At 42.3% G+C, this 128,944-nt stretch overlaps 1 protein-coding gene across 2 annotated transcripts; it reads left to right on the top strand.

Moving 5' to 3' along the window:
* Positions 1–18,654: 18,654 nt before the first annotated feature.
* Positions 18,655–127,052, top strand: ndfip2 (Nedd4 family interacting protein 2). Of its 2 annotated transcripts, XM_072577910.1 has the most exons (9): positions 18,655–18,977; positions 55,463–55,607; positions 63,046–63,179; positions 63,706–63,756; positions 82,030–82,117; positions 100,791–100,915; positions 111,084–111,150; positions 122,293–122,398; positions 125,934–127,052. In XM_072577910.1, exons 1-8 carry the CDS (start codon positions 18,951–18,953, stop codon positions 122,394–122,396), a joined length of 741 nt encoding a protein of 246 aa, XP_072434011.1. In that variant the 5' UTR covers positions 18,655–18,950; the 3' UTR covers positions 122,397–122,398; positions 125,934–127,052. The 2 variants fall into 2 exon arrangements, with proteins under 2 accessions (XP_072434011.1, XP_072434013.1); XM_072577912.1 differs by lacking the exon at positions 63,706–63,756 and having other exon boundaries at positions 18,661–18,977.
* Positions 127,053–128,944: the final 1,892 nt, after the last annotated feature.

The raw sequence follows: 128,944 nt of genomic DNA, 5'->3' as shown, positions 1-128,944 counted from the left end.
GAGGGTTAGGGAGGGTGGGGGGTGGGTGGAAGGGGGATGGGGGGGAGGGAAGGGGATGGGGGGGAGGGGAAGGGGGCGGGGGAGAGGGAGGGTTGGGGAGGGGGAGAGGGAGGGAGAAGGGGGTGGGGGGAGAGGGAGGGTGGGGGTAGGGGGGTAGGGTGAGGGGGTTAGGGGAGGGGGGGAGGGGGTGGGTGGAGAGAGGGTGGGGGAGGGGGGTGGGGGGATGTGGGGGGGACGAGGGGGAGGGGGATGGGGGGAAGAGGGGGAGGGGGGTAGGGTGAGGGGGGTATGGGGAGGGGGGGAGGGGTGGTGGAGAGAGGGTGGGGGAGGTGGGGGGGAAGAGGGGGAGGGGGGTGGGGGGGAAGAGGGAGGGGGTGGGGAGGGAGGGGGTGGGGGGGAAGAGGGGGAGAGGGGGTGGTGGGGAAGGGGGGAGAGGGGGTTGTGGGGAAGGGGGGAGAGGGGGTGGTGGGAAGGGGGAGGAGGGGAAGGGGGGAAGGGAGGGGAAGAGGGGGAGAGGGGTGGGGGGAAGAGGGGGCGGGGGGTGGGGGGGGGAGAGTGGGAGGGGGGAGGGGGGAGGGGTGTGGGGGAAGAGGTGGAGAGGGTTGTGGGGGAAGAGGGGTTGTGGGGGAAGAGGGGGTGTGGGGGAAGGGGGGAGAGGGGTGGGGGGAAGGGGGGAGAGGGGTGGGGGAAGGGGGGAGAGGGGTGGGGGATGGGGGGAATGAGGGGGTGGGGCGGAAGGGGGGAGGTGGATGAGGGGGGTGGGGGTAAGGGGGGAATGAGTGGGTGGGGCGGAAGGGGGGAGGTGGATGAGGGGGGTGGGGGGGAGGGGGACGGGGGGGAGGGGACGGGAGGGAGGGGGAGGGGGATAGGGGGAGGGGGAGGGTGGGGGATGCAGGGAGGGGGAGGGTAGGGGAAGGTGGTGGGAGGGGAAGGAGGGAATGGGGGAGGGGGAAGGGGGAGGGGAGAGGGGAGGGGGAGGGGGGTGAGGGGGAGGGGGGGAGGGGGAGGGGGGAGAGGGAGAGGGGGAGGGGGGAGGGGGAGAGTGGGACGGGAAGGAGGGAGAGGGAGGGGGAGGATGACGGGAAGGGGGAGGGAAAGGGTGGAGGGGTGGGGTGGTGGGGAAGGGGGAGGGGAAGGGTGGAGGGGAAGGGGGAGGGGAAAGGGGAGGGGGAAGGGTGGAGGGGAAGGGGGAGTGGGAGGGGAAAAGTGGGAGGGGGAGGGGAAGGGTGGAGGGGAAGGATGGAGGGGAGGGTGGAGGGGAAGGGGAAGGGGGGGGAAGGGGAAGGGGGAGGGGGAAGGGGGAAGGGGAGGGGGAAGGGGGGGAAGGGGGAAGGGGTGGGGGAATGGGGGGAGGGGGAAGGGGGAATGGGGGAGGGGGGAGGGGGAGGGGGGTAAGGAGGGGGTGGGGAGGGGGTAAGGAGGGGGAGGGGGAGGGGGAAGGAGGGGGAGGGGGAAGGAGGGCGGAAGGAGGAGGGAGGGGGAGAGGGAGACGGGGGGGGAGAAGGGGAGGGGGGAGGGGGAGGGGGAGGGAGTGGGGGAGGGGGAGGGGGGGAGGGAGGGGGAGGGAGGGGGGAGGGAGGAGTGGGGGAGGGGAGGGGGGAGGGGGAGGGGGGAGGGGGAGGAGGAGCGGGGGAGGGGGAGGGAGGGGGAGAGGTGGAGGGGAAGAGGGACGGGAAGGACGGGGAGGGGAAGGAAGGGGGGGAGAGGGAGGGGGAGGGGGAGAAGGGGGGAGGGGGAGGGGGAGAAGGGGGGAGGGGGAGAGGGGGAGGGGGAGAAGGGGAGAGGGGGAGGGGGAAGGGGGAGGGAGGGGGAGAGGGAGAGGGAGGGGGAGGGAGAGGGAGGGGGAGGGAGAGGGAGAGGGAGGGGGAGGGAGGGAGGGGGAGAGGGATAGGGAGGGGGAGGGGGAGGGAGGGAGGGGAGAGGGAGGGGGGAGGGGGAGGGGGGGGAGAGTGACGGGAAGGAGGGGAGGGGGCAGGGAGGGAGAGGGGCGGGGGAGGGTGACGGGGAAAGAGGGGGAGAGGGGGAGAGGGGAGAGGGGGAGAGGGGAGGGGAGGGGAAGGGAGAGGGGGAGGGTTAGGGTGGAGGGGGAGGTGAAAAGGGGGAGGGGGAAGGGTGGAGGGGAAGGGGGAGGGGGAAAGGGGAGGGGGAAGGGTGGGGGGGAAGAGGGGAGAGGGTGAGGGGGGTGGGGGGGAAGAGGGGGAGGGGGGTGGGGATGGGGAAGAGGGGGAGGGGGTGGGGGGGAAGAGGGGGAGGGGGGTGGGGGGGAAGAGGGGGAGGGGGGTGGGGGGGAAGAGGGGGAGGGGGTGGGGGGGAAGAGGGAGAGGGGGGTGGGGGGGAAGAGGGGGAGGGGGATGGGGGGAGGGGGATGGGGGGAAGAGGGGGAGGGGGGTGGGGGGGAAGAGGGGGAGGGGGGTGGGGGGGAAGGATGTGGATGGCGAGGGGGAAGGAAGTGGAGGTGGTGGAGGAGGGTGAGGGGGAGGGGGAAGGAGGGGGGTGAGGGGGAGGAGGGGAGGGTGGAAGGAGGGGGGAGGGAGGGGGGAAGGAGGGTGGAGGGGGGAGGGAGGGGGGAAGGAGGGGGAGGGGAATGGGGGGTAGGAGGGAAGAGGGATGGGGAGAGGAAGGAGGGTGTGGGGGACGGGGAGGGGGCAGGGGGTAGGAGGGCGAGGGGAAGGGGGGAGGGAGGGGGAGGAAAAGGAGGTGGAGGGTGAGGGGGAAGGAGGGGGAGGGGAAGGAGGGTGAGGGGGTTGGGAGGGGGATGGGGGGAGGGAGGGAGAGAGGGAGGGGGGGAGGAGGTGGAGGGGGAGAGGAAGGGGGGAGCAGGAGTGGGGAGAGAGGGGGAGGGGCGGGAGAGAGGAGGAGGGGGGATGGGGAGGGGGTAGGGGGAAGGGGGGTGAGGGGAATGGGGGAGGGGGAAGGGAAGGAGGCTTAAGGGGGAGGGGGAAGGGGAGGAGGGGGAAGGGGGGAGGAAGAGGGGGAGGGGGTTGGGAAGGGGGAGGAAGAGGGGGGGGAGGAAGAGAGGGGGGAGGAAGGGGGAGGGGGAGAGGGAGGGGGGAGGAAGGGGGGGTAGGGCGAGAAAGGGGGGTAGGGGGAGAAAGGGGGGGAGGGGGAGAAAGGGGGGGAGAGGGAGAGGAAGGGGGGAGAGGAGGGAGGCAGGAAGGGAGGGGAGAGGGGAGGGAGGCAGGAAGGGGGGAGAGGGAGGGAGGCAGGAAGGGGGGGAGGAAGGGGGCTGGAGGGGGGAGGGAGGGGAGAAGGAGGAGGGGAGGGAGGGGGAGGAGGGGAGGGGGGGAAGGGAGTGAGGGAGAGAGGAAGGGGGGAGAGGGAGAGGAATGGGGAGGGGAAGAGGGAGGGGGAGGAAGGGGGGAGGAGAGAGGGAGGGGGAGAGGAAAGGGGGTAGGGGAGAGGGAGGGGGGAGGGGGAGAGAGGTGGAGAGGGAGGGGGGAGGGGGAGAGAGGTGAGAGAGGAGGGCGGAGTGCGAGAGCGAGGGGGAGAGCGAAGGGGAGGGGGGGGAGGGTGGGGAGAGAGGGGGAGGGGGAGAGGGAGAGGGAAAGGTGAGAGGAAGGGGAGAGGAAGGGGTGTAGAGGGAGAGGGAGGGGGAAAGGGAGGAGGGGAGGAGGGAGGGTGGGGGAGGAGCGAGGGGGAGGGGAGGGAGGAGGGGGCGGGGGAAGGGGAAGGGTGGTGGGAGGGGAAAGGGTGGGGGGAGGGGTAAATGGTGGGCGGAGGGAGAGGGTGGGGGGGCGGGGGAATGGTGGGGGGAGGGGGAGGGACAGGGAGTGGGGGTGGGGGGGGGAGGGAGGGGGAGTGGGGGTGGGGAGGGAGGGGGGAGGGGGAGGGAGGGGGGAGGAGAAGAGGGGGGAGAGGGAGTGAGGGAGAGAGGAGGGGAGGGAGAGGAAGGGGAGAGGAGGGAGTCAGGGAGGGGGACAGGAGGGAGTGAGGGAGGGGGACAGGAGGGAGTGAGGGAGGGGGAGAGGAGGGTGTGAGGGAGGGGGAGAGGAGTGAGGGAGGGGAGGTGAGGGAGGGGGAGTGGAGGGAGGGAGGGGGAGAGGAATGAGGAGGGGGAGAGGAATGAGGAGGGGGAGAGGAGGGAGGGAGGGGGAGAGGAGTGAGGGAGGGGGAGAGGAGGGGGGGAGGAGGGATGGGTAGGAGGGAGGAGGGATGGGGAGGAGGGTGGGTGGGGGGAGGAGGGAGGGGGAAGGGAGCAGGGAGGGTGGGAGAGGAGAGTGGGGAGGGAGAGGGGAGGGGGGAGGGGAGGGGGTAGGGAAGAGGGGGGTAGGGAGGGGAGGGGAGGGAGGGGGGGCAGGGGGAGGGGTGGAGGAGTGAGGGCGGAAGGGGAGGGGGAGGGGGAGCGGGAGCGGCAAGGGGGGGAGGGGTGGAAGCGAGGGGGAAAGGGGAGGAGGGAGGCGGGAAAGGGGAGGAGTGAGGGGGAAGGGGGGAATGGGGAGGAGGGAGGGGGAAGGGAGGGGAAAGGGGAGGAGGGCGGAGGGAGAAGGGGGGAGGGGGAAGGGGGTAGTGGGGTGGAAGGGGGAGGGAGGAGGGGGAGGTGAGAGGGGGAGGGGGTGGGGAAAGGGGGAGGGGGAGGAGAAAGGGGGGGATGAGGGGGGAGCGGAGTGAGGGAGTAGGGTGGAAGGGGAGTGAGGGAGTGGGGGGAATGGGAGTGAAGGAGGAGTGGGGGAATGGGAGTGAAGGAGGAGAGGGGGCAAGAGGAGTGAGGGGGCAAGGGGAATGAGGGAGCAGAGGGGTGTGAGAGAGGAGATGGGGGAGGTGAGGGAGGAGAGGGTAAAGGGAGTGAGGGGAAAGGGGAGTGAGTGAGTGAGCAGGGATGGGGAGGGGGAAGAGGAGTGAGGGGGGTGGTGTGGGGGGAAGAGGAGTGAGGGGGGTGGTGTGGGGCGAAGTGGAGTGAGGGGGGAGGGAGGAGTGTGGGGAAGGGGAGTGAGGGAGGAGTGGGGGGATGGGGAGTGAGGGAGGAGGGGGGAAGGGGAGTGAGGGAGGAGAGAGGGGGAAGGGGAGTGAGGGAGGAAGAGGAGTGAGGGAGGAGACGGGGAACGGGAGTGAGGGAGGAGAGAGGGGAAGGGGAGTGAGCGGGAACGGGAGTGAGGGAGGAGAAGGGGGAAGGGGAGTGAGGGAGGAGAAAGGGAAGGGGAGTAGTGGAGGGAAGGGGAGTGAGGGAGGAGAGAGGGGAAGGAGGAGAGAGGGGGAAGGGGAGTGAGGGGGGAAGGGGAAGGGGAGTAGAGGAGGGAAGGGGAGTAGAGGAGGGAAGGTGAGTGAGGGAGGAGAGAGGGGATGGGGAGTGAGGGGGGAAGGGGAGTGAAGGAGGAGAGAAGGGGAAGGGGAGTGAAGGAGGAGAGAGGGGGAAGGGGAGTGAAGGGGGAAGGGGAGTGAGGGAGGATAGAGGGAGGGGGAGGGGGAGTGAGGGGGGAGAGAGGGGGAGGGGGATTGAGGGGGGGACGGGAGTCAGGGAGGAGAGAGGGGGAAGTGGAGTGAGGGAGGAGAGAGGGGGAAGGGGAGTGAGGGAGGATAGAGGGGGAAGGGGAGTGAGGGAGGATAGAGGGAGAAGGGGAGTGAAGGGGGAGTGAGGGGGAAACGGGAGTGAGGGAGGAGAGAGGGGGAACGGGAGTGAGGGAGGAGAGAGGGGAAGGGGAGTGAGGGAGAGGAAGGGGAGTGAGGGAGGGGAAGGGGAGTGAAGGAGGAGAAGGGGAAGGGGAGTGAGGGAGGAGGGGCGGTGGAGTGAGGGGAAAGGGGAGTGAGTGAGTGAGCAGGGATGGGGAGGGGGAAGGGGAGTGAGGGAGGGGGAAGAGGAGTGAGGGAGGGGGAAGGGGAGTGAGGAAGGGGGAAGGGGAGTGAGGGAGGAGGGGGAAGCGGAGTGAGGGAGGAGGGGGGAAGCGGAGTGAGGGAGGGGGAAGGGGAGTGAGGAAGGGGGAAGGGGAGTGAGGGAGGAGGGGGGAAGCGGAGTGAGGGAGGAGGGGGGAAGCAGAGTGAGGGAGAAGGGGGGAAGCGAAGTGAGGGAGAAGGGGGAGCGGAGTGAGGGAGGAGGGGGAAGCGGAGTGAGGGAGGAGGGGGAAGGGGAGTGAGGGAGGAGAGGGGGAAGGGGAGTGAGGGAGGAGGGTGGGAAGGGGAGTGAGGGAGGAGGGGGGAAGTGGAGTGAGGGAGGGGAGGGGAGAGGGGAAGGGAAGGGAGTGAGGGAGGTGAGGGGGGAGTGAGGGGGGCTGAGGGGAAGGGAGTGAGGGAGGGGAGGGGAGAGGGGTTGTGGCACCTGGGGAGTGAGAGAGGAAGGGATGTGAGGGTAGGGTGTTGAGGGGGAAGGGCGAGTGAGTGGGAATAGGGGAAAGGGTAGAGGGGGTGGGGAGGAGTGAATTGAGGGGAATTGGGGAAAGGGTTGGGGGTGTGGAGAAAGTGGAAGGGAGGGGGTTGGGGGGAGGGTGTGTGAGGTGAAGGGGAAAGGAGGGGTGTTGGAGAGGGTGTGTAAGGGGAAGGGTGGGGGTGAGGAGAGGGAACATTTGGGGGAAAGTGGAAAGAGTGGAGGGTGAGGTGAGGGCGGAGCGGTTGACGGAACGGGGGAGGTGAGGTGGAGGGGACTGAAGGGGAGTGGGGAGTGACAGGAGAGGGGTGAGGGGAGTGGTGTATGAGGGGGATGAGAGGAGGTGGCAAAGTGGTGAGTGGAAAAGGGGCGTGAGGGAAGTGGGGGGGTGAGGTGAGAGTAGGCTAAGGGGGAGTGAGGGGAGAGCAGTGAATGGTAAGGATAAGGGAGTGAGGAGAGAGGGAGAGTGAGGCGATGGTTGCTGAGGGGAGAGGCAGAGTGAGGAAGGGGGCTAGAGGAAGGTGAGAGTAGGGGGAGTTAGGGGTGAGGGAAGAGGGAAAACGTGTGTGTGAGGGAAGAGTGGGGTGAGGGGAATGGGAAAGGGGGGATGGGAGGTGGATGAGGGTAGAGGGAGGTGTGAGGGGAGGGGGAAAGGTGATGAAGGGGGTGGGTGGAAAGGGATGAGGGGGGAGGGGAGGGGGAAGGGATGAGGAGGGGAAAGGGATGAGGGGGATGCAGGAGAGGGGGAAAGAGATGAGGTGGAACGGGGGAAGGGGGAATAGGGATGGGGGAGAGGGGAAAGGGATGAGAGGGAAAGGAATGGGGGGAGAGATGGAGGAGAGGGAAAGGATAAGACGGAGGGGGAAAGCAATGAAGGGGGAGGAAGGAGAAGGGATGAGGTGGAGGGAAAATGGAAGAGGGTAAAGGGATGGGGGAGGGGGTGGAGAGGGATGGGAAGGGGGTGGAAGAGAGGGGGAAAGAAATGGAGTTTGGAGGGAAAGGTATGGACGGAAAGGGAAGGGGGAAGGGAATGGAGGGGAGGGTGGAAATGAATGGAGGGAATGGGGAAGGATGAGGAGGGGAAGGGGTTGGGGGAAGAGAATGGAGGGGGAACGGGAAAGGAATGGTGGAAAGGGAAGAGGAGGGAGGGAGGGAATGGAGGGGGGGTTGAGGGGATGGGAATGGAAGGGACAGGGAAGGTAATGGAGCGGAGTGGTGTGGACAGGGGATAGGAAATGGAGTCAAAGAGATGAATGGAAGGGAGTGGGGAAGGGAATGGAGGGCGGGGGAGGAGGAAGAGGTGGGGGGAAGGGAATGCGGCCGAGGGGGAAAGGAATGGAGGGGAGGGGAAGGGAATGGATAGTAGGGGAAGGGAATGGAGGGGAGGGAGTAAGGGAACAGAGAGGATGAGGCAAGGGAAAGGAGGGGAGGGATGGAGGGGTGGGAGAAGGGAATTGGCGGAAGAGGGAAAGGAATGGATGGGGGGAAGAGAATGGAGAGGAGGGAAGGTGTGAAGGGATTGGAGGGGAGTGAATTGGTGAGAATGGAGGAGATGGGAAGGGAATGGAGGGGGGCTGCTGCAAGTGTGAAGGTAATGGGGGGAAGGGAATGGAGGGGAGGGAGTGGGGAGATGGGAGTGGAGTGGAGGGAGCCATGCGAGGGAAAGGGAACAGAGGTGGAAGGCAGTGGAAGAGGAATGGAGCAGGAAGGGAATGGAGGGGAGGTGTTAGGAGGAGGAAGGGAATGTGTGGGGATGAGGGGGAAGGGAATAGAGGGGGGAAGGAGAGTGGATGTGAATGAAGGGGAGGGGGTCAGAGGGGAAGGGAATGGAGGGGAGGAGGAGAGGGAAGTATGAGGGGGGAAGGGAATGGGAGAAGGAAGGGGGAGGGAATAGAAGAGAGCAGGGATGGGGATGGAAATGGAATGGGGTAGGGTGAGGGAAGGGAATAGAGGTGTTTAGGAGGGGTGTCGGGGGGGAGGGGGAAGGGGGTGAAGTGAATGGAATGGGGGTGTTAGGAGAAAGGGAATTAAGGGGACAGCGGAGGAGGGGGAAGAGAGTGGAGGGAGGGGCAAGGGAATGGAGATGGGGGAAGGGGATAGAGGGGATGGGGGGAAGAGAATGGATGGGATGTGGAAGGGAATGGATGGGATGAGGAAGGGGAGGGGGATGGTGGGGAAGGGAAGGGAATGGAGGGGAGAGGGAAAGTGGGGTGGAGGGAAGGGGCGAGGGAAAGGGGTGGAGAGCAGAGGGGAGAAGTGGGAAGGGAAGGGAATGGAAGGGAGGGGGAAGGGCAGTGGACGGGGGAGGGGAAAGTGGGAGCGGGAAAAGTGGGAATGGGGAAGGGGGGGGAGGGGACAGAGATGGGGGGAGGAGGGAGAGGGAAATGGGGAGGGGGCATAAAAGAGGAGAGGGGGACTGGGAAAGGGGGCAGTGTGAGAAGCGGAAAAGGGGCAATGTAGGGGAGGGGAGAGGGGGTAAGGGAAAGGTGGGAGGGCGCAAGGGAAAGGAGGGGAGAGGGAACGGAGAGCGGAAAAAGCAGTGAGGGAAAAGTGGGGGGAGGAGAGGGAAGGGGAGAAGGAAGGGGAAAGGGGAGAGGAAAAGGAGAGGGTGAGCGGGAAAAGCAGGGGGAACGCAGAGAGAAATGGGGGAGAGTGGAGTGAGAAAGTGGGTAGAGAGGAAGGAAAAGGGGGCAAGGGGATCGAGCAAGTGCTGGAGGTGGAGAGAGAGAGAAAGGGGGAGAGGGGACAGGGAAAGGGAAAGGGAAAGAGGGAAGAGAGAAAGGGGGGACGAAAGAAAAAATGAGGAGAGAGAGTGGTGGAGAGTGAAGTGAAAGGGGTGAGAGGGCAGAGAGAAAAGGAGATAAGGAGAGAGAAAGGGGTAGGAAGGGTGGAGAGAAAGGAGTGGGGAGGATGGAAAGGAGGGGTGGAGAGAGAAAAGGGGGGGAAGAGAGAATGGGTGGAGGGGAGAGAGAAAGTGCGGAGAGAAAGGGGGTGAAAGGGGAGAGAGAAAGGGGTGAGGGGGAGAGATATGGGAAGGGAACAAGAGAAAGGAAGGGGAGAGAAGGGTGGGGAGAGAAAAGGGTGGAAGAGAGTAAATGGGGGAGTGGGGAGAGAGAATGTGGGAGAGAAAGGGGTGGGGGGAGAGAAAGGAGTGGGAGAGTGGAGAGAAACAAAGGGTGAAAGTGGAGATGGGGAGATGGGTGGAGTAGGCGGAGGTGTGCAGTGGGCAGAAGGGAGATGGGGGAGGGGAGATAGTTGGGAGGTGGGAGATAGTTGGGAGGGGGAGGGCACAGGGAGGGAGATGGGTGTTGGGGGAGGTGGGATGGCAGAGGGAGGGGAGGAAAGGGGAGGGGAGGTGTGGGGCGAAGATGTAACGGGTGTGGGGTGAAGATGGAAGGGATGTGGGGGAAGGAGGGGGGTTGGGGAAGGAAGGTGGGGGAAGATGTGGAGCGGTGAGGGAAGATGGGGGAGAGGCTTGGGAAGGAAAGACGGGGCTGAGAGGAGGAGAAGTGGGGGAGATGTGGAGGGGAGGTGGGGGAAATGGGAGAGTGGGGAGTGGGGAGTGATGGGGAATGGAGAGTGGGGAGCACGGTGATTGGTGGAGAGTGAGGGAAGGTAATGGAGAGTGGGGAAAGGGAGATATGCCAGTGGGAGAATGGGGGAGAGGAGATGGGGGAGTAGGAGAGGGGAATGGGGAAGGGGATTGGGGGAAAGGTAGAGGTAAAGGGGCAAAGGAGATGGGGGGAGTCGGGGAAGTAGGGAGTTGGGGAAGGGGATGGGGAAATAGAGATGGGGAGTCAGGGGACAGGAGGCGAGTGAGCAAAGAGGAGATGGCATGAGTGGGGGAAGGGAAGATGGAGTCGAGGGATGGACTTGGGGAAGGGGAGATGGGGGGTAAAGTTGGGAGGGCATTTGCGTGGTGAAGGGAAGGGAAATGGGTAAAGGAGAATGGAGCAAGAGGGATTGGGGAAAGGGAGGTGGGGGATTGGGGAAAGGGAGGTGGGGAAATGGGAGGGGCAAGTGGTGAAAGAGAGGAATGGGGAAAGAGCTGAGAGGGGGAATGGAGAAATGGGAGGAGGGAGTGGGAGCAGGGAGATGGGGTATTAGTGGGAGGGGGCAAGGGGAAGTGGGTGGTCATGCAGGAAGAGGGTGAGGCAAAGTTGTGAGGAGTGGTTATGGGGTTGCAGAGAGGGGGAATGGAAGAAGTAAGGGGAATGGAGAGGGGTAGGGGTGAAGAGAGAGCAGAGGGGGAGTAAAATGGAGTGGGGATGGGAAAAGGAGAAGACATGAGTGGGGAAAAGGACGAGGGAGGAGGGTGGAAAGGTTAGGGGGAAAGGTTTTGGCTGGGGGAAATGGGTGTGGGGGGGAACGAGGAGGTATAAAGGGTGGAATTTGGGTGGGAAAGGGAAGGGAAGGGCAGTGAGGCTGATAAGAGAGAGGGGTTGTAGTACCCAAGGACATGCCATGGTGGGAAAGAGTAAGAATTTTATTGATGATGGGACCAATGGTAAATGTGAGATTGTGATGGTGCACATGGGCAGCTGCAGAATACTTGGATTGACATAAAAAGGCAAAGTTTTTTTTTATTCTTCTAAATTGCTGTCAAAAGATTTTGCAATAACCGTTATCCTTGTTATTAGAATTCTATTCTTCGTTGCTGTTTCAACAGAGTTCCCCTTTTCCATGCAATTTCCTCTTCTGAAGATCACAACTGACATTGGAAATGTGCTGGAGATATGTGCAGATTAAAAGACCTCACATAATTTTTTCTGATGTGCACACATCTTCAATTGAGTTACACCTTGGTGCACACGTGCCTAACTCAAAAAGAAGCACATTAGTAGTGGGTTCCTGCGTATGATCAGTGTTGCAAATTTTCCTCTCTCTCTCCAGCAAGTAGTGATTTACACTGGATGGCAATTCCACAGGTGCTTCATTGGCACAATATTTGAGTAGTGTGATGCTGGGAAATTTCAGCAGGATATTCAAATAACAGGCTGTAATTATGAAGCAGTGCTAACCATAAATCAACATCCATATGTAACAAGCAGCATTGTACCATAAACAGCAGCACAAGGCTGACTCCGTCTTTGTCCTCTTTGCTCACTGCTACCAAAGATTGTTATGGAAACTTTGCTTCTTGTACGAACATTCCTTACCAAGGACGAAACATGTAACTGAGGAGAACACAAAGTAATACATCATGACTGAGCTGATTGATTTTGATCAGAGATAAGATTAGGTAACTAAGAACGGAGAAAGATTTCATGATTGCAGGTCTCCATGAATTTTGTGATAGATTCAGAGGAACACGAATAGGAGTAGGCTATTCAGACCCTTTGAACCGATTTCAATATTGTCGATAATGGCTAATCATCAATCTTCTCTGCATTATGTGTATATACCCACTAATATATGTGAACTTTGCATTACGGTCTCCTTTTTACAATAGTTATTTGTTTTACAGGGCTAGATTTTCTTGGCATTGGCAGCAGTGCAGCAGAGTGAAACTACTACCCAATATTTTGATCTTGTTTGTACTCCCAGACTATTTTCCTTCAGACATGATTGTAGAGGCCTTTCACCAAACTTGCTGCAACAGACAGAAAGTTTTGTCGGTGCTATTAATGAGAACACCACTCAAGTGCTGATCTTTTAAATTAAACAGCTTAGGGCTAAGATGTCCGAAAGCATAACTGTCAAAGGAGTCAAGCAATTGTGAAAGGTAAAAGATGGTAATGTTCAAAGAACAGCAAGTTTTCAAAGGGCTGCAGAGAAGATTAAAAAGGGTAACACAACCAAATTACAATCTGGAAATGGGAACCACAGCAGGTCAGTGAATGAGTGACATGTCGTATTCGGAAAAATACAAGAGGCATGGTTTAGTGATTTGAAGAATTTTTATGCAAGATGGATGGGAGACAGAACAAATCTGGCATTGAAGTTTGTTTGCTTTTTGTGCTTCTAATTATTATACTTGGTGTGTACTTGTTGATGCATATTGTAAACAGTTTTTCTGACTTTTCAATTTGCCAACTTAATCAAGTGAGTACTTCTATGTTTATGGACAATTTAGCATGTGGGCAATTCCACATAACCTGCACATCTTTGAACTTGGAAGGAAACAGGAACACCCAGAGGAAACCCACACAGATACAGGGAGAATGAGCAAACTCCACATAGTTAACTGAGGCTGGAATTGAACACAGGTCCCTGACACTGTGAGGCAACAGTGCTCACCACTGAGCCACCTCACTCTTTTCCAAAGGCAATGTTTTCTATGTATCAGGTAAAACGTTACTTGCCTATAACAATCATAAAAGGTGTGATACTTCTGGGAAATATGCTTGTCATAGAGAGTAATATATGGATTCCATTTGGAAATGCCAAGCAACATTGTGCCAATTGTTGAAAGTGCATATGAACAAAACATATGGCTTACTTACTGAAAACAACTGACATTTGTAAAGCACTAGTTACATTGCCAACATCCCACGGCACTTCGCAGGAGTATAATCAGACAAGTCCGGATTGTGAGAGGTTGTAGCATTTGAGTCAAAGATTGTGGTTCCTAGTGAAGCAATGCCTTGATTAAAAATTCTGTTCCTTGTTTTCAAAGTCCTTTGTAGCCTGCTGCCTTCCTACCTTGAATTTCTAGCTGATTCTCTTTATCCTGCATTATATGTTGGACAGGCATTGTAACAAACTTAACACAGTGGGAGGGGTTACGAAAAGTTTTCCAAAGAACTTGTGTCATTGGTATTTAGTGCAACTTGTTATTTGGCGTTGAGGATCACTCATAGTCATAGAGATGTACAGCATGGAAACAGGCCCTTCAGTCTAACTTGTCCAGGCCGACCAGACATCGCAAGTTAAGCTAGTCCCACTTGTCTGCACTTGGCCCATATCCCTCTAAACCCTTCTATTCATATACCCATCTAGATGCCTTTTAAATGCTGTAAATGTACTTGCTCCCTCCACTTCCTCTGGCAGCTTATTCCATACATGCACCATCCTTTGTGCAAAAACATTGCCATTTAGGTCCCTTTTATATCTTTCCTCTCTCACCCTAAACCTATGCCCTCTAGTTCTGGACTCCCCCACCCCAGGGAAGAGACCTTGTCTATTCACCTGTCCATGTCCCTCATAATCTTATCAACTTCTATAAGGTAATCCCTCAGCCTCCAACGCTCCAGGGAAAACAGCCACAGCCTATTCAGCCTCTCCCTATAGCTCAAACACTCCACCCCTGGCAACATCCTTGTAAATCTTTTCTGAACCCTTTCAAGTTTTACAACATTCCAGTAGGAAGGAGACCAGAATTGCATGCAATATTCCAAAAATGGCTTAACCAACGTCCTGTACAGCTGCAACATGACCTCCCAACTCCTATATTCAATGTTCTGACCAATAAAGGAAAGCACACCAAACACCTTCTTCACTATCCTACCTACCTGCGACTCTACTTTCAAGGAACTATGAACCTGTGCTCCAAGATCCCTTTGTTCAGCAAAACTCCCAGGACCTTACCATTTATTGTATAAGTCCTGCTCTGATTTGCTTTTCCAAAATGCAGCACCTTGTATTTATCTAAATTAAACTCCTCTGCCACTCCTGATCCCATTGGCCCATCTGATCAAGATCCCGTTGTAATCTGAGATAACCTTCGCTGTCCACTACACCTCCAATTTTGGTGTCATCTGCAAACTTGCTAACTATACCTCTTATACTCACATTAAAATCATATATATATAAATGATGAATGTAGTGGAGCAACACAAATCATTGTGGCACACCACCTCCAATCTGAAAAGCAACCCTCCAACACCATCATCCTCTGTCTTCTACCTGTTACAATATGGGGTAATCCCTCCTGCTTAATTTAAAACCAGCAAAACAGAAAAGATTTTTCCCGTGCAGTAATCTGTAAAAATTCGAATGGTCAAGAACTATGAGAAGTAAACATTAACAACTTTATTTCTTAAAGTATAACAGAGAATAATTAAGTAACCACTATTTACAATTTCTTTCTATAACCTATCTTTTAGCTTCCTTTCTATAATACTAGTCCAATAAAATTCCCAATTAAAATGTACAAAACAACACTTCTTATCTCAAAACGAGACAGCGGTAGGTTCTTGTCTTCTTTTTACCTTGTTAGGAATTTCTATGTTACAGGTTACTGATTGAAAAGGGACTTTTAAGAGAGAACTATTTTCAAGCAGTCTGTTTACATGCCGAGTCATGGCAGTTCTCCTCTCCACTGTTCAATTTTCCCCAGTCCTACTCCAGTGCATCAGATTGTGTCATTGGTTTTTAAGGTTGTCAATATACTCAGTTCAAGCTTGAATGGAGTTTGTTATGCTTTGGGTATAATGTAAACTGATTGGCTGAATTCAAATTTGTTTTTGTCTCCAAGCAACAAACTAATCAAGTGCTTCGACCTAGTATTACATTGTTACCATTTTTGAGTACACTTGATGCTGGATCCAGTAGTTCTGCTGCTTTTAACTCTTAGGGGTATACCCACATCTTCATTGCATACCTTTCAGCCAGTTCTGTATTGAAATGGCTAGTTCTTCCTATATTCCATGAGATATAACCTTGCTAACCAGTCTCACATGATGAACTTTGTCAAACATCCGACTGAAGTCCATATAGGTCATGTCAACTGCTCTACCCTCATCAATCCCCTTTACTGCTTTTCAAATAAACTCATTCAAGTTCATGAGACATGATTCCCCATGCACAATGCCATGCTGACTACCCTTAATCAGTCCTTGCCTTTACAAATACATGTAAATCCTGTCCTTCAGGATTCCTTCTAACAGCTTTCCCATCACTGATCTCAGGCTCACCTGTCTATGGTTCCCTGGCTTTTCCTTAACACCTTTCTTCAATAGTGGCATCATATTTGCCAATCTCCATCTTATGGCATTTCACCTGTGACAATTGATGATACAAATATCTCAGCAAGGAGGCAGCAATCGCTTCCCTAGCTTCCCTTCGGGTACAACTAATCAGGCCTTGGGGATTTATCCACTTTTATGCATTTCAAGATATACAGCACCTCCTCATCTGTAATATGGACATTTTTCAAGATATCACCAATTATTTCCCCATGTAATATACCTTCCATGTCCTTCTCCACAGTAGATACTGATGCAAAATACTCATTTAGTATCTTCTATGGCTCCACACATAGGCCATCTTGCTGATCTTTGAGGGGTCCTGTTCTGTCCCTAGTTACCCTTTTGTCCTTTGTAGAAACCCTTTGGATTCTCCTTAACCCTATTTTCCAAAGCTATTTCATGTCCCCTTTTTGCACTCCTGATTTTCCTCTTAAGTATACTCCCACTGCCTTTATACTCTTCTAAGGATTCACTTGATCTATCCTGACTATACCTGACATATGCTTTCTTCTATTTCTTAACCAAAACCTTAATTTCTGTAGTCATTCAGCTTTCCGCACACTTACCAGTCTTTAGAATAAGACGAAGGAGCAAGCTGAGGAGTCATTGCTGAGGGACATCAAATCTAACAGTGCTAAACTGGGAAGTGAAACCAGGATTGATTAGGGATAGTCAACATGACTTTGTGCATGGGAAATCATGTCTCACAAAATTGCTTTGAGTTCTTTGAAGAAGTAACAAAGAGGATTGATGAGGGCAGAGAGGTTGAAGTGATCTTTATGGACTTCAGTAAGGCATTCAACAAGGTTCCCCTTGGGACATGGTTAGCAAGGTTAGATCTCATGGAATATAGGAGAACTAGCCATTTGGATACAGAACTGGCTCAAAAGTAAAAGACAGAGGGTGGTGGTGGAGGGTTGTTTTTTCAGACTGGAGGCCTGTGACCAGTGTAGTGCCACAAGGATCGGTGCTGGGTCCACTACATTTCATCATTTAGATAAATGATTTTAATGTGAGCGTAAGAGGTATAGTTAGTTAGTTTGCAGATGACCAAATAGGAGGTGTAGTAGACAGCAAAGAAGGTTACCTCAGATTACAATGGGATCTTGAGCAGAATGGGCCAATGGGCTGAGAATTGGCAGATGGAGATTAATTTAGATAAATGTGAGGTGCTGCATTTTGGAAAAGCAACTGTTAGCAGGACATATACACTTAATGGTAAGGTCCTGGGGACTGTTGCTGAACAAAGAGATCTTGGAGTGCAGATTCATAGCTCTTTGAAAGTGGAATTGCAGATAGATCTGATAGTGAAGAAAGCGTTTGGTATGCTTTATAGGTCAGAGTATTGAGTACAGGGGTTAAGAGGTCATGCAAGGTTTGTAGCTCAGGTTGAGGTTTAAGGTGGAGGTTTGCTCGCTGAGCTGTAGGTTTGATTTCCAGACGTTTCATTACCTGGCTAGGTAACATCATCAGTGGCGACCTCCAAGTGAAGCGAAGGTGTTGTCTCTTGCTTTCTACTTATATATTTGTCCTGGATGGGGTTCCTGGGTTTGTGGTGATGTCATTTCCTATTCATTTTCTGAGGGGTTGATAGATGGTATCTAGATCTATGTGTTTGTTTATAGCGTTGTGGTTGGAGTGCCAGGCCTCTAGGAATTCTTTGGCATGTCTTTGATTAGCCTGTTAAGAGGTCATGTTGAAGCTGTACAAGACATTGGTTCCAACACTTTTGGAATATTGCATGCAAATCTAGTCTTCCTATTGGAAGGATGTTGTGAAATTTGAAAGGGTTCAGAAAATATTTACAAGGATGTTGCCAGGGTTGGAGGATTTGAGCTATAGCAAGAGGTTGAATAGGCTGGGGCTATTTTCCCTGGAGCATTGGAGCCTGAGGGGTTACCTTATAGAAGTTTATAAAATTATGAGGGGCATGGATAGGATAAATAGACAAAGTCTTTTCTCTGAGGATAGGGGAGTCCAGAACTAGAGGGCAAAGGTTTAGGGTGAGAGGGGAAACATTTAGGGTGAGAAGCAACGTTTCATTTTCATGCAGTTTTACATGTATGGAATGTGCTGCCAGAGGAAGTGGTGGAGTCTAGTACAATTGCAACATTTAAAAGGCACCTGGATGGGTACGTGAATGAGAAAGGTTTGGAGTGAAATGGGCCGGGTGCTGGCAGGTGGGATATCTGGTCCGCATGGACAAATTGGGCCGAAGGATCTGTTTCCGTGCTGTACATCTCTATGACTCTATGTTTCTCTGGCCACATGAGGATAGGTAGGAATTGAATGTGGTGACTGAGATCCCATCAAGGAGACAATAGAGAGGCCTTGGGGCGAGATGTCATCCGTGTAAAAGGCTCTGGACAGATTGAGTAGGTCATGAGCATTTCTTATAGTGTATCTGACTTTGTTAAAAGGCGCTTTGACAATGTGGTGAAGGCAGAAGCCTAACTTAAGGAAGTTGTGGGAAAGACAGAAATCACACAAAAGGTTTAATTTGAAGCACTAACTTTTGGAGTGCTGCTCCTTCACCACCTGATGAAGGAGCAGTGCTCCAAAAGATGAGATTACTTAGAGTGTGGAAGCAGGCCCTTCGACCCAACAAGTCCACACCGACGCACAACCCACCCAGATCCATTCCCCTACATTTACCCCTTCACCTAACACTATGGGCAATTTAGCATGGCCAATTCACCTGACCTGCACATTTTTGGACTGTGGGAGGAAACCGGAGCACCCGGAGGAAACCCACGCAGACACGGGGAGAATGTGCAAACTCCACACACACACAGTCGCCCGAGGCGGGAATTGAACCAGGGTCTCTGGCGCTGTGAGGCAGCAGTGCTACCGTGCCACCCATTGCTAGTGCTTCCAATTAAACCCGTTGGACAATAAGCTGGTGTTGAGTGATCTTTAACTTTGTGCACCCCAGTCCAACACCGGCTCCTCCAAATCACGGGAAAGATGCATGGACATGGATTTGGGACAGTGGAAGACCAAAGAGATGAACGGGTGAAGCAGAAAATAATTTTTCTAAAGGAGCTAGGTCAGGAAGCTGAACCAAGATCATCCTTCGAAGAGAGAAAAAAAGTTTCACCCTTCTTTCGACTCAAAACCAGCGGCTAACGTACAGCTTTGCTGTTTTAAAGAGTTGGGTTGAGGGGGAGGGGATTTGGCGCTCTCCGGGGTAAACCCCACCTCAGGGCGCAATGTTTCCAGCCGGGGAAGTCCAAAGGAAACCACCCACCACACCAACACCAACACCTTCGCTTAGTCACGGAACATTTCTTCCTGGGCTGGAGCTCCGCTGACGAGTCGGGGGTGAGGGGGGCGTGGCCTGCGGGCGAAAGGGCGTGGCCGACCAGGAAGTGGGCGGGGACAGTCCGGCCACGCCCCCCTCCCTGGTTCCGTGGGTGGAAGCGAGACGTCACAAAGGGCCGTGCCGGCTGGGTTCGCGCAGGCGCAGAGCCGGGGGATTTTTTTTTCTCTCTCTCTCTCTGTGTGTGTGCCGTGTCTGCGGGTCGTTGATTTTCGAATCGTCCGGCCGAGGGCTGGAATCGTGTGGCGTGTGTGACAGACAGAGACAGAGAGAGAGTGAAGAGATTAGGAAGAAAAGGAAGCGGGATTAGAAAGCAGGGTTGAAGGAGGACGCGGAGTTCGGGCGGCAGGGAAAGGATCCCGAGACCGAGTTGCGGCTAACGGACGTTTGTGAGAGGCGGACGCCGAGGCAGCGAGAGACAGCGATGGAGGCCTGCAGCCGCTACCAAGTGGTGAGTTCACCGTCAAATGGACGCCCAGGGAATGTGACAGTGCAGACGCACACCGTCGGAGGGGGGGGTGGGGATGCCTTACTTTCCACGCAGTGTGCGAGGCCACGCAGCAGAAACCAGCCCCCCCCCCCCCCCCCCGGATCCCAGGAGCCGGTTTACCCCGTGCCGTGTTTCACCTTTGCTCTTCGGTGCCGGTGCCCCCGTCAAGAGTTTATTGAACGGACTCTCTCCTCCTGCACGTTTTAATCGGGCTGCCTTCTAATTTTTCTCCTTTTTTTGTTTGTTTGTTTGTGGGGGGGCGAGGTCAGCCCAGCCCACTCCCGCCTCCGCCTACCACCGTAAATGCAAGGGTTTGCGTCTGTGCCCATAGTGTTTTGTTTTAACGGGAGGATGTTTTGCCATGTCTGTATGTGGTTTTCACCCCGTCGGTGCCCAATCCCACTGCCCCGAGCAGCAGTGACTTGGCTGTCAGTGTGTATTTGTGTAGAGTAGGCGATCCTACGTGTGTGTGTGTGTGTGTTTAATGTGCCTCTTGAAATCCACCCCCAGACGGAGGCCGCTGGAGGTTTGTCAAAGGCAGATGACAGGTGGTGCTTGGGACTGATACCCTGCACTGACGGATCAAGTTTTGTTGACCTGTCAGATTTCTGCTGTGAAGACAGAATATCACAAGCTGACCTGTCACTAATATGCATTTCCTTTCCGGAGAGAAACTGCTGAAAAAAAACATGTAGATCTGTTTGTTTCACTCAGTTAACTGTGGACCTTTAATTTCTTTAAAGTACTGTAAAAATGAATGTGATAAGATTTTACCCTCTTTTTAACTTTAGAACTTTGTCCTAAAGGATTAGTTTTAACTATTAGCTAGTTTGTTGCTGCAATTGGAGGATTAATGAATTTTATGTGGTGATCTATGAACCACAATAATGTCATTATCAGTGATGTTCAGTTGACATTCAAAGTTGATGTAACAGAGGTTGACTGGAATTCAATATCATTTGTATCAACTTTGAGTGTTTTAGTACATAGTATAGGTTTTTCAGTTTATTCAAAGCTGTGTTAGGAAGCAGCAGTAAATGTCTTTTTTATGGAATCTTTTTGCTTGTGTGATTGTTGAGTGCTTTTCCAAAACTGTTCTGATCTATTTCATTTTGGTTCTACTTTCCTTGTACATTTATGCTGATGCGCAATACCATTAGCTTTTGAAAACACTCAGACACCTCAGTTATGAGGTCGAGTTTCTTCATAGAGTGCATTTAATGGAAATTAATATTCCCAAGTGCTCATCAAATGCACAAGGAAATGGGATGCTGCACTATTGGGGAAATTTTGTCAGAATTAGTGAAACCTTGTTGAAAAGACTCAAGGTTCTGAAGGGATATGTGAGAAGTAAAGTGACAGAGCCTTTGGAGGGTATTCGCAAGAGTAGGACTGAGGTGACACATTCTTTTGCCAATGAGAAAGTACAAAGATTGGTTGAGGTCAAAGGAACATTGTGATTACAACGTATACAGGGCTCATGAGATTGGCAGAATAGAATGGAAAGAATAATTAAATTAAAGGATGAATATTGTGAATGTGCAGGACTTGGTGCAAGTAAGATGTAAGTGTGAAAGTATTGTACATGTTAGGATTTTAAGGAGTATCCGTTGGAGGTCAGTTAGGTCACTGTTGAATCTGGAAATGTGAAAGAGCTGTTGATGTTTTCGTAGTGGAGGGCACGAGATGAAAGTAAGTTTAAGACCTTGGAGAAGTGAAAGTAAGTGACCTTGCAGACTGCGGAAATATGAGGAATCAAACTCAGGTGATGATTGAATAAAGCAACAATGATGCAGAAGGTTTGCTCAAGAGAACAGTTTAGATTGAGGTGGAGTTGGTGACAAGCAAGGCTGTTTTTGGTTTGCAGACATCTTCCTAACTGGCTTCAGCGTGAAACTAGTCTGGTATTGCTATTTATAGATGTCTTTCTACTTCAAAGTTCTTAATACTTTCTTTTAAAAAATCTGAAAACTAGTATAAAATCTGGACTTAATATTCTAGCATTTTAATACTATTACTATTTTTAAAATCACTATTTTTAAACTGAAAATCTAAATGTTTTTAGCACTTTGTATGACATGTTTGCTTGTTTATTCAAAGCTCCAGCTGTGGTTTAAATAAGCGTTCTACTTGCTTGAACTTGCAACAGGTCAAAGAACCAGGATTCTGTAAACTCTTGTAAATAGATCTCTTGGTCATTGCTAACACAATGCATTCACCTTGTAGTGTCTTATTAAATGCAGTTTTTCCTTCAGTGCTGTCAAACACCAGATGCAACCATTGAATCTTTTATTACCTAAATTGTCAGAAGCGCAACCCACCCAGACCCATTCCCCTACATTTACCCCTTCATCTAACACTACAGGCAATTTAACTTGGCCAATTCACCTAACCTGCACATTTTTGGACTGTGGGAGGAAACTCGATCACCCGTAGGAAACCCACGCAGACATGGGGAGAATGTGCAAATTCCACACACAGTCGCCTGAGGCGGGAATCACACCCGGGTCTCTGGCGCTGTGAGTTGGGCCGAAGGGCCTGTTTCCACACTGTAAGTCATCTAAAGTGTGCTCAAACATGAGAACTTGGACTATAAATCCAGATAATGGGGAATTTTGTTTAATTATTGAGTGTTTCACTTTTGGAAGCTTGGCATGTTTCAACTTAATTCACAGATTATGCATGTCAGATCTGTGGATCAATTCGAGAATTGAGAAATGTGGCCAGTGCTTTTTCTGACCTCAGTTGTCCCTATATATTTTTTTTCAATGCCATTGAGGTTTAGTAACTATTCACAACATTTATATCTTAGTCCAAATATTAGATCTTAATATTTGCAAGTCATGGCGACTTGTTGGGATGGTTGGCTAGTATTTGTTTGCCCCTCAACCCAATGGCCCAGATTTTACAGCTGGAGTGACAGTAAAACAGCTAGTTAAGGAAAAGCAAATCCATGATGCTATCTATCTTTATTCAGTGACTGTTAATTTCATCCAGGATCATAATTTGTTAAAAATGTTTTTTCCATCAATGTTGAACCGATTAGCCTAAACTTGATGCATTAATCCTTACACTTCCACTTGAACAAGTGTGCAGTACTTGAAATTCTGTTCTCCAGCACCACATGGGAATTTTGAAGATTATGGGTTGTACTTATGTAATTTCCACACTTTTCTCAGCATATTTGGATGTATTCCGTCCCTCCTAGTGATTTATCAACTTTTAAGTGCAGTTAAATTTTCTCGATAGAGGAGTAATCTCACCAACCTCCTCTTTTACACTGTTACTTTGACAGTATCTTCTTTGATAAATGCAGGTACAAATCAGCCCTGACCATTGCCTCCCAGCTCCACTTCATCTCTTGTCACCCTTTTATTATTTGTAAGTCAATAGAAGACTTTAGATTCCCATTCAAATGCTGTCTCCTTGTTATCTCCTTGCCTCTGTTAGTCACTTTTCTCCTCCTTTCTGAGGTTTCTACATGCAGGTTGATTCTCACTTGTATGATCAAGCTGATACCTATGAACTGCACATTTTTCCATTTTAATCTTATTCTTTGTTGCTTTAGTCATCCATGGCTTTTGTTGACCTACTTTTCCTGTACTGAAATATATCTTGACTGTAACTGAAGCATCTTCTTTCGGACAGCACATTTGGTCTGTTAGAATTTTGACTGTGGTCTTTGTCTGGATTTGTTTTTACTCCACTGGAATTTGTTCTACAGTTAGTATTTTGACTGTGGAATACTTCTTATCCTCTTATGTAGCTAAGCAGAAACTTGTGATGCTGTGATTACAGTTTCTTAGTTCTCCTGTTGTCCAACAGATATTTATTTGATTCATTCTTCCACTTGATTGAGATAGAAATAACTGTGCTGAACAAATACAGATTAGACAAAAAAAAACGAAGCTACTACCTGTAAATTCTTAGACTGATATGGTTTCATAATTCAGTATTGGTTATACATATTTGGTTGTACTGTTCTGCTTAATACATTGGTCAGTAAAATCTTGGCCTTGACAAACTTCTAGGATTTATGCAACATTCAGCTTGTGGACTCATGTTATGATAGCTACAGGCCCGTCAGTTGACCATCCTCCTAGGTAAGGTTTTAGAAGCAATAATTAAAACAAAAATAAAATCAGCATTAACCTAGGACTCCCGACAGCAACCCCAGTTGCTAAAAGAAGTGGTGATGGAGATAGCAGAGGGCTTTGCCATAATCTTCTTATCTTACCTAGGTGTGGAGAGTTGCCAAAGGATTATAGTTTGGCATTTGTGACACCCTTATTTAATGTGGGATTAGAAGGGGAGGCAATGACCGAGTGATATTGTCACTGGACTATTAAAGCAGCGGTCCAGATAAGGTTCTGCTGAGCCAGGTTCAAATCTCACAATGGCAGATGTGCAATTTGAATTCATTAAAAATCTGGGCTTCAGAGTCTAATGGTGACCATGAAACTGCTGCTATTGTTGGTAAAATCCATCTGATTCACTGATGTCCTTCGGGAAAGGACATCTGCCATTTTTATCCCGTCTGGCCTTCATGTCCCTCCTGACCCACGGCAATGTAGTTGACCCTCAATTACCAAATTACTGGCTAACAAATACTACCCTGGCCAACCACGTCCATGTTGAATTTTAAAAACACCTGTAAGGATAGCCCTAACAACTGCAGGCCTCCTGGTTGATTATCATTAGTGAAAGCAAAAATCAGGGAATTGGCAGCAAAAGTCAATAGGCACTTGGAAATATTTGAGTTAGTTAAGGATAGCCATTGTGGATTTGTAAATGTCACATTGTGTTTGACTAATGTTTTTGATGAAGGTACACCAAAAAATTGAAGAAAATGCATTGGACATTTATATGGGTTTTAAGAAAGCCATTGTCAAAGTCAAGGGCTGGTAAATAAAATTGTGACTTGTAATAGAAAGATGAATGGTAACTTGGATTTGAAAGAAAAAGACAGAAAGACAGTAAATAGTACATGGTGACATATGGTTGTTTCTCAGACTGGAAGACAGTATTATTGTTTTCTAAGGGTAATTGAATTTGAATTTGAATTTGAATTTTTTGAATTTGAATTGAATTTATTGTCACGTTTACCGAGGCACAGTGAAAAGCCTTGTCTTGCGAGCAAAACAGGCAGATCACATAGTTAAGTAGTATAGATAGTAAATAATAGGTTAACAGTGGCAGAAACAAAAACACAGGTACAGGTGAATGTTAAGGGTTTGAGTCCGTTGAGTATTCTAACAACAGTAGGGTAGAAACTATTGCTAAGACCATTAGTTCATGATATGACTTCTGGTTTGAATGCAGAATAAAATTTCAGATTTTACAATGATTTTACATCTTGTACACCTCTATCAAGTCACCCCATAAAAAAAAAAGGTACAAGTTGATTAGGGGTTTAGATAGGGTTGACCATGAGAACCTTTTTCCACATATGGAGTCATCTATTACGAGGGGCCATAGCTTTAAGTTAAGGGGTGGTAGGTATAGGACAGATGTTAGGGGTAGATTCTTTACTCAGCAAGTCGTGAGTTCATGGAATGCCCTGCCAGTAGCAGTGGTGGACTCTCCCTCTTTATGGGCATTTAAACGAGCATTGGATAGGCATATGGAGGATAGTGGGCTAGTGTAGGTTAGGTGGGCTTGGATCGGCGCAACATTGAGGGCCAAAGGGCCTATACTGCGCTGTATTTTTTCTATGTAAGTGATGGGGAAATATGAGTTGACTGCATCAGGGCATAGAAAGGTTAGCAGAATGGGAAAGCAAGTGGCAGAAAGAAGTGTGAGGTGATGTATTTTGACAAAGGAATAAGGAGAAGCAATATAGATTAAATGGCATAATTCCAGTGTGTACAGGAACATAAAAGTCTGACTGGACCACAGGGGTGCGCTCTCATTAGAGAGATGACTTGTAGTCATTTAATCCGACTGTCACTGTGCCTCAAAGCAGTTTGCAGCCAATACACAGATAGGAGGGGTAACCGATAGCATTGAGGGGCAAGGAGGCTGCACAAGGATATAGACACGTTAGGAGAGTGGGCAAAGAAGTAGCAAATGGAGTACAATGTGGGAATGTGAGAAGTTATGCACTTCGTCCATGCCACCATTCTTTCAACTACTTTCTAAATGGGGAGAAGATTCACAATTCTGAAGTGCAAAGAGACTTGGGAATTCCAGTCCTGGATTCTCTCAAGGTAAACATGCAGGTTGAATCAGTAGTCAAAAAGGCAATGCAGTGATAGCATTTATTTTGAGAGGACTTGAATATAAAAGCAGGGATGTACTTGGGAGGTTCGATAAGGCTCTGCTCAGACCACATTGGGAATATTGTGTGCAATTTTGAGCCCCATATTGCTGGAAAGGTGTACTGGCCCTGGAGTGTGCTCAGAGGAAGTTCATGAGAATAGTCCCAGGAATGTAAAGCTGAATATGTGAAGAACATTTGAGGTCTCTGGGTCTATACTCGGTAGGAGTTTAGAAGGATGAGGGGGATATAATTGAAACTTAGAAATTACTGAATGTACTGGACAGAATGGATGTTGAGGAGATGTTTCCTTTGATAGGAGAGACTCTGACCCGAGGGCATAGCCTTAGAGTAAAGGGAAGACCTTTTAGAACAGACATAAGGAGAAACTTCTTCAGCCAGAGCGTGGTGAATGTGTGGAATTCATTGCCACAGAAGGTTGTGGATGCGAGGTCATTCAGTGTATTTAAGACTGGGATAAATAGGTCCTTGATTGTCAAGGCGATCAAGGGTTATGGGGACAAAGTGGGAGAATGGTATTAAGAAACTTATCTGAGGGAGAAATTGAGCACTTATCAGCCATGATCGAATGTCAGAGCAGACTCAATGAGCTGAATGGCCTAATTTGTGCTCCTATGTCTTAGGGTTTTAGGGGGAGAGGTTGAGAAAGTGAAGTGCTTCATGGTAACCTCTAGTATGGCAGTCAGCAATGCTGCATCATAAATCACCTGTCCAGCCAGCTGAGCTGATGGACCCTTCCTTCTGGAGGTTCATGTGCAAATGTCTGTGAAACTGGCAGGACATGTTGAGTAAGCTGTGTTGAAAGCACATTAGATATTGGGCTTAATAAGTTGTAATATTGAATACTAAAACAGGGAGGTTATGCTGAATGTGTATAAATCTCTGGTTGGGCCACAGCTAGAGTATTGTGTCCAGGTCTGGACACTATGCAGGTACGTAAAAAGGTGCAGAACAAATGTGTCTGAATAGTTCTCCCAGACAAAGGATTTTAACTCAAAAGATAGGTTGGTGAAGCCGGCTTTGTTTTCATTTGAGCTCAGGAGATTGAACGAGACATTTGATAGACATGTACAAGATAATGGGATTTGGTTAAATCAGTTGACTGGTTGGTTTGCAGTGCAGACTGACAACTGTCCAAGTTCATTTTCCACACCAGTTGAAGATCAACCTGCCAGCCTTTGAGATAAAGACCTGACCTGCTTTCTTGGGTGTATGTATAAGATCCCATTGTACTGTTTTGAAGATCAAGGGTGTTAACCCCAATATCCTGCTATGATATATTCCTTGATCAATGAGAAAAAAATAGATTAGTTGATGGTTATCATGTTGCTGTTTTTGTGGCAGCTTGTCATGTGAAAATGGGATGCTATGTCTGCTGTATTAAAGTGCTTTGTGAAATTGAGGTCATTAAAAGGTCTTACATAAGTGCCAATCTTACCATCAAAAAGTAGGATTTGAAAGCAAAGTATCATCTATAAACAACCCCAAGCTTGAAGTACCACTTTCAGACTAGTTTTAAGGCCAATTACAAAATGTGGGCATATCTCTGATATTTATTTCCCAATTGATGTGTTCAAGGTAGGTATTCGTGAATTAGAAGTGATGTACTTGCTTAGAGCGACCGGGTCACATTTCTGAGGTATAGACATGGATTCCCATGTACCTCCGATTCTAGCTGAAAAATAGCTGTATCTTGTCGAAATGTTGAGGAAGAGTGTGTAAGCAGTGTTATATGGAGTATAGTAAGCCAGAAGCTGGATAACATCTGGCTGGACAGATGATTTATGAACTTGTACAAAAGTTAGAGACTTGAAAATGTTTGCTTTGAAAATTTGCAATATTGTGCATTGCTTAAACAGTAGTGATCACACAATGGATGATTTTTTAAAAAATGAAACATAGATGACAATCACACTTGTCAAACACAAGGTTTTGTTTAACTGTAAGCAGCAAAATCTTTTCTAAATTAAGATGACTCCATGACATGTGAAAATCTGTCGTGTTGTGCCTGATAGACATTTACCATCTGCATAATATTAGACTAAAAATCTGTTGTCTACATCTGTTTCCTGTTAAGAGAAAAGTACCTACTTTCATTGTAAAGCTTTTCTCCAACCAGGTTTCTTATTTCCACATTAATACTGTTAACTGTATTTGTAAATTTGTTTGCTTTAATTATGTTCTTCAATTGGCATTTGTGTCAACACTTTGCGATTTCTTATAAGAACCATGGGAAGCACACATGCTGAAATAATGGCTGAATTATGTCTTTATGTTCTGTTCAGTTGTTCTGCATTCTCCCATCCCATTTCATCTGAAGGCTATATTCAGGAATTGATCCAGTGTTTTCCTTCTTCTGATGTTGTGAATATTACCAAATTTGTGCATTTTTGCATGTCTGGACAAATGAGGGATGATCAACTTTGGAAGATCAAATTCAGGTGCAAATTGTACAGTCAATGGCAGAACTCTTCGAAGAAGTGATGTCCAGAGGGATTTGGGTGTACAGGTTAGCAGATCCCTCTGGATCCCAGCTTGGAAACAGACCCGTCAGTCCAACTTGTCCATGTCAATCAGATATCCTAAATTAATCTAGTCCCATTTGCTAGCATATGGCTAGCAAACCCTTACTATTCATATACTCATCCAGATGCCTTTTTAAATGTTGTAATTGTACCAGCGTCCTACACTTTCTCTAGCAGCTCATTCCATACATGCACTACCCTCTGCATGAAAAAGTTGCCCATTAGGTCCCATTTAAACCTTTCCACTCTCACCTTAATCCTATCCCCTCTAGTTTTGGACTCCCCTAGCCTGGGAAAAGACCTTGCTATTTACCCTATCCATACCCATCATGAATTTATAGACGTCTGTAAGCTCACGCCTCAGACTCCGATGCTCCTTGGAAAAATAGCGTCAGCCTCGCCCTGTAGCTCAAACTCTTCTACCCTGGCAACATCCTGGTAAATCTTTTCTGAAGCCTTTCAAGTTTAACAACAACATCCCTATCAGAGGGAGATCAAAATTGAATGCAGTATTTCAAAAGTGGCTTAACCAATGTCTTGTACACCTGCAGCATGACCTCCCAACTCCTGTAATGAATGACCCCCTGGTTAAGCGTGCTGTCAGTTATCTCTCCTGAGAGAGCAGCCCTGTGATTCTTTGGGACTGTGGTGACTTTTCCTTGTCAAAATATTATTACATTCTGTACTTTTGGGCAAGTGCATGTTATGCTACAAACTGTATAATGTACAACTCTAGGTTTAATGCCATTTTCTTTCTTTCAAACTTGCATTTTGGAAGTTTGTATTTTCGATTAAATCCATGTTAAAAATTGTAAATCCAAATCATTTATACTCTTGAGTGCATTTCATGCTGGACATCACTAATAAAGCACCGAGGTGTACCTATGAATTGTCTTCCAGAAGGTGTACAATAAGGTTCTACGATGAGTGAGCAAAATTGGGAGCACATGAGATTTTTGACAGCCTCTAACATGGAGTTGAGCATATATGCACTTGGGTGTGCTGTCTCTGCCCAGTGGGGCTTCCCGGAAGTGTCTGGAGTCTCAAACTTTTATTCAATTGACAGTGATCTCCATGGATAAATAGGAAGTTGCGTATCCAAATCTGGAGGTGCCACGAAGTTAGGAGTAACAATGGATAGTGCATATGGGAGCAGGCAGTTGCAGAGGGCATTTGCAAATTGAGACTGGGGAAAACATGACAGAAGGAGTTCAATCTTCGCAAATGTGAGGTTTGTTCACTTTGGATTTTAAAAAATCACCAAGTATTTTATCAATTGCAAGAACTTAGATACTGCAGAGCAGCAAAGACATTTGGAATTTTAATTACGGAAGCGATATAATACTAGTGGTCATGTATGATAAAGGAGACGGTTGACCACTATCTGAATTAGTCTGAAGACAATGGTGAGACAGTTGTTGAGTGTCTGACCAAGTCAGACTCTCGATTTGATTTCCATCCCTTGTGAAGAATGGAACATGAAAATAGCTGAACATATTGATCATTGGAGAAGTGCAGTGCAGATTTACCAAGATGATACTAGGTAGAAGTTAAATTCTGGGGATAGGTACATAAGTTCATAACCTTGATTGCAGAGGATCGAATCTGTTCAAGATGTTAAATGTACTTGACAGATTAAATGCAGAGAAACCATAACAATGGAATCAAGATGAACAGAGCATAATTTAAAAATGTATAGCTGGGCCATTTGGGAATTAAATCAGAAAGCTTTTTTTTTCACACTATGCAATACAAAAGGGAAATTATCTCCTAAAATTTAGGTGATGCTGGACATTTTCCAAACTAAGGAAATTATTTTGGGAGGTGTGCCATACCATGAGTAAATAGAGTTAGGGTTCAAATCGGTCATGATCTAATTGCTTGGCAGAGCAAGCTTGATGAGAACAGGAGTAAATGATTGGTCTAATGAACCTCCTGTCCCATTTCTTCATGTCGTTTGTGCATTTGGTGCTGAATTGGCAATTTTGACTTGTCTTGGCTAATTAACTGCAAATGAAAAGACACCTGAATGTCGAAATTGATCCAGTTCCCAAGTAAATTATTTGAAGTGCACATGAAGGAGCAATTCTTAATTTAACACAACAGAAATGTGTGACCCCCTTCGTTTATTTTCACACACTTGATTTAAAAATAGCAAGACACTACCCTTGAGATTAAGGTTCAGTTAAGCGTCAGTTGCACTTGTACTCTGTTTAACTGTCATCACTTGGTTTGCTGTTCTGATTAGTCATCTTACTTGGCATTTCATCATGCTTACATTGGAAATGATGAAGCCAGTACTCTAAAACCGCAGTAGTTCAATGAGTTTGCTCGTGGCATTACTGAAAATGGAAAGACAAAATATTTCTCTCAGTTTTTGGAATTTGGATGTTTAGAAACAACATCATAATTATGCTTTATGGCAAAGATTTAGGACAAAAAGTTTAGGCAAACCTTTTTTCCTATCATTACTGAAGTTTTGACTTTTTTATTCAATTGTAAATGATTAAATGAGCACCAGAGTTTGGTGCTGCTCAAACTTGCTTGTCGAAATACATCATTCTTTTGAAATGTTATAACATTTCCACTCAAAATGTTTTCTGGGTTGGCAGTTTCTCCTCCTTTTAGTTCTATCCATGGCCACCAATTTCATCTTTTTTTTTATATTTGTAAAATGTACTTTTTAAACATATTGTTCACTAAATTGTGTTGCAGCATTCTTTATATTTGGAATAATTTACATAGGAGTTCCTTGTGAATTTTGTGAATTTACCATCTGTAGCTGGGAGATTAAATGGTCCAGTATATTAATAATGGCTCGTCAGTTGCATATTTTAGAGTAGCAGAATATGTTGAAGATGGAAATAGCTGGAAGTAATTCTCTGTGATATGTTTAAATTCATAGCTCAACATTGTTCCATTGAACTGGAAGAAGTTCTTTTAAAATGAGGAATGGACACTGTTTCAAAGGCTTTGTACACTGGCATTATTGGAAATATCATCGTTTACAGTTTACTCTGCAAAACAAACCATCTTAGTTTATCTTCAGCCTTGCAGGAAGTGGTTTTTGCAGCTCTTGCTCACCAAGTCCAGAATATTCTAGAACAAGCCCTATTGTACTTCAGATCTATTTTGGTGAGTCCTCATCAATAGTTTTAGACACTACCATACTGTTTCTCACATGTAATTTGTACATTGTGACTGAACAGTGATATAGTCTAAATTTAAAAAAATCCATTTATTAAAATGATAGTTTGAACCTTTTCCAGGTGAGGGCAAGAGCAACAAATTTGAATCCGTGTCAGCCAAGAAGTAGCATTGTACTCTTTGAAGTTTTTGCAAGATTAAGTATATTAATTGCGTTATCTTGATGCTCAGTTTTTACTTGTTAAAAAGCATTCTCTGTTGAGGTGTATAAGTATTGTCAACATTGTTGTTCGATTAAGAACCACATTCATATGTTTAATTTTTGATAAAGCTGTATTCCCAGGCTATAATATGTAAATGAGAATGAGCTGTGTTAAACTGCATTGCTACCTTTGATAAGATCTGATTATCTATATGCATATGAATCATTGTTTCCATTATGCAGCATTTTGTTGAACTTGCCCTCTCTTTCACTGTGATGAGGAGTTATTAGTTTTAAACGTTCTGAAAAGTATTATTGGGCCTTTAATAAAGCTAGTTTTCAGTGCTTACACCACTTATTTTATCTGCTGTGGATTTTTCAGCTGTTTGGATCAGCTCCCAAACTGCTCAAAATCCCAAAAAATCCCTGCTTCACTCAGTAACTTAAAGGGTTTCCAGAGAGCACTTAGAAGGACAAGGGCCAATCATTGATGGTCACTGGGTCAAAATCTGTTACTTCCTGAGGATTGTTTTTGTTGTTTTGTGTATGTTCTCATCAATTTGTTATAATCTCTTGACATTTGCCCTCTTCCTGATATCCATATTATTGCTAATTTTAGTTGGCAGTTCCATTTCTTGGCTGTGAAATCTTAGAAATTTGAAGTAGACAACAGGAAATCAACTGTGAATTTTGAAATTTCCAATTTTAAATGTAAGCTTTATTTTAGCTTCAGTTCCTTTCATAGACCATCTGTATAAGCCTTTGTTATTTCATTAATTCTTGTGTGCAATATTTAGTTCCTCCATGAAGCATTTGTCCACAGTGTGAATAAAACATTTAAATCAATGAATTACTAAAAAACAAAACATGCTTTTGAAAATAGTTATCTTGCACCCATTAGGACCAATGTAAGAAAACATATTAAAAAGAGAAGAATAATTTTACATTGCATGAAAAGCAAGATGCTGATTTGTTGATTGGTAGACTTTGGATGGAGCATTGTCATGGCAATGTTCCAGGGAACAGTGGTAATAGTACTTTGGTGAATTGAAAGAGCTCAATGAATGGCCAAAATACCATTTGTCTGTTGACTGGACCCTGTGTAGGAATACATGTAGCTTCAAGCATGTGAACCATACCGGAAACCCACCTGCTCATCTTAAATGAGTTGTTTTTATCACTGTTAGCACTCTATGGATTCTTCATTCAATGAGGTAATTGCAGGATAACTATTAACCTTGGATGCTGTTTTAAAAAAAAAAGTTGAGGCTGGTTTCATATGGCTCACATTCTGACCAAAACATTGTGCTTTCTAATACAGTCCATCAGATATGCTCACATGTAGTATCACCGAAGTAGAAATTCATGAACTTAATTTGTGTGGTAGGTCAAAATTTGTTGGCTTGACGACAGTATCCTGTTCATGGAAAGTACATAGCAGCAGCATGAAAGATTCACCTTCCCTTGTTCTCAAATGTTTGTCATTTCATGCTTACCGGAGTAATTTAAGTTAGACTGACCATCTTTGAAGGCCTAAAGTGCAAATGGTTATGCAGCCTGGTCTTCTCTAAGAATGTTTGGACACTAATTTTAGTTTTGGAGACCTGGACCTGATATTCTATAATTAACTAGATAGTTACCCTATTCTTGTCGTATTTTTGGGCAGTATACCCCTTCCTCCATCCCTGACAGTGTCCAGCCTTCTCACTCCCACCCACCACCACAAACTCTCAGAAGCAAATAGAAGTCTTTAAATATTTGAAATAGATTAGAATGCAAGTCACAACAAACTTAAAAATTCTACTCCTAAGCTGCAATCATGTTGGTCTTGAGTGGAGTTACTTGAGCTAGGAACATTCAAAGTAGACATGCACTTATACCTTCTCCACAACAGCCTTGTTTCAAGACAGGAAGTTCTGGTTGGAAAGTAAAAAGAGATGTACATTTTCCTTTGAGGTCAGAGGCAACTGCCATGTCATTTGCTGACTGAATTATCCAAATCAACATTATCTAATGTACGGTGGGATACGGCCATCTCCAAGAGAAAGCTGTCGATTAAGTTCTCTTCACTGAGCTTTTAAGTGGATTATGTATCGATTTTGTATTGCACTTTTTGGTGTATTGTGTCCAAATTATTTGTCTACTTTGTAGCTTTGGTACAAACAAACATGTTAGGTACACGAGTAAGCAGGTTGGCCCTGCTCCACCATTTGATAAGATCATGGCTCATTATGGCCTCACCTTGACTTTTCTGTCTGCATTTAACATTTGATTACATTTGTCAATCAACAATCCAGCATTAAAAACACTCAGTCACTCTACCTCAACTGCCCTTGGGCAAAGAGACTTTCAAAGATTTGTAACCCTCTGAGAAAAAATAAATCTTCCTCCTCCTCCTCTGCCTTAAATGGGAGACACCTTATTGCGAGCCCTGGTTCTAGACTCTTCCATAAGGAGAAATTTCCTTTCACGACCTACCAGCTGCAAGATCTTATGTTTAAATGAGATCATGAATCTTTCTTCTATAATCCAATGGGTGCAGACTCAAGCTGTCCAACCTTTCCTCCCAAGATAAACGTTTTATTCCAGTCATTAGTTGTGGGCCTTTTTAAAATCGTTTTTAATATGATTATACTCTGAAGTAGACTCAAACTGTACACAGTGTTGTCGACATTCTCTCACCAATGCTTCATCCAACTCTCGCAAAACTTCACTTTTTATGTTCCATTTCCTTCTCAATAAACACTTTTCTATTTGTTTTTCTGATAATTTCCTTGTTTGATTCATGTATAAATCAACCTGTCTCCTTCTGCATCACATACTTCAGAAATCTCGTCATAGATATTTTCACAAATTGTACTCCATCTCGCAAATGTATTTGAATAGGCAAAGGCTGATTAGGGATGGTCAGCATGGCTTTGTGTGTGGGAAATCATATCTTACGAACTTGAGTTTTTTGAAGAAGTAATAGAGGATTGATGAGGGCAGAATGGCGGACGTCACCTACGTGAACTTCAGTGAGGCATTCCTCATAGTAGATTTGGTTAGTAAGATTAGATCTCTTCGAATACAGGAGGAGCTAGCCACTTGGATACAGAACTGGCTCGAAGGTAGAAGACAGAGGGTGGTTGTGGTGACATGTGACCAGTGGGATGCCACAAGGATTGGTGCTGGGTCCACAGCTTTTTGTCATTTGTATTAATGATTTGGATGTAAAGAAATAAGATATAGTTAATTTGCAGATGATACCAAAATTGGAGGTGTAGTGGACAGTGAAGGAGGTTATTTCAGAGTACAACAGGTTTATGATCAAATGAACCAATGGCCGGAGCAGTGGCAGATGGAGTTTAATTTAGATAAATTTAAGATTCTGCATTTTTGGAAAGGTAAATCAGATAATACACTTAATGGTAAGGTCCTGGGTATTGTTGCTGAACAAAGAGACCTTGGAAAGCAGATTCAAAGTTCCTTGAAAGTGGCAAGTGTACACAATATTGAAGCAAGTGTGTGATCTGCTTTCCTTTATTGGTCAGAGCATTGAGTATACGAGTTGAGATGTCATGTTGCAGCTGTACAGGACATTCATTAGGCTACCTTTGGAAAATTGTGTGCAATTCTGGTCTCCCTCCTATCAGAACCATGTGAAACTTCAACAGGTTCAGAAAAGATTTACAAGGATGTTGCCAGGGTTGGAGGCTTTGAGATATAGGGAGAGGCTGAACAGGCTGGGGCTGTTTTCTCTGGAGCGTCGGAGGCTGAGGGGTGACCTTAGAGTTTAATAAAATCATGAGGGGCATGGATAGGATAAATAGGCAAGGTCTTTTCCCTGGGGTGGGGGAGTCTAGAATTAGAGGGCATAGGTTTAGGGTGAGGGGGGGAAAGATATAAAAGAGACCTAATGGGCAACTTTTTCATTCGAAGGGTGGTGTGTGTGTATGGAATGAGCTGCTAGAAGTAATGCTGGTATAATTACAGCATTTAAAAGGCATTTGGATGGGTATATAAATAGAAAGGTTTAGAGGGTTATGGGTCAAATGCTGGCAAATAGGACTAGATTAATTTAGGATATTTGGTTGACTTGGACGGGTTGGGCGAAAGGATCTGTTTCCTTGCTGTACGTCACTATGACTCTATCTCACAATTAAATACCTTTGAATTTTTACTACTATGTCTCTACTGTCCTATGTTTAACTTTATCTCTCGATTCATTTTAGCCGCCTCATTTCTCCACAATCTTGTAATTGCCTTTATTTAACTGTAAAACTGCTGATCTTAAATTCATCCTTCTTACCCTTAATTGCACAATTGACTTTTGCATTCAAACTTCAATCTGCACCCTCTTTCCTTGTTTCGATAAATAATCATTGCCTTTGTAAGTTTGGTTTCTTGTGTTTTTAATCCTAATGGATGCAAGACAGCAAGCTTTGACTTTGTCTCTTTTTAGCAGTGCATTAAGTTCCGTACTGTCAAGCAATTATTTGCTTACCTGAGGCCAAGATTCTACAAATGCCAGACTGCAACATGGTTAGACTCTTTAAAAAGTTAAGACCTAGAAAACCATCCATTTAAATGCCTCTGAAGGTGTACTAAAACCCAAGGTCTTGCCAGTGTTAATTTCTCAACACATTTACAAAGTTAAAGTGAGGCCCTGTCATAGCATGCTTTAATGCAAGATGAGAGAGAACACGTTTGTGGCAGGGTTACCAATACATGTCACGGTCTAAATTATGTTTGGTGAGAAAAGGATAGATTTCTTTCATTGATCAATTTAATCAGTTTGCGTTGCCATCTTGTCCCAGTAAGTGGTATGTCATAAACAATATCCACTTGAAACATGCCTACCCTATAAACTTGGTTAAAAGAAGCAGTTTGCAGCACAAATAACGATTGCAGTATACATGTGATAAGTCACTCTGAGCATGTGTTCTTGTGTAAACAAGTTTATTTTCAATCATGGTTTCAACTTTGTGCCTTTATTCCACCTTCATGAAGGAGAGATATTTGCTCAATTTGAATACCTTTGTAACCGTTTCATTCTTCCAAAAACTAGCAGTCAGCAAGTCTGGTGATGCACTGAAAGTGCTTTGAGCAGTCATGGAACATGTCTGTTGTGGAACATGTAATGACTTGGTAAATTTTCATGTGAATTGCAAATGTCTGGTAACCTTGTATAAACTCAAACCAAACCTTAACATTCATACAGAAAGGGACTCGAGTAATTCTACCTAACAACAAAATGTAGATTATGCGTAATAGTTGCAAATTCATATCTCTAAGACTTGTTTGTACACATGACTCTACAGCCTCTCTAGAGCATTGTGCTGAGACATTTATTGGAGTTCCTCTGGGGCTTCAACCTGGTGAAATATGATAGGAGTTAGTCTCATGGCTCATGTATGTAGGAGCTGCTCAAGATTTACAAAGGGTATATCCCTTTACAGACTGTTTTATTGATGGCCCTACACAATTGGACAAAGCTTCTCCAAGAATATAAGGTGTTGGTGAGGTTGCACCTGGAGTATTGTGTGCAGTTCTGGTCTCCTTAGTTGAGGAAAGATATACTGGCTTTGGAGGTGATGCAGAGAAGGTTCACCAGGTTGATTCTAGACATGAAGGGGTTACTCTGTGAGGAGAGGTTGAGCCGCCTGGGACTGTACTCACTAGAATTTAGTGAGAGGGGATCTTAGAGAAACATATAAAATTATGAAAAGGGCTTATAAAATCCTCCTGCTTCTTTTACTATGAAACAGAGATATTAAAATTAGCTTTCCACATATGCTGACAGATTCCTACACTTTGAAGACCATACCAGACCTACGTGTCTCTGCACAGCTTCGTTATCTTTATCCTGTTTACCAATGTACTACTCAAGAAAGCCATTCATATTTGCAGTAGGTGAGGGATGCAAAGTAGTGCTGTTGTCACTGCATGAGCAATCCAGAGACTCAGATGTTGTTCTGGTGACGTCCGTTTGAACCCAATCATGGCAGATAATGGAATTTGAATTTGGTAAAAATCTGGTTTAAAACTCTAGTGATGACGAGCTGGATCATTAAGTCTTTTAGGGAAGAAAAAGTGCCATTCTATCTGGTTGTAAAACCAGACCCACAGCAATATACCTGACTCTGAACTGCCGTCTGAAATGGCCAGCAAACCTTTCAATCGTTTAGGCACAAAAATGCACAATGAATTCAAATGAATCATTTTGCATTGACTAAAGCACAAGAAATGAGAACACCATATTCAGCCCTGTCAATCTTGTGGAGTCCACTTTACTAGCATCTGGGGGCTAGTGCACAATTTGAGAGAGCTGTCTCAAAGCCTAGTTGAGCAATAGCCTGAGTAGCCAACCTCTCAACATCATACTTTAAACACAGTCTCAGACAACAGCATCACCATCTCTGGGTATGCTTTGTTTGAGCAACAGGGCAGACCCCACAGAAGTGGTTGCAGTGGTATACAGTTGACCTGTGAATCCTCATTATTGACTTCTGACTCCGTGGAGTCTCATGGCATCAGGTAAACTGTGAGATTAGTATCTCTGGGAGAAAGCACTCTGAGGGTGGCAAGGCTGCGGAATTTGCACTGGGTAGGAGATTTCAATGCCAGTCACAGTGGTTCGGCAGCACTGCTATTGATTGAGCTGGTTAAGTCCAAAAGCGCATCTATGTTCGACTGAATCTGTAGCAGGTGATGAGGGAACCAGCAAGAAGGAAACATGTACTTAATCTCACTGTCACCAATCTGCCTTCTGCAAATGTATTGGTCCATATATTATTAGTAATAGTGACCTTGTGAAGACAAGTCCTGTCTTCACGTTGCAAATACTCACCTTTATGCATTCTATGGCATCATCACAATACTAAATGACTGAGCACTCAGCAAGTGCTGTGAACCGTCAGCAGCTCAGATTTGTCCATCAACATAATCTTCAATCTCATGTCCTGCCACACTCTACCATTACCAACAATCCAGGGAATCAATCCTTGTTTAACAAAGAGTCAGGAGGGCATACCAAAAAATGAGGTATCGATTTATTGAAGCAATAAACAATTTTTTTTTCTGTGCTAAACAGCATGAGCAAGAAATGACAGGGCTAAACAACTGCACAACCAAGTGATCAGATCTGACTGTGCTCATCTAGTTTTGAATGGTGGTCAACAATTTAACACCTTGCTGAAGGAGGAGGCTTCACAAATATCACATCCTCAATGATAGTGGAGCCAAACACATCAATGCAGTAGACAAGGCTGAAGCATTCACAGCAATCTTCAGCTAGAAATGCTGAGTGACTGATCCATCCTGCAAAGGTCCCAAGCATCATAGATGCCAGTCTTCAGCCAATTCCACTCATTCTATGTGATACCAAAAAATGACTGGAAGCATTGGATACTGCAAAGCCCCTGAAGCCTGACAATATTCCAGCAACAATACACAAGTCCGAAGTGTCTTGCACAGCAGATACATGGGGACATCATCACCACCTGTAATTTTCCTTTCAGACCACTCACTGTGCTGAAATTGCCATGCCTTCAGTGTCACTTAGTCAAAGTCATGGAACTCCATGTCTAATGATATTGTGGCAAATGAATTGCAGCAGTTCAAGAAGGCAGCTCCCCACAACTGTTTCAAATCCAGCTAGAGATGGGCAATAAATGCTATGCCAGCGACACCAATAACCCTTGAATGAAGTTGTTTTTTAAGAAGTCACTGAGGCAATCTAGATGTACCACCTAGTATCTGAATCTGCTTTCATAAAATTCAAAAACTTAGCAAATCGTACAATTGATTTCAGGTTCTACATGTATGCCCACAGTAATTTTATTGCATACCATAAGACCATACAATATAGCAACAGAATTTGGTCCATCAAATCTGCTTCATTGTTCATCCATGGCCGATGTGTTTTTTCAACCCCATTCTCCTGCTTTCTCCTCAAAACTCTTGATTCCCTTACTAATCAAGATTCTGTCTTAAATACACTCAGTGATTTGGCTACTACAGCTTTCTGTGGCAGTGAGCTCCACAGATTTACCATCCTATGGCTGAAAAATTTTCTCTTCATCTTACCTCGAATGGGTTATCCCTTCACTCTAAGACTGTGTCCTTGGGACCTAATCTCTCTCAACTGTGGAACCGTCTTCTCCTATGTCCATTCTACCCATCAGGCCTCTTGATATTCTGCAAGTTTCAACGAGATCCTCCTCCTGCATCCTTCTACCGAAGAGAAGAGACACAGAGTGCTCACCTGTTCCTCCTGTGACAAGGCCTTAATTCATGGCATTGTTCTTGTAAACCTTCTTTTGACCTCCCTCCAAGGCCAGCGCATCCTTCCTTAGACACAGGGCCCAAAACAGCTCACAGTATTCTAAATGCAGTCCGACCAGAGCCTGTACAACCCCAGCCGCTCATTCTTGCTTTTGTACTCTAGTCCTCTTGAAATGCATGCTAACGTTGCATTTCAACTATTAATGGAACGTGCACATTAACCTGAAGAGATCCTGAACTAAAACTCTCAAGTCCCTTTTTGCTCCAGATTTTGAAGTCTTTCACCATTTTAGACAGTAGTCTATGCCTGATCTTCCTATCAAAATGCATAACCTCACACTTTCCCCACATTGTATTCCATCTGCCACTTCTTTGCCTACTCTCCTCGCCTCTCCAGGAATTCTGTGGCCTCCCTGCTTCTTCAAGCTACCTGTACTACCTCCTCTCTTTGCGTCATCTGTACACCCAGTGATAATGCCCTAATTTCCTTCATCTAGATTGTTATAATCTGAATAGTTGTGGTCCCAACACTGACCCCTGTGGAACTCCACTGCCATCCTGAAAAAGACCCCTTAACTCTCATTCTCTGCCTTCTGCTTGTCAGTCAATCCTCTATCCATACCAGTATCTTACCCCTTACACCACGGACACATATCTTATTTAGGAGCCTCCTGTGTGACACCTTGTTGAACGCCAAATAGATCACGTTCATTGGCTGTTTGGAACGAGGACCAGATGGACCTCATCGTCCATGAGATCCTTGATGGGAGTTGTTAACCTGGGCCTGTCAAGGAACTCTGGTGGATAGGTATAAACAGAAGAGAATCTTCATTCTAGGCACTGGCTCTGAGTTGGCTGGTCAGAACCTATGAACTATGCAGATGTAAATAAAGGGGTGACTTGGTGACTGGATACCAGCTGTTTGTGCAGTTCTTTTAGCACTCCTTTGAATTGCTCATGATCTCCTCAAAGAATTCTAACAGATTTGTCAGACATGGTCTCTCCTGGACAAAGCTGTGCTGACTCAATCATATTGTACCATGCACATCCAAGTGCTCTGAAATCTCATTCTAAATAATGGATTCTGAACATCTTACTAATAACTGAGGTCAGGCTAGCCAGTCTATAACTTCCTTTCTTCTGCCTCTTTCCATTCCTAAACAGGGGAATGATGTGATCCCAAAAAGTCCAGCCCTTGTTAACATCTTTACCAGTTATCCTCATTGATGCAATGACCAGTAACTTCCTCCTCTTTGCGTACTTCTGATACATGTGTTTGCACTATTTGAACCCACAATTGTAACACAGAATTTCCTTATACTGTGAAATAAACTCACCCTGCACTCATATTTACCAATAAAATAGAGCAACCAAACGAGTTTCCTTTCTTTGGTGTTTTAGTTGAGAAACATGCTGCAATAAACCGCAAGCCTGCATTCACCGGCTAAGATGTGTCGGGATTTCTTTCGTTCCATACATGCTACAAGATCATTGGCAAGCTTATGCATAGGGCCTGAGCTGTCTGCTTGCCAAGCAAACTTCAAGTGAAGATTGAACATGCCGGGTAATACTATCTTGTGTGATGATGCTGATCCTGATCAAATAATCAGTTACTGTTTTGGTTGGAACTTATTGAACTGCCTCTGGCCACGCATTTGGCTCTGAATCTGCCCAGTCTACCACTGAAAGTGTCTTTTAAAAATTGGAGCAACAGATGAAGTTAGCTGTAATAAGTGTTTGCAGCGTGATGAACTTTGGATCCAGTTTGAGGAGTTGGAGTCTGAGTTGCAGCTATTGTGACACATCATGGAAGGGGAAAGTTACCTGGATGCTTTGCTTCAGAGAGCAAATTAAATATTCCTCAAATTAAATAATTAAAAATTGGTTTTTGATCAGCAACAGGAAGGTGTGATTGCATGTGCGGTTTGTACGGGAACCTAGGAAGTTACAGTCCAAAGATGTGCAGATCAGGTGGATTGGCCATGCTAAATTGCCCATAGTGTTAGGTAAGGGGTAGATGTAGGGGTATGGGTGGGTTGCGCTTCGGCGGGGCGATGTGGACTTGTTGGGCCGAAGGGCCTGTTTCCACACTGTAAGTAATCTAATCTAATCTTTGGCCCCTAAATTGCCCGGTGAGGCTTTTGCAAACTGAGTGGAGATATCAGACGGATGAGCAAACTGGAGGAGAAAGTGAGGACTGCAGATGCTGGAGATCAGAGCTGAAAATGTGTTGATGGAAAAGCGCAGCAGGTCAGGCAGCATCCAAGGAACAGGAGAATCAACATTTTGGGCATAAGCCTTTCTTCAGCAAATATGAAGCAGGATGAGCAAACTGACCAAGTCACTTGGGCACAGGAAAGCACTCAAGTCGTTCATGGTTCCCAAGGGAGCAAATAAGAACATCGTGGTGGTTGGAGACAAGCTCATTACCGGGATGGGTACTGTTCTCAGCAGCAGTGAGCAGGAGTTGTGAAGGTTACACTGGCTGCCTGTTATCTGGGGCAAGGACAGCTTCTTAAGACTGGAGAAGAACTTAGAATGGAAAGAATAGGGTCCTGCTGATGTATTTGATATTGTTGCTAACAACAATGATAGGAATAAAAAGTAGATTTTGAACGTTTACAAGCTAAATTGAAAAAAAATCTTGAAGTTAATTATTTCTGGATTACAACCTGAGCCATGGGTAAACTGGCATAAACTAAATTAAGTCAATGAGTTAAATGAACAGCCTACAGATTAGTGTGGGGGTGGTGAGGGGTGCAGGAGGAAATGGGTTTAAGTTGCTGGGGCACTGGCACTGGTATTGGAGGTGCTCCATGGGACGGGCTTCACTTGAACTAGGCTGAAGAATCAAAATAACAAAGGCTGCTTCAAACTAATTAATAGAGGCGCAGGGTTTGGGAAATGGGCAATGTAGGCTCACAAAGCATGAGATGTGGTTGAATTTCAGGGCAGCTATTTTGGAAAATAATACCCAGTGTGTGACGGGAAGAGACCGTGAACAAACATAGAAAAAGAGCAGTAAACTGCATCAAAGAAACAAAGAAATGGCAAAAGTATTGGCTTTTTACTTGCGTGTAATATTTGGAACAAAATAAATGAATTAACGTTGCAAATAGAAGTTAATGGGTATGATTATTCATTACTGGGACATCTTGTGAAAAGATCAAAGCTAGGAACTAAATATTTAGGGATATGTAACTTTTCAAAATGACTGGCATGAAGATAAAGTTAGCATTCTTAGTATGAAATGGAATATGTATCATAGTAAAGAATGATCTTGGATTGGAAGATGCAGAGTCCACATCAGTGGAGGTAAGAAGTAAAAAGGGGAAGAAAAGACTGGTAGGAATAGTTATAGCAGCTATCGTATAGGACAGAGAATCAATCAAAAGGTAATTGGATGTAATATATCTGAATTTTCAGAAGGTACTTGATAATGTAGACACATTGAAGCTGAATAAGATCCCATGGTGTTGAAACTTGTATGTCAGCATGGGTAGAGGGTTGAGTAATTAATAGAAGACAGACTTGGGAGAGATGAACATTTGCAGGATGTCAACGTGTATCTCTTGGAGTGCCACAGTGACTAATGTTGGGAATTATTGTTCATTAAATATATGTAAATTACTTGGATGAGGAAAATGAATATTCTATAGTTATGTTTTGTGGATGACGCAAAAATGGTTGGGAAGGCAGGTGCTGAAGAGGATACATTCTGCAGAAGGATGTAAACAGGTTAAGGAAGTGGGCATAAACTTGACAGATGGAATTTAATGTGGGAAAATATGAGGTTATGCTTTTTGGCAGGAAGAATAGAGGAGCTTAATGTTATTTAAATGGAGAAAGATGACAAAGCTTCAGCACAGTGGGATTTTGGAAATTCTTATGTATAAACTACAAATAAACTAGCATACAAGTTCTGCAGATAATAAGGAAACAAAGGGATTGTTGGGCCTTTATTTCAAAAGGAATGGAATATAAAATTTGCTAAAACTGTGCAATGCACTAATAAGACCACAGCTGGAATGATGCAAACAGTTTTGAGTATCCTCTTATCCAGGCAAAGATATACTGACATTGATGGTAGTCCAGGAGAAAGTGAGGACTGCAGATGCTGGAGATCAGAGCTGAAAAATGTGTTGCTGGAAAAGCGCAGCAGGTCAGGTAGCATCCAAGGAGCAGGAGAATCGACGTTTCGGGCATAAGCCCTTCTTCAGGAATGAGGAAGGTATGCCGAGAGGGCTAAGATAAAAAGTAGGGGGGAGGGACTTGGGGGGAGGGGCATTGGGAATGCGATAGATGGAAGGAGGTTAAGATGAGGGGGTGGGGGCGGAGAGGTCGGGAAGAAGATTGCAGGTCAAGAAGGCGGTGCTGAGTCCGAGGGTTGAGACTGAGATAAGGTGGGAGGAGGGGAAATGAGGAAACTGGAGAAATCTGCATTCAACCCTTGTGGTTGGAAGGTTCCTAGGGGGAAGATGAGGCGCTCTTCCTCCAGGTGTCGTGTTGCCATGGTCTGGCGATGGAGGAGGCCAAGGACCTGCATGTCCTTGGCGGAGTGGGAGGGGGAGTTCAAGTGTTCAGCCACAGGGCAGTTGGGTTGGTTGGTGCGGGTGTCCCAGAGATATTCTCTGAAACGTTCCGCAAGTAGGCGGCCTGTCTCCCCAATGTATAGGAGGCCACATCGGGTGCAATGGATGCAGTAAATGTGTGTGGAGGTGCAGGTGAATTTGTGACTGCTATGGAAGGATCCCTTGGGGCCTTGGAGGGAAGTGAGGCGGGGGGAGGTGTGGGCGCAAGTTTTACATTTCTTGCAGTTGCAGGGGAAGGTGCCGGGAGTGGAGGTTGGGTTGGTGGGAGGTGTGGACCTGACGAGGGAGTTGCGGAGGGAGTGGTCTTTCTGGAACTCTGATAGGGGAGGGGAGGGAAATATATCCTTGGTGGTGGGGTCTGTTTGTAGGTGGCAGAAATGACAAAGGATGATATGATGTATCTGGAGGTTGGTGGGGTGGTAGGTGAGGACTAGTGGGGTTCTGTCATGGTGGCGATTGGAGGGGTGGGGTTCAAGGGCAGAGGAGCGGGAAGTGGAGATGTGGTGAAGAGCATCGTCGACCACATCTGAGGGGAAATTGCGGTCTTTGAAGAAGGAGGCCATCTGGGTGGTTCGGTATTGGAATTGGTCCTCCTGGGAGCAGATGCGGCGGAGGCGAAGGAATTGGGAATATGGGATGGCGTGTTTACAGGGGGCAGAGTGGGATCAGGTATAATTTAGGTAGCTGTAAGAGTCGGTTGGTTTATAGTAAATGTACGTGTTGAGTCGGTCACCCGAGATAGAAATGGAGAGGTCTGAGACGGTCCAGGTAAATTTGAGGTCAGGGTGGAAGGTGTTAGTAAAGTGGATGAACTGTTCAACTTCCTCGTGGGAGCACAAGGCAGTGCTGATACAGGCATCGATGTAGCGGAGGAAAAGGTGGGGATGGTGCCAGTGTGGCTGCGGAAGATGGACTGTTCCACATATCTGACGAAGAGGCAGGCATAGCTGGGGCCCATGCAGGTGCCCATGGCTACTCGTTTGGTTTGGAGGAAGAGGGAGGATTGGAAAGAGAAGTTGTTCAGAGTGAGGACCAGTTCAGTCAGTCAAAGGAGGGTGTCAGTGGAAGGGTACTGGCTGAGTCGGCGGGAAAGGAAGAAGCGGAGGGCTTTGAGGCCTTCATGATGGGGGATGAAGGATGGAGATGTATAGGGACTGGATGTCCATGGTGAAGATAAGGCATTGGGGGCCAGGGAAGCAGAAATCATGGAGGAGGTGGAGGGCGTGGATGGTGTCCTGAACTTAGGTGGGGAGTTTTTGGGCTAAGAGGGACAGGACTGTGTTGAGGTATGCACAGATGAGTTCAGTGGGGCAGGAGCAGGCTGAGACAATGGGTCGGCCGGGGCAGTCAGGTTTGTGGATTTTGGGCAGGAGGTAGAACCGGGCAGTGTGGGGTTGTGGGACTAAGAGGTGGAGGCGGTGGATGGGAGATCCCCTGAGGTTATGGATGGTCTGTGAGATGATGGTTTAGTGGTGGGAGGTGGAGTCATGGTCAAGGGGACAGTAGGAGGAGGTGTCCGCGAGCTGGTGTTTTAGCCTCAGCAATGTAAAGATCGGTGCACCAAACTACCACTGCGCCTCCCTTGTCTGCCAGTTTGATAGTGAGGGTGGGGTTGGAGCAGAGGGAGTGGAGGGCTGCACGTTGCGAGGGTGAGAGGTTGGAGTGGGTAAGAGGGGTGGATAGGTTGAGGCGGTTAATGTCGTGGCGGCAGTTGGCTATGAAGAGATGGAGGGTCAGTAAGAGGCCCTGGATGGGGTGTGTTGGAGGCGGGAGGAGGGGTCGTCAGAGGGTGGGCGAGAATCCTGGTCGGAGAAGTAGGCGCAGAGCCGAAGGCAGCAGAAGAATTGTTCGATGTCTCGCCGCGTGTTGAACTCATTAATCCGGGAGTGTAGGGGGATGAGGTTGAGGCATCTGCTGAGGACTGATCTTTCATCCTCAGAGAGGGGGAGGTTTGGAGGGATGGTGAAAATACGGCAGGGCTGGGAGCTAGGACCTGGTGTGGGGCTGGAGCTGGGAGTGGGGGTGGAGTTGGGTGTGGGGGCGGAGATCGGCATGGGGATGGAGACACATGCGGTGGTCGTTGTACAGATGAGTGACGTCACTGGGGGCGGAAGTAGATGCGCCGATGGCAACTCTGGGGGCAGAAGTGGTTGCGGCGACGGCAGAAACGGTGTTGTTCCTGGTGGCTGTGGGCCCCACGGAGGCCGCGAATCTGTCAGCGATGGTTTTCCTGTCGATTATGGAGGCGGTTGTAGTCCAGAGTAGTAAGGTTCACTCAGTTGGTCCCAGTTTTGGAGACACTATCTTATGAGGAGTCAGTGAATAGGTCAGGCCTGTTCCTAGTGAGAGATCACCTTATATATCAGACAAAGATTTTAGGGGGCTTTATAGGGTAGTTGTGGAAAGATGGTTTTCTCCTTGTGAGTCGAGAGGGTATAATCTAAATAAAGGGGCATTATTTCAGACAGATGGTTTGATAAGTATAGTCAAGACTGAGTTAGATTTTTCTGAAGGATTAAGGAAATAGGTATTATAATGGAGTTGATGGTTATCAGATCAGCCAAGATCTCATTAAATGGCTGAGAAGACTCGATAGGCTGAATAGCCTACTTTGATTCCTGTGTCTTTCACCTTGCCACTTTGCAGCAGATACAGAAATGGTTTTGTGCACTACTAAGATGTTGCTTCAAGCCAAGATTTAGAGATGCTGGTATTGGACTGGGATGTACAAAGTTAAAAATCACAACACCAGGTTATAATCCAGCAGGTTTAATTGGAAGCACTAGCTTTTGGAGCATCGCTCCATCAGGTGGTTGTCATACCACCTGATTTTTAGCTTCAAGCCAAGAAGTGCTTGTTCCTTACCACACTATGATTGGTACTGAAACTCATTCTATATTAATGTCATGGCAGGTGTAGGAAAGATGCCCCAATGACTATTGGACTCTATCAAATTACATAGTGCTTTGATCATTTGCAGCAGGCAGCATACCAACCATGCCCTACCAACCTCTGCTTAAAAGTGTCAGATCGCCATGTTCGAGATTGCATGTGATTCTACTATTGGACATTTACTAAATCCAGACTATGCTAAGAATTAGACCAGAAACCAAATTAAGATTATCAGTTGAATTACAGGGTGATTCACCTGTTCATCTGTGAGGCTGTTTATGTTCATACCTCAGGCCCTTGTTCTTTGTCAGCAAAAATAACTTGTCCAAACATTGCACTTTGTCTTGAGGAAAGGTTTATGGAGAGTAACAATCCTCACTGACATCTACATGGCAATGTCCTGATGTCTCAGGGCCTACCAGTCTGGTCAGTGTTTAATCAGTTGACTAAGATTAACAGTGAACAGTTCTTGCTGCATCTCAATGCCAGCCAATTAGCACCATCTTTTTATGCTGTATAAATTGTTGCCTTTCTAATTTTGATTTCTTGCATTCTAGTTCTGATGAGTGAAAAATGAAAAACATTGACTTTGTCTTTCTAGCAATGCTTTTTTTGTTGTTGAGTACAAACATGGGATGAACTAAAATAATCAACTGCGATGAATAACACATTCAGTTACATAGCACTAATCATTCATCCATTAATATGGTCTGTAATATGTTGTGAACTGAGAGGAAACAATGAAACAATTTTCTTGCTTCATTTGACAATAAGCACTCCTTTTTTTTATTGTTTACATAAACAATGAGGCTCGAATATTTTCTCGAAACAAATTTTGATATTTTTGTTTATTGTTTCTGCAGAATATTTACAAAAATAAATTCTTGATATATATGCATATCTAACAAAGCTGCCACTTTTTATCCATTCTTAGTTGCCCTTGAGAAGGTTGTTCATGTGATGAACCTTTTCCTTGAGCTGCTGCAGCCCTTGTGGTGAAGGTACTCGTACAATCCTGTCAAATAGAAAGTTCCAGGATTTTCATGAAGAGATTATTACAGAGCAGTAATATCTGGCCAGTGTGGGGTTTCATGTGAGACTTCATGGAACACCAAGGTGATTTGAATTTCTATGCACCTGTTGTTGTTGTCCTTTTTGAAATAATAGAAATTAGGAGGTGATGCTGAAAGAGACTGAAGTGCACCTTTTAGACTGGTAAAATCCGTAGCTATGATGCTGGAGGAAGTGAATGCTTCAGCTGGTGCATAGTGTCAGTTAAGAGGACTGCTTTTTTTCCTTGGATATCACCCACCATCTGGAATGCTCTTGTTCTGCACTCATCCCATGGGCAAGTGGAGAATAATCTATCTTACTACTTCATGTTTTGGACTTGTTTATTATTGATTGTGGAAATGCTTTTGGATTTAGAGTGTTAAGGCACTTATGCAATATTCAGTTTTTAACCTGCTCTAAAAGTCGCAGCATTTATGCAGCTCGTCTTACTGAGTTTCTGCCCAAGGGCAAATCTTAGGATGTTGATGGTAGAAGAATTTACTATAGTAATGTTGTTAAATGTCAAATTGCTGAGGTTGTCTCTTGTAGAAAATCATTGTTGAAGACTTGACTGACATAAATAATACTTGCCATTTATTAGTTCACATATGAGTGTGGTATAGGTCTTGTTTGATGGACCACTTCATTATTTAACAAATTGAGATGTACGCTTTGACTTTTCATTGAATGCTCCAACAACTGACCTTATGATACATCAAAGTAATTGGAGGGAGATCATCAAAGGTTTTACTGTGAGGAGATCATGCAGTGATGTCTTGGGCTTGGACTACAATCATACTTCTTTATGCAAGATATGATTGCAAATCTAATGGCACAGTGATAGTGTCCCTACCTCTGGATCAAGAGGTTCATGTTCGGAGATGTGTAATAGCATCCCAGAACAGGCTGTTTAGAAAATATTTATCGATGATTAAGAACCAAAAACAGAAATTGCAGGAGAAGCTCTGCAGGTCAGGCAATATCTGTGGAGAGAGAAGCAAAGTGAATTTTTTCTGGCTCAGTGACATTTTTTCAGAACTTCTTTATGTTTTGATGAATAAGGGCTGCTTGCTTTAATTTTTGACAATTACTTCCACCGGTTTGCTAGTTATTAGTTTGAGTAGCAGTTTGTTATGTTAAATTTGTCTGATATTTAACTTGCTGGATGTAGCTGAGTAAAAACTAAGGGCTTTATAATGTAGTGATGGTGCTCAAACCTCTGTGCCAGACAGGTTGAGCTCAAGTTCCAGCTGTTCCAAATATTTGTCATGACACATCTCAACAAGTTGATTGAAAAATATCTATATCTGAGAATCAAGAAAAAAGGCCTTGTGATGCCATGGTCATGTTACCGGGCAGCACGGTGTCTCAGTGGTTAGCACTGCTGCCTCACAGCACCAGGGCCCCAGGTTCGATCCTAGCCTCAGGTGACTGTCTGTGTGGAGTTTACACATTCTCCCCGTGCCTGTGTGGGTTTCCTCCGGGTGCTCTAGTTTCCTCTCACAGCCCAAAGATGTGCAGGTCTGGTGAATTGGCCATGCTAAATTGTCCCTAGTGTTAGGTGCATTAGTCAGAGGGGAATGGGTCTAGATGGGTTGCTCTTTGGAGGGTCGGTGTGGATTTGTTGGGCAAAAGGGCCTGTTCCACACTGTGGGGAATCTAATCTAATCTAACCTCTGGACCAGAAGATATCTGATCTGCTCATAGCTGAGCAAATGTTCATGTTATCTTTCAGATGTACTATTATAGCTGCACTGGAGCAGTTCTTTTTTATTTCTGGGGAACAGGCCTTCAGCACTCAGGGCAGGATGTTGACAGGTCATAAATTCTTTGCTGTACTTAATACACAGAGCCATTTCTTGAAATCGTGTCAAGTAAATTTAACTAGTTGAAGATTGGTTTGTAATTGCAGGCAGTTGAGAAGGATCATCTGCGTGGTATTTCTGGCTAAAGATTGGGTGTCCTCTGGCAAGGATAATGTCCCTGCCTTGGTACCAGAAGGGCTGGGTTCAAGTTCAATTTGTTTCAGAGATGTGTAGCAACATCTCTGAACAGGTTGATCAGAAAATATCTTCTGACTAAACATACTTTTAAATGCTGTATTATTGTTAATTTGTGTTATGCTGGCCTCGGTATCATCCAGAATGGGAATGTTCATGACACCACTTCCTTTTTAATTAAATAATTACATATCATCATTCATGATTGGATGGAACAAAACAGATTTGTGGCCAGATGCATTGGTTTTGAGTTCACCTTTACTCTGTCCATAGCATGCTGTTTAACATGCACACAATTCTGTTTATTTGCTACTCCAGGCTGGCACCTCATAATTCTACTTTTGGTAATGGTGTGAGCATGTTAGAACATAGAACAGTACAGCACAGAACAGGCCCTTCAGCCCACAATGTTGTGCCGACCATTGATACTCATGTATGCACCCTCAAATTTCTGTGACCCTATATATGTCCAGCAGTCTCTTAAATGTCCCCAGTCACCTTGCTTCCACAACTGCTGCTGATAACGCATTCCATGCTCTCTTAACTCTGTGTAAAGAACCCGCTTCTGACATCCCCTCTATACTTTCCTCCAACCAGCTTAAAACTATGACCCCTCATGTTAGCCATTTCTGCCCTGGGAAATAGAGTCGATAGCCAGAGACTATCTATGCCTCTCATTATCTTGTATATCTCAATTAGGTCCCCTCTCCTCCTCCTTTTCTCCAGTGAAAAAAGTCCGAGCTCAGTCAACCTCTCTTCATAAGAGAAGCCCTCCAGTCCAGGCAGCATCCTGATAAACCTCCTCTGAACCGTCTCCAAAGCATCCACATCTTTCCTATAATAGGGCGACCAGAACTGGACGCAGTATTCCAAGTGCGGTCTAACCAAAGTTTTATAGAGCTGCAACAAGATCTCACGACTCTTCAACTCAATCCCCCTGTTAATGAAAGCCAAAACACCATATGCTTGGGTCCACTTGGATGGCCATTTTAAGGGATCTATGCATCTGCACACCAAGATCCCTCTGTTCCTCCGCACTGCCAAGAATCCTATCCTTAATCCTGTACTCAGCTTTCAAATTTGGTCTTCCAAAATGCATCACCTCGCATTTATCCAGGTTGAACTCCATCTGCCACCTTTCAGCTCATCTCTGCATCCTGTCAATGTCACGCTGCAGCCTACAATAGCCCTCTATACTGTCAGCGACAACTCCAACCTTTGTGTCGTCTGCAAACTTACTTACCCATCCTTCAATCCCCTCATTGTTGCCTAACAGACAGCAGATAGTTACTGTGACTTCAGTAACATTTTGTAAATTGGAATTGCTTGTGTAATTTTATATGAAGCCATTTTATATTGCGCAGGAAGCCAACCATGAAAAAAGGAACAAATTGTCCAGCGCACTATTAGTTTCTGCTTAATGTAAGGCTTATAAAAGAGTAGTCATGATTTGGAGATGCCAGTGTTGGACAGGGATGTACAAAGTTAAAAATCACACAACACCAGGTTATAGTCCAACAGATTTAATTGGAAGCACACTAGCTTTCGGAGTGACGCTCCTTCATCAGGTGATAGTGGCTATCACCTGATGAAGCAGCGTCGCTCTGAAAGCAAGTGTGCTTCCAATTAAACCTGTTGGACTATAACCTGGTGTTGTGATTTTTAACTTTTATAAAAGAGTCGTGTGACAAAATGCAGACCAAAGTGCTTCATCTTAAATGAGGCAACTGAAGTGATGTTTTTAGTGATTTTCCCCCCCGCCCACCTCCAGTAAACCTTACAAATATTTGTCTCCCCTTCCTGTTGCAGTACTATGTCATTAGTCAACTTACTTGACAGAATTTAATCCATGATTTTAAAAAAAGCAACCACCTTGCATTGCAGTTCTGAGATGAAAGGAGTGCAACTAACAATTAGTAATAATCTTTGTTTTTCTTTTGCACTCAAAATCAAATTAACACCTCGTGTGAATGTGACCCTTAATATTGTTAAGATCAAGAGACAAATTTTACTTCCAGGTGAATATGGTCTACTTCTGGCCCAGTCTGGATGTTTATATTAGATGATTAGATTACTTACAATGTAGGAACAGGCTCTTCAGCCCAACAAGTCCACACTGACCCTCCGAAGAGCAACCCACCCAGAATCATTCCCCTACATTTGCCCCTTCACCTAACACTACGGGCAATTTAGCATGGCCAATTCACCTAACCTGCATATTTTCCAATTGTGGGAGGAAACTGGAGCACCCGGAAGAAACCCATGCTGACACTGGCAGAATGTGCAAACTCCACACAGACCATTGCCTGAGGTGGCAATTGAACCAAGGTCTCTGGCACTGTGAGGCAGCAGTGCTTGGCACTGTGCTGTGGCAGAGGTTTGGTGCCTATGCTTTTGCTCATGCATCTACATCTGAATAGGGCCTGTACTGCGCTGTATTTTTCTATGTTCTATGTTCTAATTCCACAGAGTTACCACATTCAGAGTCAAGAAATATTTCCTGATCTTCATGCTAAATAGTCTAGCTTGTATCCTTAGCTGTGATCCCTGGTTCTAGACTCTTTCATCATCAGGAGCACCCTTTCTACATTGATCCTGCCTTGTTTTGTTTGAGTTTTTTGGTTTCTATGAGATCTTCCCTTATTCTTCTGAACGCCCAAGCAAATCTAATCCTAACTGATTCAATCTCTTTGTACATCAGCCGTGCTATCCCAGGAATCAGTCTGGTTAACCTTTGCTGCATTCCCTTTATTAGCAAGAACATTTTTCCTCAGCTGAGGCCAAACCTGTGCATTCCAAGTGTGGTTTTATCAAAGCCTTGTAAATTTGCAACAAAATATTCCTGCTCTGTGTTCCATTCTCTTGCTATGAGGGCCAACATAACATTTTCCTCTTCCACCACCTGCTGGGATCAAGTGAGGACTGAAAATGCTGGAGATCAGAGTCAAAAACTGTGGTGCTGGAAAACCACAGCCAGTCAGGCACATCCGAGGAGCAGGAGAGTTGACTTTCGGACTCTTCGTCAGGAATGTCAGTTGGGTGGGCGGGCAGGGCAAAGGGGCTGGGGTGGGGGACAAGGTAGTTGGAAATGCAATAGTTGGATAGAGGTGGGGAGTGAAGGTGATAGTTCAGAGTGGAGGGTGAAGTGGGTAGTTGGGAAGGAAGATGGACAAATAGGACAGTTCAGAATGGTGGTGCTGAGTTGGCGGATTGGATTTGGGATAATTTGGTTGGGGGGGGGGGAGCGGAATGGGAGGTGAGTGAAATGGTGAAATTGACATAGATTCCATGTGGCTAGAGGGTCTCAAGACAGAAGATGAGATGTTCTTCCTCCAGTCGTCGGATGGCTAGAATTTTGCAGTGGTGGAGGCCCAGGACTGACTTGACGGGGTGGGGGAGTTGAAGTGCTCGGCCACAGAGTGGTGGGGCTCTCTTTTTCTCCCTCTTTCCTCCACCCCCCTTCTGCTGTTTTCTTGAGTTAATTTAGAAAGTTCATGGTTTCTTACTTTGGCAGATATACATTGCTATAAATTTTTCTAAAAATTCCTATATTATGCTTTCATAAAACAGGAAGTGCTTATCTGTCATGATGTTACTGATACATTTAAAGGAACTAGATGTGTTTTGCTATTATCAAAGTGGCTGTTAATGGGACAAAAAAACACACTAACCCTATCACAGGGCATTAATCCAGTTGAAAACAATCTTGGCTTTTACCAATCATATTGGTGACCTTTAGTATTTACAATGGAGAAAAGTGATCCATTAGACTATAGTTTCTATCAGTGATGAAGTTGCAGCAATCACAGCTGACCTCAACGAAAGCCGCACTGAAATATCTAGTGATCTCTGAAGCAAAATTTGTTCTCTAATCCCAGTTCCAATTTGCAGTGATGTTATCAAGCTATATAAGGAATGAATCATAGTGAAGAATTTTCAGACAGCCAAGTAGAAAATGAAAAGTATTCATAACAAATCCACTTTATAATAAGATTTTATAAAATAAAGATTGGGACATATGCTTGGTGTCAAAGTTGAGGTTGAAATACTGTGAACAAACTTTTTTTTAAAAACAAAGTCTAGTTAACTAGTTATGATGGAGAAAGCTAAATGACATTGCAGTTTTTATCAGTATGAGATTGATCGTTGACTTGAAGTTATTGCTTGTATCGTTGTTAATTTTTAGTTCTACCTCATTTGAAGAAGACGACCTTTTATTGTCTTCATTAAATTATTTCACTGGCTACTGGTTTGAGAACAATGTTGGTTAGTTGCTTTGCAGATTCACAGCACAGCTTATGGAGCAGGATTTCTGTGACAGCATACACTTGGAATAAAATCCGAAAGTTGTTGTTTAATTCGGAACAGTGATGAGTGTGACAGTTTGTCATCAAACACCATACAAATTCTGGGCTAGTATCTTCCTGTTCCTGAATATTTTTCCAAATGTAATAACTTAGTTGCCTTAATAATGATTTTCTCTAAAAGTTATGCATGTGAGCCTTTCGTTCAAGTACAATGAAACTGTAACTAGGATCATATGGCCCTCTTTATTCTGCCCTGTAATCAATCCATGTGACCTAGTTTGCTGTAGAAAAAAGAAACCAGATCAAAACTTATCGAAAGCTTTCGCACCTGGACATGGAGGAGCAGGCAACTGATCTAACTGTTGCCCAGAGTTGGGAAAAGTGTGGCATTGTGGTGTGAAGCGACGCAGTAGAAAAAGATTGCTTTTTGATTCGTCACCAAGTGAAGAGCTGGTGAGGACAAGGCCCATGTTTGGGGAAACTAGGCTTGTGAAAGTTTAGAGACCACAAAATCAACAGATGAATTCTTACAACAAGGAGTTAATTTGAATATGCTTAAAGGGAGAAATAAAGAAATTTGTGAGACACTGGAAAATTCATCTTAGTGTGGAAGGGAAAAAGGGTCATGTTAATACCAGGCGAAGTTGGTCTTAAAACTTGAGTCTGCATGTCTACCAAGATAGCAAAATAATGTGAAAACAATGGGAGGGGTTTTCCATTGCATTAGTAGTTAAACACAAAATACTTTCCTGTGGTTTACTTAACTATATGTTGCCTAGTATGTTGATTTTAGGATGTTTGTTACAGTGAAAGTCTTGGAATGCAAAGTTTTATCACCTGATCTGTGAAATTAAGCATCAGGAATCCATGTTTCTCGTTGGTTTCTACAGGGATTGGAGAGATCGTTGCAGCCTAAAAGTTGATTTAGATCAGTGTATTCACAACCTATCATCGCGCAATGCTTTGTTTATGTATTGGGAGTGATGGTCATGACTGAACACAACGTGTCAGACCTTTTATAATCTCTTCACTGATCAACGTTTTTGATTTACTAATGAAACCTGGTCCTGCTCCTGTGTAGTGGATAATGTACATTTTACTGTATTATTATTTATTATTGAAATTTATTGACAATGTTGTAATTACTCTGCTTTTAATTGTTGTTTTTCTGTTACAACAGCTGCATAATGAAGATGATTCTCCACAAACATCTGATGCATCACAGCCAACTGTTCCCTCAGAGTCTCCTCAAACATCAACTGAAACTGACATAGCCCCTCCACCTTACAGCAGTGTCACAATGGGAGCAACTGCATCAGCCACAGGTCAGGGTTTGAGAAAGACCTTCACTTTTTATTTTTAATTTAGGGGATGTGATCATTTCAGGCATGGGCACCATTTATGTCCCCTCTGTGGTTAATTTTACCTTCCTGAATCACTGCAGTCTGTCTGGTAAGCAGTTCACAGTGCTGTTAGGTTGACTGTCCAGATTTCTGACTCTGTGACTAAGAATGAACGGTGATATGTACTCAGGTCACGAAAAAGGTTGCCTTGACTTGGATGATAGTGAGCTTCTTGAGTGTTGTTAAAGTATCACTTGTGTATCCTGGCAAGTTGACAGCACTCCACCACACTCCTGGCTTTTGTCTTTTGGATAATGAAAGGACCTTAGGATGTTAGTTTTGAGTTGCTCACTGCAGATTTTCCAACCTCTAACCTGCTTTTGTGATCGGTCCAGTGAAGTTCCTGGTCAATTGTAACCTCCAGGATGTGATGAGTGGGCAATTCAGAAATAATACCGTGATCGAATCAAGAGATCTGATTTGTTTTTTTTTGTTCCTGGGATGTGGGCATGCTGGCTTGGCCAGCATAGGCTACTTCAACCAGAGGACAATTAAATGGCAATTGTATAGCTGTGGGTTTGGAATTGCATGGAGGCCAGAACAGGTGAAGAAGTTATATTTCCTTCCCTAAAAGTCATTAGTGAACCAAATAGATTTTTACAGCAGTGAACAGTGGCTGTGTTATTGCCATTAGGCCAGCTAATTATTCCAGATTTTTACTGAATTCAAATTTCACCTTCTACCATGATTATGTTTAAATTCATGTCCCGCGAACATTAGATTCTGGATTACAATTCTAGTGATATTACTACTACATCTCACCTCCATGTTAGATTCAGGCATTGTTGTGATGCTTATTGTCTAGCACTTGTATGGCACAGTGTTATTTCCTACGAATTACTTCAACTGTATTGTCCAAGTCTTGTAACATGCACCACATCCATCTTCATATTCTGAGGAGTTGAAAATGAAATTGAATACTTTGCATTCATCAGTGAATTTCCCCACTTTCAGCCTTGCTGATGTAGCAGCTGAAGATGGTTGGTCTTAGGAACTGCATTGAGATAGTCCCGCAGCGATATCCTGATTTTTATGGGACATATCCTTCCCCATTCCATTTGTCAGAGTGGGTAAGATAGAAGCCTGAAGTAGGACATGAAATGGCCCAGAGAAAACAACTGTTTTTGAACAACTGCAAGGTTAGAAACTGAAATAAAAAGGGGAAGTCATCAGAAGTATTAGGAGATACTAACTGTGTAATGTGCGTAGAGGATATGTTGGGAATCTGATTGGAACAGTTGAATTTAATTGAATCAAGAGATTTCATTGATTCTATCTGTACATTAAATTGTTTTAATTCAGGATAAAAGTGTATTATATTACCTTTTTTTCTACTGCAACTTAGTAACAAGGGAAATTGGTGAATTTTTATACGTGCAAATTCTAAACATCATGCAGCCAGACTATTTTTCTAGATAGCAAATTGTCAAGTTGTAAGAGAGAATCTTACAGTCCACTGGATAGAAAGGTTGTTTCTGATTCAAGGGTTTCTGTAGGAGCAATATGTTGTCCTTTGTCTTTATGCCTTGATGACTCCAGCTGCTTGAGCTTCAATACTTGAGAAGGGCGGAATTATCTTCATGCTAGCTCTTGATTATATATCTGCTTCCTAGAATTGATTCCTTTTCTTGAAACAACCAAATTATTTAGCAGAGTAAATTTTTATGATTAATCTTTTGAACAGATGGTCCTATTAGGTACTGTTATCTGTTAGTATTGTTCTGTGCAGTATTATAAAATATTGAATAAGGCACTTGAAATATTGAGCGATATGTACATACTGTTTGGCATAAGAGTAGGGGTTGAGTTGGGTGCAGAGAGCCAAGTGGTGACAGGGTTTAAGAGGAAAAACTATTTTTGTCCAAAAATCGGTGCATTATATTGTTATCTACTTGTTAATATTTTACTTTCAAATTTCTACAGTTAGCATAGTTTTCAAAATTGAATCTGAGTTTTGGACTTCATAGTTTCGGTTTTGCATGATGTGGAGTTGCCGGTGGACTGGAGTAGACAAAGTTTAAAAATCACACAACACCAGGTTATAGTCCAACAAGTTTATTTGAAAGTACAAACTTTTGGAGTGCTGCTCCTTCGTCAGGTAGCTAGTGGGACAGGATTGTAAGACACAGAAATTATAAACTCTGAAAGCTTGCACTTTCAAATAAACCTGTTGGACTATAACCTGATGTTGTGTGATTTTTAACTCGGTTGTACATGGCATTGGTAAGACCACATTTGGAGAAAAGTGTACAGTTTTGCTATCCTGATTCAAGAAAGAATGTACATGCTTAGACTGTTCAGAGCAGATTTACCATATTGATACCTGGAATAAGCAGGTGGTTTTGAGGAAAGGTTGTGCAGATTGGGCTTGTTTGCACTGGAATTTAGAAAGGTGAAGGGTAATCTAATTGAAGTATATAAGAGCCTGAATGGTCTTGATAGGGTGGACATGGAAAGGATATTTTCTCTTGTAGATGCTTCCATAGCCTTTTGGAGGAGGAGGCAGCATGTTGAGAAATTGGGGCCCTCCCTTTAGGATAGAGATAAGAAGTCTTTCTCTCAGATGATTGTACGATCATGGATTTCTGTGTCTCATGAGATGGGGATACTGCATGCTATTAAGGCGGAGGTAGACAGATTCTTGTTTGGGGTAGGTGGGCATGTAGAATTTGGAACATTAACAGATCAGCTGTACTCTTATGGAATGATGGAGCTGCTTCTGACCCTAGTTCATGTGTACTTGAAGCATTATTTCCATGACCCAATTAATTTTCCTATTGTATGGGGAAATACTTTTTGTGATTTATGTAAGCTATTTTATTGTGTACAATGAGGAGAAACAAATCTTAATGCTATTTAAGATTGTATTTTGCACGGGCAACTTAATTTAATTTAATTGTTTACAAATCTTTTTATTTTTTCTGTGTCAATATTCTTGACAAGTAAGAAAAATATTAGTGTTCCGTTTGTATATATTAGGACAAAAAGGGACTGAAGATGTTGGAGCAAATTTTTTAACTTGTTAATGTTGACTGTTTTAAAAAAAGGCAATGACTCGATTCTTTTAAAAGAATGACTTTCCCTTTCTTCTCAGTGCTGACATTTCCTGAACCCCCTAACAATAGCAATAGCACCCTCCTGTCCTAAATGCTGGGTCTCAAAAAGATTACTTGAAGGAACTTTGTCAGCGTCCTTAGGTATACTGAGGATCCCTGTTCTTCCTGTCTACCACTTCTTGATGTATAATAACTTGCATGGTTTTGGATTTCTGACTAAAAAGGGGAAGTGGCCGTAAGTTTCAACAAGTATTAGGAAAGGAAAAGGATAATTAAAGAGAGTATGGGAATTCTAGAGAGAGTGAGACTGAGGAATTAGTAGGAATAAGGAAATAGCTTATGCATTGAACAGGTTTTTTTTTTGTCAGTCTTTTGTATGTACTGTTGGTGAGACTGCACCTGTCATATGGTATATCGTTTTGGTCTCCTTAGTTGAGAGAGAATATAATAACAGTCGAAACAGTTCAGAGAAGATTCGCTCAATTGATTTTTGGCATGGGTGTGTTATGTGGGGAAATATCAGTCAGGGCTGGATCTGTATCTGTTGAGAGTTTAGAGCTATATAAGATCCTGAGATGACTTAATAGGATGGATGCTGCCAGGATGCCTCGCCTTAGATGAGAGATTAAAACTGTAGGGCACGTTTTGTTTAAAACAGGGATCTCCCACATGAGAAAGGGTTGAGGTTTTTTTTGAGGGTCATTATTCTGTGGATTTCTGTTCCCTAGAGTGCAGTTTAGTTACAGTCATTGAATAGAAAGTCATTGAACTCAAGGCTGAGTTAGATTCTTGATTAACGGAATGGTTACAAAACAGAAAAAAGCCGTTCACTACATTATGTCAATGTTGGCTGCCTGAAGGTACATTTCATCTGTTGTCCCTTGGCACCATCCCACTGTGCCCAGCACATCGTTCCTCTTCATATAATAAAACAATTTCCTCTTGAATATTTTGTTTGAATCTGCCTCCACGTTCTCCGATATTGCATTCCAAATCCTCACCACTCACTGCATGAAATAGATTTTCCTGTCGAATGTCTGTTTTGTGAATGACCTTAAATCTGCGTGTTCATTTGCTGGGAATCCTTCCTTTGCTGGGAATAGTTTTTGCCTGTCCACCTGGTCTGGCTGCCTCATTAATGTATATCTTTATCATATCTCTTCTGTACCTTCTCTTGGCAAAAAACTTGGGTCTCATCTCATTGAGATTCTTGTTCAGGCTAAAACAAAGACATTGCTTCAGCTGAGCATCATGTTGCAAAAATCTTTAATATTGTTAACCTTCGCCTCTACTTCAGTGCTCACTGTTTTTTTCTCTCGCCAGCTTTCCTTCCCCATGCCACCAAAACACCTGCCCATGCATTTGTCACATCCTGACTTGAAAGCTGCTCTTACTGACCTCTCACTATCCTTTTTTCAGAAACTCCAACTGGTCCAAAGCACATTTGCTTGCATGCTGTTCTACATTGTTTGTTTGTTCACTCATTACTTCTGTCCTCATTGACCATAAAGATACTATTCTGTTACAAGTGGTATTTAAAATCTTTATCTTTGCCTTCAAATCGTATGCATAAAAGTCTGTAGAACTTATCATGTAAACCTCCTCTTCCATGATTTCTTCCTGTTTCATTACCAGTAAATCTGTGTACCCATTTACCACCTCAATTCTCCCTTAAATTTTCAAACTTCATCTCTGCCTTAGCATTCACTGCTACTAATATATCTGTCAGCAATAGCGACTTCTATTTATATCATACCTTTAACATGGTAAAGTTGTCACATGTGCAGTTCTAAAACACATTTGACACTGAGTCACATAAGGGGGTATTTAGCCTAAAAGTGAAGTTTATAGAGTGCTGAAATTGGGAAAAGGATATAAAGAAGTTTACGGATGGATTTCCTAAGCTTATTACCTTGGTAGCTGAAAGTCTGGTTATCATTTATTATGATTATAATTAGGAGTGCACAAGAGACCTGTATTGGAGTAATGCAGATATGTGATAATTGTGGGTAAAGTGAGATTATGGAGACTGGGAAGGACAAGGCCATGGTGGCTTTTAAAGTGACAATGAGAATTTTAACACTGGTATTGCTTAACCTGAATACCAGTGTAAGTCAGCATTGACAAGAGTGATGGATGAATGGGATATGATGTGAGTTAGGACAGCAGCAGCAGAGTTTTGGTTGATCTCAGGTTTGTGGAGCTTTGAACTCCAGAGGCTGGCCAAGAGTGGATTGGAATGGTCAAGCCTAGAGGTAACAAAGGCACAGATGGGGGATTTCAGCACTTAATGAGCTGAGACAGGAATGGAGATGAACAACTTTACAGTCATGTTGATAGGTCAACTCCATGATTGCACAGATATGTGGTTAAAACTCACCTCTCGATCAACTATCATACCAACATTGCAGTCTGGCTTAGCCTCAAAGTTTGAGGGAGAGATATGAAATTGTTCGCTAGGATTTGAAGCTTATAATGGGGACCAAAAACAATTTCTTCTCTTTTTCTCTCCATGGTTTACTTTGAGGAAATTTCTGCTCTTCCATTAATGTCTGATAAGTAGTCTGACTATGGAGGGGCTAAGAGAGTTGGTGAAGTAGACATCTAGACATTGTTGGTGTTTTTCCACTTTATGTTGCCAATGAGCAGTATATAAATGAGAAATACAAGAGAGCTAGTGATAGACCTTTAGGGGCATCAGAGGTAATGTTGGAACCAGAAAAAGAAAGCACTGCAGATAACTTTTGAAGATGATTAACTGGTTAAAGTAGAAGCAGGTGAGAGCAGTTAAATCCAGCTAATGGCCCTAAAATAATTTTTAGATGGATGAGTTCTGGGAAATAAGTTCAGGACTTGGGAATGGAAGTGGAGGTGGAGATGGGAAAGTAGACTGCAAGGTCAGAGGGGGATGATCAATGTTTCACTTTTGAGGAAAGTAGTGATGACAGATTTGAAAGAAAATCAGGACATTATCTGAGGAGAGAGGACATTTAAGTATTTTGACTAACATGGGAGCCGGGCAAGGAAGTTGGGTGGTCAGCAGTTTAATAAAGCATAGAATTGAATTGAATTAGCTCTTGTATTCAAATGAGTATCATGAAAAGTTAGTAAGTCAAAACTACAGTGCCATCTTGGATACAAAGGTACCTAGGTACAGCTGCTTCATTTACAGATTATAGTGTAACAATGTCACCTAGACATGACACCATCTCAGATTCGGAGTACCTAGATACAATCTTAGTTTCAGAATAGCGAACTGTAAAGGTGTGTGTCGCGGATAAAACTAGTTTAAAGCAAGCGAGAAGAGAGACAGGAGCAGAACCCTTACTTGGTTACCTGCTGTCATTGAATTACTTTACTATGTTGAAGGTGATACATAAATTAAAATTATCATCTCTGTTTTTCCTTTAATTTTATCCTCTTGATTTGTCCCTCCTTTCCTATGGTCACCTGCTTTTTCTCACTGGCTACCTCCTTTTCTACTGCACTGTCATTTCCTTTTTTTTAACATTGTGCCTCTTTTGCCTCCTTCCCTTTACATTTCTCTTTCCACCTCTACTGTACACTCTGTTTGATTGTCCCTCTGACACAAATATTCCCCCTGTCTTTATTTCTTTCTTTGACCTTATCTATTCTGTTTCAATATCCTGTCTTTTTGTCACTTCCCTGCTTTTGATTCCTTCTCCTTCATGCATGGGTACATGTTGTTTAACCCAAATTGATAATTTTGTTTAGGGCACAAGATTTGGGTACTCTTTGAAGTGTGATTGTGACTCATTGTTGAAACAGTGGCTGGAAATTTGTTCTGAAATTGAATGTGGTACAAATTTAGGAGTTCAACATGAGCGGGGGTGAAAAAATATACATTTCTGAACCTTCAAATACCTTGTACTGCTGCTTTGTAGGTTTAGGTAAGAAGATAATGCTGTTTTCTAAGCCACAAGTAATCCCTGAACAAGATGGTTATATCTTGTTCTTTCAACAAGACAGGATAAAATCAATTGATTGATGTGCATTGAATATCAACTCTTCTTCATAAAAGACTTCAATGGTATTCTCGGTACAGTGTTATAAATTTGATCATGGACATGATGGTAAGAGTCCTCTCTAACTCTCACAAGAGAGTAAGGAATGCGTTTATAATGTTCTGTTCTTATAGTGACTATCACTATTGGAATAATCACATTTTGATATAACTAATATAATCCATTGGATTTTTTTTAAGCTCCTTACTTTGAAATATTTTTGTTTTCCCTGCCTACACTGAAGCTTCAAGTAATTGTTGTTATCTTCTCTTTCAACAGAAACCGATCTCCCCAGTGATCTTATGCCAGTGCCACCCCCTTACAGTGTTGCCACCTCCCTGCCAACATATGATGAAGCAGAAAAAGCTAAAGCTGCTGCAATGGCAGCTGGAGCAGCAGAACCTGGACAGAGAGTGAGAATTATTTTTTAAATGTGAAATATCAAGTTGAGACCATGGTTCTTTTGCTGACAAGATGGATTGACAAAATGATCTGATTGCAGGTTAGGTGTTTCCAGTGGGGATTCATGAGCAGCAGAAAACATTAGTGAGTTTTGCTCTTGTAATGATGTTACTTATTCAGAAATGGTTCACCACTTATTCCATGAAGCAAGTGCTCCATATCCTGTGAACAGGTACCCAGTATGGGTACGAATAGAATTTTTAATCAGTTTGGTCGTCTGATTTATTCAAGCATTTTTTAAAACCACCAGATTTACTAAGCAGAGTGTATTTCTTTCAGTTGTTATTTAAGTCTTTGAAGGCATTAGTTTTTCTTGAAAATAGCCACACTTGCAAAAAACATTGATCTGTCAAAAGGTATTCATTCATTTCCAGAAAGCTTGAATGGTAGTACATTGTTTGACATTTTATATTTAGTCTCTACTTATTTGTGTCACTGTGTGTTATCTTGTGTTTTTCTGCTTGGACACCTGGACAGTTTAGGGAGCCTAGGAATCTGTTTGATGAAATTCTACAAGGTACATCTCAGGTACAGTTCTATCCTGCATATATAATTGTGGAGTGCTTGCAGTACATTTTCAAAAATGTAGTTTGCACATTTTCCTAGTTGGGTGCTGTACACTATCTTCGGTTTGTTATGCTGTCTTCAATTATCATCATTATCAAGGGTGTTTTCTGTTGCAGATTAACTCTTTAATACAAAGAATCTGTTTTTGAATAAAATATCATCTGATTGGTATTGACTTCCTGTTTGAGTTTATAATGTCTTTGTTAAAACGAGCAGAGACATTCCAAGCAAGTAACTTTGCTTAACTAGCACCATTATAGCTTTAGGGGAGAACAGGAGACACTCAAAGATGTCTTTATAAGATTTTTGGATGGGTACAATGTATATTATCTTTTCTTCTTGTTCAAACAGAAAACACTTCTCCATACTTTCCTTTTTCTTTATTAACTGAATAGACATTAATGTTGAAAAACTGATGTTTGTGAACTGAAATGTTTTTGTTTTGAGAAGTCATTTATAAAGAAAATGATGATACAACCGTAATTTCATAGCAAGTGAAAATCTTCCAGCAACTACTGGCAATGGGTTTAAATTACCATAACAGCATTGATGAAAGTTAGTTTGCCTGTCACAACACGCAATACATTTATTGCGTGACTATGAATAGGTCTCAAACACAATAATGATATAGTGCAAGATGTTTGCAATGCTTGGCACGCTCAACCAGGTATTAAAGTAAAGAAGAAACCAATGTCAGATTATTTATATTCAATTTGAATTTTCATGTTTTAGATCAATAGTCTATTTCCTAACCAATGAGTTTTAGGGATTAAGAGAGAATCAGAGGAACAATGGAGGAGGAAAGTGGTGACTATAGGTAAATCTGGCAGAGATACAGTAATAAGAATGGAAATTTGATTTGGGGTCGGTGGGGGCGGGGGGGAGGAAGTCGTGGGATCTCCTTGCTTACTGGTTAGGTCTCTCCAATACACTTAAGCTTATTTTTTTTCTCTCTGCTGAACTTGCTGGAAGGGTGAGTTTACAACAACTTGGTGAGGACACTTAGTCAGCTGGGAACCTAAATGAATGATACCATCAGCATTCTTTCTACTTGTCCAATGAGATTTAAGGATTGAAGAAGAAACAAGAAAAGGTGAATTCAAACATCAAATCAAGCACAGGGAATCAAAGAAAGTTAGAGTTTTATCCTCAGAGACAAAAGGAAAAACAATGAGGCAAAGTAAGAGAAAGAGTTAGAAATGTTCGACCCAATTTTACATTTTAATTCTACCCTTTGTGGATCCGAGAGGTTGTTTAGCAGTTAATTAGAATAACATATATTTAGAAAGCTATATTCATTGAGAAGAATTTTTATCCCACGTCAACAGCACAGAAAGGATTTTACAAATTTTGATGCGGAGAAAGTCTCCCAGATGTTTTGATTTTTTTTCATTTAGGTGGTGGGGTTTGTGGCAGTTGGTTGGTAATAGTGAGAGTTAGACCCAGTGCTCCCAGTACACGTTTTGAAGCTGATCCAAAAGGTTGTTCATTGCACAAATGGTCTTTCGACATCACCACAAACCCCAGGCACCCCATTCAGGAGAAAGATATAAATAGAAAGCAGGAGACAACAGCTTCGCTTCACTTGGAGGTCACCACTGATGATGTTACCTAACCAGATAATGAAACGTCTGGATATCAAACGTACAGCTCAGCGAGCAAACCTACACCCTAAAGGTTTTTCACAAAGGCTGGCCAGCACTTGGTTGCCTCTGTGCCAAATAGAATAAATCAAAAAACAGTGCTGGAACTCTTTCACTCCCCTGTCCTACTGCTTGTCCAGTTATCATGTCCCATTTTTGCCAACTCCTCGAATTAGTCCACTCATGGCTCCTCCTACTGCCCATGCAACCCATTGCTCCGCTACCCATCTCCTTTGCCTTTTATACACCTGTGCCAACTTAGTACCATGTGCCTCACCCAACACCCGTTGCAGTTGAACCCATCACATAAGTATCCACCTTGCACAGACCTTGTGATAAATGCTGAGTAAATAAAGCTCTTCAGTGCCTATTAATTAACTCATTATTTTTAAAAAAGTTTTGATAAAATGTATTCACTACATTTAACTTCATCCCTTATTAAAAACAAGCATTTATCTTCATAGTTCAACTTCAAATGATCAACAGTCCATTCAATTTGACTGCAACTTCATTTCAATATCTGTAGTTAATGCGAACCATGGATGTGCCAAGTTCACCCCTTCTCCTTTTCTTTCCCCCTTTTCCTGTGCAATTACCACAAGTTCCAAAAAAAAACAGGAAAGCAAAGGGTGTGATGCTGTTTGAGAAGCAAATAAACAGACCAATGTAAATCATCTAGCAAGTTTGCAGATTCCTGGCATCTTTCTTAATCCCCTGAGCTTGTTGATTAAGTTGTGACAACAAGATTTTGCCTATTATAATTTTAAATGTCTGTGATTTTTCACAGCTATTTGAATATTGTTTATTTGATGTGTATGTGATGAATTACTAAAGTAATATTTCATTTAGTAAAGAAAACTGATCTCTAAGCAGCAGTTCATAATTTTTGCTTTGAGTTTTTCTCAGGATTGTAAAATAATACAGTGCAATTGTTGAAAGAAAGTGTGAAGGTTTGACATATCACTTGCATTATTGATTTGGGTGTTTAGGTTTACTAAATTATGCTCATAGACCAAACTGCCAAATTTAATATCTGGCTAGGCTCATTAGCCTTTATGTTTTGAAGTAGACCAACTCTGAGATCCAGGTACTTCCCAAGAGAATCAAGTCACAAGATTTCATGGATTTGAGCAAACAATAAACAGTACAATAACAAGATACTTGTAATAGATTGTATAACATTCACAAATAGCCTGAGTAGATGTGGATAAAGCACATATATCATGCTCAAAATCTCACAAAGCACATCACAGAGCAAATGTGGTCAAAACCCCGGTCCCAGGATTCCTCGGGAATCCTGCGGCTGTAAAAACATACATAGATGTTCTTCCTTAAAATGGTGATGGAAGCAGTGATCCAAAGCACCATATTGCTGTGAGGAAAATTAAAGTCACCTTATACATCTTAAATAGGTGATTCATTATTTTTAAACATTCATACCTGATTCTAGAGTCTTCCATAAGAGCAAACATCCTCACCCCCTCCACCCTATCAAGAACCTTCACAATGTTGTGTTCCAATCAAGTCACTTCTTATCCAGTGAATACAAGAGTGGATACAATCTGTCCATTCCAGGTATTAGATTAGTAAATTTCTCTGAACTCAATACATGTCCATCCTTCCTATGTTCTATCCTCTTTATAACTTACCTTCCTCCCAATCTTTGTGTCAGCAATAAATTTAGCAATCATACCTTTGGTCCTTTGCGATTTTTGTGAAGATTTGTAGCTCAGGTTGAGGTTTAAGTTCTAAGTTTACTTGCTGAGCTGGCAGGTTTGTTTTCAGATGTTTCATCACCATGCTAGGTAACATCATCATTGAGGCTCTGGTGAAGTGCTGGTGTTCTGTCCTGCTTTCTATTTATGTGTCTTGATCTGTTAGGTGGGTGATATCATTTCTGGCTCTTTTTCTCAGAGATTGGTAAATGGGGTGCAAATCGGCATGTTTATTGATGGAGTTTGGGTTTGAATGCCAGGCCTCGAGGAATTCTCGTGCGTGTCTCTGTTGAGCCTGTCCTTGGATGTATGTGTTGTCCCAGTCAAAGTGGGGTCCTTCTTCGTCTGTATGTAAAGATACTGGTAATAGTGCGTCATGTCTTTTGATGGTGTGTTGGTGTTCGTGTATCCTAGTGGCAAGTTTTCTGCTTATCTGTATGATGTGTGTGTTACAGTTCTTGCATGGTGTTTTGTAAATAACATTCGTTTTGCTGGTTGTTGGTATAGCATCCTTTAGATTCATCAGTAGCTGTTTGTGTGTTGGTAGGTTTGTTGGGTACCATGATGCCAAGGAATCGTAATAATCTGGTAGTCATCTCTGAGATGTCTTTGTGTATAGTAGTGTGGCTAGAGTTTCTGGGCATGTTGTGTCTACTTGTTTGGGTTTGTTGTTTAAGAATTGGCTGACTTCTTGAATACGCTGTATATGTATTTTTATTCTGCTGCTTGTAGTTCCTGGGTGCTGCAGTGTGTTGTGGCCCATTTAAATAATGTCCTGCTGCAGCTCCATTTGTGGGTGTTGGGATGATTTCTCCTGTTGTTGAGTATCTGGTTTGTGTATGTGTTGCTTTCTTGTAGATGCTAGTCTGCAGTTCTCTATTAACTGTTCGTTCCATTGTGACATTTAGGAAGGGGAGTCTGTTGTTGTTCCCCTCCTCTTTTGTGAAATTTATACCAGTAAGGATATTGTTGATGTTATTGTAGGTTTCCTCTCAGTTGGTCTGCTTTGTGATGACAAAGGTGTCATCCACGTAGCGGACTGATTAGTTTTGGTTGGATTGTAGGGAGGGCTGTTCGTTCCAGTCTCCGCATTACTGCTCCTGCTAAGAGGCCTGATATTGGTGATCCCATGGGTGTTCCGTTGATTTGTTTGTTGGTCTTGTCATTGAAGTTGAAGTGGGTAGTGTTTCTTTGGCCAGGCTGATGTTAATTGCTGACAGTCTGTAAACTTTGGCCATTACCTTGATGACGGCGTTGGTGTTGCATCCTGCACCCAGGCTGAACTGGACCTGGCCTGACCTGAACATCGACTTGGCCAACAACTTCTACCCTGCCCTGAAATTCATTTGGTCTAACTCGGACACCTTCCTCCCCTTTCTTGATCTCTCCATTTCCATATCTGGCAACAGTTTACGGACTGACATTTACTGTAAACCCACAGCTCTCACAACTACCTGGACTACACCACCTCACACCCAGTAATCCTGCAAAACCTCTGAGCCATTTTCTCAATTCCTCCCTCACGAGGTGAAATGGAGGTTCACCTGCATCTCCTCGAACCTAGTTTACTGCATCTGGTGCTCTCGATGTGGTGGTCTCTGCGGTAAACAAAGGGAACGTTTTGCCGAACATCTCAGCCAGGCCCATAAAGGGCTAGCCTGACCTCCCAGTCACTGTCCATTTTAATTCCCCTTCCTACTCCCCCTCCGATATGTCCATACTCATTCCTCCCATCAATTAACCAGGTTGTACCTACCAGCTGTGTTCACATATCACTACCTCACCATTCTGCTCCTCTCCCAACCCAAACTGCTCCCCTCTTTATCTGCAGCCCCTCCTACCTCCACCTACAGTCTTTAATCTTGGCAATACATTGCTTCCTGCATCTGGCACTACTTGGAGACACCATTCAGCGTTTTTACCCACTGCTATTACTGCTGCTGATTTTTTCCAGAGCTCCAAACACTGCTCAGTTGCACCAAACACTGAGGACTTTCAATCTCTCTCTCTCTCTCTCTCTACTGCACTGAACTACCCATAACACCCAGCTTCTTCTGAGCCCTAACGTTAAAACTTAGCTGCCAATTGACTCCTAGAATCGCTTTCTGAATACAAGTCTTCATTGCATTAACATATGCAACATTCCTTTGACTTCTAACTGAGCTCCAACGGCACAGAACTCGTTGCCTTCTCAGCAGTTCAGCGAAATAGTACTTCTCTGCATGGAGTCGACATCTGTCTTTCAGTTCCAAATAATACTTTGATCTGCTCTTCAGTGATCCTTTAACAGTTGTGGGTGACCTTTTGGAAACATTACACGGAGTCCCACTCCTACTCCAAGGCAGGACTGAATGCAACTAGTCTATTTTGGAACACCAAGTTCTCTGAATCTATGCCAGCAAGTATGAACATTGTAATACAGTGCAAAATGGATCCAAAAAATTTCAAAATCTAGAATCCTTAAAGCATTAAGCAAAAATTAGTTCCCTGTCATAATACAATAGGAAAGGACAACTAAAAAACATGAATAGGTTGAAACTGTAATATCATTTTAAAGTTTGAGTGTAGTTCTTGCAAATAGCTTTAAAAGTCTATGTTGCTGCTCTATAGGTTGTGTATTGAAAAGCTGCTGCTGAGGACCCAACTAATGCTGAATTGTCTCAAATGGCAGAAGTATCTACATTGGACAAGCAAGCTTAGTAAAAATGGTGGTGACACAAGACTATTAAACTTGACTAATACAGCTTTTTCTGACAGCGAGTTGTGGCTGATGGGATCATTCTTTCGAGTACAGAAAATTTGAATCAACTCGAGGTCAGGCAGCATCTGTAGAGAGGAGAGCAAAGTTGATGTTTCACCAACGGAGTCTTCAGTGCTGGAATATATTAATTATAAAAGTATTCAAAAAGAAACAGGAAATGGCAAAGACGTACTTCTATGTTGAAATGTTGTAGAACCTTAAAACAGAGAGATTGGAGAAGAAAAAGGGATGGAGAATTGACTTAAGTGACTGGGAATTAGTGGTCACACTTGAGAATAATTGGTTCTAAACAACAAAGCAGTCATGCACTGTGTGCTTGAAATGATGATGACGACGGCCTATAATATGGACAGTTTAAGAGTCCCAGTTCTTCCAAAAGAAATACCGTTGTGTTTAATTGGAAATCACCCCTATTTTGACTAACATTTAAGCATGCTTAAGCTAGACTGACTTGCACACAACAGGTACTCAAGCTGATACTAATTGGAATAATGCCATTTTTAATGTGAATTCTATGCTATTTTTTGCTTTTGACTAAAGTTTGCAAGTAGACTGAAAATTGGCAACTGTCATCGAAAGGCAGCTATGACAAGAAGGCATGTACATGCACGCACATATTGAGGAAGAGATTTTCTTTGTCTGTGAAAACAAAGCATCAAATCTGCCATAACTTGCACCATAAAATTAAAACCATAAATCCTAAGTTGAAAAGTACTTAACTTTACAAAGAGCACTGCAACTCTCAAAAGCCTTGAAGAAGGTGTCCGTCGGTTGATTTATGTTAGCCAGAGAAGGATATTCAGGTGGGGTTTTGTGCAATGGCTTAAAAATCAACCTATTCTTTAGGCACCAAAAGGTTCAAACTTAGTTTAAAACAAACCCTTATGTCAACAACACTCTCAAATTTCAAATCAAGCTATTTAAAGTAGCCCAGCTGAGGTGTCAACTTTATAGTCTGTGGATATTTGTGCTGAACTACAATCCAGGAGATATTTATAGCACCAACAAAACAGGAGTTTACATGATGAGGCAAAACTTTGAACTGGCCAAATAAAAAAAAATTACAGATGCTGGAAATCTAAAATAAAAATAAATTTCTGCAGAAACTCATCAGGTCTGGAAGTATCTATGCAGAGAAAGCCAACATTTTGGGTTGAATGACCTTTCTTCAGAACTGATTGTGACTAGAAAAAGATTGGTATAGATACTGCGAGTGGGGAGGGGAGGGGAGTGACAAGTAAGTGATAAGTGGACATGGAGCCCAGCAACTGCCATGTTCTTTCTCTGAGCTCCATTTCCACCAATTGCTTATTCTTCCCCCACACCATCTTTAGCACACATATCAATCTGTTCTGAAGAAGGGTCACTGCTTTCTCTCCACAAATGCTGTTAGACCTACTGAGTTGCTCCAGCAATTTCTGTTTTTCTTGTCCTGGAACAGTGGATTTTTCTGACCATTTAACTAGATGATAATCATGAGCACCGAGGAAAATAGTAGTCTGACGCAGTGTACAAAAAATGCTATTTTAAAATCAAATCAACATTAAGTTTGTATTGATTGTTTAGTTTTCTAGTGAAGCAAATTGCCAAAGCTGACTATAATGGGAACCTTGTTTAAAATGTTTTCAATAAGCATAGGCATCACTGAATAGGTAGCATTTATTGCCCATCCCAAAGCCCAACAGAGGTTACAGTAAACTGCCGCCTTGAAATGCTGCAGTCAGTGTATCATAGGTATACCCAAAGTGCTTTTAGAAAGGGAGTTCCAGGGCCCAGCTGCAGGGAGGGAACAACAATATAGTTTCCAAATGCACAGTACAGTTAAATAAAGAATTAAATTGAGTTTAAAAATTAAACCACATATCCTGTGCTTAAGATCAACATACACTTAAAAAAAAATGACCTTTGCCTCCAGCTTGACTTAGTAAACCTTGGTCAGTCATCCATTGTCTTGACTCAGTTGCTGTGTTCTGTCCAAGTAGAGGAGGCAAAAAGGGCAATGTGATAGACTCTAGAGACTCGGTAGAACAGCAAGTCTTCCAAAAAGGAAAATGAGGGCATTGAGCAGGAGGAGCATCACCTGTTGCATATTACAGTGCCTTGACTTTGGGTGTAAGAAGCTAAATAGGACTTAATTGACACCTGGTTTCTCATCCACATCCCGCACCTCCGCCCTCAGACCCCACCCCTCCAACCGTAACAAGGACAGAACGCCCCTGGTGCTCAGCTTCCACCCTTCCAACCTTCGCATAAACCAAATCATCCGCCGACATTTCCACCACCTCCAAATGGACCCCACCACCAGGGATAGATTTCCCTCCCCACCCCTTTCCATCTTCCACAAAGACCGTTCCCTCCGTGACTACCTGGTCAGGTCCACGCCCCCCCTACAACCCACCCTCTCATCCTGGCACCTTCCGCTGCCACCGTAGGAACTGTAAAACCTGCGCCCACACCTCCTCCCTCACCTCTATCCAAGGCCCTAAAGGAGCCTTCCACATCCATCAAAGTTTTACCTGCACATCCACTAGTATCATTTATTGTATTTGTTGCTCCCGATGCGGCCCCCTCTACATTGGGAAGACTGGGCGCCTCCTAGCAGAGCGCTTTAGGGAACATCTCCGGGACACCCGCACCAATCAACCACACCGCCCCGTGGTCCAACATTTCAACTCCCCCTCCCACTCTGCCGAGGACATGGAGGTCCTGGGCCTCCTTCACTGCCGCTCCCTCACCACCAGACGCCTGGAGGAAGAACACCTCATCTTCCACCTTGGGACACTTCAACCCCAGGGCATCAATGTGGACTTCAACGGTTTCCTCATTTCCCCTTCCCCCACCTCACCCTAGTTCCAAACTTCCAGCTCAGCACTGTCCCCATGTCTTGTCCAGATTTGTCCTACCTGCCTATCTCCTCTTCCACCTATCCACTCCACCCTCTTCTCCCTGACCTATCACCTTCATCCCCTCCCCCACTCACCTATTGTACTCTATGCTACTTTCTCCCCACCCTCCTCTAGCTTATCTCTCCACGCTTCAGGCTGCCTGAACTGCTGTGCTCTTCCAGCACCACTAATCCAGAATCTGGTTTCCAGCATCTGGATTCATTGTTTTTACCTGGTTTCAGTAGATGTAAGCTGGGTGCAGTGTTTATTTGTTGACTGTTAATCTCTTGTTGCTCAAAAGACAAGCAGTTCCTGTTTGTTCTCAATTTGTTGTTTCTTTCCTTTGCTGTTGTCGAATAAAAGTTCCAGCTGTCTGAAGGGATTCCAGAGTGTGTTGCTCCTATATTAATGAGAAAACGTTATGCTCTGCTGGGCATTAGGCCAAGAGTAGCCCTTGCCACTTTCTTAGATCTGGCTCTACCAAGTTGTACGAAGGCGATTTAACCCTTGGAGCTGTGGTTACTGTGACACCTGATCATGGCAGGTGATGAAGTAGAATAGCAATACATTTAAAAATGTGAACTTGTATTTGCAATGGAGTGTTACCTGTGCCACTTATGTGCCCTTGAAAGAGTTTCTTTTTCGTTTTCCTCCTAGTATGTGCACTATGAGGGACAGCTTTTTCTGGCAATGCTTGACCTAGAACATGACTGGTCCACTGCTAGGAATCCCAGCAGTGGTGAGTAATTAGTGAGTGAGTATGAGGACAGATCAGTTTATGTGGATTGGAGGCATAAGTGCCTGGATCAAGGAAGACTCAGAGAGGGTGCAGAATCTTTTCAAGGGGAAGAGGGGCCAGCAAGAGGTCATTGTCCACATTGGAACCAACGACATAGGCAGGGAAAGGTTGAGATTCTAAAGGGTGATTACAGAGAGTTAGGTAGGAATTTAAAAAGGGGTCCTCGAGAGTAGTAATATCTGGATTACTCCCAGTGCTACGAGCTAGTGAGGGCAGGAATAGGAGGATAGAGCAGATGAATGCAAGGCTGAGGAGCTGGTGTATGGGAGAAGGATACCTTTTTTTTGGATCATTGGAAACTCTTTTGGGGTAGAAGTGACATGTACAAGAAGGACAAATTACACCTAAATTGGAAGGGGACTAATATACTGGCAGGGACATTTGCTAGAGCTGCTCGGGAGGATTTAAACTAGTAAGGGGGTGGGGGGGCGGGGGAGCACAGGGAGATAGTGAGGAAAGACATCAATCTGAGACTGGTACAGTTGAGAACAGAAGCGAGTCAAACAGGGCAGGCAGGGACAAGATAGGACTAATAAATTAAACTGCATTTATTTCAATGCAAGGGGCCTAACAGGGAAGGCAGATGAACGCAGGGCATGCTTAGAAACATGGGACTGTGATATCAGAGCAATTACAGAAACATGGCTCAGGAATGGGCAGGACTGGCAACTTAATATTCCAGGATACAAATGCTACAGGAAGGATAGAAAGGGAGGCAAGAGAGGAAGAGGGGTGGGGTGGCATTTTTGATAAGGGATAGCATTACAACTGTGCTGAGGCAGGATATTCCTGGAAATACATCCAGGGAGGTTATTTGGGTAGAACTGAGAAATAAGAATGGGATGATCACCTTATTGGAATCATATTATAGACCCCCTAATAATCAGAGGGAAATTGAGAAACAAACATGTAAGGAGATCTCAGCTATCTGTAAGAATAATAGGGTGGTTATGGTAGGGGATTTTAACTTTCCAAACATTAGACTGGGACTGCCTTACTGTTAAGGGTTTCGATGGAGAGGAATTTGTTAAGTGTGTACAAGAAAACTTTCTAATTCAGTATGTGAATGTACCTACTAGAGAGTGTGCAAAACTTGACCTACTCTTGGGAAATAAGGCAGGGCAGGTGACTGAAGTGTCAGTCGGAGAGCACTATGGGCCAGCGACCATAATTCTATTAGATTTAAAATAATGATGGAAAAGGATAGACTGGATCTAAAAGTTGAAGTTCTAAATTGGAGAAAAGCCAATTTTGACAGTATTAGGCAAGAACATTCGTAAGCTGATTTGGGGCAGATGTTCACAGGTAAAGGGACGGCTGGAAAATGGGAAGCCTTCAGGAATGATATAATGAGAATCCAGAGGAAGTAAATTCCTGTTAGGCTGGTAGGTATAGGGAATGCTGGGTGACTAAAGAAATTGAGGGTTTGGTTAAGAAAAAGAAGGAAGCATACGTAAGGTATAGGCAGGATAGGTCAAGTGAACCCTTGGAAGAGTATAAAGGAAGTAGGAGTATACTAAAGAGGGAAATCCGGACAATAGGGGACATGAGATAGCTTTGGCAAATAGAATTAAGGAGAATCCAAACAGTTTTGACAAATACATTAAGAACAAAAGGGTAACCAGGGAGGGAATAGGGCCCATCAAAGATCTGCAAGGCGGCCTTTGTGTGAAGCTGCAGAAAATGGGGGAGATACTAAGCGAGTATTTTGCATCAGTACTTACTGTGGAAAAGGATGTGGAAGATATAGAATGTAGGGAAATAGATTGTGACATCTTGCAAAATATCCATATTACAGAGGAGGAAGTGCTGGATGTCTTGAAGCGCATATAGGTAGATAAATCCCCAGGACGTGATCAGCTGTACCCTAGAACTCTGTGGGAAGCTAGAGAAGTGATTGCTGGGCCTCTTGCTGAGATATTTGTATCATCGATAGTCACAGGTGAGGTGCTGGAAGACTGGAGGTTGGCTAACGTGGTGCCGCTGTTTAAGAAGGGTGGTAAGGACAAGCCAGGGAACTATATATAGACCAGTGAGCCTGACGGTGGTGGGCAAGTTATTGGAGGGAATCTGAGGGACAGGATGTACATGGATTTGGAAAGGCAAGGACTGATTAGGGATAGTCAACATGGTTTTGTGCGTGGGAAATCATGTCTCACAAACTTGATTGAGTTTTTTTGAGGAAGTAACAAAGAGGCTTGATGAGGGCAAAGCGGTAGATGTGATCTATATTGACTTCAGTAAGGCGTTCTACAACGTTCCGCATGGGAGACTGATTAGTACGGTTAGATCTCACGGAATACAGGGAGAACTAGCCATTTGGATACAGAACTGGCTCAAAGGTAGAAGACAGAGGGTGGTGGTGGAGGGTTGTTTTTCAGACTGGAGGCCTGTGATCAGTGGAATGCTAGAAGGATCGGTGCTGGGTCCACTACTTTTTGTAATTTACATAAATGATTTGGGTGCGAGCATAAGAGGTACAGTTAGTAAGTTTTCAGAGGACACCAAAATTGGAGGTGTAGTGGACAGTGAAGAAGGTTATCTCAGATTACAACAGGATCTTGATCGGATCAGCCAATGGGCTGATAAGTGGCAGATGGAGTTTAATTCTGATAAATGCGAGGTGCTGCATTTTGGGAAAGCAAATCTTAGCAGGACTTAGACACTTAATGGTAAGGTCCTAGGGAGTGTTGCTGAACAAAGAGACCTTGGAGTGCAGGTTCATAGCTCCTTGAAAGTGGAGTCGCAGCTAGATAGGATAGTGAAGAAGGCATTTGGTATGCTTTCCTTTATTGGTCAGAGTCCTGAGTACAGGAGTTGGGTGGTCATGTTGCAGCTGTACAGGACATTGGTTAGGCCACTGTTGGAATATTGTGTGCAGTTCTGGTCTCCTTCCTATCGGAAAGATGTTGTGAAACCTGAAAGGGTTCAGAAAAGACTTACAAGGATGTTGCCAGGGTTGGAGGATTTGAGCTATAGGGAGAGGCTGAACAGGCTGGGGCTGTTTTTCCTGGAGCGTCGGAGGTTGAGGGGTGACCTTAGAGGTTTACAAAATTGAGGGGCATGGATAGGATAAATAGACAGTCTTTTCCCTGGGGTCGGAGAGTCCAGAAATAGAGGGCATAGGTTTAGGGCAAGGGGAAAGATATAAAGGAGACCTAAGGGGCAACTTTTTCATGCAGAGATTGGTACATGTATGGAATGAGCTGCCAGAAGAAGTGGTGGAGGCTTGTACAATTGCAACATTTAAAAGACATTTGGATGGGTATATGAATAGGAAGGGTTTGGAGGGATATAAGCCCCGTGCTGGTAGGTGGGACTAGATTGGGTTGGGATATCTGGTCGGCATGGAAGGGTTGGACCGAAGGGTCCGTTTCCATGCTGTACATCTCTATGACTCTATTCTGAGGATGACCAGGAAAAATTGCAGGAAGATGTTAACAACTTGCAGATTAAGTATTTAAATATTAAGTGGAGTTTTGACATGGGATAAATTTTGGCAAGAAGAATAGAGTTTGCTTTAAAAATAAGAATCTAAATGGTGCAGAAGAACTGAGGAATTTGGGAGTTCTAATATGAAAATCACTAAAAGTAGTGACAGGTTATCAAAGCCATAAGGAAGCAAACAGAGCGCTTGGGTTTATTTTCATTTGAATTTAAAAGCAAAGACATTATACTACACGTTTGTTTAACCTTAGTTAAACCATAACTGAAGTGCTGCTTAGAATTCTAGTCACCTGTGTAAACAATGGACGCACTGAAGGTGAAGTAAAGATATGCAAAAGTGATAGAAGAAATCAAGGGTGATTTATATAGCAAATTATAATGAACAAGCTGTGTTTCATAATTAGGTAAATGTGAGGGTGAAGTAAAAGAGGCCTTTAAAATTGTGAAGATTTTCTGAGCAGTCAGTCTGTTCCCACTTGGCAGGAAGATCAACACTGGAGGCCATCATTATAAGGTTATCATTAAAAATTCAATTAAAGAATTTGGCCGAAGCATCTTAATCCATTGAGCAGCGTGTAGGCGAAGCATGCTACCACAGCAGATTGTTGAGGTGAGTACAATAGATACATTCAGAGAGAAGCTAGATACTATGGAAATATAAAGGAATTATGTTGCTGGGGTTAGTTGAAGAAAGAGAGGAGATTGCTTAAGTGGAGAATAAATGTTGGTATTGTATGGTTAGATTGAATGGTCTGCTTGTGTGCTGTCAATCCTCTGTAACTTCTAAAAGTGGTTTTATCACAAAGAATTCAGCATTTTATATCTGTCAATTCGTCATGAATTGCAAATGGTCGTTATTTATATGCTTATACCCACTAAGCAAAAATTGTTGTGTCGATGTCTTCTGCCTATGTTAAGAAGAGCCTAATTAATCATTTTCTTAGCTCCAAATTATTGCAGGTGAACCCAGGAGTGTAAACACTCAAGGCCAAAATGAGGGAAGGGATTAGAGTAGAAAGGAGCACAAGACTTGTGATAAGAAAGAAACAGCAGTAATACTGTAACTGTGCAGTAGCTGATTGTCACATCAAATATGTCATAAATAGAGTTTCAATTATAACTTTAATTACATGGAAGATTATATTTCCAAATAATTCAGCTTGCATTTCTACATGTGTGTTGTTGTTAGAATTAATTGAGTTTTTTGCATCGGTTTTGACTCACTGACACACTGTTGACTCTAAAATCAGAAGACTGTGTTCACTTCCCATTCCTTTGCAAATCATCTTGAGTTTGCAATTCAGTGCATTATTGAGTGGGTACTGCCTGTCAGAGATAGTCATTCAGCTGGTGTGTTAAATTGAGATTCAATCTGTTCTTTTAAATGGGCATAAAAGATTCCAGGGTACTATTATATGAACCTCCTATTATATTCTCCTCTGTGAATGAATTGAATTGAATTGAATTTATTGTCACGTGGCACTGTGAAAAGCTTTGTGAGCAATACAAGCAGATCACTTATTTATTTTTCTATGCTAGTTAACTAATAGCTAAACAGCAGCAAAAACAAAAACACAGATACTGGTGAATGTTAAGCATTTGTGAGCCCATTCAGTATTCTAACAACAGAAGAGTCGAAACTGTTACAAAACCTGTCCTGGCCAATATCTCTTTCTTGGTCAGCATCTGGTCATGTTTGCTGGTTGTGTGCACCTTGCTGCAAGTTAATCCATGTCTCCCTATATTACAATTATAGTTGCAGTTGCTCCGTTTCTGTTCTAAGTCTCTTTATAGGAATCAAAATTATTTTGTGCCAAAGGCAGGGAGGGGGCAAATCAGAGCAACTGTAATTTTTTTTTTGTTAAGTTTTAAAGTAGCATTGGTAAATGATCTTCTTCAGGTAATATATGGCTGAGATATCTCCAAGTAGAGGGTTAAACTTAAATTCAGATTTTTCAAATTTAAGCTTACCTTGTTGTACGTACAGGAGTAGATTTGGTACAGTTGGAAATAAGATTGGAGATTATTACCTTAAAGGAGAAGGAGGTGACAAAATAAGGGTATTTCAGAGTACTAGAGGTAAAAGGCCCTTAGACCCATTGTTTTTGCCCAGCGCATACTCCATCATCTAACTGTTACAATCCCATTTTTGAGATCTTGGCCCACAGCCTTGTATGTCTTGGTATTAAAGGTGTACATCTAAATATTTCTTAAATGTTATGAGGGCTTCTGCTTTTAACACTTCAAGACTGAGAGTTCCAGATTCCCACCACCTATGAGTGAATTATTTTTCCTCATATCATCTCTAAACCTCCTGCCCCTTACCTTAAATCTGTGCCACCTAATCATTGATCCCTCCACCAAGGGAATAAGTTCCATTCTGTCTACCTTGTCTATGCCTTTCATAATTTTAAACATCTCAATCATGTCCCCACTCAGTCTCCTCTGCTTCAAGGAAAGCTACCCTACTCCAGCCAATATAGTCATAACTGAAACTCTCCAGCCTAGCATCCTCTCCAGTGCAAACACGTCCCTCCTTAAAATGGATTCCAGAGCTGCATACTATAGTCTATCTGTGGCATAACCAACTTTTTATGCCATTCTAGCATACCTCCCTGCTCTGAAATTCTCTGCATCGGCTAATAAATCACATATGCCTCTTAACTCCTTTATCTACTTGTCCCTTTACCTTTAAGGAACCAGTGGACATTAACATCAAGGTCCCTTTGATCCTCAGTGTTTCCCAGTGTCCTACCATTCATATTTCCTTGCTTTGTTTGTCCTACCTAAGTGCCTCGCCTCACACTTTTATCTTGAGTGAATTCCTTTTACCACTGATCAGCCCATTATATCCACCTGTATTCTAGGTCTAACCTCATTATTTTCCATCAATCGATGTTTGTCTCAGCTGCAAGCTCAGTAATTAATTGTTCTGTGTATGTATACCACAAACAGCAAGGACCCCAACACTGTTCCCTGCAAAATGGACATGGACACATGAACACTCCTCGACCATCTTCCTCTGCCTCCTGCCACTTAGTCCTTTCTGGATACAATTAGCCAAATTTCCTTGGATCCCATGGACTCCTACTTTGCTATCAATTTCCCCTGAGGGATCTTATCAACAGCCTTCTGAAGTCCAAATAGACTAGGTCAAAAGCATTGCCCTCATCTAAACACCTAGTTAGAGAGTCAGAGACTTTCAGAACAGAAACAGACCATTCGGTCCACTTTGTCCATGCCAACCAGATATCCTAACCAAATCTCGTCTCATTTGCTAGCACTTGGCCCATATTCCTCTAAACACTCCCTATTCATATACCCATCCAGATGCCTTTTAAATGCTGTAATTGTACCAGCCTCCTCCACTTCCTCTGGCAGCTCATTCCATTCATGCACACCCTGTGCATGAAAAAGTTGCCCCCGAGGTTCCTTTTATACCTTTCCCCTCTCACCCTGAACCTATGCCCTCTAGTTCTGTCTCTGTCTCTCTCCTTCCCCCCACCTCACCCCACCCCAGCCCAGTCACATCTTGGAAAAATCCAATCAGGTTGGGGGTTAAAATGACCTCCTTCTGAAAACCACAGTGATTGTTCTTGATTAATCCTTGCATCTGCAAGTACTGATTAATTCTGTCCCTCAAATTTGCTTCCAAATGTTTCTCCACCAGAGTTTTAGTTGTCCCACCTATTATATCCATTATGCTATAAACATAATTATGTGAACTTTATCTTAACTGCTGAAGTCCACATTTGGTGACTATTGTCGCAGGGTTTACCACCTTAAGCAGATTAGCTTAAATTTTATTTGAGGCAATGAATTTGCACTATCAACAAAATGCAAAGTGAAGGTGCTCTGTGAGCTTTGTGTATAGAACTTAACAGAAAGAAATGTTGTTCACAATTAGATAGTAAATGGTAACACTCATTTTAAGAAATGTGTTTTAAAAAGTTGCACTGTTCTGCCCAAATATATCACTTTCACAATTTTTCCACACTGTTATACAATTTAAGTTGTTCAATTCCATTTAATCACTTTTTAAAAAAAAATGATTTTCTTTGAAACAGGACATTGCCAGGGTTGGAGGCTTTGAGCTATAGGGAGAGTTTGAACAGGCTGGGGCTATTTTCCCTGGAGCACTGTAGGCTGAGGGGTGACCTTGAAAGAGGTTTATAAAATCATGAGGGGCATGGATAGAATAAATAGACAAGGTCATTTCCTTGGGGTGGGGAAGTCTAGAACAAGAGGACATAGATTTATTTTATATTTTTCCCCTCTCACCTTAAACCTAAGGGGCAAATTTTTTCATGCAGAAGGTGGTACATGTATGGAATGAGCTGCCAGAGGAAGTGTGGAGGCCAATACAATTGCAACATATAAAGGCATCTGGATGGGTATAGGAATAGGAAGGGTTTAGAGAGATATGGGCCACATGCTGGCAGGTGGGACTAGATTGGTTTGGGATATCTGGTCAGTGTGGACAAGATGAACAGAAGGGTCTGTTTCTGTGCTGTACATCTCTATGATTCTAAACAAGTATTAAACATTGCAACTGTTGTTTTGTTAATACCTTTGGGGAAGATTTTCTTGAGTCATTATATCCTGGTGACATCGTAAACAAGTGGAAAATTGCCTCAATTACTTTTTTCTGTTAAATGAAAACAGAATTTATTAGAATGTCTGTATGATTTTATTAGAAATAAGAACTGGTGAAAATGTTGTCACTATGTTTGCAACATTGCAAACATAATCTCCATTTCCCAACATTATTACAAAAAAAATTGTACATTCTTCAAATAATTTCTCTTTTAAAACTACTTCATTTGAAGTTTAAGGTGATATTTTACTGGATATCATATAAGTAAGATACAATGTGGAGATATGGTGGTGCAGAAATGTTAGTAACATATATTTAAACTTTTTCTGATTATAATTCAAAATTGCATACTTTCACATAAAGCATTGTGTCGCCTTACAAATATAGGAGGAAGACTTTCCACCAAGAGATGACTTCAATGATGCTGACCAACTGAGAGTAGGCAATGACGGCATCTTCATGTTAGCATTTTTCAGTAAGTCTGCATCAATTTCTTGTGGTTTGGATTTTATTCAATTAAAACATTAGAATAATGTCATTTATTCAGCAGCTTGAACCCTCTAGAACACATATAAATTGTAATAATGATTTCTCGTTCTAAGTTTTGCATTACATATGAATAGATTTAGTAGGTGAAAGGATTTCATAGAACTCTGCAATAAAGTAAATGAACACTGGTTTATAATTTAGAATAATACTTACAACACTGTTCGTAGGCTTTGCTTATCATGTTTGCTTATAGCATAGAGCTTTTTATTCTCTCATGGGGTGTAGGCATTGCTGGCTAGTGAGCTGCAATCTTGAACCGCTACCATCTGTCTACTGTAGGCAGATCCATATTGCCATTAGGCAGTGTTTCCAAGATTTTGGCCCATCAACAAAGAAAGAACAGCAATGTATTTCCAAGTCTTGATGATGAGTGGCTTAGAAGGGAACTTGCAGGTGGTGGTGTTCCCAAGAATCTTCTGCCTTTGTCCTTCTAGATGGAAATGATTGTGGGTTTGGAAGGTGCTATCCAAGGACCTAACAGTATCATTGAATGCTTGGCATGGTTTGTGACAAAGTTAAGCGGTGTAGAATTTCTATCAGTTTTCTATCATTATCACTGATAATGGATTGAATCGCTCCTTTTTAATACCTTTTCCTTCAATGTACATTTTGGGATTTGTGTTTATAATATTGTGCGGTTTGACTTTCTAAAGTAAAGAGCTTGATTTGGCCCATCAATAACATCTGAATGACTGGCTTTTTCTTCTTTTGCTTTTTGTTTTTAATTAATTATCTCTATTTTAAATAGCTTTGTGAAATAAATGCACTAATTTTAGAATTATTACATCTAAATCTTTTGTTCTTTTTGAATATTTCCATTGAGCATAAAACATGGTTACATCTCGGACACGACAATTTTTCTGTCCAACTTAAACAGTAAACCTCTCCTTATGTCGATTGCAGTGACTTTCGAACAACTAATATTGCATTATCATAAATAGAAAATGTTAATTCTGTTTGTTTGAAGAAATATTTATTTGGTAATCTATTATAAATTTATTTTTTCTTTGTCTTGTTCAAAGTGTTTCTTAGCCCTTGAATACTGTACATCATAGAACTTTGTTGACTCCAAGTTCTCCACTGCTGTGAACTTTCCTGAATCTGCATTGGCCGAATCTTTAAGAATTTGATGAAGTCCCCTTCATTTTTTTTCCTTGAGTCAAGTCTCAAAGCAGGTCATCTCTTCTGATATCTCCAAATTTTATAAAATTTCTAAATTTAGAAATCAGATCCATTGTTTCTCCGGATTGCCTCTGAAAAAGGTGTATTAACCTTTGTAACACACCCAAAACTGAGCACAGTACATCAAATGCACTGCACAAGGCCTAGTACACATTCAAGTTAACCCTCAGTAGTATAATTATGTGCCATTAGTTTAAATCTCCTGTTGAATTGGTAATTTTAACAGTCTGTACATCAACCACTCCTCAGCATGCAGTTGTGGTTTACAAACTAGAATCTGTGGCTCAAAGATGAAGGAAAGACAGCAAAGCAAGCATCGGCATAGTAATGTTCAAAGATGGCAATGGTATGGATAAAGGACTGAGGTAGAATGGAAATGTACCATGATGCACTAACGCAAATAAGATGAGTTTTGTTTAATCTTCTGACTCTACACTTGTCTGAGCTAAATTCTATGTGACATTTGTCTGTTCCACTTACATAATTTGTTAATCCTTTATTACAAATTGGTTACCTGCCCAGTTTATTGTCATGTGCAAACTGGGCCTTTTGATAGTAACTTATATTTGTAAAGCACCTTTCATGTAAAGAAACGTATGGGTGTCTTATACTAGGTGTAATGCGATTCACAACCAACTCAGGAAAAGAAATATCAGGAGCGCAGATTCAAATTTTGAGGTGGACTTTACAGCTGGAGACAGCAGAAGTGGAGACATTTTAAAAGGTTGTCGCAGAGAAGAGGATTAAATCAGAAGGAGGACCACAGAGAGGACTGTCTAAGGAACAATATTTGGAGGGAAAGTACGTCTAAAGACGAGAAAAATTGGGTTTTGCAATGCAGTTGAATCTATAGATGAGGTAAACATTTTAAACTGAAATGTGTTGCCAAAGTTTGTTAGCCAAGACAGATGCTCACCCTTAACAATTTCTCCTTTGAATCCTCCCACTTCCTCCAGATCAAAGGGGTAGCCATGGGCACACGTATGGGCCCCAGCTATGCCTGTCTCTTTGTTGGCTACGTAGAGCAGTTGATCTTCCGTAATTACACCGGCACCACTCCCCACCTCTTCCTCCGCTACATTGATGACTGCATTGGCGCCACCTCGTGCTCCCGCGAGGAGGTTGAGCAATTCATCAACTTCACCAACACATTCCACCCTGACCGTAAATTTACCTGGACCATCTCTGACACCTCCCTCCCCTTCCTGGACCTCTCCATCTCCATTAATGATGACCGACATGACACTGACATTTTTTACAAACCCACCGACTCCCACAGCTACCTGGATTACACCTCTTCCCACCCTACCTCTTGCAAAAATGCCATCCCGTATTCCCAATTCCTCCGCCTCCGCCGGATCTGCTCCAGGAGGACCAGTTCCACCACAGAACACACCAGATGGCCTCCTTCTTTAGAGACCGCAATTTCCCTTCCCACATGGTTAAAGATGCCCTCCAATGCATCTCGTCTACATCCCGCACCTCCGCCCTCAGACCCCACTCCTCCAACCGTAACAAGGACAGAACACCCCTGGTGCTCACCTTCCACCCTACCAACCTTCGCATAAACCAAATCATCCACCGACATTTCCGCCACCTCCAAACAGACCCCACCACCAGGAATATATTTCCCTTCACACCCCTTTCCGCCTTCTGCAAAGACCATTCGCTCTGTGACTACCTGGTCAGGTCCACGCCCCCAAACAACCCAATCTCCAATCCTGGCACTTTCCCCTGCCACTGCAGGAACTGTTAAACCTGCGCCCATACCTCCTCTCTCACCTCTATCCAAGGCCCTAAAGGAGCCTTCCACATCCATCAAAGTTTTACTTGCACATCCACTAATATCATTTATTGTATCAGTTGCTCCTGATGCGGTCTCCTCTACATTGGGGAGACTGGGCGCCTCCTAGCAGAGCGCTTTAGGGAACATCTCCGGGACACCCGCACCAATCAACCAAACCGCCCCGTGGCCCAACATTTCAACTCCCCCTCCCACTCTGCCGAGGACATGGAGGTCCTGGGCCTCCTTCACCACCAGGCGCCTGGAGGAAGAACGCCTCATCTTCCGCCTCGGAACACTTCAACCCCAGGGCATCAATGTGGACTTCAACGGTTTCCTCATTTCCCCTTCCCCCACCTCACCCTCGTTCTAAACTTACAGCTCAGTAACTGTCCCCATGTCTTGTCCAGATTTGTCCTACCTGCCTATCTCCTTTTCCACCTATCCACTCCACCCTCTCCTCCCTGACCTATCACATTCAACCCCTCCCCCACTCACCGATTGTACTCAATGCTACTTTCTCCCCACCCCCATCCTCCTCTAGCTTATCTCTCCACGCTTCAGGCTCACTGCCTTTATTCCTGATGAAGGGCTTTTGCCTGAAACTTTGATTTCGAAGCTACTTGGATGCTGCCTGAACTGCTGTGCTCTTCCAGCACCACTAATCCAGATGATGGATTTCTAGCATGGGTAGGTTGTTCTGAGATACTGTGAAGAATGGGCCTCAGAAGCATGAGAAGTGAACTGATATGGAACATGTAAAATTTGGAGAGGACTTGTGGATTGGTGCCAACAGGCTGTTTTCCTCATTTTGAGAGTCTAGAATTAGAAGCATAACTCCCCAGGATTTGGAAGGCAGTGTTGTAGTGGTAATGTCACAGAAATAGTAATCCAGAAACCCAAGCTGGGGATATTGGTTCAAATCCTATCATGGCAGGTGATGAAATTCAAATTCAATAAAAACTTCTGGAATAAAAAGCTATTCACTTGATGACTATAGAATGTTTGTGATCTCTATTCCAGATGGAACTTGAGTATATTCAAGGCTGAAAGCGACAGATTTTTGGACCCTGAAAGTATTGAAAAAATATTGGAGACAAGGTTCAAGATCAGTCACATGTCTATATATCTATAGGCTTGACGAGTATAAGAGCTAGAGTCAAATATAGGACAACCGATATCCTTCCCTAATTAGAATCAGTTTTAGAAATTGACTCTGATATATAAGGGTTTAAGCATGCAAATTTGTACTGTCAAGTTTTGTAGTTACATTCCATACCCTTTGGTAATGTAACTTGAAGCACTTAGTATTCATGGACTATTCATGCCATCTTGTGGAATTTTGTGGAATTGCTGTGATGGTCTTGGAATGCATATACTGGATTAGTGGTGTTGGAAGAGCACAGCAGTTCAGGCAGCATCCAACGAGCAGCGAAATCAACATTTCGGGCAAAAGCCCTTCGGATGCTGCCTGAACTGCTGTGCTCTTCCAGCACCACTAATCCAGTATTTGGTTTTCAGCATCTGCAGTCATTGTTTTTACCTTGGAATGCATATAACCCAGCAAATACTTGAAATGCTGTTTTCTGAGGAGTATTCCATTAAGTACAACTTGTACAATTGTTCTTTTTTATTCTCCATTCAGATAGTCTTCAAACATTGTAGGAGCTTGGTTAAATTTGATATTGTGTTGGGTGTTATGTACAGAGGAACCTTGATTATCTGAAGGACAGAGGCAGGGAGTATTTTGTTTGGTTAACGATGCAAGATAACATAGCCACGCATTGGGACCTTGTGATCTTGTTCAGATCATCCGAAATTCGGTTATCGAATGTGGGATAATCGAGGTTCCTCTGTATTAGGCACACTCTTACTCTAAACTTTAGCTGCTCTGCTGGCTAGTGATACACAATCTCCTATCCTGCCTGTATAAAGCTGAAGAAACTGCATAGCTGGAACACTAATTTCTTCAACGTTTTAGAAAGGTCTCTGATTTGAGCATTACAATTTTTTGACTAATATGACTATGCCTAACGAGATTTGTTTTTAAGGAGTTGGGGGGTGGGGTGGAATTCTTAAGCGAGGCTTTTAGCTTTGCATTTGAAAAGACAGCATTGTTCTGTGATGTTAATAAGCAAGGGGAAATTCTTTCATGCGATCAGAACACCTGCACACCTGGTAGCTGACACATTTTTACCCATTTTAGATAGCTCTCTCACATTGGCACCTAAAGAGGCTGCATAAAATGACTGGACCCAATATTAATTGGGTTGCAAACCGGCCACACTCTATCCAGACATCTGTCTGTTTCAGCTTCAGATAGGTGTGTTATGCTTGAAATCTGAATGGACTCCCTTTTCATTAGACAAGAAAGCTTCTGTACCCATTCATTTCTTCATCTGAATCAGGATATTATCAAAGTCCTTCCAAGGACAAAGGAAAGATATTTAAGGAACCACTGTTTACTGTGGTGATTCACTAGCTTGTCCTCTGTTTCACAAATGTATGTTGCTGCAGAATCTTCACATAAGATCAAAGTTCGGATCATGAAATTACAATGTAGGAGTAAGTCATTGACCCATTGTACCCATAATAGAATCTCAATTGATGCCAGTTTGCTTCTTTTTCTTTACCTATCCTCACATTGTTTCATATTTTTAGATAGCTAGCCATTTCAGATGATTCCATTGCAGTCTCAATATCGCAGTCCTCCAACAAAGCTGTTTTCTAATAGTTTTCGGGAGAGGCTGAATAGTCTGAGACTGTTTTCCCTGGAGTGTCGGAGGCTGACTTGTGTACTTATACAGGTTTATAAAATCATAAATAGACAAGGTCTTTTCCCCCAGGATGGGACAGGTTTAGGGCGGGGGGAGAATAAAAAAAACCTAAGGGGCAACTTTTTCACACAGAGGGTGGTGCGTGTGTGGAATGAGCTGCCAAAGGAAGTGGTGGAGGCTGATGCAATTACAGCATTTAAAAGGCATTTAGATGGGTATATGAATAGTAAGGGTTTAGAGAGATATGAACCAAGTGCTAGCAAATGGGACTAGATTATGTTAGGATATCTGGTCCACATGGACGAGATGGACTGAAGGGCTGTTTTGGTGCTGTACATCTCTGTGACTTTGACTGTACAACCTACTATTGAATAAAAATATTATGCCCTCTATTCTTTCTTTTGGTACAAATCATTAGTTAATACCGCTGTATTAATTTTGACAGATTCCTCAAAATTTTGACTGTGATTGATGTATTGAGTATTTAACTTTAAACATCTTACTGATATGCATATCATGCTGCATTTTTCGAAGCATATTAAGGATGAGGTTTCTAAATTCTTGGAAGAGCAGAGTCTGATTAGAACAAGTCAACATGGATTTAGTAAAGGGAGGTCATGCCTGACAAACCTGTTGGAATTTTTTGAAGAGGTAACAAGTAGGTTAGACCAGGGAAACCCAGTGGATGTGGTCTATCTAGACTTTCAAAAGGCCTTTGATAAGGTGCCAGACGGGAGGCTGCTGAGCAAGGTGAGGGCCCATGGTGTTCGAGGTGAGCTGCTGGGATGGATTGACGATTGGCTGTCTAACAGAAGGCAGAGAGTTGGGATAAAAGGTTCTTTTTCAGAATGGCAGCCGGTGACGAGCGGTGTCCCGCAGGGTTCGGTGCTGGGGCCACAGCTGTTCGCATTATATATTAATGATTTGGATGAGGGAACCGGGGGCATTCTAGCGAAGTTTGCCGACGATACGAAGTTAGGTGGACAGGCAGGTAGTACTGAGGAAGTGGGGAGGCTACAGAAGGATCTAGACAGGTTGGGAGAGTGGTCCAGGAAATGGCTGATGGAATTTAACGTGAGCAAGTGCGAGGTCTTGCACTTTGGCAAAAAGAATAAAAGCATGGACTACTTTCTAAATGGTGAGAAAATTAATAAAGCCAAAGCACAAAGGGATCTGGGAGTGCTAGTCCAGGATTCTTTAAAGGTAAACATGCAGGTTGAGTCCGTGATTAAGAAAGCGAATGCAATGTTGTCTCTTATCTCAAGAGGGTTGGAATATAAAAGCAGAGATGTACTACTAAGACTTTATAAAGCTCTGGTTAGGCCCCCATTTGGAATACTGTGTCCAGTTTTGGTCCCCACACCTCAGGAAGGACATACTGGCACTGGAACGTGTCCAGCGGAGATTCACACGGATGATCCCTGGAATGACAGGTCTAGCATATGAGGAACGGCTGAGGATACTGGGATTGTATTCGTTGGAGTTTAGAAGATTAAGGGGAGACTTAATAGAGACGTACAAAATAATACATGGCTTGGAAAAGGTGGATGCTAGGAAATTGTTTCCGTTAGACGAGGAGACTAGGACCCGTGGACACAGCCTTAGAATTAGAGGGGGTCATTTCAGAACAGAAATGCGGAGACATTTCTTTAGCCAGAGAGTGGTGGGCCTGTGGAATTCATTGCCACGGAGTGCAGTGGAAGCCAGGACGCTAAATGTCTTCAAGGCCGAGATTGATAGATTCTTGTTGTCTAGAGGAATTAAGGGCTACGGGGAGAACGCTGGTAAGTGGAGCTGAAATGCGCATCAGCCATGATTGAATGGCGGAGTGGACTCGATGGGCCGAATGGCCTTCCTTCCACTCCTATGTCTTATGGTCTTATGGACCTCATATACCGTATTAGGAATATCCTTTATCTCCTGTTTTGTTCAGGCTATCTCGAAGTAAAGCCCCATTTTTCTGTATGGTTCAGGCCATTTGAACCTCTACACTATCTCCTTCATTTTCTGTGTGTCTCCTCCTTTCTTGTTTCCTTTTTTTTTTCACCCTTCACTTAAATACTTTTCCATAATTTCACTTTTGGTATGAAATTTCTTGTGTTTTATTTTAAAATTAGGTCTCTGTCATTGCTCCCCCACCCATCATTTGCCCCTACCTACTTATTGCCCTACGCTGGGGCCATTCTGCAGTCCCTGTTTGGGTTTCTTACATGTCTGTTACAATTGTACTGCCTGGTGAAAGTCTGGAATGTGTCTGGAATACATACTCTCCACTGCTTCACAGTCACTTCTCTTTCACACGCTTCTCTGCCTGCTCCATGTTCTTTCACACTTTTTCTACCTTCATAATTTGTTTCCCTACCCATTCTTGTTTTTTAGTTTTTAATTTGTTCACACTGTTCCTTCTTGGTTTCTCCTCTTTGATCGCTGCATTGTAAACTTTTGAGGTAAACCCAAGTGGGGAAGGAACCATTTATATGTATGCATCTCACTCAAATGTTTGAGAGTTGCTATCAATTTCTTTTCAAATTCCTATTACCACCATGATAAATCAACCATTTCTGAAGACAGAGCTTTCTAGAAAGGAATGCTTCTCATTGTTATTACTATGTGATTGTCTGTGGGTTATTTAAAAGTTATATTTCTGTGGTTGAATGATATTGGGGCAAAAATAATGCATGCTTTTCATGCAACAGGTTTCACAAAATGCTTTACAGCCAATGAATTTGAATTCGTGTTGTAATTTAGCAAACTCAGAGCCAGTTTGAACACAGCAAGGTCGCACTAAAGCTACTTGATAATTGTCAGATACTTTTTTGTGATGATAAAGGACTGCTATGTTTTTTTTATGGCATAATGCCATGGGATCTTTTATGTCCACTTGGAAGGTCCTAGCTTTAACATCTCATCCAAAAGACAGCATCTCTGACAATTAAAAACTCTCAACCCTGTACTGCATTGTCAGTTTTGATATTTGTACCCAAGACCTGTGATACTTCAATTTAGAAACCTGTGCCTCAGAGGTGAGAGTGCTCCCAATCTAGCGATGTCTGATCCAAATAGGAATTAAATTCAGCCTGTGGCAAGGAATTGAACATCTGTTATACAGTTTGTTACAGGAAAGGGGCGTCAAAAGGTTTATGTTGAAGGAAAGATGTGATCATTGTTGAGCTCATATGCAATGATTGGGAGAATTTATTAATACAATAGCTACCTTATCGTAAAGGTATACAGGCTATGAAGTAGCAGCAGCAGATTTTAATAAAGGTCTATTTCTTCCATTTCTTGAACGAAGTAACAGATAAAATGTCAAATGGCAAGCATAAAGGTAATATGGACCATTTAACTGAGAAACATGTTCATAGTAGACCATCATTAATATACTTGCCGTCTATAGAGTTTGCTCTGCTGTCAGTAGAACAGGTCCAGTTTCGATTCTTTTAAAATTCCAGTCTATTATGCTGCTACCCACTTACATCTTTAACAGCATCAGCATCCACTGCGAATGTTCACTTCAAAGTTTACTATATACAGCCAAGTACACAATGCGTCGCCCTTGAATTTTTTTTTGTGTGGCCAGAAGCGCACAGATTATTATGGGATAAGGCCTGCTTGACACCCTCAGTGCCTCGTGAGATCATTACCCATTATTGATCTGATAAGTTGGTTTACCATCTTGTTGCTTGCCTTGGCCTTAATGCTCCCTTTATAGTGTTTATTATTTTGCAGATTTACAAGCCTCAGTCCATGGCACTATGTATATTGTTCAGTGGGTTGCCTTGAATCCTGCAGCACATTTGTCGAAAATATTCATGCACAATGTGATGAGCAGTTTGATCTGGATGACCATAGTCACATGCTCGGCTGTCCTCCTGAGTTGCATTTGTGAAGGAGGTGTAATGTCCTTTAGTAGAGAGAGTTGATTTTTTTTTGTGTCCACTTTTTGATGGGGGTTATAGCTTGGAGGTACTAATACCTGATCATGCAACAGATCTTTGGCACTTTTTATGTTAACCCAGAATTGCACTATTTGTCATTTTCTGTTAAAATCTCTATCATACAAAGTATTCTCAGAGCTTAAAAAAACGTGTATGATTTGAGTTTTACTTTCAGTATGTTTATTTTATTCTTTCTTAGGATGTGCATATCCCTGGCTGGGTCAGCATTTATTGTCCAACCCTAATTTGCCCATGAGAAGTTGTCAGTGAGCTCCCTGTTGAGCCACTGTGGTAAGTTTGGTTTAGTATGCTCCTGATGCTGGTAGGAAGTGAATTCTAGGATTTTTCACCAGTGACAGTGATTCGAGATATAGTTCCAAATCAGAATGGTATGTGACTTGAGGGGAACTTCCTGGTGATGGCGTTGCCATCTATTGCCTGTTCTCCTGGATGGTAGAGATTGTGGGTTTAGAAGCTGCTATTGAAGGATCCTTGGTGAGATGCTGCAGTGCATGTTGTATGTGATACACACCGCTGCCACTGTCAGTTCTTGGTGGGAGGAGTGAATGTTTAAAGTTTCATTATGTTGTAAGGCAGTATTTCCCAAACCTTTTCCAACTATGTCTACAATTCAAGGTTTGAAAATTGTTATGACTCCTCAGTGTGAACTACAGGGTGTGGATGGAGGAGGACTATGTAAACAAGGGCCAGTGGGATACTTGGCCAGAGTTCCATGGGTGGCCATTGCTGCCTCAGAACACACAACCCCAGAACTCCAGCTTGCAACCCTACTTGGAGTTCTTGGAAGCCCTATTCCAAGGTTTGTGTTCCAAGGTTCAAATTAATTAAAAAGTAACATCACAAGAAAACACTTAACTGTTTAGTTATTATTTTGCTCACTTATCTTTTGAAACTCAGAATTTATCAGGTAAAAACAATGACTGCAGATGCTGGAAACCAGATTCTGGATTAGTGGTGCTGGAAGGGCACAGTAGTTCAGGCAGCATCCAAGTAGCTTCGAAATCGACGTTTCGGGCAAAAGCCTTTCATCTCAGAATTTATCAGTCATTTTAAGGGCTTATTATTATTAGTAAAGTTTACTGCTTGTAATAAAGCTCTGTGGGAATAGTGAGGTTAACTAGTTAAATAAAAACAAAATTAATTATCTCTTAATAAAGATGGCAGGACAGGTGATTTGTTGTAACTGCAGGATATGAGGGTTCCTAGATACCGGTGTGATCCAGGGCGTGCACATCTGCAGTTCTGAGAGTTCCAAGTTTGAGCTGGAGACCAAGTTATTTACACTGACATATCAGGGAAGGGAAAGTTAGCTGGACACATTGTTTGCAATAGTATGACTGTCTCATGGTATGATCAGATGAATCTACTCTATGGTTAGGGACAGGAGTGTGTGACTGGAGTAAGGCATGTAACATGACCGCAAATGTAGAATTGGAGGAGCCGCTGTCTTGTTAATTGTCTAACAGCTTCAAGGTTCTTGCAGCCTTGATGGATGAAAGCAGTTTTTGCAGAGTGATGCATGAATTGATCATGGCACCGCAGTACTGGAAGTCATTGGAGAAGAAAGTGTTCATCAGAAAGCTATGGTAAAAGGGAATAGCATAGTCAAGGAAATGGTCACAGTTCTTTGCAACTGAAGAATGCAGGGCTGGATAACTGTGTGGTCTACTCATGCCAAGGTTTGTGATGTCTGTTCCAGGCTGAAGAGAAAATTTTGTGGAAAAGGAGAATTCAATGGTCAGATGTAGCTGTAAGGGACAAAGTGTATGAACCTTAGAGTGCATCAACAGATAAAATCAGAGGTTCCAAAAGTTAAAAGACAGAACTAAAGACCCTGTATCTGAATGTACATGGCATTCATAATGAAACAGATTATTTGCACTGTCAATCAGTATTAACTGCATAAGATCTGATTGCCATTGCAAAGATATAGCTTCAAGATAACAAAATCTGGGTTCTGAATATTTAAGGGTTGCGGAAGAAAAGCTAGCGGGATAGGTCTGTTGATTGAGGATGACATTAGTGTAATAGAGAGAGAGGAAGATGAGAAATAGTGAAGGTAACAAATTGCTGGTGGGAGTGCTTTAAAAAAATCTCTAACCACACTATAGGATAGTTAGACATAATGGGGCCTCATGAGAAAGGTACAGCAATAATCATGGGTGATTTTAACCTAATATATATTGGATTAGTCAGATTTCTAAAGGTATCCTGGATGATAAGTCAGTATGTTTTCATGACAGTTTTTTTTTCAATAGCACATTCTCGAACAAATAAAAATGTAAACTATACTGGACCCGGCAATGATTCATGACCACATTAAAAATGGTATCCCTGGATAGCAGTGATCTTAAATGATGAAAATTCACATTCATTTTTGGAGGTTTATAGGGGTAGGAAAGGTGAATTTGAAGCTAGTGTTTTAACCTTCAGTGGGGTAATAATGTGGACAAGAAAGCAGGGCTGGCTAAAGTAAGCTGGGAAAATAATTTAAGGTTTTTGGGGCCCTAATGTTTACATCATGTTATCAGACAAACTCTTTTCCCTGGGGTGGGGGAGTCCAGAACTAGAGGGCATAGGTTTAGGGTGAGAGGGGAAAGATGTAAAAGAGACCTAAGGGGCAACTTTTTCACGCAGAGGGTGGTATGTGTATGGAATGAGCTGCCAGAGGATGTGGTGGAGGCTGGTACAATTGCAACATTTAAGAGGCATCTGGATGGGTATATGAATAGGAAGGGTTTGGAGGGATATGGGCCAGGTGGGACTAGATTGGGTTGGGATATCTGGTCGGCATGGACGGGTTGAACCGAAAGGTCTGTTTCCATGCTGTACATCTCTATGACTCTGTTTGAGGAGGGGGAACAAATGTAATTTTCCAAATTTGCAGATAGTACAAGGCAAAGCAGTAATGTGTGTTGTGAAGAAGATAGTGTTTTCAGGAGGATTTGGACAGATGTATGGCAAATGGAATAGAATATGAAAAAATGTGAGGTGAGTTACTTGCTTCAAAATACAGACAAGCAGAGTAATAAATCCTGAGAGATTGGAAAGTGGAAATGTGCAAAGGGACTTTGGTATCTTTGTTAATAAGGATAACAGGCAAGCGCAATCAGCTTTTAGAAATGTTAATTGAATGTTGACATTTATTTCACGATCATCGGAGTACAGGAATAATGAAGACTTGCTTCAATTGTATAGAAACATGGTTAAAATATGCTAGTAGTAATGTTTGCCATTTTGGTCTCCTTATCTTAGGAAGTATATTATTGCCATAGTACAACAATTGTTTACCAGACTTGTTCCTGGGGTGGCAGGACTGTCCTATGAAGAATGTTTGGGCAAAGTGGGCCTGTACTAGATCAAATATTGTAGATTCCCTACAGTGTGGAAACAGGCCATTTGGCCCAACAAGTCCACACTGACCCTCCAAACAGTAACCCACCCCCCATTCCCCTGCCCTATTATTCCACATTTACCCAGACTAATGCACCTAACCTACACATCCCTGAACATTATGGCAATTTAGCATAGCCAGTTCACCTGATCTGCACATCTTTGGATTCTGGGAGGAAACTGGAGCACTTGGAGGAAACCTACGTAGACACTGGGAGAATGTGCAAACTCCACACATACAATCGCCCGAGGCTGAAATCAAACCCGGGTCTCTGGTGCTGAGAGGCAGCAGTGCTAACCACTGAGCCACTATGTCTCCCCCTCTGGAGTTTTGAAGAATGACAGGCAGTCTCATTGAAACCTACACAAATTTAAAAGTATAGACAAGTTAGATGCACATACAATGTTTCCCTTGGTTTGGTAGTGTAGAACCAGAGGGCACAAATTGAAAATAAGGGGGATACCAATTAAGAACTAGATGAGAATTATTTTACTCAAATGTATGGCTTTGAAAATCTCATCCCCAGACGGCTGTGGAATCTCAGTCTTTGTAGAGGTTGATAAATATTTTAAATACTTCAGAGGGTTGTAGGTCTTTAGAACTCTTCTGAAAAGATGGTGGAAGCAGAGTACTTGAATATTTTTAGATTCTTGTTAAGCAGAGGATGCAAACATACCAGAAACCCACGGGAATTTGGAGTTGGGAGTCACAATCAGCCATGATCCTACTGAGTGGCAGGCAAGGCTCAAAGGGCCAAATGGCCTGCTTCTGCTCCTTATTCACTTGTTGAAATACTTACATATTTGTATGTTCATAATTGTAAAAACTACATTCCAATAACAAAGAAAGACTTAAAGGGAACAATGATCCATCTCTGGTTATCTAATAAAGTTGAAGATAGTTCAGATTGTAAGAAAAGTTATGTCTTTCCTCAGTAACGAAGGCCAGGTCAAAATTTGGCAGAATACAAGGAGCAGCAAAGAATGACTAAAAGATTACTCAGGAAGGTGAAATTAGAGTAGGAGAGAAAACCAGCTCGAAATATAACAAAATAGTATGAGTTTCTGCAGGTATTTTAGAAAGGAAAACAGTGGGCAAAGTGAGCATTGGTATTGATATTGGTGGAGTTTTACATTAAGATCTTTGAAAGTTAAGGAGAGATGATTAAATCTTTCTTTTCGGACATAGTCATTGCCTGGCACCTCTTTGCTGAAAATATTATTTTTCACTTATCAGTCCAAACCTCAGGTCTTAAAGGTCTTCATGGATTGCCGTGAAATGTTTTCACCATTTTTCTCTTCAGGAGCACATCAAGAGGCCAACCATTAGACAAAGACTAGGGGCTATCAGACAGTGTTAGTTTTATTGTACCACTAATTATCTGAAGTAATGTGCTGAGGACATTGTCCAACCATTCTATGGAGTTCTGTGCAGCTGGTGCCTGCAAGATCCCTCTGTATTGTGTACTCTCGTTTTGGTCTTTCTGCCACCCTTTTCAAATTTAGCAGTTTGCGAGGCTGCAATGTTTGGTGAGTCCAAGTTACTCAAAGTATGGCTCATTCCTGATTGTTTTTTTGCAAAAAGACCTGGATATTGCTGTCAATGGAAAGTAATGGCTGTTGTCTCATTTCTGTTTGGGCAGAGCTATTAGTAGTTGAAATATTGCTTTCTCACTTTTAAGTTATTGGACAAAATGCTGCTGAGATCCACACCTTGACAGTGAGATCCAAATTGTCTGCAAAGGTATCCCTCCTATAAGTGGTGCGAGGCATGTCATTCGTTTGGATGTATGAAAGACTGTATTTAAAACAATACGTTGGGGAAATCAATCATTGATGACCCTTTTTATGTCTTCAAATACTAAGCATTGAAGAAAGGACACACATTGTAGCCTGTCACTGGTAGCTTTCAGCAAAAGACCATGTTGTCTCACAGCGTTATTTATTGAGGAAAAGTTGACACGTGCAGCAGCTATCTGAGCATTTGTTAGTAACAAGTATCAGTGTGACTGGTACCTGGTCAACTTGGTCAACACAGCTCCTACCAATTTTGAAACCGGTTTGATTCTTAGAGGTTGGGATCCACCTCAGAAATGTGGTCAATCACTAACCGTGTCGACTGCAGGTTTGCCTGGCTTGAGGATGGCAATAACTTTACCCTCTCTCCAGATTGATGGAATGGTGCCTGTTTCTTGGATGTTAACGAAGAAATAACCAGTCACACCTGTTCGGTCCCAAGTTCATCAGGACTTTAAGATAGATGCCAATGATTCCTGGTGCTTTTCTTGCTCAGGCAGAAACTGTAAAACAGTGGGGAAAAAAACTGTGAAAGATGTCCAGAGGAAATGGAAACAAATTTAAATATGGAATGAAAGACAATAGATTCAGAAAAACTTTGGTTAAGAATTGTAACAAACAATTGCAAACAGAATAATGAAAGAGAAATGTAGAAAAATTGGGAATGCAGTGGAAAAGGAATCAAAAATCGAAATGAACAGATTTGTAAATTGAGAGAAAACACAGCATACTGCAGGAGAGAGATTCTATTATTCTCTAAAGATTACACTGTGCAATATGGTCGCAGGTGAAATAAATCCTACAAAAAATCTTTGAGTTTAAGTATAATGAGTATCCTTTAAAATTACTCTGGTGCAATGTATTTACTGTGAAAACTAATGTGGCATGCACTTTTAGGTTCATAGCAGAATGGCAAAGGCAGTTTGTTAAAGTAAAAGTAAATTAATTGACAATAGATGCTAATTCTTGCAATTTCCAATATGGTTACCTCTTAAGCCTGTATTTTGCTGATTTCAATCAAGTAGCAGTACTACATGAGTTCTATTTTAAAAATAGGTATTTCCTAATTAACCTATTCAGGGATGTTATTATACACCTGTGGAACAGCTATGGTGTGAACTTAGGCCTTCTGGATGAGAGGGAGGAACACTAATCACTGCAGCACAAGAAGCCTTCTACATTTTTTAAAAAAAATTATCAAGTATGGTAATTATCAGTTGTCACTTTACTTCATGGAATAGTGTTGCTGAATTAGATTGGTGACTTATCAGTGTGGACAATGTGAGAGATCTAGAAACATGCCTGACATAGTTGAAGCTCTAAATTGGAGAAAAGCCAATTTTGATGGTATTAGGCAAGAACTTTCGAAAGCTGATTGGGGGCAGATGTTCGCAGGTAAAGGGACGGCTGGAAAATGGGAAGCCTTCAGAAATGAGATAACGAGAATCCAGAGAAAGTATGTTCCTGTAAGGGTGAAAGGAAAGGCTGGTAGGTATCGGAAATGCTGGATGACTAAAGAAATTGAGGGTTTGGTTCATCAAAAGAAGGAAGCATATATCAGGTGTAGACAGGATAGATCGAGTGAATCCTTAGAGTATAAAGGCAGTAGGAGTATACTTAAGAGGGAAATCAGGAGGGCAAAAAGGGGACATGAGATAGCTTTGGCTAATAGAATTAAGGAGAATCCCAAGGGTTTTTGCAAATACATTAAGGACAAAAGGGTAACTAGGGAGAGAATAGGGCCCCTCAAAGATCAGCAAGGTGGCCTTTGTGTGGAGCCGCAGAAAATGGGGGAGATACTAAATGAGTATTTTGCATCAGTATTTACTGTGGAAAAGGATATGGAAGATACAGACTGTAGGGAAATAGATGGTGACATCTTCCAAAATGTCCATATTACAGAGGAGGAAGTGCTGGATGTCTTGAAACACGTAAAAGTGGATAAATTACCAGGACGTGATCAGGTGTACCCTAGAACTCTGTGGGAAGCTAGAGAAGTGATTGCTGGGCCGCTTGCTGAGATATTTGTATCATTAATAGAAACAGGTGAGGTGCCGGAAGACTGGAGGTTGGCTAACGTGGTGCCACTGTTTACGAAGGGTGGGAAGGAGAAGCCAGGGAACTATAAACCAGTGAGTCTGACGTTGGTGGTGGGCAAGTTGTTGGAGGGAATCCTGAGAGACGGGATGTATATGGATTTGGAAAGGCAAGGACTGATTCGGGACAGTCAGCGTGGCTTTGTGCGTGGGAAATCATGTCTCACAGACTTGATTGAGTTTTTTTGAGGAAGTAACAAAGAGGCTTGATGAGGGCAGAGCGGTAGATGTGATCTATATGGACTTCAGTAAGGCGTTCTACAACGTTCCGCATGGGAGACTGATTAACAAGGTTAGATCTCACGGAATGCAGAGAGAACTAGCCATTTGGATACAGAGCTGGCTCAAAGGTAGATGACAGAGGGTGGTGGTGGAAGGTTGTTTTTCAGACTGAGGCCTTTGACCAATGGAGTACCACAAGGATCGGTGCTGTGACCTCTACGTTTTGTCATTTACATAAATGATTTGGATGCGAGCATAAGAGGTACAGTTAGTAATTTTGCTGATGACCCCAAAATTGGAGGTGTAGTGGACAGTGAAGATGGTTACCTCCGATTACAACTGGATCTTGACCAGATGGGCCAATAGGCTGAGAAGTGGCAGATGGAGTTTAATTCGGATAAATGCGAGGTGCTGCATTTTGGGAAAGCAAATCTTAGCTTGACGTATACACTTAATGGTAAGGTCCTAGGGAGTGTTGCTGAACAAAGAGACCTTGGAGTGCAGGTTCATAGCTTCTTGAAAGTGGAGTCACAGGTAGATAGGATAGTGAAGAAGGTGTTTGGTATGCTTTCCTTTATTGGTCAGAGTACTGAGTACAGGAGTTGGGTGGTCATGTTGCAGCTGTACAGCACACTGGTTAGGCCACTGTTGGAATATTGTGTGCAATTCTGGTCTCCTTCCTATTGGAAAGATGTTGTGAAACTTGAAAGGGTTCAGGAAAGATTCACAAGGATGTTGCCAGGGTTGGAGGATTTAAGTTATAGGGAGAGGCTGAACAGGCTGGGGCTGTTTTCCCTGGAGCGTTGGAGGCTGAGGGATGACCTAATCGAGGTTTCCAAAATTATGAGGGGCATGGATAGGGTAAATAGGCAAAGTTTTTTCCGTGGGGTAGGGGAGTCCAGAACTAGAGGGCATAGGTTTAGGGTGAGAGGGGAAAGATATAAAAGGAACCGAAGGGGCAACTTTTTTTCACTCAGTTGATGGTACGTGTATGGAATGAGCTGCCAGAGGAAGTGGTGGAGGCTGGTACAATTGCAACATTTAAGAGGCATCTGGATGGGTATATGAATAGGAAGAATTTGGAGGGATATGGGCCCGGTGTTGGCAGGTGGGACTAGATTGGGTTGGGATACCTGGTCAGCATGGACGTGTTGGACCGAAGGGTCTGTTTCCATGCTGTACATCTCTATGACTCTGAGCACAAGCATAGATTCTTGTAAAATGAAAGAGTTCGAGATGTGTGTCTACTTTTGAAGAATAGATTTCCTCCGTTTTAAAAAAAAATTAAATCATGTAACATGGAAAAAATGTTAATCTTCAGTTATTTGGGCAAGGTTTGTACTTGTACCAAGATGTTGAAATTTTACATGTATTTATTTTGTTTCTCCAGTGGCATTCCTGTTTAATTGGATTGGCTTTTGTTTGTCATTCTGCCTCACTAATACCATAGCAGGCCGTTATGGTGCAATCTGTGGGTTTGGATTGTCTCTGATAAAATGGATCCTGATTGTACGGGTAAGTAGAATTAGATTGTTTTTCACGTGTTTTTTTAAAAAAAACATTTCATACTGGTGATACAAAATTTTGGTCTTTTAAAACAAAAATTGCCTCTGCATATTTCATTTGAAGCAGTTTACCTTGCTGTCCATCTGCCTGTTTCTTGAACATTTCAGTTGTTTATTTTTATTTCCTATCGTGTGTTCTCTTTAGTTTAATGCTGATCACTCAGCTCTTCCCTTTATAACCCGCTTTGAAACGTTGTTCAATGTAAGTATTTCTCTCCAACTGTGGGTTAAGTTCTTTTCTTTTGGTCAGCACTCGAGATTATGAAAGTGAAACTTAAATTTTAGGATAAGGTGAGAGTGATTGCTTGGCACGAAGACAGTATTTGACTAAGTGTGCTTTGGAGCCCTAATAAAATTGAGGTCAACGGGAGTCAAGTGGGAGGTGGGGTCGTACTTACCATAAAAGAAGATGCTTGTGATTTCTGGAGGCCAATCATCTGAACTCAAAACATTAATGCACAGGTTCGTTACAGTGGAGTTCTAGGTGCAAATATCATCTAATATATTTAGTAATGGTCTGTTGCTGAAATAATACATGTTTTATCTTACTAGGTAAAAACAATGACTGTAGATGCTGGAAACGAGATTCTGGATTAGTGGTGCTGGAAAAGCACAGTTCAGGCAGCATCCAAGGAGCAGTAAAATCGACGTTTCGGGCAAAAGCCCTTCATCAGGAATACAGGCAGAGTGCCTGAAGGGTGGAGAGATAAATGAGGAGGGTGGGGGTGGGGAGAAAGTAGCATAGAGTATAATAGCTGAGTGGGGAAGGGGAGGAAGGTGATAGGTCAGGGAGGAGGGTGTAGTGGATAGGTGGAAAAGAAGATAGGCAGGTAGGACAAGTCATGGGGACAGTGCTGAGCTGGAAGTTTGGAACTGGGGTGAGGTGGGGGAAGGGGAAATGAGGAAACTATTGAAGTCCACACTGATGCCCTGGGGTTGAAGTGTTCTGAGGCGGAAGATGAGGCGTTCTTCCTCCAGGCATCGGGTGGTTTATCTTATGTTCATCAGGACAATTCACTACAAATTGTAGTGACAATATTAACAGACAAGTAACATTTATACAGATATGAAAGGAAGGTGCTGATGCAGCAAGTAATGTAGCGCTGAATACACAAAGCCCTATTCTTTGTAGGCAGAAAGAAGATGTGCACACACAGCACCTGTTTCAGCTCAACAGAGTAGGTGGCAATCATTCTCTACTTCATTTTTCAAAGCATAGTCAAACTACCTTGTTTAGAATTTAATCAAAATATGGTCAGTCATCATTGAATCATTCATAGCAATCCACCAGTCAGAGACCATTGCCAACCAATTATCAATATGTCCTCATATAGTATAAATGTTTTTCACTTTAATTTGGCGTTTATGATTTGTCCTCATGAGTACTTCAATAAAAGCTTCAATTTTATTTTTGGCACCTTCAGCTACTTCAACAAATGACCTTCAGTCCATTATAAAGTTAGTATGTTTGCTGATTGCACAGTGTTTGATATCATTTGGTCACCTCAGATACTGAAGCGGTCCCTGTCTCAGTGCAGTGAACTGGAACAGTACATAGATATAGGCTGATGAGTGGCAAGTAATACTCGTGCCATTCAAGTTCTGGACAATTCTTCAACAAAAGAGAACCTAATTTTCTTTCTTTGACATTCTGTGACACCATTGCTGAATACCTGACAATCAACATCCCTAGGGTTCCTCCTGAGTAGAAATTGACTGCACCAACCATATACATTGGCTTCATGAGTGAGAAGTTGTGAAGTCTGCAGTGAATAATTCATTTCCTGACTCTCAAAGTCTAGCCTCCACCTACCTGGCACAGCTCAGGAGCATTGTGGATTACTTTCCACTTGCCTGGATGATTATAGCTCCCACATAATCACCCACATCAAAGAAAAAGCTTATTTGATGGCACCCATCGATCACTAGGAAACAGTGGCTACAGTGCATATTATTTATGAAATTAACTGCAACAGCTTGCCAGTGCTCAATCACCACCACCTTCCACACCCACAACTTATGCTAACAGGAGGAACAAGGGCAGCAGACATGCAGGAACATCACTGGCTGCAGGATCCCTTCCAAGATAAATCAAAATCCTGGAATCTCTTCTCTAACAACAGTGGGTGCACCTCCAGGGATTGCGACAAGTCAAAAAGGCACCTCACCACCACTTGCTCAGATAATTAGGGATGGGCAATATGTCTAAGACAGTAATATCATATTTCCATAAATGTATTTTTAAAAATCTTACAATTTCTAGTCTTGGAATTATTATCGCTGTCCGGTTGCTATCATTAGGTCAGTGTCTTGAAATGGTCTGCTGAACAGAACTGGTGGAGTACCTGTGCCTAGTAGACTGTTAGTTCAACACTGTGACCACCACCTTCCCAGTGGCAGTTTGAGATTGGCAATAAATGCTGACCTCACTAGCAGTGCCATGATTAAACAAAAAAAGGCCAGGGTTTGTGTGAAAAATAAGAAAACTATAGTTATAATTTCCATATAGTGTCAGATTGTGGAAAGAATGATGAGAGGTTGTTCATTTGACGAAAACCGTGATGAAATCAAACTTATTTGTGGATCACTGTAGATGGCTGCAAAAGGAATAGGACCATGTATTCATGGTCACCAATATCCAGAAGTGATGTTACTGCACTATAAGCAACTATCGAATTCTGGCAGTAAATGTTGTCATTTTCAGAAGGCCAAGATCTGATGACAGCAGTTACAGAATTCCAGCAATGGAGGGCAGTGTTGTGGAAGGTATAAAAACTATTGCTGTTAAATGGTGAGGGTGTTATTAATGACTATGGCAACTGAAATTTCTGAATGTAATATTAGTTATAGTTAATAAATTTACTTACTTTTTACAAAGTATTGCCGTAATTGGAGAAAATGAACCCTGAAGTTCAGGGAAGCACTGAGATTTACAGTTAAGAACATCGATGATCAGGATTAGAACTTATGATAATGTGAGTACACAATAATAAAGTGGATTATTCACTCATCTTACTGAAGTAAGTGCTAGCAATAAAATTAGCATTTTAAAAGCAGTAATAGGGTTTTTTTACAATTACTTTTACAAATTTCATTGCAGTAACATTTTAGAAAGAAGAACGTCATCAGGTTTTCTTGATTTGTTGAAGACTTATACTAAATTTCAGTTATCATCTACTCAAATAACAGGGCTACAGAACTGAATATTTTACTGCTCCATCAAAAATCTCTACAGTTGTTTTGATTATGTTGCAGCATTTTATTGCGACTAGTCTTTTTCATTCGGTGTTGCGGTATGGATAAAACCTCTGTCGCAGTTTGGTACAACTGAATGTCTTGTAGCATATTTCACAGGGTTAAGTCTCCACCACATTGCTGCAATTCTGGCTAGCTAAGTAAAGATTTCCTTCCATAAGTTATTTCATTGATTAATCTTTCTTTTGATACAAATGTGACAACTTTGTCATAATTACTGATACCAGACTTTTACTTACAGGTTTTTTTTTTCAGTATTATATTCAGTGCACTGTCTGATGTGGTGAGATTTAAACATGGGACTGGGATATCATAGCAATTACGGAGACGTGGCTCAGGGATGGACAGCACTGGCAGCTTATCGTTTCAGGGTACAGATGCTATTGGAAGGATTGAAAGAGGGCAAGAAAGGAGGGGGAGGGGGGATGGCCATTTTTGATTAGGGGTAACATTCCAGCTGTATTTAGGGAGGTTATTCCTGGGAATACGTCCAGGGAAGTTTATTTGGGTAGAAGTGAGAAATAAGAAAGGGATAATCGCTTTATTGGGATTGTAGTATCGACTCCCCTGTAGTCGGTGGGAAATCGAGAAACAAATGTAAGGAGATCTCAGTTATCTGTAAGAATAATAGGGTGGTAATGGTAGGGATTTTAACTTTCCAAACAGACTGGGACTGCCATAGTGTTAAGGGTTTAGATGGAGAGGAATTTAAGTGTGTACAAGACAATTTTCTGAGTCATTATGTGGATGTACCTCTTAGAGAAGGTGCAAAACTTGACCTACTCTTGGGGAAATAGGGCAGGGCAGGTGACTGAGGTGTCAGTGGGATACACTTTGGGGCCAGCAACCATAATTCTGTTAGTTTTAAAATAGTGATGGAAAAGGATAGACCGGATCTAAAAGTTGAAGTTCACAATTGGAGGAGGGCCCATTTTGACCAAATTAGGCAAGAACTTTCAAAAGTTGACCGGGGGTGGATGTTAGCAAGTAAAGGGACAGCTGGAAAATGGGAAGTCTTCAAAAGTGAGATAACGAGACTCCAGGTCAGCATCTTTCAGTTGGAGTGAAAGGCAAGGCTGGTAGGTGTAGGGAATGCTGGATGGATGACTAGAGAAATTGAGGTATTGGTCAAGAATAAGAAGGAATCGTATGTAAGGTATACACAGCAGAAATTGAGTGATTCCCTCGAAGAGTATAAAGGCAATAGGAGTATACTTGAGGCAAATCAGGAGCGCAAAAAGGGGACATAGCTTTGGCAAATAGAGTTAAGGAGAAACCAAATGGATTCTACAAATACATTAAGATCAAAAGGGTAACTAGGGAGAGAATAGGACTACTTAAAGATCAGCAAGGCAGCCTAAATGTGGAACTGCAAGAGATGGGGGAGATACTAAACAAGTATTTTGCATCAGTGTTTCCTGTGGAGAAGAACGTGCAAGATACTGAAATGTGGGTAAGTGGATAGTGATGTCTTGAAAATGTCCATATTACAGAGGAGGTGGTGTTGGATGTCTTAAAACGTATAAAGGTGAATAAATCTCCAGGACCTGATCAGGTGTACCCTAGAACTGTGTGGGAAGCTAGGGACATGATTGCAGGGCCCCTTGCTGAGATACTTGGATCATCGATAGTCACAGGTGAGGTACCGGAAGATAAGAGGTTGGCTAACGTGGTGCCGCTATTTAAGAAACGAGTAAAGGGAAAGACACAGAACTATAAACTGGTGGACCCTACATCAGTGGTGGGCAGGTTTGTGGAGGGAATCCTGAGGGACAGGATTTACTTGTGTTTGGAAAGTTAAAGACTGATTGGGGATAGTCAACCTGGCTTTGTGTGTGGGAAATCATGTCTCACTCGGCTGATGAGTTTCATTGAAGAAGTAACAAAAAGGATTGATGAGGGCAGAGTGATTTATATGGTTTATAAGATATTCAACATGGTTCCTCAAGGTAGACTGGTTAACATGGTTAGATCACATGGAATAGAGGGAGAACTAGCTTTTTGGATACAGAACTGGCTCAAAGATAGAAGACACAGGGTGGTGGTGGAGGATTGCTTTTCAGACTGGAGGCCTGTGGCCAGTACTGTGCTACAAGGATCGGTACTAGGTCCACTGCTTTTTGTCAATTATATAAATGATTTGAATGTGAACATGTGCAAATGACACCAAAATTGAAGGTGTAGTGGACAGTGAAGAAGGTTACCTTAGAGTACAATGGGATCTTGAGCAGATGGACCAAGGGGTTGAGGAGTGGCAGATGGCATTTAATTTAGATAAATGTGAGGTGCTACATTTTGGAAAGGCGAATCAGGGCAGGACTTGTACACTTAGTGCTAAGGTCCTGGGGAGTGTTGCTAAACAGAGCCCTTGGATGCAGATTCAGAGTTCCTTGAAAGTAGAAAGTAGACAAGATATTGAAGAAAGTGTGTGGTATGCTTTCCTTTATTGGCCAGAGCATTGAGTATAGAAGTTGGGAGGTCATGATGCGATTGTCCACGACATTGGTTAGGCCATTATTGGAATACGGCATGCAATTCTGGTCTGTCAGCTGTAGGAAGGATGTTGTAAAACTTGAATGGGTTAAGAAAAGATTTACAAGGATGTTGCCAGGAGGGTTTGAGCCAAAAGGAGAGGTTGAATTGATTGGGGCTATTTTCCCTGGAGCATTGGAGGCTGAGGAGTGATCTTTATAAGTTTTTAAAATCATGAGGGATGTAGATAGGGTGAATAGTCAAGATCTTTTTCCCAGGGGAAGGGAGTCCAAAACTAGAGGGCATAGGTTTAAGGTGATAGGTCCCCTTTTAAATCTTTCCCCGAAGGGGCAATGTTTTCATGCAAAGGGTAGTGTGTGTATGGAATGAGTTGCCAGAGGAAGTGATGGAGGCTGGTACAATTACAACATTTAAAAGGCATCTGATGAATATATGAATAGGAAGGGTTTAGAGGGATATGGACCAAGTGCTGGCAAATGGGACTGGATTTATTTCTGATATCTGGTCAGCATGGATGAGTTGGACTGAACAGTTTGTTTCCATGCGGTGTATCCCTATGACTCTATTTTCTCTAGATTTTTTTGTACGTCCCTGATTATTCATACATTACCCTTATTTCTTGTTAATTCAAGTTGGTGTTTCCTAGTAAGTTTCCTAACTGTATCAAAGATATTAGCACTGTTTTAGATATGTACATCCGTGAACAATTTCACCTCTCTTATATGGTGACTATTTTGCAACCATCTGCCTTGACTTGCCATCAGTTCCATTTTGCTGGTGTCAAACCAACGTTGGATTACATTGTGAAGGAATAATGTGAATGGTATTCATCATTTATTTTCTTATTGATATCTTCATAATCAGGGGTGAAAAAATAATTTTCTTTCGGCTCCTGTTCAGATTTTCTCAATGCTATGTTTTGATTTTAGGGAATTTCTTTATCATTCTTACTGACTCGTGGATGATAATATCACCGAGTAATAATACTGTACTTGTTTTGACATATTGGATATTTATAACATCTCAGAAGCAGAACTTGAAAGTTCACCGATATCTCAATAATGAGCAATCTTCTGTTAAATTCAAGAGTGTAGCACAGAAAGCATTAATTTTGTAAACATTGAAATTGACGCAATGAACAGGCAGATTCAACAAAAAGTCAAAGGGAAAAAGGTCCGGCCGCTGGCAAAAGGTTCCCCAGCAATTCCCTGACCACCACCACCACTCCTTCAATCACTCATAAACCTTTCAGCAGCAGCAACTATATAAGGAACAGTCTGCTATTGGAGGAGCAGCTCCCATATTTTCATTTCATTCTGTTAATGGGTGATTTTCTCTGACTGATACCTGCAATTTTCTGAAGTATTTTGGGGGATCCCATCAAGGACATATTCACCTACTATCTGCTTTTAAGTCCTGTGTGTTTCTCCCACAAATTAGAATAGTATGCGGTGATCTTTCAAATGTTTTTGTTATGAAGGAAAATTCCACCGTTTCAATCAAATTCCCCTTTCGACTGCCCATCATGCCTATTATTTCTTGTCAATTAAAAAGTTAGTGGACATTCATTCAGGTCGTGACATTTGAGGTGTAATGACATGGTTCTCTGATGTTTAGATCAAGAGACCATCTACCATATCAAAGTGTAGATTAAGTAAAAAGATATATTGCACTATTGTGTTATCAATTGCTTCTGGGGAAACAACTTAAAGTATATATCAAGTATTACTTTTTAAAAAAAACTTACTCAATTGTTTCATTAGATCAATGAAATGTCAAGATACTTGCTTGTATTAAAATATATGGCAGAACAGAAACTTTCCAATGTTTTCAGTAAAATGTTGGAATAGAGCTTGTGGATCACATTCAGTTTATCTGTTGGGTCCTACCAGCGGCGACAGTTGCCTTGCTTCTGTATTCATTTTTTTCATTCAATTTAATGATATTTTAATGTTATAGTACTCCAGTAGCAGCTTCTGATACATTATAAAATGTAGTCTTACTATAAGGAGCCACTCCTGTGGTTGGATTTAAATACAGTGATTGCATAGGAAAGTTAGAGGTAAAATAATTCGAACAGTATACTGAAGAGGGAAGTGTATACTTAAGAGGGGAATCAGGAGGCCGAAAAGGGGACATGAGATAGCTTTGGCAAATAGAATTAAGGAGAATCCAAAGGGTTTTTACAAATACATTAAGGACAAAAGGGTAACTAGGGAGAGAATAGGCCCCCTAAAAGACCAAGGCGGCCTTTGTGTGGAGCCACAGGAGATGGGGCAGATACTAAACTAGTATTTTGCATCGGTATTTACTGTGGAAAAGGACATGGAAGATATAGAATGTGGGGAAAAAGATGGTGACATATTGAAAAATGTCCATGTTACAGAGGAGGAAGTGCTGCATGTCTTGAAACACATAAGAGTGGATAAATCCTCAGGACGTGATCAGGTGTACTCAAGAAATCTGTGGGAAGCTAGGGAAGTGATTGTTGCGTCTCTTACTAAGATATTTGTATCATCAATAGTCACAGGTGAGGTGCCGGAAGACTGGAAGTTGGCAAACTTGTTGCCACTGTTTAAGAAGAATGGTAAGGACAAGCCAGGGAACTATAGACCAGTGAGCCTGACGGTGGTGGGCAAGTTGTTAGAGGGAATCCTGAGGGATAGGATGTACATGTATTTGGAAAGGCAAGGACTGATTGGGAAATCGTGTCTCACAGACTTGATTGAGTTTTTGGAAGAAGTAACAAAAAGGATTGATGAGGGCAGACTGGTAGATATGATCTATATAGACTTCAGTAAGGCATTCAACAAGGTTCCTCATGGGAGACTGGTTAGCAAAGTTAGCTCTCGGAATACAGGGAGAGCTAGCCATTTGGATACAGAACTGGCTCAAAGATAGAAGACAGAGTGTGGTATTGGAGAGCTGTTTTTCAGACTGGAGGCCTATGACCAGTGGAGTTCCACAAGGATTGGTGCTGGGTCCACTATTTTTCGTCATTTATAAAAATAATTTGGATATGAGCATAAGAGGGGAAGTTAGTAAGTTTGCAGATGACATCAAAATTGGAGGTGTATTGAATAGCAAAGAAGGTTACCTCAGATTACAACAGGATCTTGATCACATGGGCCAATGGACTGAAGTTTAATTCAGATAAATGTGAGATGCTGCATTTTGGGAAAGCAAATCGTAGCAGGACTTATACACTTAATGTTTCGGGCAAAAGCCCTTCATCAGAACTTGCTTTTGCCCGAAATGTGGATTTTCCTGCTCCTCGGATGCTGCCTGACCGGCTGTGCTTTTCCAGCATCACTCTAATCTAGACTCTGATTTCCAGTATCTGCAGTCCTCACTTTTGCCTTATACACTTAATGGTAAGGTCCCTGGAGAGTGTTGCTGAACAAAGAGACCTTGGAGTGCAGGTTCATAGCTCCTTGAAAGTGGAGTTGCAGGTAGATAGGATAGTGAAGAAGTCATTTGGTATGCTTTCCTTTACTGGTTAGAGTATTAAGCACAGGAGTTGGGAGGTCATATTGAGGCTATACAGGAGATTTGTTAGGCCACTGTTGGAGTATTGCGTGCACTTCTGGTCTCCTTCCTATCGGAAGGATGTTGTAAAACTTGAAAGGGTTCAGAAAAGATTTTCAAGGATATTGCCAGGGTTGGAGAATTTGAGCTATAGAGAGAGGCTGAACAGGCTGGGGCTGTTTTCCCTGGAGTGTAGGAGGCTGAGGGGTGACCTTATAGTGGATTATATAAATCATGAGGGGCATGGACAGGGTAAATAGACAAAGTCTTTTCCCTGGGATGGGGGGAGTCCAGAACTAGAGGTTTGGGATGAAAGGGGAAAGGTATAAAAGAGACCTAAGGGGCAACGTTTTCACACAGAAAGTGGTATGTGTGTGGAATGTACTGCCAGAGGAAGTGGTGGAGTCTAGTACAATTGCAACATTTAAAAGGCATCTGGATGGGTACATGAACAGGAAGGGTTTGGAAGGATATGGGCCGGGTGCTGGCAGGTGAGACTAAATTGGAATGGGATATCTGGTTGCCATGGACAGGTTGGACCGAAGGATCTGTTTCCGTGCTGTATATCTCCATGACTCTATCCTTAGCAGAAGATGTAAACAAATGCATAATTAAAACCTGAAATTAACATTTGAGTCAAAATTTTGGATTGTTGGAGAATATGGATACTGATCGGAGAGCAAAATGATAATTGATTCGCAGGCATACATTGTATCTTACATCTTGCTCAACACCATTTTAGTAAAGGCTGAACAAGAAGTATCTTTGACCCATGCTTGAATAGGCACTTGTCATTTGAAAATAAGAGCTTAAAGTGTATTTTCTTTATTTTTCTCTTTCAGTTTTCTGATTATTTCAATGGTTATTTCAATGGTCAGTATTGGCTCTGGTGGATATTCCTTGTTCTCGGTAAGCTACCTTTTTAAAAAATCAATTTACTTATAACTGAGGAAATTTCTTTTTTGAAAGAACATATGCACTTTCCATGTGATATAATTTTATAATTAGCTTCCTTTCTTTTCAAGTAATATTTCGTTTGGCAGAAATGAATAAGTTGAAAATATGTTACATGGTTTTTATTGCTTATTTAGATGTGAAATTTTACAAGAGTTGGACTGTTTTTTTTATTGAGGACAAAGTCTACTATTGTGCGTTATGCTGGAAGTATTTATGCTTGAGTAATGATCGAAGTTTTGTTTAGTATCTCCCTGTCATGTACAAAAAAGAATTGATTGAGCTTTGTTATGCATGTAAACACAGTATTTTTGTCGATGTCCTTTAGAATGGTTTGATGCAAATAATATATTAAAACAGTGTTTGAATACATATTAAAAGTGTCTGTATCATGAGCCTGAATTCTGGAATGGTAGTTTTCCATCTAAAATCATTAAGTTTCTAATTCCAGCTACTACTGATAGTTCAAACTTCTTTGTGTTCACTGATGATTATCTGACCTTGTTTAAAAGTCTAGAAAAAAAACCCTCCATGTCAGAAGGCTATAGTTCTTTTTAGTAAGGTTGGGAGGAGAAGTGGTATTTTTTAAACATGCTAACTGCATGTCTGCTAATAGATGCCAGTTGATGCAGTTTCCCATTTTGTGGCCACATAGATCTTACTTAAGCAGTACATTACAAAAGTACACTAGTTTTAATGCTATTTACAAAGTTGGAAATTGATCAAGTATTGCTCTAAGATTGATTTGGAGATGCCAATGTTGGACTGGGGTGTACAAAGTTAAAAATCGCACAACAGCAAGTTATAGTGCTGCTCCTTCATCAGGTGGTTGTGGAGTATAAGATTGTAAGACACAGAATTTATAGCAAAGGTTTACAGTGTGATGTATTTGAAATTATTTTTCTTTTTCAATATATAATTTTCAGGTCTTTTTCAGTCTATAATTTTGGTTACATCACACTGTAAACTTTTGCTATAAATTCTGTGTCTTACAATCTTATACTCCAGAACTACCTGATGAAGGAGCAGCGCTGTGAAAGCTAGTGCTTCCAAATGAAACCTGTTGGACTATTACCTGGTGTAGACAGATTTTTTTAACTTGGCTCTAAGATTGTTTGGGAATTGATGAAAATAGAACAAGAGTTTCTATTTTTTGAATAAGGGAACACAAGTTATAACTCAAACAATGGTTTAGTGTGACAATAGATTCCGATTAATACTATTTATATTTGTATTATGTTTGAAAATTATTTTGTGCTTTATTGATTGGCGACAGAACTGAGGCAGAATATACCTTCAGTGCATTTGTGCTTTTGAGGAAGAATTGTACAGTTGTTACATGTAACCTGCTGAATGCTTATCCTGTTAGTCTCCAAACAGTAAAGGAACTACTATTCTCTAGCATACTTAGATTGTGGTTCCTATTTTACAAACATGGTTTGCTTTTATTTTCTGTCCTAAGGGGTTCAATATGATTTAACAGAAAATTTCAAATCCCAGGCAAAACAAGATACATTCCTTTGAGCTTTTCCCAGTATAGTGTTTATCTAAATTTTATATTGCTATTCCAATTGTTTTTTCTGAATGAAAGTAATTTTTTGGGTGATTTATATTAATGTTAAATTTGGATTATAGAAGAGAGAAAATAATAATTTTGCAAAGCAACAACATTGTTTCTATGTTAAGAAAATATTATATGGCTTCCCAAATTGTTGAGATATATTTAAAAAAAACATTTTTTGTACATTTAATCTTCTGTTGATTGTAGAAAGTACAAATAACTTTTTAGTTTAAAAAAATACTCTGCTAATTCAGTGGGTAAGCCTCCATTGGAGGCCTGAACATTATGTTGGATGCAAAGCACTGAGGAAATGGAAAATTAAAAGAAACTTGAGTGTTTATAATGCAGCTGTTACACTCTTTGTTGTCTTTTGTTAGAGTTATTATGAGAAATAAATGAAAGAAAACTTGTCAGTGCCAGAAATCTGAATGAAATAAAATAATTTCATAAAAGCAAATGCTTTCAGGTTTCTTTATTTCCCTCCGATTCCTGCTACCTTGTTGTTAATAGGAAACAGTAAAATGAAGGAGTTAGTTGCAACAGAATGCATGTGTATGTGTAACAAATCTACAACACGCAATTGAGATTACTTGAGCATGTAATTGCAATCAATGAGCCAGCAAAATCAGTGCTTTGAATAAGTGATATGGTGGACAATACCACTGCTCGTGAACTTTGATGACACTAATCCAATTGGCATTCTCTTCCCATTGTACAAAAGGGTCAGAGCATGTGTTAGTACAGATTTGTTTTTCTTCAACTTCACCCTGTGGCAACATTCTCCATTACTGTATAGCTCAATCTCTGTGTTTGAGCCTAGCAAATGTACTGCCACTTAGTCACCAGTCCTATTTGACAAACATTTGTGACAAATTGATATCTGGAGTATCCACTTATAAATTGGCTTGGTGATGATGTATGAGAGCAAAAATTAAAACATGCTGGAAATACATAGCACTTACATTAATGAGTAAGATTTTTAAGAAATAATTGTGACAATGCATTATATTGACATGTAGAGATGATTTTCATTTGAAGTAAAACTACTTTGCCCATTTATTTCGTGCAGTACTTTGGATAATCTGAGGGATTGTATGATTTCAAAGCAAATTTGTTCTTTCTGTTTAATTAGTTGTCTCTGAACACCTTTATTTACGTAATAATCAGGTTTTCAACAAGTACGTTCATGAACTGGGATCTTTAAATTCCCTGCTGATAGCACCATTTTGGTACTTCTGCAATTTATTGGCTGTACAGTATTTTAGTAAGGACTGAGACCATGGAAGATGCCATATAAATGTATACGTTTTGTCTTTTAAATTCCTAAGTCAATTGTTGAATTGTTTCACCTCAGGTACATTAAGAATATTAATACAAATGAGGCAGAAAAATCACTTAGAAGCGCAAAAAAGTTGATAATGGGCTATGAAAAGCAGTTGTCTGCTCGCCTGAAATTGCTTAACTTTTCACTTAGAGACCCATGGAGTCTTAAAACAGGTATATCGATACCTTTTTAGAACAGTCAGCAAGATACTTTGTCATGTAACTAATGAATCATCTAACCCTGATTACAGAGGGAGAGCATATTAAATCCTGCGGATCATATATTTGCATGCTACTGCTTCTGTTACAGTTTTGCCACTGATGAGGTTGCATCAGGTGGACTGCCCACCATCAGGCCACTCGAGGCCCTCAAATGGTCTCTGGAGGACAAGGTGAAGGGTGCAAGCATGCTCCTTTAGCTGGGAGAAAAGTTAATCAAGTCTTTCTTTTAAGTGTTGAACTGCAAAGAAGAAAGAGGTAATGCATTGAAGACATTACCAGATTGATACCTGGACTGAATGGTTTGTTGAACAAATAAAGTTTTGGTAAATTAGGAGTGTTTCCACTAGAGTTTAGAAGAGTGAGGACTGACCTTATTAAGATGTATAAGATCCTGAACTGTCTTGACAAGGTGGATGCAGAAAGGATCTTTCCTGTTGAGCGTGTCCAGAACCACGGAACACTGTTTAAAAATTGCTCTTCTGGGACAGAGATAACGAGAAGCGATTTCTCTCCAAATTTGTGTGATGTTTGAACTCCTTATCTCTGATTAATTACAATCAAGAATCTAAGGTTTTTGGAGATAAGTGGGAAGGCGGAATTCAAAACTCAAACAGATCAGCCATGATCTTCGCCATGAATGAATAGTGGAGCAGATTCAAGGGGCCAAATTGACCAACTATTGCTCAGTGTTCGAATGTTCACAAACAAGCAGGAAAGTCCTTTTGAGCTGCATCATTTGGACACCTGGTTAGGATAGGATAGGGTGAAGGATAGGCTTTACCTAGGAGCTTTCATTCTCCTTTGGATGTGGGAGTATTGCATTAGGATGCATGCTCAAAAAGGAGAGACTGATAAATCAGCCTTGATGGTGGTAGGGAAATTTTCAGAACGCAAAATACAGGATAAAATTCATTGTCACTTGGATAAATGTGGGCTATTAAGAATTGTTCAAAAGTCTAATAAGAATTGTTCAAAAGTAAATAATTTGACAACTTTGATATAAGTTCCCTTAATCAAATAACAGAGGGTTAAATGAGGATTGCATGGTTGTTTGTGGGAGCCAGTCAGCTGGACAGCTAGTTTACAATGCAGAGTGATACTAACTGTGTGTGTCCAATTCCTGCATTGGCTAAGGTTACTGTGAAGGGCTTTCCTTCTCAACCTCTCCCCTCGCCTGAGGCATGGTGACCCTGAGGTTAAGCCACCACCAATTGTGTCTCTCTAGTAAGGTAGCAGCCCTGAGGTCTGGTAAGATTATGGTGATTTTACCTTTATGGTTGGTTGTATATGTGGACTATCACAAGGTTTTAATAAAGTATACATTATAGACTTTCAGCAAATTTAATGCTCATGAAATTAAAAGGTCACCGGTAGCTTAGATTCCTACTGGCTTTAAAAAATAAGCAGATTCGTGGTGAACTATTGTTGCTTTTCTGATCAGAGGACTGTATATATTGGTGTCACCCATTTTGCTGTCTCTGGTTCTTATTAATGTCCTCAATTTGTCTGTACATGTGCAATATGATGATTTCTGAAGATAAAAATGTGGAAAGTGAATATAAACTGAACAGTATAATTTAAAAAGGAGGTTTAAGAATACAGAAATCAGGAATTTTATGTGCACAAACTTTTGAAGGTAACAGGATGATTTGAGGCATTTTCTAAACAAAAAGCACCCTTTGCTTGACAAAGAGTACTATAAAGCAAAGATGTTAATACTAAACCTTTAAGTCACTGCTTGGTTTCATCTGAAGCCACGCACCAAACGTCTTAATATGTTATTAAAGAGAATGCAGGGAAGAGTTATCAGAACAATGCCTGGGACAATTTTGTGGATAGTTTATAGAGGCAAGAAGTGTTCTTCTTACAACAGAGAGAAGGTTAAGGGAAGATTTATTAGAGAAGTTTGAAGCTATTTGAGGTTTTGACTGAATAAATAATGAGGAACTGTTTCCACTGGCAGAGATTCAGTAACCAGAGGCCACAAGATATAAAGTACTTGACAAGAAAAAAGCAGAGATGAGAATGCTTTATGCAGTGAACTGCAATCTGAAATGCACTGAGTGTGTGTGATGGAAGCAATTGCAGTGGTAATTTTGAAAAGGAAAATTGATGTGTATTTGAAAAGAAAAAATGATTTAGTTGTAGAAAAGTTGGGGATTGGTTGGCTTCATCAGTTACATGACTAAATTGTGATGCAGAATAATGCCAGCAGTGTCAGTACAATCCCCTTGTGGACTGCCTCCTTGCCTTGATCCACAATCATGTTGTGACATAAATCATAATAAATAACCTTCTTGATTGCAGAGGAAGCTACATACAGAAAGAGGTATAGAAGAAAAGCCAGGAAACAGTATTAATTGTACATTATTCCAAGATCCAGCATATATGCAATGTACTGTATGAATACTGTTCACGAAATATTGTCTACTAAAATGATATTTGATCTGGCAATGGGTTTATGGAATATCAAAACAAACTTTCGAGGCGGGTTACAGACATTGTCAAAAGTCAATGCATTGGATTTGTCATGTAGTTTCCACTCCCAACAGCACTGTTTACCTTCCTACATTTCTGTCTGTGGTATTCATAATGGTGCAAGTCCTAACTAGAGGAGAAGAGCAAAATTTTGGAATCAGGAATTTAATGCCACTCATGAGTTACTGCTGATGGAGCCTATTATAAAGCCATTTTTGATCAGATTGGTGGAAGCCAAAAGCTGGAACTGCTTGAACTAAGTAAGATCAGGTGATGTGTTGAATTTGACTTACACTTTGCATTCAGTTTTCTTAAGCATGTGTGTATTGGGAAGGGAGATAAACTAAAATAAATTAGGATTTGATAGAAGAAGGAAAAATCAAGCCCATTAAATGCAGAAGCAAAATCACATACTTTACCATTGTGGCATTATTCCCAATACAGTACAAATTTCTAGATTCAAGGGAAAATTTTCAAAGCCATTGGAAAGTTTTCTATGTCACTATATATGACAAAACCAATTATTTTTCTTTTATAAATGTATTTACAATTTAATTGCACACTCACTGTCAAGAAAGTGCACTTTCTACAAGCTAACTTTTGTGGAAACATGCAATGAATCATGGTACAATTTTTTTATCTTACCAATCACAACATTACTGAAGTAAGTTTACAAACTTGATGAAAAGTCAATACCAGTAAAGTGAGGAAATGAATGTTGCGAACAGCTCCTGCACAAAATTTAACAAAATAGTCAATATTGACTACCTGTGTAATGACCATTATAAATCATTATTGATGTTGTGTAGCTTATATTCTGTACAATTTTATTTTAAAACTGTTTTTTTGCCATTACACTTATTAGTATGGTCCTTGGGAGTGTTGCTGAACAGAGACCTTGAGTGGAGGTTCATAGTTCGTTGAAAGTGGAGTTGCAGATGGATAGGATAGTGAAGAATGCATTTGGTACACTTGCCTTTATTGATCAGTGCACTGAGTATAGGAGTTGGAAGGTCATGTTGCGGCTGAACGGGACATTGGTTTGGCCAGTTTTGGAGTACTGTGCGCAGTTCTGGTCTCCCTGCTGTAGGAAAGATGTTCTTAAACTTGAAAGATTTCAGAAGAGATTTATAAGCATGTTGCCAGGTTTGGAGGTTTTGAGATATAGGGAGAAGGTGATTAGGCTCGGGCTATTTTCCCTGGAGTGTTGGAGGCTGAGAGGTAATCCGACAGAGTTTTATAAAATCATGAGGGGCATAGGAAGGGAGAATAGACAAGGTCTTTTCCCCAGGGTTCAGTAGTCCAAAACTAGAAGGCATGGGTTTAAGGTGAGAGGGGAAAAGATTTAAAACGGACCTAAGGTGCAACATTTTCAGACAGGAGGTGGTGCATGTGTGGAATGACCTGCCTGAGGAGGTGGTGGATGTTGTAATAATTACAGCATTTAAAAGGCATCTGGATGGGTATATGATTAGGAAGGGTTTAGATGGGTATGAGTCTAGAGTGTAGTGCTAGAAAAGCACAGTAGGTCAAGCAGCATCCGAGGAGCAGGAGAATTGATGTTTCGGGCAAGAATTCCCGATGAACAGCTCTTGCCCGAAACATCGAATCTCCTGCTCCTCGGATGCTGCCTGAACTGTTGTGCTTTTCCAGCACCACGCTCTCTACTGTGATCTCCAGCATGTGCAGTCCTTACTTTCTCTTTGATGGATATGAGCCAAATGCTGGCAAATGGGACTAGATTTACTAAGGATGTCTGGTCAGCATAGATGTGTTGGAATGAAGGGTCTGTTTCCTTACTGAACAGCTCTGTAACTCTACAATTGAAAGCATGAGACTAATCATTTTTTTCAAATTGAAGTTTGTCCTTAATTGTTGAGTCACAGATCTGTTTAGCAAGGAAACAGACCCTTACTTAAGTCAAAACTTCAATTTTGTTCATGGTAAAGTCTGGGCAATTTAGGTAATGGTCCATAAAGTAAATATAGAAGATTGAGGGTTTATTCAGCATATTAATACCTGCAACTCTGGTCAGCTAAGGTCAGTGCTTCTCCTCAGCATGAGCTGGATCTTATGAGCATTCAAAACAGATGAAGGAACTGGGGGCAATAATTTGGACTGAGAATCCTTTTAAAGTAGGGAAGTATGAAGTATGTGTAAAGAACCTGTTTGCCAACTAAATATTCCTGCATATTTCAGAAGACAGCAGAGGGAAGATGAGGAAAATAATGTACTTGTATTAATAAAAGATTGTGTAGTGTTGGAAAACAAAGTGTAACTGGCATTAAGATAGATACTGGATCCAAAATGATTGAATTCAAAGATTAAAGGGGACTAATTGCTCTGATAGATTCCGAAATCTATGTGCACAGATTCATGAATAGGTACAGAATAATAACCATGGGCAATTTCAACTAACTCCCATGTAAACTGACAGAAATGAATAGCAAAGGGGAAAAGGCGCTCAGGTTTTTACAATGCTCACACAACTCCATCTCGTAGCAGTATATGTAAATTACAGGAGAATAGTGCAAGTGCTGGAGATTGGAAATAAAAGCAAAGTTCTGGAAAAACTCAATAGTTCTGGCAGCATCTGTGAAGCAAAAAGCAATTAACATTTTGAATTTAATGACTCTTCTTTAGAATTTCCACAGAAGATACCAAACCAGCTGAGTTTCTCCAGCCCTTTTTATTTAAGGGAAGAATCACTGGATCTTGTAATGGATAAAGAAAAAGATCAGACATGATTTGGATAAAGAATGACATAAGATTCTTAAACTGGGGTTATTGTTGGGAAAGAGCAAATTATGAAGAAACTAAGGTGGAGCTAATAAAGATAACTGGATAAAAAAATTTAAAATCAAAGAGGCCAGTAAAGAACAGGGATTCCACTAAAACACCTGGAATCAATTAGCAGGTAATTATGTGGCATTGTGGATGTATAGAGAACAAATGAAAAAATTGTGTCAATAGAAAAAAAATATAAAAATGGCTTGGATACCAGAGGGCAGAGGGGCAAAAAAGCAACTTGGGGAAGAGAAGTAGGGATAGGCCCACTTAAGAATGGTAAAAACAATGACTGCAGACGCTGGAAACCAGATTCTGGATTAGTGGTGCTGGAAGAGCACAGCAGTTCAGGCAGCATCCGAGGAGCAGTAAAATCGACGTTTCGGGCAAAAGCCCTTCATCAGGAATAAAGGCAGAGTGCCTGCAGGGTGGAGAGATAAATGAGAGGAGGATGGGGGTGGGGAGAAAGTAGCATAGAGTACAATAGGTGAGTGGGGGAGGGGATGAAGGTGATAGGTCAAGGAGGAGGGTGGAGTGGATAGGTGGAAAAGAAAATAGGCAGGTAGGACAAGTCACGGGACAGTGCTGAGCTGGAAGTTTGGAACTAGGCTGAGGTGGGGGAAGGAAATGAGGAAACTGTTGAAGTCGACATTGATGCCCTGGGGTTGAAGTGTTCCGAGGCGTAAGATGAGGCGTTCTTCCTCCAGGCGTCAGGTGGTGAGGGAGCAGTGGTGAAGGAGATCCAGGACCTCCATGTCCTCGGCAGAGTAGGAGGGGGAGTTGAAATGTTGGGCCACGGGGCGGTGTGGTTGATTGGGCAAAGTAAACTCAGATAGTAGCAGATAAATGGCAGTACTTCTTGTAAGTGAGTCATAATACATGCAAACAGGTTGATTTTTAAAATATTTTACTGAAGAAAATAACAATGAGAGGATTTGCTTAAAAAGAAGGATATTACAATTGAGAAAATGAGAAGAAATAATTGACAAACCTCTGTTCCCTTCCCCTCATACTAGTCTTCCTTCTCCTACACAAAGCATGGTGCAAATAGTTTGCTGATTTTTAGAGACTACTGACATATTGTTTCAGATTAAACAATGTTTGTAGCATAAATTAGTTTGGTTTTCAGTATAACCATTGAAATAGGGTTTTATTTCAATGTATTTGAAACTTTGAGTCTTTGTCTGTGATGTTGGTCTATGGTAATTTCAGCTGTGATATAGAAACCCTGTATTGCCCTAAGCAAGAAGATAGCCGAGAAATTGCCACACTGAAGGGAAGGTATACCATCGGGTGATTTATGTTTGTGATGTTATACTTCAACATGGCCAGAAAAGGAGGAAAGAAAATTTGAGAGAAGAATTTTAATTAATGTAGATAGAATTAATGTTGTGATAATCTTTTAGTATTGATTTACATAGTGGATGAGTGTTAATCTCTGAAAACAAAATTGAATAAATGTGCACAGCAAAACTTTAATATAAACTTCATAGTGCAACCAATAGAATATGTATATAGTAAATCTAATCATAATTCATAGGATCCCAAGAACTACTAGATACTGTAGGAAACCTTACAGAAGTGCTTTATTATTTTAGCAATAAATCAGTATCAGTTAGTTTGAGCCAGTGAGATACACTGACAAGAACAAATTAAAACTGTATGGCAGGCTATAATCTTAGTTGCTGGAATGCACTAAATTTCATTATTTTAAATTTAAAGAAATTCTGAATTGTTTTATACAAAATATATAGCATCCATGAAACTACTCAAATCTGAAGCATTTTATTAATACTAATATGAACTTTGAATAATTTCAGGATTAAAAGTAAATTAGGACTTTCAGTTTAGTGGCTTGCCTAAATGTTGTAGGTTTTCAATTAATTTTCTTCAATTATAGAACTACATCTGTTTTTCCAAGTTTTAACTTCATTTCTAAAAACCATTTTGTTTCAGGATGTACTAAAAATGTTGTTTCTTGTTTTGTTCTAATTCTTCTACTGATTTGTTTTATCTTGGTGAAAGGTTTGAAATTAGTTCATTTAAAATTTGCCTTGCTATTAGCTGCATAGGTGATAGTGAGAGAATTCAGTAAGAAGGTTTCACTGTACTGGTGCCAGTGAGAAAGTTCAGTCATTTTGATAATAATGGAAGGGTTTAGCTGACAAGTAAAGATTACTAGTGGAAATGGGAATTCTGTTTTTATTCAGCCACATCTGTTTTAAACTTGTGAAAATTTAAATGAGATGATTATTCAATTTCATCGCTACTGTTAATTTACATTCTAGTAGTCGGAGTGTTATATACATAAAATCCAAATACATTCAAATATAACAGAAGGAGCTGATTTAGTTTATTGAGTTGGTGAGAGAGAGGTAAGAAGTGATGCTTTTAGGAGGGGCCAACTATGGTAATAGAACCATATTTTCATGGTGTTGTTTTCGTTCTGATTTCTGTGTTTGACTGACTACATGACAATGTGTACTTGACTCTTTGACTACTGAATCAAAATCATTGAGTTTTATTTTATAAATGCATTATGTTATAGTGTTAAAAATTGATTTGAAGTAAATTTGTAAAACTTATCTCTCAATATAACATTTTTCATACTGAAGAATGTGATATCCTCCTATTCAATATAAAGGGTGTGTTTCTGTTCATTTAATTTTGTCTTTTTCACTGTTCTAAAATAGTGCATTAAATTTTATTTTTGTTTTTCCTTTTAGGACTACTGCTGTTTTTCAGAGGCTTTATCAACTACCTGAAAATCAGAAATATGTCTGAGAACATGGCTGCAACACACCGGACCAGACTTTTCTTCTTGTACTAGAGGTAATGATTATTTCAATGGGTACACCAATAACAGTTGACCATTGCCTTATTTCTATATCATTTACCCATTTCTTAAGTGTTCTTCAGATCAGTCTGCTCTGTGTGGTTGAAATGCATTTCCTCTGAATTCCATTGCCTGCCTCCTGATTATACTCAAGCCTGGTGTATCAAGGACATTACATGTCCCACGTTTTCTCCATTTGCCTCTCCACTTGGATATCGATCCTGGGCTTTAACTGCAGTCTGTCACAGTCTAATATTCACACCTATGTGAAACAAGATTGCCATCAACTCAGTGTAAGCAAAATTGAAATTTGTTCTTCTGTCCTGTCTGGCCATGACTCAGAAACATAAGAACATGAGCATGCCACTTAGCAGATTGAGCTTAGCCTGCCTTTCAACATGCTAATAGTTGATTAAGCACTTTTGTGCCTTTATCTACATCACTCCCAAAACTCAATATATCATTGACAATCAGAAATTTACAGTCTCTACCTTAAACATACTCAAAGGTTGAGCTTCCACAGTCCTCTGTGAAAGATAATTCCAAAGGTTTACAATCTTCAGTGTTTAAAAAAAATCTGATCTTGGACCTAAGTGATACTTCCTTTATTTTTCGATTGTACCCACTGGTTCTAGATTCCCCAACCAGGAGAAACATCTTATCTGTATCGACTCTGTCAATCCCTTTAAGTATTTTATCAGTTTATTTGAGATTACCTCTCATTCTTCGAAGCTCCAGAGAATACAGTCCCAGTTTTCCCACTCTTGTCTTTGCAGGACAGTCTCATCATCCCAGGAACAACTCTGATGAGCTCTTGTTGCGCACTGTCTATTCCCATAATATTTTTCCTGAGATAAGGAGATCAAAACAGCACACGTTACACCAGACGTAGTCTAACCAAGCTCCTATACAATTGAAGAAAGACTTCACTGCTTCTGTACTCAAATATTTTTGCAATAAAGGCTAACATTTCATAAGTTTTCCTAATAGCTTGCTGCATCTGCATGTTAGCCTTCAGTGACTTAGCCATAAGGATACGTAGGTCTCTTTATACGTTTATGCTTTTATAATCTCTGCATATCTGTTTGTGCTACCAAAGTGGTTAACTTCACAGTTTTCCACATTATATTTCACCTGCCATGTTCTTGCCCAACCACTAACCTTGTCGGAATCCTCTTGAAGCTACTTTACATCTTCCATTGAACACACATTAGCTTTGTCTCATTATAAATTTGTAAAGATTACATTTGGAATCCATCTCCAAATTATTGATATAAATTGTAAACAGCTGGGGCCAAAGTACTGATTCTTGTAGTACTCCATTAGGCATAACCTGCTAATGCAAGAGTCACCTGTGAATTCCAGCTCTGTTTTCTGTCTGTTGTTGGGGGCTTCTGAAAATCTGTGTATTACGTCCAGTTTTAGCAGTTTTGTTAGTACTATCTTTGAAGACTCCAAGTTTGTCAACCACATTTCTCCATTTTTAAATTCATGCTATCTCTGTGTTATCAGATCATTATTATCCAAGTGTCCATTTTTTAATTTATTATCCTACGTAATAGATGTTAGCAGTTTCCCTACTATCAACGAAGTAATGACTCACATAAACATATGCAGCTGAGTAAATTTCTTATGTCTGTTCTGTTACCAGAATTGCTTTCTTGTATCCCTATGATGTTACTGACTTCATTACTCACTATCTAAATAACTTAGTGAATAAATGAATACTAGCTGCGCCTACTGTCTTCACACTGAGTATTAATCATGGATTGACTACTCTTTTTCTGAAATATTGCTCTTGCAGATTAGTTTTCGAGTTATTCTCTTGGCATGTAGGATAAACTCTCTGGTTCTGCTGTTCTGAACAAGGTTTAATATATTGTCGTAGCCAATGTTGTCTCTTCTTTCAGAATCATAAATGAAGCTGACACATTACCTCTTGAACTTCTCTTTTCCATTGGGAACATATTGTGGTGACCAGATTGAACACCTCATTCAATGAGATATTAGCCAAGTCATACCTCACATTAACATTAAAAGGCAATCAATACAGTCATCCCACCTTTTCCCCAACCATTTTCGATCCGATCCAAGTTGAAAGTTTTCTTTGCTGTTCATAAAACTCATTGAAGAATGGAAAAGACACTTGTTAGACTTCACCTGGATTATTATGTAAGATTTGAGGTCTGAGGAAGTATTGACCAGACTAAGAGAGCTACCTGATGAAGGAGCAGTGCTCTGAAAGCTAGTACTTTCAGATAAATCTGTTGGAATATAACCTGTTGTTGTATGATTTTTAACAAAGTTCTGAAGTTTTTTTTGCATGCTTTGGAGAAGTGACATCACAATGAAGTCTTCAATTCCCTAAGACTCAATCGCAGCCCCAGTAAATTGGCCCACTTACAACACCAATCCTCCATTTGCACAGACCCAAAGTTTTATTCTGATCATGTTCTATCATCACCTTCCCTCCTGATGGCAGCATTGATTTTCTTGGCTGCATAGATTCGATTGCAGTCTGCAGCCTTCATCCTCCACTAACCTCCCACCACTGCAAACGATTGCTTGAATGAGGCCTGTCATTAAGATTGGCAGAAGTTCCACATGTCCTGCCTTCCTCTCAGAAGTCCTGCCTTATTCCCAATCAATATCAAGGCCATGGGCCTATAGAAAATACTTGATATTTATAAGCAATTATTTTTAATTAGAAGTCTGATTATTGGTCTGCTTTAATGATGTCGGTTATTTTAAAATTTAATCTGTATATTTTAATTTTTGAATAGTTTAACACTCTCTTTGAAAATTAATTTTTGCTATGTGCATACAACAACCCAAAAGCACCTATTTAAGTTCAGTAACACCTAGAGACAAATGTAAAAATATTTTAGAAAATAAATTTGGGATCGCTAATCTTTAAATGACTGAAAATGTTTCAAGCTGTTCATGTAATAACAACCTCTTATATTTATACAGAGCCTTTAAAGTAATAAGAGATTCTATGTTTATAAGCCCCAAGGTGTTTCATTGATGGCATTGTAAAAACAAAGTAAACTGAGACATGAATGGAGATATTAGGGCAGACTTCCATGTGTTGTCAAAGATCTCCTTATGTAAGTTGAAGTTTCTTGTTTTATGATGTCTGGATGACACACCTTGGGATATATTATTACATTAAAAATGCTTTATAAATACCGATGATCTAAAAACAGAAAATGCTGTAAAAACTTAGGTCTGTCAGTACCTGTGGAGAGAGAAACAAACTTAAACCATTAACCCTGTTTTTCTAAATCGATATGCTTGGATGATAGATTGGGGCTATGGTATGATCAGTGTGCAGTATTCATAGTCCAGGCTTACATAGAATTAATAATCCTTTCAGTAAGCATCAAAAGGTTGATTATATAGACTGAATTGTTCCCTGTTATAATTTTTTTGCCTTCAAAACAATAGTGTTGAAGATTAGGAGGAAAATTGGGAAAAAGGAAATAATTCTAAAATGATTAATTTTATAACTTTATATATTTCTTCCAGTATGTGGCTAATGAGGAACTCGAACATTCCTTCCTAATGTGAATTGTCCAGATGTTGTGCTTCAAGCTGCCAAGTTATTTGGATGTAAAACTACTGAAGAATAAATAATTTAAGGTGTGACAACAAAATGTAAGCAGAATAATGAATCTCAAGACACTTCATAAAATGGGCTGAGTTCCTGAGTTGCTAGATGCTGGAACCTTCCCTTCAAATTTTAAGACCAGTGATCTTTACAATGCAAAAAGGTTCTAATCTACAAATTACTACAGAAGAAATATAATGGAGCTGTTCTTTTGAACCCGGAATCATCGATCAAACATTGACATTGAAATATATTTGTGACTGAATATCCAAAATGTTTCACAATCCCACCTAACCAGTTGATAGATTTGATTTAAAGCAAACTGATATGTTTCTTAAACTATTTAAAATAATTGAGCTTTAAAAGCAGCCTTTTTTGTCTCATTAAATTGGAAATATCTGAAGAATAAAAATGTAATTTACTGGAATTAGAATTAGAGCTGTATTAGATATCTTGATATGCCTTTTAAAAATTGCAGAGCGAGTAGTTGTTCCCTTATTTGTATGGTTTTCTGCTTTTGAAATTGTTTTGATTGCTTATTCTCAGTGTCCAGTTCTACAGTGACTATTGCATGACATTAAACTGGTAATAACAATTTCTTTATTGGCTTTACTATTGCTTCAAGTTGCTCGTGAAATATAACTGGAATTTAATTTTAACATTGTGGTTGTAAATTACTTTTTACACCAATTATTTCTTTGTTCTTTTTAAAGTAATCTAACAAATCAAATGATGGAGTTAAAAAGGATTGTTCATTTGATTCTGTGCCGATTTTTTTTTTCTTTCAAAAATTATTTGTAAGCTAGTTTAACAGAAACAAAGTATAAGTAATGAAGAAAATCAAAGTCCCATTTGAGGTCCGTGATGTTTGCAAAGATGTATAAAACAGTATCCTGTACTTGTAAAAGTTTGAGGATGAAGAATAAATGCTGATTTAATAATTCGATTTTTTTTGTTTTCACCAACTTGGTGTAGGAAAATGAGGTGCCACTTGGTTTCTGAATTTAAATAAAAATATATTTAAAGACTTTTGTAAAGGTATAGTACTTTGTATTTATCATCTGGAAAACATTATGTGAAAGAGAATTAATTAATCTTGAAGCATATTTAGGTTTCTACATCCAAAATGTGGAAAACGTAAAGACATAAGAAATAGATGTGGAGTAGACCATGCAGTTAGATTATTGTGTTCTACTTCAATGACACTTTCCTGCACTATCCACTCATCCCTTGATATTTTAATGTGTAGAGGTCTATTGATTTCAATCTTGAACATACTCAACAACCGAGGCACAACAGCTCTCTGGAACAATGAGTTCTAAAGAATGACCATCCTCTGAGTGAAGGAATTCCTCCTCATCTCACTTGTAACTGGCCTTCTGTGTCTGAATGCAATATTCTCTCATTTTTCTGGACTCCAGAGAATAGGTTATTTTAATTTAAGCTTTCCTCATTGAATGAATGCTCCATCCCAGGAATTAATTTGGTGAACCAGTATTGCACTCTTTCTATGGCAAGTGTACCTTTCCACAGCGAAGCAGACCAAAACTGCAGACAGTGCTCAAAGTATGGCCTCTCAATGGTTTTAGATGGAAAGGTTGAAAGTATTAAAACATCTTTACTCCTATACTCAAAAATACTAAAAGGATGACTGATCATTTGCCGTCTTAAAGGTTACACCTGAATTTAGCTTTCAGTGACTCCTGAATGAGAACACACAAATCCTTTTGATGTTCAATACTTCCCAGCCTCTCACTATTCAAGAAACACATTATGGGCAGAATCTTCCCAACCCCTGAATGACATTGATAATGGTGAGTCAGTTTGCCGAAAATTTGGAAAACACAAATTTCCACACGAGTAAAACAAAATCAGATTTGCAACTAAGATATGAACAGTGAAATGAGAATTTCACTAGTGAGTGGTGAAAGTTATTCTTGCATGAACTTGTGTGCCTTGATCTAATCACATATTAATGATATGCAGTTTCCTATTCTCCCACTGACCAGATAGAAACTAGATGGTGAAAAATTCCTGACATAAAAGAGCAAGTACTTGGTCACTGCTTGCTCATCTCGTCTGGCCCTTTATCTTGGACAGCAGTCATCAATGTCTCAGGTTATTCTGTATGGTAGCAACTGTCCATCGGTTCTATCTATGGAGGTAATCATTGGACACAGGCTGGCCTCACCACATCACAGCACATCTCCAACTCGGTTTCGATACAGTTCTCCTTAATGCTGCACTTTGGAGCACAAAAGAGTTGGCATGGAGGCATAAGCACCCATTTCATGGATTGGACCTTGATCCAGCTCAGGGCTTCTCGCTTTCTGTGTTGGCACTCGGACACTGCACCGCCCTGGAGGCTCACAGCATTTCTATGCTGGAAAGGAATGCTGAAGGGAAGTAATGTTCAGTCAGTCAAGGGAGACCCCTTTCAGTCGGGATTGGCGGGGGGAGGTGGTTACAGGCATTGTAAGTCAACAGCATTGTCTAATATCATTCCAGAGGCTTGGACACGATCAGTCACTTTAGGGGTTCGGGTTCAGGGTCAGGGATCCATAGTCCTGCAGGTTCAACTAGTCAATCAGGGAACTGCACAAATATCACTTTAGGGTCTGCTCACTCATTAGCCTCAGCTTTCTCCAGGTTAGGGGTGTGGGCCGTGGTCAGTCCAGAGGGTTTGTCTACCAAAAGATGAGGGATTATTAGGCCAGTAGTGAGGTGTGAATTTTGGGGAAGTTAATCTTGGAGATTGGAGGCAGCATGTTTGGATGCAGTAGGAATAAATGTGAAGATGGGGGAATCTATGTGTAAGAGTGGGAGACAAAAGAACATAGGGAACGTTGCATTACAGAAGAGCTGTCATCAATGGTCACCACTCCAATATTGATAATGGTTAGTACATGACACTGACTGCTGTATGACT

This window comes from Chiloscyllium punctatum, chromosome 9 (genome assembly GCF_047496795.1).
Source record: "Chiloscyllium punctatum isolate Juve2018m chromosome 9, sChiPun1.3, whole genome shotgun sequence".
In the NCBI taxonomy this organism is placed as follows: domain Eukaryota; kingdom Metazoa; phylum Chordata; class Chondrichthyes; order Orectolobiformes; family Hemiscylliidae; genus Chiloscyllium; species Chiloscyllium punctatum.
The sequence above is the reverse complement of the archived record's forward strand: the minus strand, read 5'-3'. Positions and strand labels throughout refer to the sequence as shown.

Coding starts and splice junctions, on each gene's coding strand:
- ndfip2 (XM_072577910.1), top strand. CDS start 18,951: ATGGAGGCCTGCAGCCGCTACCAAGTG. Junction 18,978..55,462: donor CCTGCAGCCGCTACCAAGTG/GTGAGTTCACCG, acceptor CTGTTACAACAG/CTGCATAATGAAGATGATTC. Junction 63,757..82,029: donor TTCTACAAGGTACATCTCAG/GTACAGTTCTAT, acceptor TTACAAATATAG/GAGGAAGACTTTCCACCAAG.